This window comes from Phocoena phocoena, chromosome 15 (genome assembly GCF_963924675.1).
Source record: "Phocoena phocoena chromosome 15, mPhoPho1.1, whole genome shotgun sequence".
Taxonomy (NCBI): Eukaryota; Metazoa; Chordata; class Mammalia; order Artiodactyla; family Phocoenidae; genus Phocoena; species Phocoena phocoena.
This window is the reverse complement of record NC_089233.1, coordinates 20,716,363-20,860,541: the sequence shown is the minus strand read 5'-3', so window position 1 is coordinate 20,860,541 and position 144,179 is coordinate 20,716,363. Positions and strand designations below refer to the sequence as shown.

At 42.8% G+C, this 144,179-nt stretch overlaps 1 protein-coding gene, 1 non-coding gene and 1 pseudogene across 3 annotated transcripts; 2 read left to right on the top strand and 1 right to left on the bottom strand.

Annotated features, from left to right (window-relative positions):
* Positions 1-67,588: 67,588 nt before the first annotated feature.
* Positions 67,589-136,714, bottom strand: USP31 (ubiquitin specific peptidase 31). 2 transcript variants are annotated; one of them, XM_065891922.1, is made up of 16 exons: positions 136,094-136,714; positions 102,723-102,857; positions 100,718-100,806; positions 100,535-100,627; positions 99,784-99,919; positions 97,350-97,494; positions 92,874-93,054; positions 89,556-89,667; positions 88,860-88,954; positions 87,370-87,447; positions 86,646-86,775; positions 80,698-80,817; positions 78,213-78,438; positions 72,772-72,930; positions 71,062-71,214; positions 67,589-69,150 (listed from the first exon to the last, which is right to left on the bottom strand). In XM_065891922.1, the coding sequence occupies exons 1-16, from the start codon at positions 136,712-136,714 to the stop codon at positions 67,589-67,591; spliced, it is 4,035 nt and encodes a 1,344-aa protein (XP_065747994.1). The 2 variants fall into 2 exon arrangements, with proteins under 2 accessions (XP_065747994.1, XP_065747996.1); XM_065891924.1 differs by lacking the exon at positions 80,698-80,817.
* On the top strand, positions 84,189-84,317 carry LOC136135759 (small nucleolar RNA SNORA22). Its single transcript, XR_010656604.1, has one exon. It is a non-coding gene; the product is annotated as a small nucleolar RNA SNORA22 (small nucleolar RNA).
* On the top strand, positions 84,435-85,693 carry LOC136134572 (T-complex protein 1 subunit zeta pseudogene; annotated as a pseudogene).
* Positions 136,715-144,179: the final 7,465 nt, after the last annotated feature.

Below are 144,179 nucleotides of genomic sequence, written 5' to 3'. Positions count from 1 at the left end.
GCCAGGCTTCTTCACTTAGTTACCTTGTTTATTTTCCCTTGTCCACACTCTGTTCTTGGGAAGCATGTCATTAAGTCCAGCCTATGCTCAAGAGAGGAGGTAATTAAGCTCCAAATCCTGACTCGTTTTGAGCCCCTGGATCCACCTATACCTGAAGCCAAACACCCCCAGCCTTTTCGGTTTACATGAGTCAATACATTCTTTTATTGCTGGAACCAATTTGAGTTGAATTTCTATCACTTGCAAATGAAAGACTACTAACAGATGCTCCATACTCCTTTTTGCCTCATTCCAATCCATCCTCCACACAGAAGCCAGCATGATTTGTGAATATATGATAAGTTCTCAGAACTAGCACTAGGTCATAGCCTATTTGTACAGCTTGCGTGATGAACATCCCTTGAGTTCTCGAAGTGATGTAGCCCTGAGGCTTCAACCCCACCTTCCCCTCTGGGATAATATATTCTGTTGACCCAGCACTACCAGGAAAGCAGTCTATTTAGATTTGCTGTTTTACCACACTTAAAGAGCTTAAACACCCAGCAGTATTTATAGACATGCTCTCTATCAAAGTGGGGGGAAGGGTACTTTGTCAATCTCAGTGACCCAGATCGGACGTTAATGATCTTGCTGGGGCTGTTAAGTTCAATCTTGTGATTCTGTGCATTTCACAGTAATGAGAGGAGCCCTGATATGCTGGAACATCCAGTTCCTTGACTGTTCGTTCATTTATTCAATGAATATTTACTGAGTTTGTTATATGTTGGGTACTGTGCCAGGCTCAGGGTACACAGTGCTGAACAAGACAACATCCTTACCATCATGGTGCTTATCTCTAGTAGGTAAACAGATGATAAAGAAGTAAACGAGGAGATAAACCAGGTGATTTCAGACAATAAGTGCCATGAGGGAAATAACGGGAGACCTGACAAGAGAATAACTGACGGGTGAGAGGAGAGGAGGGCTTTACATGGGGGTCTTTGGGAAGATGTCTCTAAAAATCAAAGGGAGAAAAGGAACCAATCATGAGAAACACGAATGAAGATATTTCTAGGCAGAGGGAATAGCAGTGCCAAAGCCAGAAGGCAAGAAAGAGCTTGGTGTGTTCCAGAGACAAGAGAGAAGCCAGTATGAGTATAAAGTGGGGAGTAGGGAGAAAAGCAATTAAACATTTCATTGAAGAAGTGAGCATGGGCCATCGTGTAGGACCTTTGTAGTCATGGAAACAAGGAGTTGTGAGAAAGACAGCAATACTCTCCAGTTTGTGTTCTTAAAGACTGAGTAGAAAAGGGATTGCAAGGTGGCAGAGTAGAAAGAAGGAAGCCGGTTAGCTGTCACTGAAGTCCAGGCAAGAGGTAATGCTGACTAGATCCGAGGTGGTGGCTATAAACTCAAGGACAAAGGGAAAGATTTGAGATACCTTTTGGACAACAGGACATGCTGGTGACTTAGAAGTGAGGAAAGCAAACTGATTCCTAGGTTCGGGGCTTGAGGACGGCACCATCACCTGAACTGCAGTGTGGGGTTCCACTTTGGACATATTTCCTTTGTGATGCCTGTTAGTGGATAATGAACTTGGGCATCTGCTGAGAGGGAGATGTGGGGGGGAGGGGGGGCGTTAAGAAGAGATGAAAACATTTGAGATAGTAGTCTCAGAGAGCGATTCAACAAATGCCATGAACATGTGATCAGGTTTCTGTGGAGGGTTATGTGCCCATTTGAAATCTGTGGTCCTAAAGCTAACACGAAGCAAGGCAGCCCAGATGTGATTTTCTCCTGTATTTAACTGCATGAGTGCAAACTGATTGTTTGGTCCAACCAATAATGAGTTTTTTCTAGATGACTAGATAAAGGGACAGTGGAGGATGTTTGAAATAGTGTGATGATAGTACTGGGAAATGGAATCTGCTTTGGATAAGAAATAATGGGAGGACATTCAAGAGATGGGATGAAAACTTAATTAGGTCAATGGACCAGAGCTGCTCTGTCCAATATGATAGTCACACGTGGCTATCGAGCCCTTGAAATGCGTCTGGTCGAAATTGAGATGTACAGTAAGTGTAATGTACACATATTTCAGAGTATGAAAAATAGAATGTAAACTATCTCATTAATAATGTTTATGTTGGTTACAATGATAACATGATAATATTTTGGATCCACTGGGTTAAACAAAAATATTATTTAAATTTAACTGTTTATATTTCTTTAATGCGGCTACTAGAAAATTTTAAGCGACACACATAGCTTGCATTATTTTTCTGTTGGATGGGACTGAACTAAAGGTCTCACCGAGTCAGGAAATTGTCTGGAGTGGAGGTATTAGAGTATGAGAGGAAATATTGGTCAAAAAGGGGGAGACCTGAAATTCAGATTTAAGAGGTTGTACAGTTACCATCAACGGCAAGGCCATGGGAAAGGCTGAGAAGTGATGGGAAAGAGACATGGATGTGTGGGAAGGCCAAGGAATGGAGACATCAAAGGGCTGGATGAGTTATCTGTGTAAATGTTGAAATCACTGAGAATGACGAAAACAGGGTGGGAATAAAGATAGTGGCTCGTTAAGCATGAGCGTCTCTAATGATTGAGAGAAGAGCTGGTGACCATTTTGACCATAGCTGGCACTATAATCTGAGGGCTTCGCTTGAAAGATTCTGGGACTTTTTGGAAAGGGAAAATGTTTTGGAAGTGGCAAAGGGGAACCTTGGGGTACATGAGTTGAGAGAGAAAAGCAACTTACACTTGGGAAGGCTGGCCAGGAGGCGGCGGGGGTGGTGGTGGGGGGAGCTCTGGCTTAAACCAAGTCAAGAAATGAAAGAAAACGTTTGGAGGAGAAATTGAAAATATAAGGATGGGGCTCTCCTGGTGGTGCAGTGGTTGAGAGTCCGCCTGCCGATGCAGGGGGCACGGGTTCGTGCCCCGGTCCGGGAAGATCCCACATGCCGCGGAGCAGCTGGGCCCGTGAGCCATGGCTGCTGAGCCTGCGCGTCCGGAGCCTGTGCTCCGCAACGGGAGAGACCACAACAGTGAGAGGCCCGCGTACCGCAAAAAAAAAAAGAAAGAAAGAAAGAAAGAAAAAAATATAGGAATGTCTCCTGGTTACAAACTGGGAATTCCAAAGGGCTCAGAGGAAATGTTTGGAGAGGGGAGGTAAGCTGGTCCAATCAGTATGTAGAAAGCAGTGTGGATCTAAGATTCTGGGTGATGACAGATGCCCTAGAAGACTTGGACTTCCGGGGGTGAGTGACGCGATCATGCATGTGTTGCGTGAGGGCTGTGGTCCTGATAGTCTCTCAGAAACAAATGGATGATCAGCTGAAGCCATGTCCTGAACACTTAGCTTGATGATTTAGAAGCAAAGTGAGTCTGCAGGCATCTGACATCCTCATTGGTTCTGAGAGATGTTTTAAAGTAACAGTAATTAGCAATGACAAAAAAGAATCATTAAAATGAGAGGTACCAGGAATAATTAGAACTTGCAATGATGCGGCTATTGTGAAGACGAGTTAGAAAGGGCTTCTGATCAAACTAGATCAATGAGGAAAGATATTGGAAACAATGAGTGAGAATGTCTGCAAATGTGCCAGTGGAGACATGGGTGAAAAATGCTGCTGATGGAGAATTTAAAAATGCTTACCCAGGGAAATGTGCTCACAGAGAGATTTATGTCTTTTTAAGTATTATTTTAATGATATATGTGAATTAGTTTATGCACTGAAAGGAATCAGGAGGAATCTACACTGACTAGTTAACTGAGGCTTACCAGTAGGAATTGAGCTTAAAAAGGGATGGTTACTATCATCATTACGTATTTCTGTGATGTTAACATTTTTATAATTAGCACGTACTACTTTTGTAAACAGAATATATATACATGTATAAATTTTGAAACTACATTTGGGAACAGAAAGGGTAATATATATGTAAAATTTGAAATTCTATATAAATCCTTTCAAAAGGATTTGTGGTTTGTGACATAATGCAGGGGTTGACAGACTATAGAGAGCAAATATCTTAGGTTTTGTGGGCCACACAGTGTCCGTTGCAACTACTCAACTCTGCCCTCGTAACATGAAAACAGCCATGGACAATACATAAGTTCATAAGTATGACTGTTATTCCAGTAAAAATTTATTTACGGAAAGAGGCAGTGGTCCCAGATTTGGCCCACAGGCCATAGTCTGCCAACCCCTAAAGTAATACACACATAGAATGAAGTAACAACCAATTGAAGAGAAGCAAAAAGGCAAAAGACATAGGCTTTCCCTCATGTGTGCTTGGCATAAATTATTTAATGTAATTCTGGGTGCAATTTACACCATGTTACCACTTTTAAAGAGAAAAAAGATTTAAGAAAAACAAGGCAGAGTCAATGAAACAATTATCTCAGACAACATAGACTGACAGATGCTGCTGACATGATCCAGAGAATTTACCTTGGAGTTTCTTAGAGGTCAAGGTAAAGAGGGGACATGAGATTTTCAAACCTCCCATCAGCAGATAAAAGGAACCATCCCTGTTTAGCAGGAGAAATGGTCTTTTTCCATTTTTTGAGCTTCAAGAGAAGCTTGTTTTCCTTTGAGTTTTTATTTAAGGGAGGGTGACCAACTGAGTTTTCCCGGGACTTTCCCAGTTTTAGCACTGAAAGTTTTGTGTCTTGGGAAACTCTTTCATCTCGGTTTTAAAACTGAAAGTCCTGCATCTCAAGAACCCCTTCATTCTTGGGCACGTGAGGACTGTTGGTCACTCTAATTCATTATTCATTAAGGGACCTTAAGGGTTGAGTTTTCAATAATAGTGTCTACAAAAGTGTTCTTTTCACACATGTCTATTTCTTGTATCAACCAAAAATAATGGGCAACTCATCATTTGCCCAACACTCAAATATTTATTGAGTGCCTCCCATGTATTAGACACTGTAGATACTAAGGTAAATAAAAGAGTTAGCTTCCCAGCCCAGAGTCAGATAGTACGTACTAGGAAATGGAACAGAAGCTTGGACCGCTGCCTCAGTTGATGAGACCGTGAGGAGGAAAAGGTAGACACTGGATACCAAAGGAGCAAAAATTTGAATTGAACTGTGAGCGTCTAACATGCATGGCAGAGAAGGCAATGCGATTGTTCCCATGGTCACAATGGAAGGGGAGAAATAGAAATCTCAAGGAGACACGAGGTTTCCTCCATTGAAAGTGTGCAAAGGCATTTGTGATGCATAACTTTGGGCCGGGAACCCTGGGATACAGAGGCCACCTGCACTTCTCAGTTAAAGCTGATGATGGGGGAACTTCTCTGGTGGTCCAGTGGGTGAGACTGTACACTCCCAATGCAGGGGGCCCAGGTTCAATCCCTGGTCAGAGAACTAGATCCTGCATGCATGCCGCAACTGAGAAGACGGAATGCCGCAGCTAAGAGGTCCGCGTGCCGCAACGAAGATCCCACGTGCCGTAACAAAGACTTGGTGCAACAAAATAAATAAATAAATATTTTAAAAAAAGAAAAAAAGCTGATGATGTGACACCCAAACACAACTCAGTGCGGGCAGCTCTACTGAAGTTCACAAATAGATGTCTGCAGGCTGGCCCTGTGTCACAGACACCTGCACCTATGTCACCTCTCTGAAGATCTTTACATTTAAAACAATTACTTAAATTTTTAAAATCGGGGATTTTCCACAAAATCATCTGAATTTTGTCAAAAGTCAGAAGACCTGATGATTTGTTCCTGATGGTACAAACAGCTGGAGTAGGTACTGGCAACCCCTGTAGACAGGTGTCCATGCTCCAGTGTGCGCAGACCCCAGCACTCCCTGTTACCCTCCTGACACCAAAGCCGCAGGCCAGTCACCATTTGCCATCACACTTGCCCTATTCTTTTGTTCACACTCAGATGCGCCATTTATTTATGTCAAGTTCCTGCCCTTGTAGGCATTTCTATATTCAAGTTAGTGACTGCCAGGCTAAGCTAATAGGCTGAGACAGAGTTTCCTGGTGATCCCTGGGGCATGAGGGGAGCTCAGGATCCTTAGAGGACTCAGTGCTCTTTAGATCAGCCTATAATTGTTTGAGCTCTACCTCACCTAGGAGATGGTGTCCTTCCCATTCCTCACATAAGCTGTAAAAATTTACCTGAACCCCTGCCCTCTTTGCCCTCAGATGACAGGCTAGCCTTCGTTTCCTTCCCCCCACTGAACCCCATACTTCTCTTTGGGGAGCCCTCATCACCCACCAGACCATCAGCTCCATGAGGGCATGGACTGTGTCTATTCTGCCCACTGCTAGATCCTGGGCACCTAGAGATTCTCAATAAACATGGCTGGATAAGCAAATAAAATGTCTGTCCTTATCCAAGATTAATCATCCTTCGACTCTTAATCCCACTCCCTTCAAGCATCCTTGGATGCTTTGCCCTAGTGAGGGTCTCCCCCAAATCCAGCATCAAGCGATCACCTTTCCTGTGCCCCAAGGAAAGGTGAAGTTTGAACATTCTAAAATTCAAGGCAGTGTAGATGAGGTCGGCAGAATTCTGAGACGACACCACGATTTCCTGCTCGAATCCCCAGGACTGTGAATATGATGTAAAAACATGCCTGTGATCACATTACCTTACGTAGCAAAAGGCATTTTGCAGATGTAATTAAGGTTACTAATTTGTTGCCTTCGAGTTCATCAAAAGGGAGATCATCCAGTGAGCTTAATATAATCATGTGAGCTTTGGGCTTCCCTGGTGGCGCAGTGGTTAAGAATCCGCCTGCCAATGCAGGGGACATGGGTTCGAGCCTCAGTCCAGGAAGATCCCACATGCCACAGAGCAACTAAGCCTGTGAGCCACGACTACTGAAGCCCGCGTGCCTAGAGCCCGTACTCCGCAACAAAAGAAGCCACTGCAGTGAGAAGCCTGCGCACCTCAACAAAGACCCAACACAGCCAAAAATAAATAAATTATATATATATATATAAAATCATGTGAGTTTTAAAAGCTGAGACTTTTCTCAAGCTGACAGCAGAGTAAGTCAGAGAGGTTCGAAGGATGAAAAAGGTTCAGTGTGCTATTGCTGGTTTTGTATATAAAGGGGAGACCACATTAAAGACTAGAGAGTGGCCAACATCCAGCAAGAAAACTGGGACCTCAGTCCTACAACCACAGGAACAGAATTCTGCCAACATTCTGAATGACCCTGGAAGAAGTTTCTTCCCCAGGGCCTCCAGATGAGAGCCTAGCCCAGCCAACACCTTGATTTCAGCCTTGGGAGAACTGAAACAGAGAATCCAGCTAAACTCTCCTTGACCCCTGATCCACAGAACTGTGAGATAATAAGCAGATACTGTTTTAAGCCACCAAGTTTGTGGTGATCAGTTACACGGCAATAGAAAACTAATACCGTGAAAAGATGCACCCCAATGTTCACTGCAGCAGTATTCACAATAGCCAAGACATTCAAGGAACCTAAATGTCCATCAGCAAGTGAATAGATAAAGAAGATGTGGTACATATATACAATGGAATACTACTCAGCCATAAAAAAGAACAAAATAATGCCATTTGCAGCAACATGGATGGAACTGGAGATGATCATACTAAGTGAAGTAAGCCACATGGAGAAAGACAAATATCATGATATCTGACAAGAGCCATGAGATACGGTATGGGCTGACCTGGGCTGGAGACATGCCATCCTGTCTACTCTGAGCCTAGAAATGAACCCTTAAAAGGTCCTCATCACAGTTTCCTTGCCCTCAGGCAAGCCACCCATGCAATTAATAACTCAGGAACCTAGGCTTCTGGGTCCAGTCCTGGCTGAGGCACAGCCCTGACCACCGTGAAAGCTGTCCATTAACATGACTGTCTTCTGGAGATAAAGTGGACTCATCGAAGGATTCCTGGCTCTCAATAAATATTAGGTATTGTTATTATTATTATTATATTGGGGGTTTATGAACAATGCCTGGCTCCCACGAGGCAGGCTGTATGTAATACATAAGATAACATTATTTTGGGCCAAGATCATACAGTTATTAAATGGAGGCAGGATTCAATCCAGGCAACCTGATTCCCAATCTATGCTCTAGGCCACTATGGCCTGCCACATCTCCAGGATAATCACCAGCAGCTTTATCATATCATAATATAATTGTGACGCTAATGCATGGCGCTTCCTCAGGAAGCCCCCAGGAAGAGTGCTCAGGCATGAGAAGGGACACTGCAGGAATTCACAAGAAGCAAGCCTCCAGGACAGCTGTGCTCCCAGCCCCAAGCAGAAGAGATCATCTCGGCAGTTATCATCACTGAATCCCTCAACTGCTCCCAACAGATGGAAAGGATTAGGAGGCAGGGACAAGGTTGGGGCCTTGGAGAACACTAAATACTGGTGCAGGACTTTTAGAGCCTTGGTATCAGTGATTTCAGCTTGGTTAGCTTTTTAGGACACTGCAAACAAATTGGATGTGGAGGGGCAGGTGCAGGGAGCAGCCTCTGGTCCTGGAAGGCTGCCACGCCACCTGCAATGGGAGAGAGCAGAGGAGGAAGCTCATTAAGCGTCCCGGATCATTAACTCTTGCTCCCCAGCGGCACAGTCACTGCGTTTGGACTTGCCCTTTTTCTTGGTCTCTCTGCAGGAGTCCCTGGGGGCTCCAGCCTGGGCCAGGGCGCTCATCTCAGGAAGAAAGTGGTACAAACCTCCCCTCTGGACAGAGGAGTTAGTAACCATTGTTATTTGGGCAGAATAACAAAGACTACTGTTTATTGAAAGCAGCTCTGCTCAGGTGGGGAAACTGAGGTTCAGAGATGTTAATTAACTTGCCCAGGGCACACAGTTTGAAAGTGGTGGAGTCAGAGGCCAAAGCAAACCCATCTGATGTCCGATCCATATTCTTAATCATCACCTTGCCCTCCTTTTTGTAGGATGGATAACAACAGTTCTCCATGGTCAGCGAGAGTATCCGAGAATGTACTTCAGGGGCCTCAGGAGCAGGCAGGGGGTGTGCAGGCAGGAGGAGAGCTGGACAGACGGCATGGGTTATTCAGGTAAAGCATTGATGGTCCCTTGCTCAGTAAATAACTTTGTTGGCTGACATTTATTGAGCACCTCCTATTTTTGAGGCCCTGGGGACGGAGGAGGTAAATGGGAGAAACTGGGTCCCAGCTCCCGCGGGGAGGGTAGGGGAGAGGGGACCGCGACACCAGTCATCTCAGTTGGTGGTGGGGACAATGATAGGAAGGGAAAAAAGGACGAGGCACATAGTAACAGCGACACAGACTGCAGGGCCATCTCGGAGACGCTCCCGGGGAGGTGACACTTGGCTGAAGCTGGAACAGTGAGAACTGACCCCTGGGGAAGTCTGGGGAGAGAGAATCCAAGGGAAAGAAACAGCAAAAGCCCTGACACGAAGAATGAATCTGAGAGCAGCAGCGTGTCTGGGGAGCAGGAATGATGGGGGTGGGATGAGAGCAAACCAAACAACTGCTGTCCCCAGGCTGACTCCACGCCTCTTCTCTGACCCTCACACTTGGATCCTACTTTTCTGTGTCAGGTTTGCAGGCCAGGCTCTGACGGGTCCTGGCACAGGTCTGGGCACAGGGTCGGTGCTTAATTGGTCTTCACTGAACAGATCTGACCCGAACCCACAGGGAGAAGGTGGTACCTGTCAGCAGGGTTTGGGTGACAGCCCCTAAGGCCTCCGGGCAGTGAGGTCAGGCTTTGCTGCTGTAATGAGATGGGAGTGACCGCCCAGCTTGGCTTCCCTCGGAATTGGGGACTGTTTAGGTCTTTTTGTGCGGGGTCAGTGGTCTGTGTCTTGGCTGCTACAGGATTAGGCAAAGCTCTGCCCTCTCTGCCTGCACCCTCTTCCTGTGGGACCACGTGGCTCCCTCACCTCTTTTAGGACTTTCTTTAAACCTCACTTTGGGAGAAGACTTCCCTGATAACCCCTCCTCCAAGCTCCAGAACTTTTCTCCCCTTTCTCCATCTTATTTTTCTCCGGAGGACCTATAACTCTTAACATGCCATAGATTTTACATATTGACTTTGTTTCTCGCCTGTCTCCCCAGCACTAGAATGCAAGCTCTGTGGAAGCAAAGATACTTGCTTTTTGGTTAATTGCTGTGCCAAGCTCAATAAATATTTGTTGCATGAATGAGTGAAAGAACAAATGAATGAATGTTACCAGAGCCAGATGACTTGAGGCAGAAGCAGCATCTGTAGGACACCAACTAAGCAGGGGCAGCCCCCAAATAAGACAGTTTGCATTTCAATAAACGTACTCAACACTTGCCAATTAGCACATCTAGGAGGAAGCTCTTTCAACATGTACACTTTGTGTTTTATGCTTCAGTATTATTTTTATTTTGAAGTAACAGTGGTGATCTGGGGAATGAGATCTTTTCAATGCTTAAAGTCTTCAGATCCAGCCTTAAACACTGCAGCTCTCCATCCTGCCAAAACTTATCTATCAAACAGAGCCCCCTAGTGAAAAACTCAACTCCCATTGCCTGCGTATTTTTTTAACTTTCCTCTAAAATTCAGAGCCTTTCTCAGTTCAATCCCAATCTTTGAGTAAGTTTTACCTAGCTTGGGTATGGTTTAGTAAAATGCAGATTTCTGGGCCCGGTGGGTCTGGGGTGGAGCCTGGCCGCAGACTTTGCTGTGAGAAACACTGCTGTCACTGCCGTGAAGGATGGATTTAATGTCGGTGTCCACCGGGACGTGGGGTCAAAGGAGGGGGACTCAAGCATTACACTGGTTAGTAAAAAGCGCATATCCTCCAAATATCCCAAGTAGGCATTAAAAAATCCTCAAGTGATGAAGAGTTCAGGAAGAGAAGATGGGGATCTGCCCAAGACAGAGCAGCAAGTGAATTTCTCCCTTGTCTCCCGACAGCATTCCATCCCCGACCTTGCATCCCACCTGCTTACACAACGTGGCTACTTCTAACGCTGCATGGGAGAGACTAAACTTTGGGAAAGACTGTTTATTATTGCCCTGGGAGAAGGTGTTTCCTACGGCCTATAAGTCTTAGGCAAAATCATCCCCTTGGAGATAAGCTTGGAGGAAGTAACTAGATACCTGAAAATGTTTAAACATCACAAATATCTAGTCAAGGTAGGAAATCAGAACAGCCCTTGGCTACCTTCTCATATAAACATCCACCACTGCTCCTGAGTGTGGATGAAAGCATGGACACCAGGGTCAAGTTCTGGCTCTTCCACTCAGTGGCTGTTTGCCCTTGGGAGCTAATTAGCATTGCATGCCTCAGTTTACTCATCCGAAGAATGGAGATAATGCTTGTATCTACCTCATTAAGCTGTTTAAGAAAGTTCTTAGAACAGTGCCAGCCAGAATAACAGCTGTTCTCTTCATTTGAGATTCTGGAATCATTCTTCTTAGGTCATTCTGTCGTGCCATGTTTTGGAGGGAGTCACATGCAACTCTCTGAGTTTCCTCATCTGCCAAAAGGAGAGGAGAACAGCTGCCTTTGTTGCCTGGGATTTGACCCAGGCATTGCTGAGTAGGCTGGATTCTAGATTCAACATTGAATGGGATGAAATGCAGGTAAGTAGAATGCAGCGAAGGGGAGGGTGTGGCTGGAATGAAACAGGAAATATGGCATAAATTAAAGAGAAATGAGTGGAGCAGGCAGGAAGCAGAGGAGGAGTGTGGTTGAAGTGGGACGGGGTGTGGTGAATGGGGGAGAGAGGAGGGAGGGGTAGTGTGAGGCAGAATGGAGGGAGGAAGGAAGAACTGGTGAAGTGGGGTAACATGAGATGGGACCTGCCTCCTGACCAACACAGGGTGCCCCAGCATAGCTGTTATCTGACAGGGCATCAGGGATGGTGTGGGGAGGGGGACCTCAAGGCTGCCTTCCTTGGTAAGACCAACAAGAGGGAAGGGTAGAGAGGCCATGATGCACGTGCAAGAATGGATCCCCCTAAATGCTTGAACTTCCTGACACTCACCCACTTCAAAGCTCACCAGGACGTGTGCTTCCCTCTCCCTCAACCTGTAGAGCAAGCTCCCAGAACCTGGCTATGACCTCAAACATTCTTTGATGACCTCAGTGAGGTGCTATGACCTTTATGCTATGATTTCACCCATGGTTCTGGGCTAGTAACTAGCACCAGAGGCCTCCAGGCTTCCAAAATTAGCCTTCATTTGTGCGGACAAATCCCAGCCAATGAGGGCAGCTATTCTCATCTCCCTTGAAACTGGCGGTGGCGCCCCATGTCCCCAGCTAGTGTCAGAGCCTTGGTGAGAATCTGCATTCCCAGAGTCCCACTGTAAGTCATTTTGGAGATGAGCTGACAAAATGAAGTGGGAAACAGACTCTAAGGCATAGCCTCCAAGGAAAACCCGTTGTAGATTGGAGCTTGCTACACCTCACCTCAGAGGCACTGATCCCATCTCAGGACACAGCCTCCCTTCTCCCCCTCCTCAGACAGAGCTCAGAACACCCTGCAGAGGGAAGCTCAGATTAGAATCTTCAAATATCTGGGAGCTGGCCAGCTCTCGGCACATACAGGGTTGTGAGTTTACTAATGCGTTCCGAGGTTGAGTAGGGCTTGGGCTGGTGGGCGAAGTGCTAGGAGGCATATAGCAGGTGGGAGGTTATATGCTGGGACTCTTTGGTTGCAAAGAATAGAAATGATACTCAAACATAACTTAAGCACCCAAAAAGTAAACATACTGCTTCACATCCCAAAGAAGTCCATGAGTTTTAATGCTTCAGATATGAATACAGGGAGATGACATAGATATAGATATACATATAGACATAGATGATATAGATATAAATATAAAGGTATTTATACATATTCATATAGATATATAGACACAGATGCTCAATTTTTATCATCAGCTTTTTCCTCCCTTCCTCTGTCCCTCACCTCTGATCTTACTTTATTTTTAGGTATACTAGTTCTACATGGTAGGAAAATGGCACTCAGAAATTTCTGTTTCAATGGTGCTTTTAGAACTAAAGAGTCTCTCCTTCTCAGTGTCCATGTTGATCCCTCTAACCCAACATGGCTTAGAATAAGCTGCAGAGTCAAAGAGCCCTCCTGCACCCCTCCGCTCTGCTGTGGGAGTGGTGGACACAGAACTCACGTGCCCAGCCTTGAACGTGAGTAAAAGCCTGGGCCTTGCAACTGAGGGTTCAAGACCTCTTGATTGATCACATCGCTAGGCTTAGATGGAGAGAGTAAGGGGAAGGTCCCAGAAGTAGAGGACATAACAGTCTTTTATCAGATGGGGAGGTGGCACAGAGCAGAGGATATGAGCCCAAGGCTCTGATGAGCACAAGTAGTTTGATTGCCCAATGTGTGGATTTAGACAAGTGCCTTTGTTTCTTCCCTCTGTCCTCTCTCCATCCATTTCTCTCATTGACATAAAAAAAAAACCTTTTTATTTTAAGAAATTGTAGATTTACGTGCAGTTTTAAGAACAAAATAGAAAAAGGTCATAGAGAGGAGCTTCAAGATGGCGGAAGAGTAAGACGCAGAGATCACCTTCCTCCCCACAAATGCATCAGAAATACACCTACGTGTGGAACAACTCCTACAGAACACCTACTGAACGCTGGCAGAGACCTCAGACCTCCCAAAAGGCAAGAAAGTCCCCACGTACCTGGGTAGGGCAAAAGAAAAAGGAATAAACAGAGACAAAGAATAGGGACGGGACCTGCACCTCTGGGAAGGAGCTGTGAAGGAGGAAAGGTTCCCACACACTAGGAAGCCCCTTCGCGGGCGGAGACTGTGGGTGGCGGAGGGGGGAGCTTCGGGGCCGCGGAGGAGAGCACAGCAACAGGGGTGCGGAGGGAAAAGAGGAGAGATTCCCGCGCAGAGGATCAGGGCCGACCGGCACTCACCAGTCCGAGAGGCTTGTCTGCTGCCCCGCCGGGGCGGGCGGGGCTGGGAGCTGAGGCTCGGGCTTCGGTCAGAGCGCCGGAAGAGGACTGGCGGCGTGAACACAGCCTGAAGGGGCTAGTGCGCCACGGCTACCCGGGAGTCCGGGGAAAAGTCTGGAGCTGCCGAAGAGAGACTTTTTCTTGCCTCCTTTGTTTCCTGGTGCGCGAGGAGAGGGATTAAGAGCGCCACTTAAAGGAGCTCCAGAGAAGGGCGCGAGCCGCGGCTAAAAGCGCGGACCCCAGAGACAGGCATGAGACGCTAAGGCCGCTGCTGCCACCACCAAGAAGCCTGTGTGCGAACACAGGTCACTCTCCACACCCCCCTTCCGGGGAGCCTGCGCAGCCCACCATTGCCAGGGTCCCGTGATCCAGGGACAACTCCCCCGGGAGAACGCACGGCGCGCCTCAGGCTGCTGCAACGTCATGGTGGCCTCTGCCGCCGCAGGCTCCGCCCCGCCCTCCGTGCCCCTCCCTCCGCCTGGCCTGAGTGAGCCAGAGCCCCCGAATCAGCGGCTCCTTTAACCCCGTCCTGTCGGGGCAGGGAACAGACACCCTCAGGAAACCTACATGCAGAGGCGGGGCCAAATCCAAAGCTGAACCCCAGGAGCTGTTCGAACAAAAAAGAGTAAGGGAAGTCTCTCCATGCACCCTCAGGAGCCGCGGATTATATCTCCACAATCAACCTGATGTACCCTGCATCTGTGGAAGACCTGAAGAGACAACGAATCATCCCAAAAAGAGGAGGTGAACTTTGGGAGCAAAGATATATATTTTTTTCCCCCTTTTCCTCTTTTTGTGACTGTGTATGTGTATGTTTCCATGTGTGATTTTGTCTGTATAGCTTTGTTTTTATCATTTGTCCTAGAGTTCTGTCAGTCTGGTTTTTTTTGTTTGTTTGTTTTTTTATTATTTAAAAAATTTATTTTTCTTAATAATTATTTTAATAACTTTATTTTATTTTACTTTATTTAATCTTCGTCTTTCTTTCTTTCTTTCTTTTCTCCCTTTTATTCTGAGCTGTGTGGATGACAGGCTCTTGGTGCTCCAGCCAGGCATCAGGGCTGTGCCTCTGAGGTGGGAGAGCTGAATTCAGGACACTGGTCCACAAGAGACCTCCCAGCTCCACGTAATATCAAATGGCAAAAATCTCCCAGAGATCTCCATCTCAACGCCAAGACCCAGCTCCACTCAACGACCAGCAAGCTACACTGCTGGACACCCTATGCCAAACAACTAGCAAGATGAGAACACAACACAACCCATTAGCACAGAGGCTGCCTAAAATCATAATAAAGTCACAGACACCCCAAAACACACCACCAGACGTGGAACTGCCCAACAGAAAGACAAGATCCAGCCTCATCCACCAGAACACAGGCACTAGTCCCCTACACCAAGAAGCCTACACAACCCACTGAACCAACTTTAGCCACTGGGGACAGACACCAAAAACAACAGGAACTACGAAGATGCAGCATGTGAAAAAGAGACCCCAAACACAGAAGGTTAAGCAAAATGAGAAGACAGAGACACACACAGCAGATGAAGGAGCAAGATAAAAACCCACCAGACCTAACAAATGAAGAGGAAATAGGCAGTCTACCTGAAGAAGAATTCAGAATAATGATAGTAAAGATGATCCAAAATCTTGGAAACAGAATGGAGAAAATACAAGAAACGTTTAACAAGGACCTGTAAGAACTAAAGAGCAAACAAACAATGATGAACAACACAATAAATGAAATTAAAAATTCTCTAGAAGGGAACAATAGCAGAATAACTGAGGCAGAAGAACGGGTAAGTGACCTGGAAGACAAAATAGTGGAAAAAACTACTGCAGAGCAGAATAAAGAAAAAAGAATTGAGGACAGTCTCAGAGACCTCTGGGACAACATTAAATGCACCAACATTCGAATTATAGGGGTCCCAGAAGAAGAAGAGAAAAAGAAAGGGACTGAGAAAATATTTGAAGAGATTATAGTTGAAAACTTCCCTAATATGGGAAAGGAAATAGTTAATCAAGTCCAGGAAGCACGGAGAGTCCAATACAGGATAAATCCAAGGAGAAACACGCCAAGACACATAATAATCAAACTATCAAAAATTCAATACAAAGAAAAAATATTAAAAGCAGCAAGGGAAAAACAACAAGTAACACATAAGGGGATCCCCATAAGGTTAACAGCTGATCTTTCAACAGAAACTCTGCAAGCCAGAAGGGAGTAGCAGGACATATTTAAAGTGATGAAAGAGAAAAACCTACAAGCAAGATTACTCTACCCAGCAAGGATCTCATTCAGATTTGACAGAGAAATTAAAAGCTTCACAGACAAGCAAAAGTTAAGAGAATTCAGCACCACCAAACCAGCTTTACAACAAATGCTAAAGGAACTTCTCTAGGCAGGAAACACAAGAGAAGGAAATGGCCTACAAGAATAAACCCAAAACAATTAAGAAAATGGTAATAGGAACGTACATATCGATAATTACCTTAAATGTAAATGGATTAAATGCTCCAACCAGAAGACATAGACTGGCTGAATGGATACAAAAACAAGACCTGTATATATGCTGTCTACAAGAGACCCACTTCAGACCTAGAGACTGAAAGTGAGGGGATGGAAAAAGATATTCCATGCAAATGGAAACCAAAAGAAAGCTGGAGTAGCAATTCTCATATCAGAAAAAATAGATTTTAAATCAAAGACTATTACAAGAGACAAAGAAGGACACTACATAATGATCAAGGGATCAATCCAAGAAGAAGATATAACAATTGTAAATATTTATGCACTCAACATAGGAGCACCTCAATACATAAGGCAAATACTAACAGCCATAAAAGGGGAAATCGACAATAATACAATCATAGCGGGGGATTTTTAACACCCCACTTTCACCAATGGACAGATCATCCAAAATGAAAATAAATAAGGAAACACAAGCTTTAAATGATACATTAGACAAGATGGACTTAACTGATATTTATAGGACATTCCATCCAAAAACAACAGAATACACATTCTTCTCAAGTGCTCATGGAACGTTATCCAGGATAGATCATATCTTGGGTCACAAATCAAGCCTTTGTAAATTTAAGAAAATTGAAATCATATCAAGTATCTTTTCCGACCACAATGCTATGAAACTAGTTATCAATTACAGTAAAAAATCTGTAAGAAATACAAACACATGGAGGCTAAACAACACACTACTTAATAACCAAGAGATCACTGAAGAAATCAAAGAGGAAATCAAAAAATACCTAGAAACAAATGACAACGAAAACACAACGACACAAAACCTATGGGATGCAGTAAAAGCAGTTCTAAGAGGGAAGTTTATAGCTATACAAGCCTACCTTCAGAAACAAGAAACATCTCAAATAAAAAACCTAACCTTACACCTAAAGCAATTAGAGAAAGGAGAACAAAAAAACCCCAAAATTAGCAGAAGGAAAGATATCATAAAGATCAGAAACAAATGAAAAAGAAATGAAGGAAATAATAGCAAAGATCAATAAAACTAAAAGCTGGTTCTTTGAGAAGACAAACAAAATTGACAAACCATTAGCCATACTTATCAAGAAAAAAGAGGAGAAGACTCAAATCAATAGAATTAGAAATGAAAAAGGAGAAGTAACAACTGACACTGCAGAAATACAAAGGATCATGAGAGATTACTACAAGCAACTCTATGCCGATAAAATGGACAACCTGGAAGAAATGGACAAATTCTTAGAAATGCACAACCTTCCAAGACTGAACGAGGAAGATATAGAAAATACGAACAGACCAATCACAAGCACTGAAATTGAGACTGTGATTAAAAATCTTACAACAAACAAAAGCCCAGGACCAGATGGCTTCACAGGCAAATTCTATCAAACATTTAGAGAAGAGCTAACACCTATCCTTCTCGAACTCTTCCAAAATACAGCAGAGGGAGGAACACTCCCAAACTCATTCTATGAGGCCACCATCACCCTGATACCAAAACCAGACAAAGAGGTCACAAAGAAAGAAAACAATAGGCCAATATCACCGATGAACATAGATGCAAAAATCCTCAACAAAATACTAGTAAACAGAATCCAACAGCACATTGAAAGAATCATACATTGTGACAAGTGGGTTTTTTCCCAGGAATGCAAGGATTCTTCAATATACACAAATCAATCAATGTGATATACCATATTAGCAAATTGAAGGAGAAAAACCATATGATCATCTCAATAGATGCAGAGAAAGCTTTCGACAAAATTCAACACCAATTTATGATAGAAACCCATAGAGGGAACTTTCGTCAACATAATAAAGGCCATATATGACAAACCCACAGCCAACATCGTCCTCAATGGTGAAAAACTGAAACCATTTCCACTAAGATCAAGAACAAGACAAGGTTGCCCATTCTCACCACTATTATTCAACATACTTTTGGAAGTTTTAGCCACCACCATCAGAGAAGAAAAAGAAATAAAAGGAATCCAAATCGGAGAAGAAGTAAAGCTGTCACTGTTTGCAGATGACATGATACTATACATAGAGAATCCTAAAGATGCTACCAGAAAACTACTAGAGCTAATCAATGAATTTGGTAAAGTAGCAGGATACAAAAGTAATGCACAGAAATCTCTTGCATTCCTGTACACTAATGATGAAAATTCTAAAAGTGAAATTAAGAAAACACTCCCATTTACCATTGCAACAAAAAGAATAAAATATCTAGGAACAAACCTACCTAAGGAGACAAAACACCTGTATGCAGAAAACTATAAGACACTGATGAAAGAAATTAAAGATGATACAAACAGATGGAGAGATATACCATGTTCTTGGATTGGAAGAATCAACATTGTGGAAATGACTCTACTACCCAAAGCAATCTACAGATTCAATGAAATCCCTATCAAACTACCACTGGCATTTTTCACAGAACTAGAACAAAAAATTTCACAATTTGTATGGAAACACAAAAGACCCCGAATAGCCAAAACAATATTGAGAAAGAAAAACAGAGCTGGAGGAATCAGGCTCCCTGACTTCAGACTATACTACAGAGCTACAGTAATCAAGACAGTATGGTACTGGCACAAAAACAGAAATATAGATCACTGGAACAGGATAGAAAGCCCAGAGATAAACCCACGCACATATGGTCACCTTATCTTTGATAAAGGCAAGAATATACAGTGGAGAAAAGACAGCCTCTCCAATAAGTGGTGTTGGGAAAATTGGACAGCTACATGTAAAAGAATGAAATTAGAACACTCCCTAACACCATACACAAATATAAACTCAAAATGGATTAAAGACCTAAATGTAAGGCCAGACACCATCAAACTGTTAGAGGAAAACATAGGCAGAACACTCTATGACAGAAATCACAGCAAGATCCTTTTTGACCTACCTCCTAGAGGAATGGAAATAAAAACAAAAATAAACAAATGGCACCTAATGAAACTTAAAAGCTTTTGCACAGCAAAGGAAATCATAAACAAGACAAAGAGACAACCCTCAGAATGGGAGAAAATATTTGCAAATGAAGCAACTTACAAAGGATTAATCTCCAAAACATACAAGCAGCTCATGCAGCTCAATAACAAAAAACAAACAACCCAATCCAAAAATGGGCAGAAGACCTAAATAGACATTTCTCCAAAGAAGATATACAGATTGCCAACAAACACATGAAAGAATGCTCAACATCATTAATCATTAGAGAAATGCAAATCAAAACTACAATGAGATATCATCTCACACCTGTCAGAATGGCCATCATCAAAAAATCTACAAACAATAAATGCTGGAGAGGGTGTGGAGAACAGGGAACCCTCTTGCACTGTTGGTGGGAATGTAAATTGATACAGCCACTATGGAGAACAGTATGGAGGTTCCTTAGAAAACTAAAATTAGAACTACCATACGACCTAGCAATCCCACTACTGGGCATATACCCTGAGAAAACCATAATTCAAAGAGTCATGTACCAAAATGTTCATTGCAGCTCTATTTACAATAGCCAGGACATGGAAGCAACCTAAGTGTCCATCAACAGATGAATGGATAAAGAAGATGTGGCACGTATATACAATGGAATATTACTCAGCCATAAAAAGGAACGAAACTGAGTTATTTATAGTGAGGTGGATGGACCTAGAGACTGTCATACAGAGTGAAGTAAGTCAGGAAGAGAAAAACAACTACCGTATGCTAACACATATATATGGAATCTAAAAAAAAAAAAGAAAGAAAATAGTCAGAAGAATCTAGGGGCAAGATGGGAATAAAGATACAGACCTACTAGAGAATGGACTTGAGGATATGGGGAGCGGGAAGGGTAAGCTGGGACGAAGTGAGAGAGTGGCATGGACATATATACACTACCAAACGTAAAATAGATCACTAGTGGGAAGCAGCCGCATAGCACAGGGAGATCAGCTCGGTCCTTTGTGATCACCTAGAGGGATGGGGTAGGAAGGGTGGGAGGGAGAGAGATGCAAGAGGGAAGAGATATGGGGACATATGTATATGTATAACTGATTCACTTTGTTATAAAGCAGAAACTGACACACTATCATAAAGCAATTATACTCTAATAAAGATGTTTTAAGAAAAAGAAGAAAAAGATCATAGATCTTTTTCCCCAGTTTTTCCCCAGTGGTAACATCTTGCATAAGTAGAATATAATATCAAAGCCAGGAAACTGACACTGATACAATCCAGCAACCTAATTTAGATTTCACTCATTTTACATGCAGTCGTGTGTGTGTTTAGCTCTAAGCAAGTTTATCATGTGTGTAGATCTGTGCGACCACCACCACAGTCAAGATCCATTACCGCAAGAATTTCTTGTGCTGTTCTTTCATAGCCAGAGCCACCGGCCTCTCTCCCCTATTCTCTAATCCATTGCAACCTGGATTCTCCATTTCTATAATTTTGTCCTTTCAAAAATGTTATTTAAATGGAATTTTACAGTTTGTAAACTGTGGGGACTGGCTTTTTTTCCCACTCAGCCTAATTCCCTTGAGATCCATCCAAGTTGTTACATGTATCAATAGCTTGTTCCTTTTTATTACTGACCAGTAATTCATAGTATGGGTGTTCCACAGTTTGTTTAACCAGTCACCCATTGAAGGACATTTGGATTACTTCCAATTATTGGTTATTATGAATAAAGCTGCTATGAACATTCATGTACAGGCTTCTGTGGGAATGTTAAGTCTTCATTTCTCTGGGACAAATGCCCAAGAGTGCAATTGCTGGATTGTATGCTAAGCACATGTTTAATGTCATAAGAAAGTGCCATATTCTTTTTCGAGAGAGACTGTATCATTTTACATCCCCACCAGCAATGAATGAGTGATCCAGGTCCTCTACATTCTCACCAGCCTTTGGTGTTATCGCTATTTAAAAAGAAAAAAAATTTAACCATCCTGATAGATACATAGTGGTATCTTGTTGTGGTGTTAAATTACATTTCACTAACAGCTAATGATGTGAACGTGTTTTCACATGACCCTCACTGACTTTTCCAGGATCGATCTTCCGAAAGTTTTCTCACTTGGTAAATGAAGATAATAATGACCATAGCACTTATCACACAGAGATGCTGTGAAAGTTCTCATGAAGCACCTGAAGAGTGATTGGCACGTAAATATTCGAGAAATGTCAGCTGTTATTTTCCTGTAAGAGAGGGGTTAATAGTACAAGCTGCAGAGTCAAACAGAACCTTACTTTACTGTAGCTGAGAATCCTCTCCCTAAGTCTTACTTTATTGCTCTATAAAATGGGAAGAATAACGTTACTTACCTTATAGCGTTGCTGTGAAACTCAGATAAGACATGTAAGGCACTTACTACACTGCCTGACAAGTACTTAACTCTGCTTTTCCCTCAAGTATTCAGTTTATCAGAGGCCCCTATTAAGCCTTGTCTCCTTAACTGACTCTTCATGCCTCTCCCTTCATTGCTTTCCAGTCTACCAGGGTCACTCTGCTGGGGCTGGGGTGGGGGAATACTGGATACAGACTCTCTCTCTGAGGATTATTATTCCACTGGGGCCCTCCACTGCTCCTGAAGAAACAACAGATTTGGCTGGGGAGCTGGGTGAGATCACATTTATCTAAGAAGCTTCCAAATGAAAACTAGCATTTGTACTTATTGCATTGCACCTCCAAATTTGATTACATTTCTCTTCTGCTGTAAATCTGCCTTCCCCTCTGCCAACTTATTATTAAAGCCAGGATGGAATTGGTGGAGCGATACGCAAAATTTCCATCTTGGCTTTGACATTCCAGGAAGTTACAAACCAATTACAGCTGCTGAGCCTCAGGCCCTGATGAATCACAGAGCACAGCAAGGGATGGAAGGGGCCAGGATGGGGACGTTGGGGAGGCAGTGAGCTGGGAATCAAAGGTCAATTAAAATAAAATGGTCAATTTTAATTTGAATGTCTTGCTTATATTTACATCGTTTTCCCATAAATGAGAAAGTAAATGAAGCATTTTCATTTGTGTGGGTGTAGTGTGTATTTTTTGAGGGCAATAACGGGTTTTGAAATGGTTTCAGGGTCTCAAAGACTTGAAATTTTAAATGTCCCAGGAAGAAAAAAATCTGGTGACCTGCCCAAATGTCAGCAGCTGCCTAACAAAGAGCCATCAGCCCAAGCCTTAGGGGTGTGTGGGTCTAATGTCATCAGTTCCAGCTTTGGGAATAAGCACCTCTGTGTTTGGGGCCTGGCTCCACCACTTAATAGCTGTAGGAGCTTAGCCAAAGCATGAGTGCCCCTACTTCCTCATCAGTAAAATGAAGATAACAGTGCCTACCCCTGCTGGTTATTTTAAATATTAAGATAAATAATGTACCCAAAGTGTCAAGCACATTGCCTGTCCAGGTGTTCAACGTTATTTCCTTTCTCCTTGATCGGTGGACCTGAAGCCAAACCAGATGACCTCAGACAACAACAGTTTAACTAGATCTTAATTTAGTGGTATTCGCCTTCCTGATGGGGACCTAGGTTTCAGGTCAGTTTTAATTTCCTTCACGTGGGCTTCTTGAACCTATTCCTGTCCCAGAGGCAAATGGTGGGTGGGGTTCAGCACCGTGGACAGCGGAGGTGCTGCTTGCTAGATTCTCACGGAGTTCGTTCACTGGCTGGCACTTTGGCTCAGGGTTCGAAGACTTGCTGTGAGCTGTACAGCTGACTCGGTGTTAGGCTGAAGTCTTGTGGCTTTGGCTGTCAGGAGTGGGGAACATTTGCTTCCAAGTTCGTATTTCTCTTCTCCGGTTCAGGTGAGGGATTCCTCCAGCAGGAATTCCCAGTCTTTTCTTTGGGGGCTGCTCTGTCTGCAGGCGTGGGTTGCTGGTAAGGGAAGGGTGAGACAAAGGTTACTAGGGAGGACTAGGAATGGGAACTACCCCTGATAACCCGGGACAGTGTAGCTCGGGTGGAGAACTAAGAATTTTTTGAGAAGAGCCAAATTCATATGAATCTGAAGGATGAGGAAGAGAGACAAATGGGAGAATGCCTAGCAAATTCAATAGCCGGAAGAGTCAAGTCCACAATAAAGCAAGGAGCAATGCATGGATCAAAGTGGTTCAAGAATAAGACCATGAAGAGCTAGTGGGCGCCAGAATGCCCTTACGAAGTGATGCATAGGATATGTGAAGAAGGTATTCGTTTTCAAGGAGCTAGGTCAGCCTGTTGAAAACAAAAGATAGAGCACCCACCAGGGAAACAGAGACCAGAAATGGAGCCAAGTCCAGATCGGTGGATGAGGGGCAATGCAGTAGCAGTGATTTATTGTCTTTTTCCATCCCTCCATTGACCTTTCCCAGGACGCTGAGAAAAATTCTAGCAAATGTGGTGGTGATGGGAATTGCGGGGCGTTTCCAAGAGGGAGGCAAGAAGCGTTTTTTTCCCCACTCCTTTCTCATATTCCTCATCAGGCCACAAACCATTGCCTTGGATGAAGAAGACAGAGCAAAAATGTGTACTTAGGGGAAAGTCCCAAATTAAGTCACAGTATGTACATGGGGAGGGTTCAACAGCAGCTCTAGCTGAGGAGGATGAGGTCATGGTGTTAGCCTGAGACTGAAGGAAGAAGGTAGAAAACGATATCCACACATAACACACCTCTGCATGGCAGCAATCAACACCTGTTAATTCATTTGCAAGGTTTGGTTCCTGAAAACACCTGCCCTTCTATTCCCCAAGCATCTGATGTTGTCCTTGAAACCAGAATGCCATGTTCCCAGGGAGGAGCAGAGACACCAACAAACACAGCTGTCAGGAGTCACCCAGCTGACCCTCACTCCTCCTTTCAGCCCTGTACCATTTTTTTTTTTTTTTTTTTTTTTGCGGTACGCGGGCCCCCCACTGTTGTGGCTTCTCCCGTTGTGGAGCCCAGGCTCTGGACACGCAGGCTCAGCGTCCATGGCTCACGGGCCCAGCCGCTCCCCGGCATGTGGGATCCTCCAAGACCGGGGCACGAACCCGTGTCCCCTGCATCGGCAGGCGGACTGTCAACCACAGCACCACCAGGGAAGCCCTCAGCCCTGTACCTTTGCTGGTGAGGCCAACCCACAAGCTTCTCCCTCCCTCTGCCCACAGCTAAGACCCACTCTGCAGGAACCCCTGGCATTCATGTTTGCCAAGGAATCCAGCCACGTTTTACCTGACCCATGCTCTGAGGGATCAGGTGAGGGCTCCAGGCCAACAGAAGGGAAATCAGAGGGGATCCCTCAACCCTCTCCTGGACCCCTGCCTCTCTGTCTTTGACTGTGCTGCTCCCAGATCTGGTTTAGGTCATACTTGAAGAAGGTTTTCTCATTTCTCTCCGTATCCGTGGTTCTCAATGTGTGACCACACTTTGGGACCGGCAAACATCACCTGGGAGCTTATATGAAATGCAAATTCTGCAGCTCCACCCCAGACCACAAAAACAAAAACTCTGGGAATGTGGTCCAGCAATCTGCTTGAGCAAGCCCTCCAGAGGATTCTGACACACACTGACATTTGAGAACCCTTGTCTACAGGAGTTACGAGAAGAAGATGCCTCAAATTCCATGATGTGCAATTGTTCCACTGTTCACCCCAGTTGGTGAACTCCTGGATTAATTCCAATTTTTTCTTACAACAACAAAAAGGCTCTATCGGACATTCTCTCATATACATCTTCATGGACCCATGCAGGTATTTCTGTAGGGCACATTCTTAAAATGGATTTACTAGGACAAAGGATGTACACACACTCAAACACTGATAGATATGCCATTTTAGCATAGTTCTTTTTTGGTTATCTCTATTTTCAGCAATCAACATGCATGACTTATATAATAAAAAAAAAGAAAGAAAGAAAGAAAAAAATGCTGGCCCCCTCTTTTCTGCAAAGTGCTTTACAGTCCATGAAGGAGCCAGAGGGAAGTTTTATGGCTGAGTGTAGGGTGACCAACTGTGCAACGGTTCGCAGGGGTGAGAATGGGGGGTTCCTGGGATACAGGACCCTTAGTGCTAAAACTGGGAAAGTTCCAAGCAAACCGGAGCGAGCTGGTCACCTAGTTGGGTGATTTGCTCAGGGCATCGCACAGCAAATCAGCGGCCAGCCTTACGGGAGGCTCCCAGACCCCTGATCCCCAGTCTAGGGCTCCTCCTTCACCCCAGGCACCTCTCGTGGAGAAACAGAAATAGACATGGGTGTGCTGGGTGACAGGACTTGTCAATCTCACGCAACTAGACAGGAGACCCCTTTTGCTCATTTACTTCTTAAGCCCAGTGTGTATCACAGAGCCTGACAAAGAGCTGGTACCTAGAGTTAGACTAAAGTCATCATCACAGGGTTGAGGAGGGAGAGACCCGACACCGCAGGACAGTCCCACCCTAGAATTTCGATCGCAGTTGTTTTGGGGTTTGAAAGGCCTATTGTCTTCATTGCACTATACCGTTTTATATGAGGGACTTGAGTGTCTGCAGATCTCGTTATCCGTGGGGGCCCCTGGAACAAATCTCCCATGGATACCGAAGGATGAATGTGTCCTGATCACAGAAAATTCGAATCCATCCAATGACTTTATAAGGAAATGTAGTTGAAAGACCATGGGTGTCAGACAGATTTGAGTTCTAATCAGCCAAGTCCAATCACTTACAAGCTACACAGCCTTGGAAAACTGCTCTGATCCTCAGTTTTCTCATCTCTAAAATGGAACACATGATACCTACATCACAGCAGAATGGTTAAGACATGAAGAGGACATGAGGAAGAAAAGGCAAAGAGGGTAGATTATTCTTTCTCTCAAGGTGGGAAGAACCAGCACTGGGGGAGGCTGGCCCAGTTGCCACAAGAGAAGGAGTGGCATCTGCTTCAGGTCTAGGACTGAAATACAGTCCATACTCTCCTCACTACTACACACTCACTGGCACAGAGCTAAGTGTGCCTGGAGAAAGTCACGTTTCTTCCTAGAAGGAGCCCTCCCCTTCTAACTGTGTGGCCGTGGGGCTGTGTCTACCCAGAGGAGACATATTTTGCAATTTCACACAAAGGCACTCTATAGGCTGGCAGCAGCCCTGGTCTGCAGCACCTCTGCTCTTCGTGTCTCTCCATTTCTCCGACCCAGAACATGGAGAATAGTTTCCTCTCCTATGGACCCCAGTGCTGGGTCAGGCTAACCCTGACAGGTCATCTGAGGAGCAGTCTTTTGCTCATTATGAATCATAAATCATTTGCAAAAGAGGACGCTGCCTAAACACTGGCATGAGGTCTCTGTGAACTGCTATGTAGGCAGATGGCTGCCAATTAAGGAGGGACTGGCCATCATAAATTAAGTAGGGCCTCAAATGGGGCTTTGTTCAGCGAGATTCCGGCTCTAAACCCTGACACACCTTTATCCCAGCCTGGCCTCATGTATTTACAGACCCGACAGGAACCCAGCTATGGATGCTGGGGGATGTCTTTGGGCAGAATACCAATCTTCCCGGCAGCCAGCCCCTGTTCAATTAAGAGAAGAAGAAAAGATGACTGCTAAGTGTTCAGTTTACTTCATTCCCTACAAAGATCCAACCCAAGGGAGAGGGTAATCTAATATATTCTGAGTGATTTAAACTCATTTAAATAAAACAAAGAATTCTGCAGCAATGAGCTGCAGAGAAAACGGGGGTTTGATGACTCCACAGAACAAGCCAGAAATGTGGCTCAGAAAAGAGAGGAGACCCACAGAGGTGGTCTAAAGTATGACTGCTCAACCAGCTAACCAGCTAAATGGACAGGCCAACCAGGACCAGGAGATGAGCCTGCAACACCTTGAGAAACCAGGATGGATGGGCCTTAGTTCTGCTTTCAATGATAAACCCGAATGAATTATCCTGGAGGAGGGAGCGTCGCTATCAATTAAACTGAAATTATATGCTGATAAAAGAGCTGTGTGATAATAAAAATTAAGCACATTCATTCGGATGCTACACACACGTCTCACACCCTCCGTTCAAGGCACAGGCTCCGCATCCGTCACATCCGCGTAGACACGGCACCTGCACTCCCTCTGATGCCATCAGGTGCAAAACCCCTCTCCCTCAGCCTGCAACACCACTCACCCGGAGACCACCCAGAGACAGTGACTCCACACATAGATACCCCCCACCCCAATATTCATGCCCCACCCACCCCAGAGCCTCACACGTACCAGTGGCCAACTATCCATGCCTAACAAGATGACGGAGATTCTGCAGCTCTAGTGGTATCACTCCACTCCGCAGGGAGGTGCCGCCCCGCCGTGGCTTTGTGCGGTCCCTAGCTCAGGTCATAGTGCTGCAAGCACAGCTCTGCCCTCCCGAAGGGGATAAGGACACTGTCAACCAGGGGCTCCACGTAGGGAGTCGGGGAAATGTAGTCTCTGGCTGGGAGCCTTCAGACTCACTGCAGGGGGGTTTGAAATCTTGCGGTTGTCAGCCTCCCATGTCACCCGCGTGGTATTACAGACATTTGTGAATGATGAGTCCTTCCACATCTTGCAAGTTTGGTGGTTGTCATCCACCCAAATGACCTTCTCAAATATTTGCAATGTAGACAATCCAAAGAAGAGCCGGACGAGGCAGGGGAGTGTCTAGGGAGGGCAGCCTCCCTGAGCTCCAAAAAGCCTTACAGGGAGGCACTGGCTTTGGTGCATTTCAAAGGTTCACAGTCCAGTTCTCAGTGTCTTAGGCTGAGTCCAGACTCTGACAGTGAGCCCCTTTCTCTGAGGTTGACTCACCTGAAATTGAGGCTGGAACATGAGCTATAATTCCGAAGTATTCACTTACAATGAGAGATACAATCGTTCACTCAAGCCTAGTGGCCTGTGCATTCTCTGCTATAGAGAAGGCTGCATGGGAAGCCAAATTATACTCAAAAGTTTGCCAATTAAAAATAAAGCTGAACAAGGACTTCCCTGGTGGCGCAGTGGTTAAGAATACGCCTTCCAGGGCTTCCCTGGTGGTGCAGTGGTTGAGAGTCCGTCTGCCGATGCAGGGGACACAGGTTCGTGACCCAGTCCGGGAAGATCCCACATGCCGTGGAGCAGCTAGGCCCGTGAGCCATGGCCACTGAGCCTGCGCGTCCGGAGCCTGTGCTCCGCAACTGGAGAGGCCACAACAGTGAGAGGCCCGCGTACCGGCAAAAAAAAAGAATATGCCTTCCAACGCAGGGGATGCGGGTTCGATCCCTGGTCGGGGAACTAAGATTCCCACATGTTGCAGGGGCAACTAAGCCCACGCACTCTGGAGCCCACGTGCTGCAACTACTGAGCTCGCACGCTCTGGAGCCCGCAAGCTACCACTAGAGAAAAGCCTGCGCAAAGCAACTAGAGAGCCCCCGCGCTCTGGAGCCTGTGCGCCACAACTAAAGAAGCCCGTGCGCCACAACGAAAGATCCACATGCCGCAACTAAGACCCGACGCAGCCAAATAATGATAAAATTAAATTAAAAATAATTAAAGCTGAACAAAATCAGTTCGGTCACCTCGCATGTGATGGCCACGATGAGTTCGGCCAGGACCCGGGGCCTCTGACTTCTCATTCAGCTGCTGGATGCCACCACAGGCTCTCAAGAGAAGGTATGCTCCAGGCAAAAGCACACTTTGCAGAAAGGGTTTTGTCCCAAATCTAAAACTTTTGGCCCATTCCAGAGGCAGGCCAAAGTCCTCCTCCAATGCAAGCCAGTCTTCCTCCCGGGCCGTCCCCCTGTGTTACTGCTTGATCTTGGGTCTTGCGGAAGATCCAGAGATGAGCCACTCAAGTCCCCCTTCAAGAGATGCACGCTGCCCAGCGGCAAGGAGTGTGACTGACTGACAGCCTCCATCAGGCGGCTCCTTCAGGGGCCTCAGGTCACGTTCCTCTTGGGCTGGCCCCTGGCCAGTGACTGAGTAAGGCAGTGGTACCATGGCCTGGCCATTTCTTTTCAATTCAGGGCCCCTCTAATGGGCAACCTGTGCCCCAGAGCACTCCCTGGGCTGGCAGAGACCTTTAAATGTCTGCAGGGTAGTCTCACGGCTCCTCTGGCCCATCCTGCCTTCTCCCGTTTTCTTTACACACATGTTACTCCTGACAAAAGGTTTTGCTTCTAAGTCCACTGCAGCGTCTTAAGGAGCCCAGCCTACAGCCATGCTCTAGCTCAGAAGTCAGCAAATTGTGGCCCGGGGCCCCGTCCTGGCCTGTGGCCTGTTTTGTAAATAAAGTTTCATTGGCACACAGCCAAACTTGTTTGTTTACTTGTTGTCTGTGGCTGCTTTTGCATGGCAATGGCCAGGTTAAGCAGTGACAGCAGAGACCTACAAAGCCTAAAATATTTCATATCTGGTCCAGAAAAATTTTTGCCAAACTCTGCTCTAGATATTAGAGTTCTGAGGGCAACCAAAGACTAATGCAATGAAAAATTATGGTCTCTTCCCATGAGCCTGAGACACCCACTCTGTGCCTCATTTTATGTGTGGTTCTCCCTGACTCACAACTGGTCTCAAACAAGACCCTGAAGTAGTTAAGGAGCCACAAGTCCAGAGTTCAGACCCTGAAAGATATTGGAAGGTCAAGGGTAGGATCTGTGTCATCTCACCACGTTCAGACTGGCTTCTCCTACTGGCCACTACCTTCCTGACAAAGCTACAAAGCCATCCTGCCATGCCCTGTGTGTGTCTGGCCTTGAAGGGACCTACAAGCTTTTACCCATGACTATGAAATTCAGGAGGCGAGGATGTGGGGTAATCTGTTATTGTTACCCAGCAAACCTCCACACTTTGGGGAACTGTACTCTGATTTTCCTGGGGGGAACCACCCCTCTCCCACCCATAACCATGTGCTTTCTGTAGAGGCTAATCTCACCTCTGAATCCAAGGATGAACATGTGACCTTAACCTGGCCAATCCGAATGTTCCACTCCTCTGGGCACCGTAACCAGATTAGGGATGGGCACATAGGCCAAGCTGGTCTTTGACTAGAGCTATTAGGAGAAGCGGTTTCTCTATTACCATTGCTGAAAGGCTGATGCATAAGCCTGGCACTTCCGGGAGTCATCCTGCCACCACTCAGGGAGAGCTTGTCTGAGAGTGATGCCAACACCTTAGGGGGGCAGAGTCAAGGGTGAGGGGGACGGATTCCTATGGGTGTCATTTTAGCACCTGGATTTAGCCATGCCTGAAGCTAGATCCAGCCTTGGAGTTCTCAGTTACATAAGCCAACAGGCTCTGCATTTTGCTTAAATCAATTTGAGTGGGATTTTCTGTCACTTGCAACCCCAAAGACCTAACTTGTACTAGGACTACCTCCAGATCGTATCCTCATGACACACTGGGTATTCCAGAAAGAAGACTGGAACTTCTAGAGAGAAGGAGGGAGATGTTGAAAGGATACAAGGAAGAGGTGACCTGGGCTTGCACCTCTACATCCCCAGAAGCCTGGGCAGGAGTCCTGGCTGCAGAGACTCAAATCTCAGCAATGGATGGTATCTTTATCTCAAAGCCCTCCGTGGTGATGGTGGTGCCCTTTGCAGGCATTTTTCCAGTTGTTGTGAAGAAATTCCTTCATGAAACACTCTGAAGTTATTTCCAAATCCTCAAAGCTGGGTAAGCAGGGGGATTTTATTAGACGTATTTATTCTATGACCCAGCTTCTCACAAGACATCCAGGAGTTTATTTTTAAGCTGTCTCTCCTCCCTCCCAGACAGAATTCTCATGTTGCTTCTCAGACATTAAAAATAAGATGAAAAAGCCCCTGTCGCTCAGGTCCAAACCAGCTTATCTGAAAGGCTCCTGCCCCCACCCAGCCAGCTGGTGGACATGCCCACCTTCCACAACCTTCCTGTCTGTGCTGAATCCCTTTGTGGCTGACAGCCTTCATCCACCATGGTCAAACAGACTTTCAGATCCACAAGCCTGAGGAAACAGCTGAAATGAAACACAAAACTACGCTATTTGTATTTTCATTTCTATTAGACCTTTATAATGATTTCTTATTGAACTGAAGCTTAAATGGCTCAAGACTGATCGTAATAGAACATTTAATTGTTTGCTTGTCTAACTCTCTCAGCCCTAATTAAATATTGTTTTTCATTGAGCAGCTTACACAGTGATTTTTTTTCCTGTCAATGAATAGAACACGGGGACCGAGGCAGAATTCAGATGAGCCCAGGCTCACTCCGTGCTCTCATCCTATTCATTTTTCGTCCAACAATGGGAAGCAGAGCCCTCTGGAGGGAGAATCGCAGAGCTCTCAAGAATAGCTTTTGGGGATGATCTCATGCTGGTCCTCAGAAATGACCAGGGTGGTTAAAAGATGAGTTATAAGAACTCACGTTTTCCTTGTAGCGTTTCCTGTAGAAGATACGGGGTCTTGGCATTAAAATCTGGTGATGGAGCCATTGCTGGCACCTTTCTTTCTCTAAAACCCCCTTCTCAGCAGCACTATCTTTAGGGTCACCAAACTCCAGCCACGTCTCATCACCTCCATGCCATCATCCGGGTCCAAGCCACCTTCACCTCTCACCCAGATTATTGTAGAAGCCCCTTAACTGTCCTCCTACATTTATCTCAGCCTCGCTACCGTCTGTTCCCACCACAGCATCTGGAGGCCTTCCACGGCCCCCTCCCCACCTCAGGACCCTCCAAAGGCTCCCAGCTCACGCAGAAGAAAGCCCAGGTTCTGACAATGGCCTCCAACCTGCTGTTCCTGTTGACCTTCTCTCCTAATTCTCTCCCCTTTGCTCATTCAGCTCCAGCCCCCCTGACCTCCTTGCCATCTCCTTGAATGCTCTTCACGTGCTTCCTCCTTAGGAGGACAAGGATTTTTCTCTGTTGGTTTCATTGCTGAATCCCCAGTGACTAGAAAAATGCCCAGCACTAAGTAGGTGTGCAAATATTTTTTGAGTGAATGGAGTAAATGAATAAATGTAAACATATATAAATGGATGAATAGTCTGTCACTTGTCTCTGGCCACGAATTCCAATGGCCAGAGTCTACTCTAGGCCAGGAGCCTGGATGCATTTGCACTTTGCATCGTGGATGCTGGGCATTAAAGAAATCTTCCCATGGGAGATGGAGATGCTAAGGGCATCATCCAGTGAGCATCTACAGAGCGAGGTCCAGAGCTCAGAATGAGCCTTAACATTCCAGCCATAAGTGTTTATTTAATCCTGAGGTAAAATGGTGAAAGAGGAGGGAGCTTGAACCTGAGTTCAAAAAGGGCCCTGGTTCATAGCATGAGAAGGGACAAGTTGACTCAAGGAGCTTCCCTGGAGGCATCAGAGGTGAGGATAGCTCAGAGAATATGTAAGGCATTGCTGTGAATACCCACAGAGTTTGTGGGTGCTCTGGGAGCCTGGGGAATGATTTTGTCTGTTAGAGCACCAGGAGAATCCAGGAAAATTTTCTGAAAGGGGATGAGGGAAGGGAGGTGATATAGCCAGGACCATCCCCTTTGTACAGGATTCATAGGATCATGGGGTCATTCTCCAGGTGGCCCATCTCTAGGACCAAAATGATTGAGACACATCCTTCTCCAAAGGCTGATGTAGAGGGCATTCCACTTTATCCCCTATTCACCAGGCCCAGGGTCACAAACTTCTTATAAAAGAGTATTTTTTCACGAGACTTCACATTTGAGAAGCTCATTCAGTTCAATCTAACATTTATTTATTCATCAAATGTTCAAGGTATGAACATTTTACATTTTGACAGTTGTGTCAAACCTCTCACCAGAAATGTTGTACCAATTTATACTGTCTTTTTCTCATATCTCACACTGAGTATCTATCATGTTTTCACCTGCTTTGAGGGGAGTCAAACTTCCCACAGGCTTGTCTATTTGATTTATCTTTTCAAAATTCTGGTTGTTGATTTGATTAATCAATTCCCTGACTTTTTGCTTTGTGATTAATGTAGGCTCTTATCTTTATTAATTTCTTCCTCTCACTATTTTGCTATTTGTTTTCCAGCTTCTTATTTTGAATTCTTAATCCAATTATTCTCAATTTTTCAACACTTAAGCATATTTATTTTAGTAATAACAGGTTTAGATTATGGATTTTACTAAGAATAACTTTTGTCATATTCACATATGTACTTTTATACAGTGGTCTCATCATCTTAAATGTCTAAATAGTCTGTCTTTTCAGTATTGATTTCCACTTTGACAGAAAAGCTATTTTTTATTTTGCTTAATTTCCAAATGGCTATCATTTATCTTAATCTAGGCATACTCTTGTTATTCATGTGACCAGGAAATATAGTTTGCAAAATTTTAATTTGGAGATTTGTTGTGGATTTCTTACCTGATACATACATCACATCAGCCAGGATAAATTAGGTTAAGCTGCAGTAACGAACAACTCCCGAGAAACATCAGTGGTTTAAATAATATGGGTAAGCTCAGAGTTCTCATCGCAGTCACTCAGGGACCCAAGCTCCATCTGGACACATGCTTCCATGATCACAGAGACAGAGAAAAGAGCCTGGCTCTTGAAGCCACTTCTGTGCCCATTTCATTGGCCAAAGAAAATTCAGATTCCTGAGTTCAACAGAGCATGGATGTCTTATCCTCTAAAGGGAGGAGCACTGAGTGTTCGTGAATAAACATTTTACCATATGCATTCAACAGATACTTATAAAGGACTATGGGGATACCTCCTACTATACACCAAAGATTGTTATAGACACTGAGATCCTGACAGGTAATTTTTAGTTGGTACCCTGCCTCCTTTCCTCATCCACTCTCCAGCCAGAGGTGACCATGTGACCCAGATATAAATGGAAGTTGGTGAGGTTCCTGGAAAAGATTTTGCTTTTCTGGTATTGGTGCTGCCCTGTCTTCTTCCTCCTTCCCTCTGTCTTGATGGCTAATGTGAGAAAGGCCAAGAGAATCCCAGAAATGTTTGCCTTGACACCGTTGAACATCTGAACCAATACCAGCAGCAGCAGCCTACCTTCAGATTTCTCATATGAAGAAAAAAATAGACTCATGTTTGTACAAGCCACTGTGGTTGCGTTTCTTGTTACCTGCATCTGAAAGAATTCAGCATATAAACAAGATAGACAATTTCCATCTTAAATGAATGATGATCCTTTGGAAGTATTCTGTTGTAAGATAATAGATATATATATATATATATATATTTGTCTCTGACCCCTGGTTCCTGCACAGAGCTCCTAAAACCCCTGTAATTTTCTAAGTTATAAGAACACTAGGAGCATCTTTTGTCCTAATATTTGGTATTTGACCACAGTTCCTGACACAGGGCTCCTAAATCCCTTGGAATTTCCTAGATGACAGCAGTGTCTTTTGTTCTAATGAGGGGACTCTTGGTGGACTCATGGATGGAAGCTGGTCACTAGAAAGACCAAGACATAGTTAGAAGCTTGGAATTTTCAGCCCTACCCCACCCCCCATTCTCCAGAGGGGAGAGGGGCTGAAAATGAAATTAATAATTGATCATGCCTACGTGAGAAAGCCTCCATTAAAAAAATCTAATAGTATAGGGTTTGGAGAACATCCAGGTTGGTGAACACCTCCACGTACTAGGCGTGTGATGCACCCCAACTCCACAGGGACAGAAGCTTCTGTGTGGGAAGTGTTGCAAGTGTGGTAGTGGTAGTAGAGTGAAAGTTAAGGGCAAAAGACACAAGAGTGATGAGTTTTTCCAATTCATCTGTAGACATCTGAAAACAATGCTAAATACACTTTCTAAATGCAAAAAAGGGACTTCCATGGTGGTGCAGTGGTTAAGAACGTGCCTGCCAATTCAGGAGACATGGGTTCGATCCCTGGTCCAGGAAGATCCCACATGCAGCAGAGCAACTACTGAGCCCACACACCCTCAACTACTGAAGCCCACACACCTAGAGCTCTGCAACAAGAGAAGCCAGAAGCCACCACAATGAGAAGCCTGTGCACCACAACGAAGAGTAGCCTCCGCTCGCCGCAACTAGAGAAAGCCCACGCGCAGCAATGAAGACCAAATGTAGCCAAAAAACATAAAAAAATAAATAATAAAAAAAATTTTAATTAAAAAATAAAATAAATGCAAAAATGTTTATATGGTTCCAAATGTCACAAAATTTTTATCCTTAAAAATATGCTGTGAGGGCTTCCCTGGTGGCGCAGTGGTTGAGGGTCCGCCTGCCAATGCAGGGGACACGGGTTCGAGCCCTGGTCCCGGAGGATCCCACATGCCGCGGAGCAACTGGGCCCGTGGGCCACGGCTACTGAGCCTGCGCGTCTGGAGCCTGTGCTCCGCAACGAGAGGCCGCGACAGTGAGAGGCCCGCGCACCGCGATGAAGAGTGGCCGCTGCTCGCCGCAACTGGAGAAAGCCCTCGCACAGAGACGAGGACCGAACACGGACAAAAATTTAAAAATTAAAAAAAAAATTAAAAAAAAAAAAAGCTGTGATTTTACCATTTATCTTGGGGGTTTGTCTGTTTGTTTGTTGTTTTGAGGGGGTTGGGGGTTTTGTTTTATTTTTTTCTTCTTCCTTTTCTTCGGTTCTGTGTGGCTTGCAGGGTATTGTTGCTCTGGCCCGGACTTGGGCCTGAGCCTCTGAGGTGGGAGAGCCAAGTCCAGGACAATGCACCACCAGAGAACTCCCAGCCCCATGGAATATTAATCAATGAGAGCTCTCCCAGAGGTCTCCATCTCAACACTAACACCCAGCTGCATCCAATGGCCAGCAAGCTCCAGTGCCGGATGCCTCACTCCAAACAAATAGCAAGATAGGAACACAATCCACCCACTAGCAGACAGGCTGCCTAAAGTCATACTAAGCTCACAGACGCCCCAAAACACACCACCATATGCAGCCTTGCCCATCAGAGGGACAAGATCCAGCTCCACCCTCCAGATCACAGGCACCAGTCCCCTCCACCAGGAAGCCTACACAAGCCACTGTACCAACCTCACTCACTGGGGACAGACAACAGAAGTAAGAGGAACTATGACCCTGCAGCCTGCAGAAAGGAGACCCCAAACACAGTAAGTTAAACAAAATAAGAAGATAGAGAAATATGCAGCAGATGAAGGAGCAAGGTAAAAACCAAAGACCAGACAAATGAAGAGGAGATGGGCAGTCTACCTGAAAAAGAATTCAGAGTAATGATAGTAACAGTGATCCAAAATCTTGGAAATAGAATGGAAAAAATACAAGAAACATTTAACAAGAACCTAGAAGAACTAAAGAACAAACAAACAGAGACGAACAACATAATAACTGAAATTAAAAATACTCTAGAAGGAATCAATAGCAGAATAACTGAGGCAGAAGAAGGAATAAGTGAGCTGGAAGGTAGAATGGTGGAAATAACTGCCACAGAGCAGAATAAAGAAAAAAGAATGAAAAGAATTCAGGACAGTCTCAGGGACCTCTGGGACAACATTAAACACACCAACGTTCGAATTATAGGGGTCCCAGAAAAAAAAGAGAAAAAGAAAGGGACTGAGAAAATATTTGAAGAGATTATAGTTGAAAACTTCCCAAGCATGGGAAAGGAAACAGTCAATCAAGTCCAGGAAGCACAGAGTACAATACAGGATAAACCCAAGAAGAAACACAATGAGACACATATTAATCAAACAATCAAAAATTAAATATGAAGAAAAATATTAAAAGCAGCAAGGGAAAACAACAAATAATATACAAGGGAATCCCCATAAGGTTATCAGATGATTTTTCAGTAGAAACTCTGCAGGCCAGAAGGGAGTGGCATGATATATTTAACGTGATGAAAGGGAAGAACCTACAACTAAGATTACTCTACCCAGCAAGGATCTCATTCAGATTTGATGGAGAATTCAAAAGCTTTACAGACAAGCAAAACCTAAGAGAATTCAGCACCACAAAACCAGCTCTACAACAAATGCTAAAGGAACTTCTCTAAGTGGGCAACACAAGAGAAGAAAATGGCCTACAAAAGCAAACCAAAGGACTTCCCTGGTGGCACAGTGGTTAAAAATCCATCTGCCAATGCAGGGGACAGGGGTTCGAGCCCTGGTTCAGGAAGATCCCACATGCCTCAGAGCAACTAAGCCCGTGTGCCACAACCACTGAGCCTGTGCTCTAGAGCCTGCAAGCCACAACTACTGAGCTTGCGTGCCACAACTACTGAAGCCTGCATGCCCAGAGCTGGTGCTCCACAACAAGAGAAGCCACCATAATGAGAAGCCCATGCACCGCAATGAAGAGTAGCCCCCACTCATCACAACTAGAGAAAGCCCGCGAGCAGCAACGAAGACCCAATATAGCCATAAATAAATCAATCAATCAATCAAAAGAAAGCTGGAGTAGCAATACTGATATCAGACAAAATAGACTTTAAAATAAAGACTATTACAGGAGACAAGGAAGGACACTACATGATGATCAAAGGATCAATCCTAGAAGGTATAACAATTGTAAATATTTATGCACCCAACAGAGGAGCACAACAATACATAAGGCAAATGCTAACAGTCATAAAAGAGGAAATTGACAGTAACACAATAATAGTAGGGGACTTTAACACCCCACCTTCACCAATGGACAGATAATCCAAACAGAAAATAAATAAGAAACACAAGTTTTAAATGACATATTAGACCTGATGGACTTAATTGATATTTATAAGATATTCCATCCAAAAACAGCAGAATACACTTTCTTCTCAAGTGCACATGGAACATTCTCCATGATAGATCACATCTTGGGTCACAGATTAAGCCTAGGTAAATTTAAGAAAGCTGAAATCATATCAAGAATCTTTTCCAACCACAACACTATGAGACTAGATATCAATTACAGGGGAAAAAAACTGTAAAAAATACAAACACACTACTAAATAACCAAGAGATCACTGAAGAAATCAAAGAGGAAATCAAAAAATACCTAGAAACAAATGACAACAAAAACATAACAACCCAAAACCTATAGGATGCAGTAAAAGCAGTTCTAAGAGGGAAGTTTATAGCAATACAATCCTACCTCAAGAAACAAGAAACATCTCAAATAAACAACCTAACCTTACACCTAAAGCAATTAGAGAAAGAAGAACAAAAACCTGCAAAGTTAGCAGTAGGAAATAAATCATAAAGATCAGATCAGAAATAAATGAAAAAGAAATGAAGGAAACAATAACAAAGATCAATAAAACTAAAATCTGGTTCTTCAAGAAGATAAATAAAATTGATAAGCCATTAGCCAGACTCATCAGGAAAAAAAGGGAGAAGACTCAAATCAACAGAACTAGAAACAAAAAAGGAGAAGTAACAACTGACACTGCACAAATACAAAGGATCATGAGAGACTACTACAAACAACAATATGCCAACAAAATGGACAACCTGGAAGAACGGGACAAATTCTTAGAAAAGTACAACCTTCCAAGACTGAACCAGGAAGAAACAGAAAATATGAACAGACAAATCACAAGAACTGAAACTGTGATTAAAAATCTTCCAGCAGGCGTGGGAAAGGGAGGGTGGGAGGGAGATGCAAGAGGGAGGTGGGGATATGTGTATAGGTATAGCTGATTCACTTTGTTATAAAGCAGAAACTAACACACAATTGTAAAGCAATTATACTCCAATAAAGATGTTAAAAAAAAAATCTTCCAACAAACAAAAGCCCAAGGCCAGTTGGCTTCCCAGGTAAATTCTACCAAACATTTAGAGAAGAGCTAACACCTATCCTTCTCAAACTCTTTCAAAATATAACAGAGGGAAGAACACTCCCAAACTCATTCTATGAGGCCACCATCACCCTGATACCAAAACCAGATAAAGATGTCACAAAGAAAGAAAATTACAGGCCAATATCACTGATGAACACAGAGGCAAAAATCCTCAACAAAATACTAGCAAACAGAATCCAACAGCACATTAAAAGGATCATACACCATGATCAAGTTGGCTTTATCCCAGGAATGCAAGGATTCTTCAATATATGCTAATCAATCAATGTGACACACCATATTAACAAACTGAAAGATAAAAACCATATGGTAATCTCAATAGATACAGCAAAAACTTTCAACCAAATTCAACACCCATTTATGATAAAAGCTCTCCAGACAGTGGGTATACAGGGAACCTACCTCAACATAATTAAGGCCATATATGGCACCCACAGCCAACATCATTCTCAATGGTGAAAAACTGAAAGCATTTCCTCTAAGATCAGGAACAAGACAAGGTTGCCCACTCTCACCACTATTATTCAACATAGTTTTGGAAGTTTTAGCCATGGCAATCAGAGAAGAAAAAGAAATAAAAGGAATACAAATTGGAAAAGAAGAAGTAAAACTGTTGCTGTTTGCAAATGACATGATGCTATACATAGGGAATCCTAAAGATGCCACCAGAAAACTACTAGAACTAATCAATGAATTTGGTAAAGTAGCAGGATACAAAATTAATGCACAGATATCTCTTGCATTCCCATATACTAACAACGAAAAATCAGAATGATAAATTAAGGAAACACTCCCATTTACCATTGCAACAAAAAGAATAAAATACCTGGGAATAAACCTACCTAAGGAGGCCAAAGACCTGTATGCAGAAAACTATAAGACACTGATGAAGGAAATCGAAGATGACACAAACAAATTAGAGATATACCATGTTCTTGGATTGGAAGAATCAACATTGTGAAAATGACTCTACTACCCAAAGCAATCTACAGATTCAATGCAATCCCTATCAAATTACCAATGGCATTATTCACAGAATTAGAACAAAAACATTTTATAATTTGTATGGAAACACAAAAGACCCCGAATAGCCAAAGCAATCTTGAGGAAGAAAAATGGAGTTGGGGGAACCAGGCTCCCTGACTTTAGACTATATTACAAAGCTACAGTAATCAAGGCCATATGGTACTGACACAAAAACAGAAACATAGATTAATGCAACAGGATAGAAAGCTCAGAAATAAACCCATGCGCATATGGTCACCTTATCTTTGATAAAGGAAGCAAGGATATACAGTGGAGAAAAGACAGCCTCTTCAATAAGTGGTGCTGGGAAAACTGGACAGCTACTTGTAAAAGAATGAAATTAGAACACTCCCTAACACCATACACAAAAATAAACTCAAAATGGATTAAAGACCTAAATGTAAGGCCAGACACTATAAAACTCTTAGAGGAAAACAGAGGCAGAACAGTCTATGACATAAATCACAGCAAGATCCTTTTTGACCCACATCCTAGAGGAATGGAAATAAAATAAAAAATAAACAAATGGGACCTAATGAAACTTAAAAGCCTTTGCACAGCAAAGGAAACCATAAACAAGATGAAAAGACAACCCTCAGAATGGGAGAAAATATTTGCAAACATAGCAACTGACAAAGGATTAATCTCCAAAATATACAAGCAGCTCATGCAGCTCAATCTCACAAAAACAAACAACCCAATACAAAAATGGGTGGAAGACCGAAACAGACATTTCTCCAAAGAAGACATACAGATGGCCAAGAGGCACATGAAAAGATGCTCAACGTCATTAATCATTAAAGAAATGCAAATCAAAACCACAATGAGGTATCACCTCACACCAGTCAGAACGGCCATCATCAAAAAATCTAAAAACAATAAATGCTGGAGAAGGTGTGGAGAAAAGGGAAGCCTCCTGCACTGTTGGTGGGAATGTAAATTGATACAGCTACTGTGGAGAACAGTATGGAGGTTCCTTAAAAAACGAAAAATAGAACTACCATACGACTCAGCAATCCCACTACTGGGCATATACTCTGAGAAAACCATAATTCAAAAAGATACATGTACCACAGTGTTTGTTGCAGCACTATTTATAATAGCCAGGACATAGAAACAACATAAATGTCCATTGACAGATGAATGGATAAAGAAAATGTGGCACATATATACAATGGAATAATACTCAGCCATAAAAAGGAATGAAATTGAGTTATTTGTAGTGAGGAGGATGGACTTAGAGTCTGTCATACAGAGTGAAGTAAGTCAGAAAGAGAAAAACAAAGCATACCGTATGCTAATGCATATATATAGAATCTAGAAAAATGGTACTGATGAACCTAGTGGTAGGGTAGGAATAAAGATGCAGACGTTGAGAATAGACTTGAGGACACATGGGATGAAGGGGAGGCTGGGATATAGTAAGAGAGTAGCACTGACATGTATACACTACCAAATGTAAAATAGTTAGCAGGAAGCTGCTGTATGGCACAGGGAGATCAGCTTGGTGCTTTGTGACCACCTAGAGGGGTGGGATAGGGAGGGTGGAAGGGAGGTTCAAGAGGGAGGGGATATGGGGATATATGTATGCATATAGCTGATTCATTTTGTTGAACAGCAGAAACTAACACAACAGTGTAAAGTAATTATACTCCAATAAAGACGTACGAAAAAAAAAAGGAGAACCGAAAAAAAAATACCAAAAAGCCGTGAAATAAGATTTGCAAAACGTTGATAGTTGTTGTACAAAGAAACTATTTTTTCACAATAAAACATTTTTTAATCATTTATAATAGGCTTAACAACCATACTAACAATTACTTACACAACTTCAGCTTTCACTGTTCTTTTTTTATTTTTATTTTATTATTTATTTATTTATATTTGGCTGCGTTGGGTCTTCGTTGCTGTGCACAGGCTTTCTCTAGATGCGGTGAGAGGGGGCTACTCTTCGTTGCAGTGTGTGGGCTTCTCATTGCGGTGGCTTCTCTTGTTGTGGAGCACAGGCTCTAGGCACCCGGGCTTCAGTAGTTGTGGCATGTGGTCTCAGTAGTTGTGGCTTGCAGGCTCAATTGTTGTGGCACACAGGCTTAGTTGCTCCACGGCATGTGGGATCTTCCCAGACCAGGGATCGAACCTGTTTCCCATACATTGGCAGGCAGATTCTCAACCACTATGCCACCAGAGAAGTCCCAGATTTCACTGTTCTTATTTGCAATAACAGCTTTATTGAGATATAATTTACATATCATATAATTCACCTATTTAAAGTGTACAATTCAATAGATTTTGTCAATAGTATGTTCACAGAATTGGCAACCATCACCACAGTCTATTTTAGAATATTTTCAGCACCCTAACAAGAAACACTGTACCCATTGGAAGTGCTCCCTATTTCACCCCAACATGCCCCACTCCTCTCACCCCTCCTTCACTCCACTCTCATCCCCAGCCCTAGGCAATTACTAATCTATTTTCTGTCTCTATGGATTTGATTGTTCTGGACATTTCATATAAATGGAATGATACATTATGTGGTCTTTTATGACTAGCTTCTTCCACTTACCATGTTTTCACAGTTCATTCATATTGTAGCATGTATCCTGAATCTTATTTCATTGTATGAATATACCATGTTTTTATTCATTCATTGGTAGATGGACATTTGAATTGTTTCCTTTATTCTTGCTATTATGAATAATGTTGTGATGAATATTCCTATACAAGTTTTTGTTTGAAGACCTGTTTTGGATTATTCTGGATGTATACCTGGGAGTGGAATTGCCGAGTTGTACGTTCATTCAATGTTTAACTTTCTGAGAAACTTCCAAGCTGTTCCCCAAAGTGGCTGCACTGTTTTGCATTCCTACCAACAGTGTATGAGGGTTCCAATTTCTCCACATTCTCTCCAACCCTGTTATTACCTGTCTTTTTTATTTTAGCCCTTGTAGGGAGTATAAAGTAAAATCTCGTTGAGGGCTTGATTTGTATTTCTTTGGCAGCTAATGATATTGACTTCTTTTCATATATTTATTGGTCACATGTGTATCTTCTTTGGGGAACTATTTCAATTCTTTGCCCAGGACTTCCCTGGTGGTCCAGTAGTTAAGACTCCGTGCTTCCACTGCAGGGGGCATGGGTTCGATCCCTGGTCGGGGAACTAAGATCCCACATGCCACGTTGTGTGGTCAATAAATAAATAAATAAATAAATAAATTATCTGCCCACTTTTAAATTGGGTTGTCCTTGTATTGTTGAGTTTTAAGAGTTCTTTATATATATTAGTACAAATTTCTTATCAGAAATATGATTTGCAAAAATTATCTCCCATTCTATAGGCTGTCTTTTCATTTTTTGATAGTGTCCTTCAAAGCACAAAAGTTCTTAATTCTGGTGATGTCAATTATCTATATTTTTCCCTTCTGTTTGTGCTTTTGGTGTCAAGGTCACAAAGATTCACATCAACATTTTCTTCAAGAATTTAATAGTTTTATCATTTAATTTTAGTCTTTGATCCATTTTGAATCAATTTTTATATATGGTGTGAGATAGAAGTTCAACTTCATTTTTTTTCATGTAATATCCAGCTGTCCCATCACTATTTGTTGAGAAGACTATTCTTTCTCTCATTGGGTTATCTTGACACAGTTGTTAAAAATCAATTGACTGTAAATATGAGGGTCTATTTCTGGATTTTCAGTCCTATTCTGTTGACCTATATGTCTATCCTTATTGCAGTACCACACTCTCTTGACTACTACATCTTTCTAATAGTAAGTTTTGAAATCAGGAAGTAAGAATCTTCCAACTTTTTCTTTTTCAAGATTTATTTTTGGCTATTCCGGGTCCCTTAAATTTCCATATGAATTTTAGCATCAGCTTGTCAATTTCTTCAACAAAGCCAGCTGTGGTTTTGATAGGGATTTCATTGAATCTGTAGGTCAATTTGGGAAGTATTGCCATCTTGACAATATTGTCTTCCAATCCATGAGTATGGGATGTCTTTCTATTTATTTAAATCTTCTTTAATTTCTTTCAATAATGTTTTGTAGTTTTAGTGTACAAGCCTTGCATCTCCTTTGTTAAGTTTATTCCTGAGTATTTTATTTTTTGATGCTATTGTAAATGCAATTGTTTTCTTAAGTTCACTTCCAGATTGCTCATTACTAGTGTATAGAACAAGAATTAATTTCTGTGGATTGCTCTCGCATCCTGCACACTTACTCAACTTATTAGTTCTAATTGTTTTTTAGTGGATTCCTTTAGAATCTTCTACATACAAGACCGTGTCATCTGCAAATAGAGATAACCTGAGTTCTTCCTTTCCAATCTGGATGCCTTTATCGCATTTTCTAGCCTAATTGCCCTGACTAGAACCTCCAGTATGATGTTGAATAGGAGTGATGAGAACAGACATCCTCCTAGTTCCTGACCTTAGGGAGAAATACTCAGTATTTTACCACGAAGTATGATGTTAGCTGTGGGTTTTTCATAGATGCTCTTTATCAGGTTGAGGAAGTTTGCTTCCATTCCTAGGTTGTTGAGTATTTTTTTATAATGAAGGGGTGTTGAATAGTGTCAAATTCCTTTCTTCAGCTACTGAGATGATCGTGTGGCTTTTGTCCTTTATTCTATTCATATTGTGTATTAAATTAACTGACTTTGGGATGTTAAACCAACCTTGCATTGCTGGGGTAAATCCCATTTGGTCATTGTGTGTAATCCTTTTTATATATTGCTAGACTTGGCCTAGTTTTTGTTGAGGATTTTTGCATTCATATTCATGAGATATTGGTCTGTACTTTCCTTTTCTTGTGAAGTCCTTTTCTTGTTTGGGTATCAGGGTAATACTAGTCTCATAGAATGAGTTGAAAAGTGTTCCCTTTTCTTCAGTTTTTTGGAAGAGTTTAGTATCAATTTTCTTTAACTATTTGGTAGAATTCACCAATGAAAATTTCTGGGCCTAGGCTTTTCTTGGTGGGTAATTTTGTTTCGTTTTACTAACTCAATCTCTTTACTTGTTAAAAGTCTATTCAGATGTTCTAGTACTTCCTGAGTCCGTTTAGGTAGTTTACATCTTCCTAAGAATTTGTCCATTTTGTCTAAGTCATCTAATTTGTTGGCTACAGTGTTCATAGTATTCTCTTATAATCCTTTTTATTTCTGTAAGGTCAATAGTTATGTTGTAAGGAGAGAAAAAAACCTGCTTCTTCTCTCAGATCTCTACTACTATTCTCAGTATTTCATGGCTGACACCCAAATGTGAGAGGGTTTTCTCCATACCAAGCAATTCTCCAATTTTCTGCAGACACCAACTAGATGTCCCACAGTTCAATAGATCTGACACTGTCTACTGGGGTTAGCACAGACCCCACAGGCAAAGAACTCAGTCCAACAAGATTGCACACACACCCCCACTTCAGACACCAACTGCGAGTCCTGGTTGTTACTTGTGCTTCTGGCCGACTGGCTATAAATCATAGGTTCCCATGACCTCCTCTTCTGGTCTGATAATTTGCTAGAATGACTCACAGAACTCAGGAAACAGTTTATTTACTAAATTACCAGTTTATTATTAAAGGATACAACTCAGGACAGCCATATGGAAGAGATGCATAGGGCAAGCTATGTGGGAATGGGCAAGGAGGTACCATGTCCTCTCCAAGCAAGCCAACCTCCCAGAACCTCTGTGTTCACCAACTGGAAAGCTCTCCAAACTCTGTACTTTAAGGATTTTTATGCAGGCATGATTGATTAACTCATTGGCCATTGGCGATTAACTCAACCTCCAGCCTGTCCCCCCTCCTCCCTGGAAGTTGGGGGTGGGACTGAAAGTTTCAACCCTCTAATCAGTTGGTTGGTTCCCCTGGCAACCAATTCCCCCCTCCCCCAACCCTTAAGAGCTTTCCTAAAGTCACCTCATCAACATAAACTCAGGTGTGATTGAAAGGGGAATGTTAGGACTAAGAAGGGACACTGCTTTCATCTTTATCACTTAGGAAATTCCAGAGGTTGTAGGAACTCTGCCAGGAACCTGATGATGACCAAATACATATTTCTTATTATAAATCACAAATGTCCTCTTTTTCATTCTTGATTTTAGTAATTTGAGTCTCCTTTTTTCTTGATCTTTTCTTAACTAAAGATTTGCCAATTTTATTGACCTATTCAAAGCACCAACTTTTTGTTTTGTTGATTTTCCCCTATTTTTCTATGCTCTATTTTATTAATTTCTACTCTAAACTTTATTGTTTCCTTCTGCTTGCTTTGGGTTTAGTTTGTTCTTTTTCCCATTTCGTTTTTTGTTGCTGTTGTTTTTTGGCTGCGCAGCATGTGGGATTTTAGCTCCCTGACCAGGGATCAAACTCACGCCCCCTCCATTGGAAGGGCGAAGCCTTAACCACAGGACCGCCAGGGAAGTTCCGTCTTTTTCCCATTTCTTAGCGTGCAAGGGCATGTTATTGATTTGGGATATTTCTCTCTCTCTTTTTTTTTAATGTATGTGTTTACAGCTATATATTTTTCACTGTTTTAGCTGCTTCCCATAAGTTTTGGTATGTTGTATCTCCCTTTTAATTCATTTCAAAGTATTTTCTAACTCCCTGTGATTTTTTCTTTTACCCATTGGCTGTTTAGGAGTGTGTTGTTTAATTTCCACAGATTTGTGAATTCTCCAAATTTCTTTCTGTTGTTTTTACTCCATTGTAGTCAGAGAACATTCTTTGTATGATTTCAATACTATTAAATTTATTGTGGCTTGTTCTGTGGCATATCATAAGACCTATCTTGGAGAATGTCCCATGTGTGAACTTGAGAAGAATGAGTATTCTGCTGGGTGCTGGGTAGAGTGTTCTATAGGTGTTTGTTAAGTCTGATTCATTTATAGTGTTGAAGTCTCCTTGTTGATCTTCTGCTTAGTTCTACTATCCATCATTGAAAATGGGCTATTAAAGTCTCCAACTATTACTGTTGAATTATCTATTTTTCCCTCAATTTTATCCATTTCTCTTTTATGTATTTGGGGGCACTGTTGTTAGGTGAATATATATAATTGTCATCTCTTTTTTTTTTTTTTTTTTTTTTTTTTGCAGTATGTGGGCCTCTCACTGTTGTGGCCTCTCCCGTTGCGGAGCACAGGCTCCAGACGCGCAGGCTCAGCGGCCATGGCTCATGGGCCCAGCCACTCCGCGGCACGTGGGATCTTCCCAGACCGGGGCACGAACCCGTGTCCCCTGCATCGGCAGGCGGACTCTCAACCACTGCGCCACCAGGGAAGCCCCCTGTCATATCTTCTTGATGTATCAATCCTTTTATCATTATAAAATGCCCCTCTCTTATCTGTTTTTTGTTTGAAAGTCTATTTTGTCTAGTATTAGTATAACCATTCAGCTTTCTTATGGTTGTTAGTTGCATGCTATTTCTTTTACATCTTTTTACTTCCAAACTACTTCTATCTTTGAGTCTAAAGGGTATCTTCTGTAAATAGCAAATAGTTAGATCTTATTTTTAAATCCAGTCTGACAATCTTTGCCTTTTGATTAGATTGTTTAATTCATTCACATTTAATGTTATTATGTATATAGTTGGAACCACTGTTTTTTGAATACCAAGTCTTCCTTTTGTTCAGTTCCTTATTTTGAATTTTTCCATTTTGCTGGAGAGCTGCTTCCAGTAAATTTCTTATGGCTATATGTGGATGGTATCTTTTCTGAGTTTTTGAACAGCTAAAAATATTTGTCTTTTATTCTTATGCAAAAACAATAGTTTGAAAAGGTATAGAATTATGGGGTCACAAGCACTTTTTCTCAGAACTCTGTAAATTTTGCCATTGCCTTCTAATACTCACTGTTGCAGGGGAACAATCTGATGCATCTTTTTTTTTTCCTGTCCTTTTAAAAAATTTATTGTATTTTGGGCTGTGTTAGGTCCTCATTGCTGTGTGCGGGCTTTCTTTTTTAGTTGCAGTGAGCAGAGGCCACTCCTCTCTGTGGCGTGCAGGCCCCTCACTGCAGTGGCTTCTCTTTGTTGTGGAGCATGGGCTCTAGAGTGCAGGTTTCAGCAGTTGTGGCCCATGGGCTTAGTTGCTCTGCAGCATGTGGGATCCTCCCAGACCAGGGCTCTATCCCGTGTCCCCTGCACTGGCAGGTGGATTCTTAACCACTGTGCCACCAGGGAAGCCCTCCTGTCCTTTTTAATCCACATTTTAACCTACCTAACTGACCTTAATATTTTTTTATACCTAGAATTTATAAAAATCCACAAAATATATCCATGTGCAGGCTCTTTTTTCCAGTTAATCCTGAGGATAAATCAGGAAACCCTTTTGACATAAAGATTTAAATATTCAGGTCAAGTAAATTTTCTTCTTCTCTTCAATTATTTCTTCTCTTCCATCTACTTCACTTTGTATTTCTGGAATTTCTTTTACATAAATATCGAATCATTTGATCTAGTTTGACATTGTATTTTGTCGTTCAGGATTTTTGTTTCTTTGTCTTTTTTAACCAAGTTCTAGAGGAGTTTCTTAATAAAGCCTTTTAATTAATTGATTTGATTGTGCTATTCCATTTTTTTGATCATGCTTTGTAGCTCCAAAAATTCCTTTTGCTTCTCTAATACCTTTTCATAGTATCCTGCTTTTACTTGTATCATTGCCATATCCTCCCAAGTCTCACTGCAGTAATATGGCTTCGCAACATGTCACTTGTTTTGAGTCCTCAGAGACTCACTCTGATGAATTTCTTCATGTGTTTAGAGAGTTTTCTTGGAAATGAGGTGAAGATAGTTCAATGTCAGTAGCTGAGGGAGCTTCATTAATAATTCCTCACGTTGATGAATTGTGAGACCAAAGGAGAAGGAAATTCTACATTAGAATGTCTGTTTATCTAATTGACCTCATTTGCAGAAAGTTGAGATAAACATAACCCTCTGTTTATGGCATATGACCATTTTCAGGCTGTGAAAATCCTTCTTCCCTTATTTTATTTATGCATTTATATAGTTATTCCCCTCATCCTAGAATTCTGAGTGTGCCAAAGTTAGTGCCAAAGGAAGCATATATTAGTTAGGGTACAGGCTACGCTGTTGAAACAGAGACCTAACAATGCGAAACCGTAAATAAAATAATAGGCTTTTATTTTCTCTCACACAATAGTCCAGAGCTGCCGGATTGCACTGCCCTCCTGACACGTGGCTTCCATTTCTGCCCCAGGTGTTATCATTTTCGGCCAGAAAGAAGGGGGAAAGACAGGAAGTGGAGGGAAACCTGCTTCCTTTTAAAAGATGTGATCTGGACATTGTACATACCACTTCCTCTTACCCTCTCCCAGCCAGAAGTTAGTCACATGGCCATACCTACCCTTAGGAGGCTGGGAAATGCAGCCTCTGGCAGCATAGAGAAGACGGGATAATGCAGGACAGTTATCAGTGTCTACTGAAGAGAACAAGACCATCAAAGCAGAGAAGTAAATTCACTTCTCAACGCCTCTTAGCACTTGCTTAAGTGTCAACAGAAGTTCATGGGCCAGAGCAGGAAACCGGATGGCCTCTCCAGCCCCAAACCATAGTGAATGATCTACCCCAGAGTATTTCTGAACGCTAGCCATTTTAGAGCCAACTTCACAATTTTTGCCATATTTATCATCTGTGTCCCGTGCAAAATCATGTCGTAGCCTTTATACCCGAGGTGCACGCAGCTTCCCGATCTGTCATCATCACTCCTGCAGATGCTCCAAGCTCCTTCATCATGTCCTCCCCTGGTTAACAAGGAATGTACTGCATCTCGGAACCACAAAAATACCCTGTCATGCAGGCTTCACCTTAGACCCATCAGATCAGAATCTTAGGTGAGGGTTCTAGACTTCAGACAAATTTTAAAACTCCCCGGGGGATTCTTATGTGCAACGAGGGAAGAGATCCACTGCCTTAACATTTAGGAATAATCCTAAATTTTCACAAAGAGCAGGAAAGCTTTCTTCCTTTTTATTTCTTAAGAAGAGAGAGCCTTCATATATACAATGGAGTATTACTCAGCCATAAAAAGAAATGAAATTGAGTTATTTGTAGTGAGGTGGATGGACCTAGAGTCTGTCATAGAGAGTGAAGTCAGAAAGAGAAAAACAAATACCATATGCTAACACATATATATGGAATCTAAAAAAAGAAATTGTTTTTAAAGGTTCTGATGAACCTAGGGGCAGGACAGGAATAAAGACGCAGACATAGAGAATGGACTTGAGGGCACGGGGAGGGGGAAGGGTAAGCTGGGACAAAGAGAGTGGCATGGACATATATACACTACCAAATGTAAAATAGCTAGTGGGAAGCAGCCGCATAGCACAGGGAGATCAGCTCAGTGCTTTGTGACCACCTAGAGAGGTGGGATAGGGAGGGTGGAAGGGAGACACAAGAGGGAGGGGATATGGGGATATATGTATACATATAGCTGATTCATTTTGTTATAGAGTAGAAACTAACACAACATTGTAAAGCAATTATACTCCAACAAAGATGTTTTAAAAAAAAAATTATGGTATACCCTCCCCACCACCAAAAAAAGAGAGTGCCTTGCTCAGCCCTGGCTTGGATGAGGGTAATTCATCTTATAAACCTACCATCACATTTAGGTTCATCCTAGGGGGATAAGGGAGGCAAGGGGGATTTTTTTTTTTCAGTGGCTCAGGCAGACAGAAGAGGATGTATATTTTCCCACGGCCATTCAGCAGGTCAACAAGCTCCTAATTCCTTCCCCAAAGCTCCAGCCACGCGACCTTTCAACATGGCCTAAGCCTAGGTCACTGAGCTCTAGGGCCTTTCCTCATCCACCCCCCTGGATGAAGATCAGCGAAACTACCGGATCGTTAACCTAATTAACACCAAGCACCAGACATTTTTCTAAGTACTTTACATATGTGACATTGAGGCATAAAAACGTTAAACAATTTGCCTAAGGCCAGAAAGTTAGGAAGTCAAAAGCTGAGATGTGAACCCAGGTGGTCTGGCTCCAGAATCCATGATATTAAACTGCTACATTAGACCAACCCTGCTGCAGGAAGGAGGTGGCTACTCCCACCCCTATGACCACGGGTCAGAAAGAAGCCAACTTGAGATTCAGAGTGAACAAACCTTTGCTGAGTATTTAAATGTGAGGGGAAACTTCCACTCCACCGCTTGTGGAGTTTCTGCAGCAACAGAACCTTAAGCCTTCTCCTCTTCCTCTCCTTGCCCCCTCGCCCGCCTGTTCCCCAGGTTCTCCCACACTAGAGCATCTCTGGAGCGTCTCTGCCCCAGCCTGCTCTCTGATGACCCTCTGGGGGGTGCCTTCCTCCTCATTCTCTAAGCCCAGGATGGTTCAGCCAAGGCTGGTCAACTGGTCACCCAGCTCTGACCACAGCCCCTTCTGCTGCTCCCACTGGGGTGGGGAGGAGGGTCAGCACACTCCAGACACACGGTGTGAGCTACTGCACAGAGGCAGGCTCTGTGCCCTCAACCTGAAGGGAGGAGGGTCTGGCTGCTGAAGCCCCATTAGCCCAGACACGCAGGCTTGGGAGACGGCAGTCAGGGAACACAAGAGTGGTTGTTAAGTAGAAAGCACCACGCGTGTCGCCCCTGTTATTCCCTTTCTGCACTGTCACTCTGACAAGCTCTGACACAGGGGCATTAATTTTTCATGCCACCCTGCTGCAGACACACAGATTTGTTTGGAGCAACGACATACGAAATCCAAATGTGGCTGGAAGCCCAGGGCTCAGATGCTGAGACCACGGGTCACACATCCTGCTCCCGCCTCATCCACCTGTCCTGCGACACCTGCAGCCGCCGCTTTACATCTGCCACATCCCGTGGCGCCGAGGAACCAAAGGTGACTGGCGAGGAGAGGGAATACAATATTCTCAGTGGGTAGCAGGAAAGTTGATTAAGAAACATTCACTCCCTCGATGCGATTTCTGATCTCATGTTTATCTTCATTTGAACCATCCTGGGTAGATGCGTTTTAATTGCAAGCCACTTCCATTCTTTTTCCAGAAGCAGGCAGGGCATAAACTATAAAATAAATAAATGATTAAGGAACATCTAATTATTGTTATTAGTTTCTTACTTGAAGGTACTTCTAAGCTGCTTCTTATTAAAGTCATTCATCAAGGAGCCACTGTGCCCTTTCTGGAGGCGCTGCTCCCAGGACTGACACGAGGCTCGCCGTCTCACAAAACCCGCGCTGCTTAATAAACAAGAGAATATTGATGGCTGTGAATTCTTCCCTCAGCCTAAACTCCAGCTTGATGGATTGATGCTTCCTAAACATGGAGAATATTTCTCCGGCCATTCATCAGCCCCACCACAAATACAGGTGTCAGCACGAACAGACGTCAGCCTCTAACTGTCTCCCGCAGAGCAGACGTGGAGAAAAAGCCTGCATTCCCACAAAGGGATCTCATCAATTTTTCATGTGCTGCAGTCCCTTGACTTATTAAATATTTATAACAATGTCACTATTTACCAAACAAGCTACCAGGCTGTGTCCGAGGCCCCCAGAGCCAGACTCCTTTGTGTACAGAGCAGGGACCACCCTCTGGCTCCCTTCTTCCTTTGGAGAACCTTCGTAGTAGAGGCCGTTGGGTTTGGCAGACAGATTTCTCTGCCTTCCTGCACAAACGCCTCTGTAGGTTCTCCCTAGGCTTTGGTAGAGGGAACTGTGGGGCCGAAGGAGCATCACCCTGCTGGAGACCAAAGCATGAAGCAGCTAAGGTGTCGTGAGTGGGGACTCCCACAGGGGGCTCCCTTGCCATTTCGCCATTCTTGCCACGCTGACCTCACCTTTCCCCTGATCTGCTCCCCATGTCACTCTCTCTATCTGAGGCCACAGTCCAGAGCTCTAATGCTTCCAGGTAATAATGGCAGATTATGTCTCCAGGCAAGAGACAAAGAATTCATTGGCTCCACAGAGATCAACTGAGCACCTGCAGGTGTAGGGCGCTGCCTTGGGTGCTGGGGATGATGCAATGCGGCAGACATGGGGCTATCTCCCCAGTACTCATCCCCCACAAGTTTCTTCTCTGCCAGAGCCCATCCTTCCAACCCCCAACACTGGCTGGAAATGCCAGTTACTCACTTCCTTTGCTTTCCTTGCAACTTGGTCACAGGCAGGTAACCAAGATCCTGGTCGATGGGATCCGAGGGGAGGTTTTCAGAGAGCAGGGGGTCGATCTGAGAAACATTCCCCACCTGGGCAGAGAAAGGCCCTGTCTTTTTCAACTGGATGTCGTCACTGAAGGCCAAATCCGAGGACACAGGCTAACCTGCTGAGAACGGCAGAGGGAAGAGCCTTGGTCCTGGCTGACTTGGTTGAGGCACTGAAAACCCTGCACCTGCCCTGTTTCTGGACTTCCTGTTAAGTGAGGTTTTTAAGATGTCTTTCTTTCACCACTAGAATATCCCAGTAATAAAAAAATCCACTACTGGATGCTAAAATTAGTTGGCCAAAGGAGGAGAGACAGTATTTGCATGATCTAACATTACCTCCCCAAGACATTTATGAAGTTCATAGGGAAAAATAGTAACTTTACAGTGGAGAAACCCAGAAGACACCACCTTAACCAAATGGCCAAGGTTTTAACATCACCAGTAATAAGACATATCAATGTCACATTCTCCCTCTGATGCACTGCTTTTGGGATATTCTCGCCAAAAAATGCAAAACCTCAATCTAACCATGACAAAGCATGAACTAAATCCAAACTGAGACACGTTCTACATAATAACTGGTTCATACTCTTCAAAACTGTCAAGTTCACAAAAGAGTGAGGGGCTGTCAATTTGGAGGACCTAAGGAGACATGTCACTTAAATGTAACGTGGGATCTGGGGTTGGTTTCTGGAACAGAAAAAAAGACATTAGTGGACAAACTGGTAAAATCCAGATAAACTCTGTAGTTTAGTTAATAGCATTATACCACTGTTGAGTTTTAATCAGTATTATGGCCCTGCAGTGTGCTGACATTAGGGGCAGCTGAGCAGAGTACGTGGTAATCCTCTGGACTGGTTTTGCGACTTTTCTATAAGTATAAAATTATTTTTTTAAGTTTCAAAAAATTAAGCCAAGGACACTCTCCTAAATTCTGTTTCCAAAAAGTAGCAATTTCCTTAATTCCTGAATTTGCTGTAGTAAAAAATTACTCAGAGATTACACACAAAACAGGACTTTATACAGTGTCGAAGGATTCCCCTTCTAGGAACTGCATTACTAAATGCCGTTGAATATGTTAATTATTAAATTCCCTTATTTAATATAGTGTAGGGTATTGGAGCAATAATGTAAAAACACACAAGTTTTGAAGTAGCAGGCCTAGGTTCATATCCAAGATGTACCACTAATGACTGGTGTGATTTTTAGGTAAGTTATTTTCTCTCTCTGCACCTCAGTATACATATGTATAACACTGAAATAGTGGAGCCTACTTTGTTTGGACATTTTGTTCCTTAGAGCTGAGAACACCCAAAATGACTTAAGTAACAGAGCAAAGACAGACAAAGACTCTGATCTCATGGTAACTATGTTTTGATGGGGCAGACTCATGATAAACTAGTGCTAGTGAATAGTTTCATAGGTTTGTTTTATATATCTGTGACTATTTCTGTTTTGTGAATAAGTTCATTTGTACCATTTTTTTAGATTCCACATATAAGCAATATCCTATGATATTTATCTTTCTCTGACTTACTTCACTCAGTATGACAATATCTGGGTGCATCCCTGTTGCTGCAAGTGACATTATTTCATTCTTTTTAGGGGGTAAGGAGGGGGAGGGATAAATTGGGAGATGGGGATTGACACATAGACACTACTATATATAAAATAGATAACTAATAAGGACCTACTGTATAGCACAGGGAATTCCACTCGACACTCTGTAATGGCCTATATGGGAAAAGAATCTAAAAAAGAGTGGATATATGTACATGTATAACTGAATCACTTTGCTGTACACCTGAGACTAACACAACATTGTAAGTCAACTATACTCCAATAAAAATTAAAAAAAAAAAAAGAATTTCAGAGACTGAGGAGTGTTATGAAAATACAACAGGGAAATGAAATAAAGAATGACTGCAGAACTCTATTTATAATAGCCAGGACATGGAAGCAACCTAAGTGTCCATCAACAGATGAACAGATAAAGAAGATGTGGCACATATATACAATGGAATATTACTCAGCCATAAAAAGAAATGAAATTGAGTTATTTGTAGTGAGGTGGATGGACCTAAAGACTGTCATACAGAATGAAGTAAGTCAGAAAGAGAAAAACAAATACCATGTGTTAACACATATATATGGAATCTAAAAAAAAATGGTTCTGAAGAAACTAGGGGCAGGACAGGAATAAAGATGCAGACATAGAGGGCTTCCCTGGTGGCACAGTGGTTTAAGAGTCCGCCTGCCAGTGCAGGGGACACGGGTTCGAGCCCGGGTCCAGGAAGATCCCACATGTCGCAGAGCAACTAAGCCCATGTGCCACAACTACTGGGCCTGTGCTCTACAGCCCGCGAGCCACAACTACTGAGGCCTGCGTGCCACAACTACGGAAGCCCGCGTGCCTAGAGCCCGTGCTCTGCAACGGGGGAGGCCACTGCAATGAGAAGCCCACGCACCGCAACAAGGAGTAGCCCCCAATCACTGCAACTGGAGAAAGCCCACCCACAGCAACGAGGACCCAACACAGCCAAAAAAAAATCTTTGAAAAAGAAAAAGATGCAGACGTAGAGAATGGACTTGAGGACACGGGGAGGGGGAAGGGTAAGCCGGGACAAAGTGAGAGAGTGGCATGGACATATATACATTACCAAATGTAAAATAGCTAGCTAGTGGGAAGCAGCCGCATAGCACAGGGAGATCAGCTCAGTGCTTTGTGACCACCTAGAGGGGTGGGATAGGGAGGGTGGGAGGATGATGCAAGAGGGAGGGGATATGGGGATATATGTATACATATAGCTGATTCACTTGGTTATACAGCAGAAACTAACACAACATGGTAAAGCAATTATACTCCAATAAAGATGTTAAACAACAACAACAAAAAGAGTGACTGCAGAGCCGGGCAACGACTCTGGATATGGGGGTCCAGAGAGGATGTCCTGGGGTTCCATTTGAGATGAGAAAGGACCTGCCACATGAACATGCAGGGGAAGAGCATTCCGGGCAGAAGAAACAGCAAGTGCAAGGCCCTGTGGTCAAGACACTCAGGTGGCTTCTGTGCCTGCAGTGAAGGAGAGCGACATAAGATGGGGTTGGAGAAGGGGGCAGATTTATTTAAGAGGCTGAGGCAGAAGCCCAGTCAAGATACTACAGAGCCTTGGACTCGACTTGGGTGTCATCAGTGGAAAGAAAGAAAAGTGGGGAGGACATAATTGTGGAAGTAGGCTTGGACAGGGCTTGCAAATGGATCAGATGTAAGGATGGGGGCTGAGAGGAAAAGCAGAGTCAAGGATGGATCCCTGGCTTCTGGACTGAGCGACTAGAGTGGATGGTGATGCCACTTACTGAGCCCTAGAAGGGGATGGAAAAATGGATCAGAAGCAATACTTAAAGAGTTAATGGCTGAAAACTTTCCCAAGACTGATTCATGAAGTGCAGGATAGAAACAAACAAAACAATAACCCCACACTAGGCCCATCATAATGAAACTGATGGAAAACAAAGAGAGGCATCTTCAAAGCATTTAGAAAAATAAAATAAAACACCTTCAAAGGAACTGACTTATCAACAGAAATAATAAAAAGCAAAAGACCATGGAATGAAAATGAAAGAAAATAATTTGCAACCTAGAATTCTATTCCCAGTGAAAATACCCTTCAAAGGCAAAATAAAGACATTTCCAGTCACCTAAAAACTAAGAGAATGCATCATTAGCACGGGCTTGAAAAAGAAACACTAAAGGGAATTCTTCAGGAAGAAGGAAAATGATCACAGAGGAAATACTGAAATGCAGGAAGGAATGCAGAGCAATGGAAAGTAAATATCTTGTAAAAAAGTAAAAAAAATCTTGTAAAAAATATCTTATAAAAAAGTAAAAAAATCCATATGAATATTGACTTCTAACATTAATAATAATAATTTAGTTATGACATCTAACATTAATAATAATAATGTTAGTTACATGAGTTATATATACAGTCATCCCTCAGTATCATGGGAGATTGGTTCCAGGACCCCCCGCACCCCGTGAAGACCAAAATCCAAGGATGCTCGAGTCCAAGGATGGCGTAGTACAGTTGGCCCATATCCATGGGTTCTGCATACGTGGATTCAACCACCTGTGATACGGAACCTGCAGATAGGGAGGGCCGACTGTATATGTATGTTAAATACACATAGAATTCGAATACACGACAAACAGCAAATGGCAGAAAGGGTATAATGGAATTAAAGTGTTCTAAGACTCTGAAGGGGTAAAAAATTACTAGTTTTTCTTAGACTCCTATAAATCAAGAATGCATGTTGAAATCACAAGGATAACCATTGAAAGAAGAGGAAAAGAATGAATAACAAACAGAGGCGAAAAACTGGAATTTAAAAAAATGACTGATCTAAAAGAAAGAAGAGAAAAAGAAATATAAAACAGGTGGGATAAATATTAAAGAAACAGTGAGATAGTATTATAGATGAAACTAAATACATTAGTGATTATATAAAATGTAAATAAACCAAGCACCCCAATTAAGCCTCCCAACGATCATATAGATACAATTAGACACACGGAACAGGTGAAGAATTTGAGGCACAGAGAAGTTAAGTAACCTGTCCAAGGTTGCCCAGCTAGGAAGTCATGGTACCAGGATTCGAACCTAGCAACCTGCCCTCAGGGCCTCTGTCCACCTAACACTGCTTTAGGTCAGCCCTTCCACCGGGCTCTACCCAGATTCCTGCAACAAGTTCCTAACCAGGGCTCGCTGGTGCCACATCGTTGCCATGGTGACCATGCTACGTCACAAACTGGATCTCATCTCTCTCCCAAATTAAAATCTCTTCCTGGAGTCTCATTTACCTCAGGACAAATGTGTAAGGTCAAAAAGGGTCCTTCCAGATGAAGCCTCTGCCAACCTCCCTCTCCCTTCATCCACTACGCCCTGCCTTCCTGCCCTACGTTCCAGGAAGATTGGACTCCTGGGGTTTCCAGAAAGTACAAGCAGTTTCCCCAGCCTGGAATGTATGAGTCATGCTCCAATGCCCCCTCCTCTGTAGAGCTCCCAGGAAGGTCAGGGTCAGCCCCACCTCCCCATCCCCGAAGCCCTTTCTCTGTGCCACACACTGTGCTGAATGCTTTACAGGAATCATTCCCATTTAACCCTCACAGCTCCATGATGCAAGTACCATCATTCTTTATCTTCTAGATAGGAAGGCAGAAAGGCTAAGTGGATTACCCAAGCAAATCCATTAATCCAGGTAGTAAATATTTACTTAGTAACTATCGTGGGCCTGGCACTCTCCTAGGTGGTGGGAAGAGAGCAGCAAGCTGAACAAACAGCCCTGTCCTCCTGTGAGCATATATACCATAGGTGTGTAGTATACACTGCATATATATTGTATAGATACTGTGGTTGTTGGTACTAAGTGATATGAAGAAAATGAAGTAGGGAGGAGGGAGAGAATGTGAAGCTGGCTGCAGTGTTTTTTTAAAAGGTGGCCAGGGGAGGCCTGAGACGCTGACATCTGAGCAAAGACACAGGAGAGATAAGGGAATGAGCCATGTGGCATCTCAGAGACAAGGTTTCTGAGCAGAACAGCTGGAAGTGGCTGCCGGTGGGGTGGGAGATGCCTCAAGGGAGGAGCAGTGAGTGAAAGGCATGGGCAGCACACACTGAAATCCTCGTTATCTACCAACCAACCCGGCCCCTGACTAGACAGCGAGCCCCGCGGAGCATGGTCCTATCTCCAGACAGGAGGCATTGCTAAACGAAGAAACTTGGACTTTAATTCTGAATAAGACAGTTAAAGGGGCACCTTCCCCAACACAACCTTCTATGGATTTGGAACCCTGAGGCCGGCGCTGACCATCCTTGGGCCACACTGCGCCGTTCTCCACACTGCGCCGTTCTCCACCCTACGCCTTCCCTCCCCCACTCTCCGAAGGAATCCGACGCTGCGTCCCTATGTCTTGGGTACAGGATCTGTACACTGTGGGCCTCCATGAAATCTTTCTAAACAAAGGAAAGGTACAGAAGGAGAGCCTGCCAGCGTCAGGGAGGCCTGATTCTAACGCTGGTTTCGCTCACATTGTCTTCCCACTTTCTTGAAGAAAAACGGAGTTGTTATAAATCCAAAGAGCAAATCAAATTAATGTCACACCCCTGCACGCTCTAAGAAACAGGGTGCAAGGCTGATGGGTTTTGCGGCATTGTGCAAAAACCTATCCCTCTGGGAGAGGACAGCCCTGGTCCTCTGTGTGGCAAATGTTGGCAGGGGGTGAGAAACATGGCTAAGGCCAGGCCAAGTCAAGACTGAATTCCAGAGGGTTCTACAAGAGGAAGAGAGAGGGGACCTCTACCGGATGACCCCTGTGGAGACGCCTGAGACACAGAACAGAGCCACAAAATGAAACACCACAACATCCACCTGGGAGAGTCCAGGAGCCACCTGGGAAAGACAGAGAGGATCCTGGGGGCTGGGGGGCAAAGGGACGGCAGCAGGCTTCAAGGCACACCCTGTGGAGTGACAGTGGCCTGGAATCACTCGCAGGACCCACGGCAAGGGGCTTTATCAGGCCTTTGCTTCTTCCAGGAAGACCGACAGAGGGAAACGTGTGCAGGGAGATACTGCTCGTTCAAATATTTGAAAGTCATCTTCCGAACTCTAAGGAGACAGGGTGATCCTTCAATACCTGCCTAAAAATTAAATCTACGTATTTTATGGCACGTGAACACTTTCAGACATAAATGACGCCTCCCGAATGATCAGTGTACTACATGGTGACATTCTTTAATACAATCTGAAGCACAGTTTTACTACTTAAAACGAGAGAGGTTTATAGTGCTGTACCTCGGGTTTTATGCCATATGGTTCACACTCATCCTGGGTTCAGAACAGCCTCCCTGCCCCAACCCTGAACCGTAACACTGTGCTGTAGGAAAATAAGATCTGTCCTGTGATCTGTATTCAATTTTTAGGAAAAATGATGGCTGGTGGTACTTATCAAAACTGAAACCCATGCTCACTTTTAATGCTCCTCAACTCGTATTTAATAAGCACTTCCACAGAGGCTAAGAACTTGGAGGCTGGACTTCTAAAATACCTCTGATAATGGTGGTCTCTAGTGCCCCCAAGTGGTCATAAGTGATGTGACATCCTCAATAGGGATTCCCGTCCTGAGAGGCGGTAAATTTTTGCCACCTGGAAATTTTTATCAGAACAGGATGGTTGAAAACGAAGATATCAGGGGCAACAGAGGGCCCAGAAAAGAATGGTTCCTTTTATACTATTTCCTCCCATCATAAAAATTTGGTAGAAGAGGGAAATAATACAAAGCCCATTGGAATTGAGTTAGAATGTGAGTTCTTGTCCAGTTCCATGGCCCAGGACAAATAGCATCTTGGAGAAAATGGCTATATTAATCCTTGGTTGTGAAAATTAAATAAGCACGGATGTGATTTTTTTGCTTTAAAATTTTACTTACAGAGTATCTGTATGTATCCTTCTGTAACTTGTTTTCACTTTACAAGTATCTGCTTAATTTCCAAGGTTAATTAACACCAAGAATATAGAGGTTGGCAAGGGGGAGAAAGAGGAATATGGCTTGAAGAGGGCATCATGTAATAAATTTATTATATTTTGTTACATTTTCCACTTTTCTCTTAATTCCAACTGTATACTATATAATCAACTGCTGTTCCAGAAATAAAACGTTTTAAACATAAAAATATAAATTCTGCTTCTTAAAAGTGCATACACTTTGAATAATAAAACATACAAATAAATAACAGAAGTCAGTGACACATCTCATGCACTTGTTCTAAAATAATTTAAAATGTATGATACACTTTGTTTCCAGCCTCAAGGAAAGACATCTTGCCTTCCATATTACTGTACAACTAAAGAAAATTATACACAAATCACTATGAATGGTGCATGAACACCACCAAAGCATTTTGTATACAGTGATATGACATGCAGCTTTTAAGACAACTATAGAAATTCCAGTGTAAAAACTTAAGAGTTCAATCAAGAAACTATTTTTGTAATGGGGCTTGAATTCAATTTTAACCAGTGGTGAGAGGCACAGTTGGTGAGCAAAACTATAGGGAACATAAATGCATATTTAAAAAGCCTACAAAGGGAACTTCAGCTTCAGAAACACTGCCTTCCCCATTTGGTATAATGACACCTCACCGTTTAGAATAGCACCTAGGAAATTTCATATTGCGTTTTCACCATTACAACAGGTATCACTGCTCCAGGCGGCCCTTCTAAAGGAGCATTTCCAACTTGGATTTTTATTTATATATTATTCCTTGAAATGTTGAAAACACCAGGTAAATTCTTTTTTTTGTAGGCAGCAACATGCTCAACAGGAAGAAACCACCTGAGAAGCATAGCAGCTTATTTTGAAGATGTTGTAGTGCATTCAGCTCACCACAGATTAAAATTAAATTTCATTTGCCTCCACAGGTAACATGTACTGCCAAATTTTTGGATGAGTATTATTTGATTTTTTAATTACATGAAAAAATACCGAGGGTTACCTGAAAAAAGACCCCAAATAAAATGCTTCACATTCATTTTTAAACTAAAAAAAAAAAAAATTCCTGAAACTACATTCTGGATAGTAGAGAGTGAGCTAAAGAGGAAATTGGGCAGCAGCCTAGGGTTTGCTACTATAATTACTACAAGGTGACAATCGGTCTATCAAAATCAGGGACAGGTTTTTCAAAGCCACTGAAGGCTTTACTTCAGCATTTTCTAACTCAGAGTGACCGCCCTGCTCCCCCAAGGGTCTGGCCCTGCTGCGGCATCCAGGGGGAAGGGCTCTGGGAAGGAGGCAAACCCATGGGGCACTCTGCCTGCTTCAGCAAACTAAGGACCACCGGTTCCCACCAGACGGCCAGTGCTGAGGCACACACAAAGCTCCAAGCTCCTCACATCAGAAAGGCCCCCCTGATTTCAAACAGGAGGTTGATCAGTAGCTCTCAATCTCTTTTTTTTTCTTTTCTCTCCAAAGCAACAGAGAAGTCTGAGTCACTCCTGAGTACTTCATACGGCAGTGATTCTCGCCATAGTTCTCAGCAAAGGAAGGGTGTATCACAGTGGTTCTCAATTCTGACTGCAAATTAGAAGTATCTCGGAGCTTTCAATATAAATATGGTAATTCCTGGGACCCGCCCCTACACTAAGTATATCAAAAGCTTGGGAGTGGGACCCAGGCATTTTTAAAAGTTCCCTAGAAGAGTCTAGTGAACACTGGCTATCAGAATCTCAGACGAGTCATTCAGAAGAGGCTTGACAGAATCCTGGGGAGAGTACGCGTGGGAGATTTGAAAAAGCCTCCCCAGTCTGCTATGGATCTCCCTTCTCCCCCAGATTGGGACACACGGGTCTCAGACGAATGTGAGATGGCTCTAGAACCTACCCCACTGTCAATGCTACTGTAAACGCCACAGCTTAGTCTCATTGTGACCAGCAACTGGGAAGCTCCAAAGCTTTCCAGAACAGCTCAGGTCTCCACAAAAGTGTTTTAAAATTGTTAGCAGTTTTAGAAGCCACATTCTTCCCTTGTGACCACAATGGAACCCTAGAAGATATAAAAAATTATAGAAAATGGCAGGTTATTTTTAGAACAAAATACTTTAGGAAAGTCTTCAGGCTAAATACAGTATATAAACCAGTGAGTGTTCAACATACCCATTTCCACTCCTGCTGGCACCATACTTATTTTACATATAATTTTGCCAATGATCAAAAAAAAAGAAAAAGAAAAATCAGCAAAGAGAAACACGTGCAAAGCAAGAAATCACATTCATGTTCTTTGATACTGATTAAGCCACATTTTAAAAATTACAAATTCAAAAACAGAGCTCCATAATCTAAGAATTGTGTTGTGTGGGTTTTTTTTTTTTAAACTTACGTTGAGTGTTAAATAGTCTGTATTTTTTATTAGTTGCTTGCATAGGCAGGAAGAGCATGCTTTCTGGGTTAGGTGGAGGCCATGCAAAATTATTTTCATTATCTGGGGGAAAAATGTTTGGTCGTGCTTAAAATGCAGCTGCAAAAACACTTTGGGAGTTGATCAAAAGGCAGTATGAGACGGAGTGTTCATTTAAATAAAAGCATGGGGTTCCCCCCCAAAATATGTGGTCAGGTTTAGCAACAACATACCCTTCGTGAAATTGCAGACAGACAGCCTGTACAGTAACAGCTATTTTTTGTGTTTACGTTCATGTTTATGATATAGGCACTGGTTTGTCAGCAAGTTTTGCTCTTCTCAATTCCAAATAATACAAAGTTCAACACACCTCACAGAATACGTTTTATTGAAACTGTGCTTATGGTTTGCATACTATCTCAAAAATCCAACCCGGAAACACTAATTATCTTTGCATCCAATAATTATGATAACCTACACAGGAAACAGTACCTTCAGCTGTTCAGTAATTTGTCAGAATGAAATTTAACGTCGGATGTCAATCTACTTTTTAAAGCATGTTTATTTGAAAAAAGTGAGCTTTGTTCACAGCTCTTCTCTGTTCCTTTTTTCCTAAAGGCTGCCACCTGTTTCCTTCACGTTCTGCTCCTGTTTTTTCATGACAGGTACTTTAGAGGGATGACAATTTCTCTCCCCACCCACCCTCCAAAATCCCCACATCCATCTCATACCAATGCGGATGACCGAATTCTAATGAAAAGTGACTCTGTAATGGATTTCCATATCCCTAAGTAGTAGAGACAGCACAGTCTGAAAAAGAGGATGTGACAATAAAATGTCTCCAAAGATGAAGAAGGCCACTTTTGGTTTCCAGAACAGAACAGACTTGTTCACGAGGCCCACAGGCTCAGCTGATCACCAGGATCCACTTGATCTTTCTGCTCGGGAGGACTGTCGCTCCATCTAGGACATCACTGGCATCCCCTGGTTCATCAGCTGTGCTCCCAGGGCTCCTCAGCTACAGCAAACTCTCGAAGCTCTCAGCTTGCCTTTACAAGCAAAGCAGGCCCTCAACGAATGTTTGCAGAATGAATAAATGAATGAATGAATGACGAAAGAATGATTACAGAAGAGGTCAGAGAAGCCTCACAGACATTAACAATATTTTACCATGTCACAAATACTCCCACATTTCTATTGGTCCAGAGGAGCATTACTTACTTTCAGTTAGGCTGCTTTTAGGATAAGAAAATACAAAGAAGGTGGGAGACGGTCTTGAGATGATATGAGCTTAACAGTTTCTTTGTGCTTCCACATTATATAAGGGATTACAAAGGCAAGGTGTAGGGCTGTCCTACGGAATGATACAGACTCAGTGCACTCGATGTTTATAGAAAAAGAAATCAAGAATAAAGTTTTTTAAAAGCAAACAAACATTACAGATGCAACGCTACTGTTGGTGATTATTTTGTGCCTACCAGGAAATGACTACTCTAATCAGGCCCACCTGGTTGTCAACCAGGAACCCAGGTCTACCATCCTCAGCTGGTGATTTTTAACCCCAAAACACATACAAGCTCATTGTACCAAACATCACTGGGAAAAGAAAAAACAAAACACCAAGTCACTAACTCTACCAAAGAACTGAACTGAACCAAGTAATAATTTTCCCATAGGGTACTTCACACCACAAAGAGCACCTCCAAACTTTGGGGCAAAATATCCTTTTCCGTGGCTTAAAGGTTGTAACCTAATAATTAAGAATGAAGTTTTCATTGTTTACCAAGCACAGAAATATAATAGCCTAAAGATGCCTAAACAGTGCCATAATACTTCCTGATTTTTTTTCCATTTAAATCTGAAACAAGAACTAAACTCCACAGACATAAGTTTATAGATACGGAAAATTTATTTCTAGATCCCATGGAAATTTAATGGAGTTCGTAGAGTTGTTGTGTTTTTTCTCTTAAAGACACTAGACATAACAGAAAATCCATTCCTGGAGGACTCAAAGAGTAAAAATACTTACCACCGTGAAAATTAAACTAGATTCTAATTAATGCTTAACTGTTTACAGCCCCCAAAAAAGTGTTATTAAAACACTCTGTGTAGTCAAACTATGATTCTAAGACTGTTTCAGAGCTTCAGATAGGAGAATTCAAACGAGATTTACCTATTAAAGAAAGATGAGAGTCAGACAAACACTCAATTCCGGATATTGACAACCCCACATTTGGTGCATCTTTTTAGGAAATAAAAGTGATACAGGAAAACTCGAAGTGGCTATACACGGATCAGGCTGTCAATGTGCCGTTGGACGCAACAGCAAGATCGAAGGCAGTCACAGCCCAGCAGGGGAGAGTAAGGCTGCTTTGGGAAACCAGACGTCTGTACGGTGAAACGAGGACACCAAGCAAAGTGGTGAGTCAGGATCGAGTGCAATGGGCGACAGGCTCACAGTAAGTGAATTTCACGGAGCACGAGTGTAACTCTCGCAAGGTTGAACGTGTAGGTCTTAAACACTGCAAGGGTCTGAAATTCCAGCGACCCTCAACATAAATGGCCTCCAGACCTGCAAGTTACCTGCTAATGCTCAAATTAGCAGCAAAATAAAGTTAAGTAACTTACTGGAAACATTTCCCAAGAGGTATTCACAGAAACGAAAGAAAAAAAAAAAAAACAGGGCAGTGCAGAATTCATAGCTATGCATGTAATATGTGTTATAGTCACTTCACACAGAGCAATACTGAAAAGGGAGATCATAAATGGATCTGTGCACAGGGTTCAGGAAGAACCTGAAGAGTCCATGACTTAAAAAAAAAGTTAATATGTAAAAGCATATAAACTTAGCATGCTATATTTCATGGCAAAGTGACAAATGCTATTCAAAGAGAATTGGAACTATGACTCTCTTGACATTTAAAAGAAGTGAAAAAGAAAAAAAAAGCACAAAATTCCAGAATACCTCCTAAAAGCCTGAAATTATATATATATATATATATATATATATATATATATATATAATTTTGCTTATCTTTGGATTTCTGTGAGGTTCCCTTTTTTTTCTAAACAAGAAATGCAACTTGCACTGACAATGCCAGATGGAACATGCTCCATCCTGCTTGTGAGTTTCTGGGTAAGAGATTAAATCTTCAGCACAAAGAAGAAATAAATGAGTTCCTGAAAAACAGTCACAACTAAGACTGACAGGCAGGACCAGAAGTGTGCATATAACACTTTGTCACACATCGTTCTAACATACCGTCACTAACTGCTGGCATTAGGCAACTTCTTTCCTCTCCAAATTACAAGATGAGGAAACAAAGGCATGCACACATGGTGCAGCATGGAGCTTTCAACTTCTAACGTGGAAAAAAGCAACAACAGAGAAGGAAAATGGCAGATTTATGCATCCAGTTTAGAATCCATTTTTTTTCTCCAGGACTCTTTCAAAGGTATTAACTGCTCTACTACACTTCAAAATCCCAATGACCTTAGCTCGCAAATTGACAAGGAAAAAAAAAATTTAGCTACTAGCGACTGGCTCTCCAGCTATCCAGTTTGCCACCTCTTAGGACATATCCCAAGGGTCAAGACAGCTTATGGTACAGACATCTTTGCAGATACGAAGGTGGTGAAGGACTTCATTTCTACCTCTAAAAACTTCTATCTGTGGCAGTAGGAGAAATGACAGCCACCCACAGGCCACCTTCTTCTTCGATCCTTTCACTGATGTGCGCACCCATCCTAGACTAGCTGAGTATATACCTGAGAAACATTAGTGTTAAAATATTGCCCTTTACAAAGACTGGTAGATGGGGCCAAAGTGCAGAAAGCAACAGTCTTCCCTCGGTTTGTTTCACTGTTAGTGTCACAGTTTTTAGAGCTTCTGGTGCCACACGCCAATCCGCACGCAGTGAGGACAAACTCCGCTCAGATGAAACCCCAGTCAAATAATTCATCCTTCTACAGAGCACACTAATGACAGCTTAACTGGTTCACAGGTTTCAAATCCCTAGTGTCCAACGAAAGTCATTAGAGTTCTCTAGAAAGAAATATGTACAATTGCTAAAGGGACCGTCCAGGGTATTGTCTGCAATTATTCCAGTTAACTTGGTATCAATGCTTTGCCTATGGCTGTTATTTGGTTCAATGGCAGAATAAGGCGATGCTTTTAACAATTTGCAATTGAATTCTACACACACACACACACACACACACACACACACACACACACACACACACGTACGTCAGGCACGTGACCCAAAAAATACAAAACAAAAGCATAGAGGGCTTTGGTGGGAGGGAAGGGGTTCTAAATAAATTAACATCTTTACAGATAAAACACTTGGATTGCAGAAATATCACTGAGGTTTTTGAGAAGGCCGTGCATTGGTTTGCATGCTAGAAGGTAACTTTTTTGAGGATTTCTCAGCAGACTGCCTGCAACCAGGAGACGAGGGCACTCCAGAATCTAGCTGGGAAGACTTGGATTTGCGAGCGGACAGCAGGGAATGTTTAGCAGAAGCAGGGTCCTTGGAGGCAAGCTGCTCTTTTCCAACTGCATTCACATTTGGCTGCTGGGAGCCTAGCGCCTGGGAGCCTTTCTCTGCCTTGTCATCCACTGCACTCTTAGAGACGGACTTGACTGAGCTCCCGCCCACCTTCTTGGACAACAAGGTTGTCTTGCCAAGATCCGTCGACCGCCGGGTTTCCTTCTGTCTCAAGGCTGACTTGAAGAAGGACAGCCCCTTGTCCTCCGACTTGCTGTCCCTCTTCAGACCGGCCTTCATGTTCATGCTGGGGGAGCGCAGGCTGGCCATGGAGGAGCTGCGGACGTGCTTTCCGTCCCCCCTGCCGTCCCCGGCTCTGGCCTGGCTCACGCGAGGAGAACTGGGTTTGGGGCTGGAGGTGACGCTGGCTCTGTCGGAAACCAGGCTTTGTCTGGAGCCCTCTCTGCTTAAGCTCCTGTCTGAAGTCCTGCTCTTCCCAGGAGGGAAGGGGCCCCTCGGGGCAGGGCCTGAGGCTTTTTTGGCGGATGAGGAGGAAGCACTGTCAGTGAGGGAAGAAGCTGACTTCTGCTTCTGGAGCGAAGGAGATGACACGGAGTCCTGGGATTTGGGGGAGGACTCCTTTGGGCGGGCAGGGGAGGAATGCCGTCCACTGGCCCTGGAAGAAGAATCGGCTTTGCTTCGGGAGCGGGAGGGCTTTACAGAAACTTTTACAGGAACAGGAGAAGAAGGGGATGTACTGGAAAGAGATGATTCCTGGCTGGCCAAGACTGGTCTCCCCTTCCGCAAGCTTCTGTTTGGCTCAGGAGCGCCTCTGGAGCCGGGGGATCTCCTGGCTGTGCTCTCCGATTTCTTTGCGAGGGAGTCTGGGTGGCTTGGAGGTTTCATCTCTTTGACTGGAGAGCTGTCTACAGAATCGCTCTGATCCACATAAGCAATCTGGTTATTGTTATCAAATGGACCTGATATGGGGGGCAATGGATCCCCTTGTACTGAGCTTTTGCTCTGTGTGTCTACAACACTGGAGTTCAACTTGCGGGTGTCTGACTCGTCTTTGAACACACCTTCCATGACAGCCAGAGGGGCCCGACCCACAGCCTTGTGCTCCCGTCGACTGTGACTATCGCTTGAGTCCTGATAACTGCTGGACAGGTTCCTCAAGCTACCAAAGCAAGAGATGGAAACCTTGTCGTCCACTGCTTCCCCGATCTTCTCCAAGGTGGAGGCGGAGGTGTGAATCGGAGAGTCCCCTGAGAAGCGGGAAGGGGAACTGGAACGCATCTGCAGCTTAGCAGACAGGGACCAGGAAGGTCTGATGCAATTTTCATTGACCGCCAAGGGGCTGGTGACAGAAGATCTGGATGACAAGCTCTGGCGCTGGACGCTTCTCACGAACGGTCGAGTTGAGAAACCTCCTGAATGCAGCAAAGAGAGTGGCGTTAAGCTAAACCTACCAAATGTCCTTACTAGGACATCCAGCTAAGACGGTAGGAAATCAGGGGGTCTGGGGTCAAGGAGTAGTCATGTGATTTTAACTCTTCGGAGCCCAGATCCTTTCCCTATGAAATATGGGCATTCTAACTTGAGGATCAGCAAACCACCTTCTTGCTCGACATCAGAGGTCAGCAGACTTTTCCTCTAAAGGCCCAGACAGGAAATATTTTAGGCTTTGTGGGCCAGCTGCTCAACTCTGCCACCCTAGTGCGAAAGCAGCCACAGGCAACAAACAAATGGGCGTGGCTGTGTTCCAATAAAACTTTTTTTTTTTACACAAATAAAGGCAGGGGCCATATTTGGCCTGTGGGCTATACTCTGCTGACCCTTGCTGTAACTCACAGAGCTACTATGAGAATTAAATAAAATCTTAAAAGTCCTGTGCCCAGCAAGGCACCTGGCACTGCACAGCTGCTCAATAAATGTGAGCTACTTCATTTACAGCTTCTTCACCCTATTAAGAACACTGGGGCCCACAGCAGTGCAGTCCTTGCCCAAGATCACACAGACAGAGGCAGAGCTAACACCAGAACCGCAACTCCTTCCCCCCAACTCAATGCCACAGGTAGGCGGGCCTGTAATCGTTGACTATGAAAGCAATCAGTGGAAAGCCTCCAAGGAAAATATTCATAATTAGAGCACTATACTCCTATTTTAAGTGACTTAAAACTTCCACAGAAAATATTCTAAATTAAATTCTCCACACACTTGATGCTGTAGCTGTGGTATTAATAAAACTCTGTCTGGATGAGATCCTAAGAGATAGGCCCTGTTCTGTGGGCACCACCCAGCACCACTGCATGGTGATGGTGCTGATATCGATTTCGCCAACTACACCGTTTAAAAACAGACTGGGGCCAAAGCATATCTAGGCTTACCGTTAAAACAACAGTGAATTCTAGGTTTAAAGGCTGTGCTGAAAATAACCTCTAAATAATAAACAAGCCAAGGTTCACTGGTCAGTTTTTCATAAAATGTCAGGAGCTACAGACAGGAGCTTCACAGTTACAGCCCAAGACTCTTTTTCTACAAAAAAAGAAGCAACAGCCAGAAGCAGGGGTAGAGCTGGAGCTGCGACAGAGCTCTCGTCTGCCCTTCCTCTTCCAGCCTCCTGAGCGCCACGAGGAGCGGCTACTGGACGTGATGGAACTGCTGACCACAGAATGAGGCCTGCTGGGGGATGAGTCACTGTCCTCGTTATAGAAGCTGAGCTCACTCTCCCCTGCTCCTCCCAGCTCTCAGGGCTCCGGCTGCCCGGCCCTCCCCACACCACCTGGGGTCCCCGTGAGAACCGAGGGCTGTTCCGCCACTACTCAAGCGGCAGCTGAAGGCAAAACACTGGAGCTCAATTTTTATCAGATTTTCAAAGCTTTTATACTGTGACTATCTTCAAAATTCCTAAAAACTACCTTTATGCAAAGGCAAGAGCTTTTGTTCTAGATGCTCTGCACCCACAAGGGCACACCACAGATCCCTCCAGGGGAGAGAGCGCAGTGGGAAGGCGAGAAGCTGAGCGAGTCAGGAGCCTCCACGCCAGGCCCCACACACCAGGCGGCCCTCGGCAAACCACAACCTCGCTGAGTCCCCTCACAGCTGCTCTGAAGATTTCAAACAGCGCTTTGAAAAAAAACATACATTACTGTACAGAGTTAAAGCCCCAGCCTCCACATTAGACCTTAAAAGTGGAAAACAACAGAGTGGAAGGAAAAAGTGCTAGGTCACAGAGGAAGAGCAAATGACCCTGTTATATAAAATGCTCCTCGACATGAGGGAGCCCGTGCTGTGTCCGTGAGTTGCCATTTTGGAAATCTGTCAGCGAAACCCAGACCCACCATCATCTTCACTCCTTTCCCCAGTCATCTCCACAGACTCAGACAGCGAGGCTAGGGAGGTGCGTCTGGAGGAAGCTGCAGAGGTCACGCTGGCCTGCTTGCTCCCCGGGAGACGGCTCACCCAGTGTTCACACAAGGAGGAACTTGTGGAGCCTGCAGGAAAGGAAGTGGGCGCCGAGGTCAGGCCAGAATCCTGCCTGTGCCACACACGCCCTCACCAAGGGCTGCTGCCCGGGCGGCGGGGGACCTCACCGCCAGGTCAGCACTAACTCCCAGGCCCACGCTGTGCCCGCTCGAACGTCGCCTGTTGGGATGAAAAGGACAGACGCTCACACAATGTTTGCAGTAATAAAATCCAAGTACAGGGATGGCTACTTCAGAACGCAAAGTCCGAGTCTTAGTGCTGGCAACAGAATGGAACAGATACAATCGTGCATATATTCATCTATTCTACAAACATTCATTAAGCACTACAGCCCAGGCACTGCTCTAAGCACCTGCAGGAACACTTCTGACAGAGAAGAAAGCAAGCGGCAGTGCGCTGTTATCTTCCTGGCCTGGGCGGTGGGGCCTTTAAATCATTTTCACAGTATTCATATGTAAACACACACACACATGCACACACAAGGCCACGTGCCACTGTGTCCTGTCTGTTCCAGGGAGGCCCTTAAATATATATTGGAGCAACAGAAACTGCTCTTGAAATGGAGAACATGAAGACACATGACTATCTAGAGTAGATCTCAAGAGGGTGTCATTTCTGAGCCTATCTCAGACTCTGGAAAGCACTGAGGGACGGCACTAGAGCCCTGGAGTTCCCGCTTTCTGGGAACTAAGAGCAGCTACGGACAGACGGCTGTACTGGGTGGGGTTTGACTCCAGCAGGGCTCACTCTGCTTCAGTGATGCTTCCTTTTAGCGGCTACCAACTTACCCCTCGCACGCTTCAAGGGGAGCAGGGATTAATAACTGATCACACACTGCCATGTCCCAATCCTCTGTCCTATTCTCTAAACTCCAACTCTGCATTAGGAAGCATTCGTCCCCCTGTTCGGACTGTGTGTGGCTGCATCAACGTCACGCGTGGTTACTGGTTCCAAGCACAACAAGCTAGATCCCATCAAACTAAATCCAAGCCATCTAATATTTTTATAGCCTCCCCTAACAGAATAGGCCAATCTTAGTGGAAAAAAGAACAATTTCTAATGGTGCTTTACCCTTTACAAAAGGCTTTAATGCACATTTACCTAATCTGTTTCACACAACGACCCCACGAGGCAGGTAGGATCAGTACACCCATATTACAGATGACACATATGTGGCTCGGGTGGGACATGCTCGAAGATAACCCGACCAAAATGTGGCAAGGCCAAGTCTCAGCTCTATTTCCAGTCCCTCGACTCTGAGAGCACTGGGCTGCGCTGCTTCTTAGCTCCCTCACTCGTTTATTTACTCCGTAAGGAAACACCACGAGCGCGCTTTGAGCCAGGCTCCACTCCACCTCCATGGGAACTCCTGGTTCACAGCTGCTGGCACATTCCACCCCCATTTCCTTTAACTGCAACCATTCTGGTTTCCAGATTAAATGCAAACCTGAGAATTAATCTGATCCAACCAACAGAATCACGAGACCTCCTGGAGAAGTTCTCTGGACCATCAACTACAACCTTCTGCTCTCAAGACAAACCACCCAAGAGTAGAGTGGCCTTACCTGCCACCGAGCTGTTGGCCGACCATGACGGTATAGCTGTCCGCCTCTGGTAGAAGAGGATGTACGCCGTCTGCGTGCAGACCTCGTCTTCCGACAGCTGCTGCACGTCACTGTCGTCGAAGCAGTACCAGAGGCCGTCCACGGAGTTCTTGCAGTATGCTGCCAAAAAGAGCCCACCAGCGATCAGCACCAGGGCGGCCGCAATGGCCACTCCACTTGACCCACAGACACCATGTCTCTGGCTCATATAATTAATTCAAGAACTTTTTAAGGCTGCAGATAGTAATACAGAAAGAGGTAAGAAATCCACATTCTAAATCACACTCAGGCAAAATGCTTCAAGAAATTCCAAACTATTCCAAATGGATGAAATTCTATTTAATTTTAGAAAACACAATCTACTTCTTTAAACCAGTGGATTTCAACCAGAGATGATTTTGCCCCAGGGGACACATTTTTGACTGTCACAACTGGGGGTGGGGGCGTGGGGAGGGTAGGGTGCTAGTGCAATCTAGTGGGTAGAGACCAGGGGCGCCACTACACATCCCACCATGCGCGGGACAGTCCCCACAATACAGAATTACCCAGCAAAAATGTTACTGTACCAGTATGGAGAAACCCTGTTTCAAGCATGTTGTAACAGTTTAGTGCTTCTTAGAGTCAGAAAACAACAGAACTAGAAATGATGATATTAATGAGAGCAGTAGCTAACATTTGTTTAGCACTTATTATGTGCATCTCATTTGATCCTATGAAATTTGTTCTATTATCATTGCCATTTTACAGAGGCTCAAAAAGATTAACCAGCTTGCCCAAGGTCATGCAGCTGGTGAAGGGCAGGGGCCAGCTCATTACAGGATTATCTAGTCCCTGAGCTTAAAGCTTTACCCCACCCTGCCTCCCTCAGAGGCAGCACAAACGATGCCTGATGGAAGGCCCCTGGCAAACTGAGAACACTGGAGCTCATGAATGCATGCGGCCTTCCCTCCAGTCCAAACTCTAAGCTGAGATAAAAATAAAGAGCACTCAAGTACCAGCAAGGACATGGCTTAGTGTTCATGGAGCCACATCAGCCTGTTAATCGATCAAGGAGTGTGATACGCTTGATCCAGAAAGGTACACTCTTACAATTCTTTCTAAAAAGACCCATTTATTGGGGTGAAAATAAACGAGTGCTAGAATATTTAGCTGAACGCTGGAACAGGCTCAGTAGGGCCCCGGGGGCAGGACATGTAAGGTCCCGAGTGGCACCAGGAGTGACTCCCTCGATAGGCCACAACCACTTTGCTAAGTATGGACTCCTAGGAGACGAAAGGGACCCGGAAGAGGAAGGGCTATACTTCTGCTCTTCTTTTTCCCGAAAAAGAAGAGCAGAGGAAGAACCTATGACTGTAGGGAGGAAAGTCACCTGCAGCTGTGGACTCACTGGAACCAGACGGCAGAGAAAGGGAGACACAAGCAGCAAATGGAGCTGGTAAAACAGCAACTGCTTGGTCAGTGGTGTCATCAGGCTTGCTGGATGAACGACCCAGCTGGTGAGGGGCTGCTATTCGCGAGTGGGAGTGGGAGGTCTGTAAGGGGGAACACGCCCGAGAGGAGGTGACAGAGCAGCCTGTACCAGCTTCAGTACGTTTCTCCTCAGGATGGTCTGTCCTCCGTCACAGTGTGGAAACTAAGGCAGCACAGGGACTCATGAATGGGTCAATGACGTATTTATAAAATAGTTCTATGTGCTTTTCTTCCCAGCGCTATTTTCTGAAGTATTTCCTAGACCAGTGCCACTCAAATTGTGGCTCACAGACTGGTGCCAGTCCATGAGATAAGCACCACAACGAGGTAAGCATTTAAAAACATTCATAGCAATCTGATAATGTGTGATACTTTTATTGTGTTTTTGCAAAAGTACTGGTTCATGAAGGATTGGACATTTTAAAAAAAGGTTTAAGAAATGTTTTAAAAGGTTCCTCAACACAGATGGTTTGAGAAGCACTGTTCTAGACTCCTTACGCAAGTCAGCCACACATGTACCATGTAATTATAGTTAGAACCAGAGCAAAATAAAAGAACACATTAAAATAAACACTCCAAATGAAAGCTTAAAAACAAGATATCTTTAACTCAACAATGCTGAGGTACTTAAAATGTTCTCATCAGAAAAGCAGCCGTATGGCCTAAGCACGGGAAAGGGATAACAACGCAGAAGATATCCGAGCCCCTCGTCGGTAACAGGCCCCAGGAGGCAGGCACGAGCACTTCTGCCTCCCTCACATTGTCGCCAGGTTTGAATAAGGTTACCCACCTAAGGTCACAGAGCTAGGAATACGTGTCTAGCTTCTAACCCATACTCCTCTCACTAATTTGTACTGCCTCCAAGGCAGTTATGGGTTTCCGGGCACTTTCCAGAGTCTATGCTATACAAAGAGCAACATAACAGGCGAAAATCTGGCACTGTCCGATTTTCCTCAACAATTTCTTGCTAGAAACCACACAACGTGCTCACCCATATTTTCCTGAGAAACACTGTTATACACAGGAGATTCTTTACCAAAGCTGAAGCTACATGAACACCAACCAGTGATGCTGGCAAAGGCATTACTTCACCAGCTAATTAGTGAAATTAAATTCCCTCTAAGTCCCTTTCAATTCTCAGAGTCCCTGAGTATATAACTCTGTGACTCAGTATCGAAGAATGCAGATATGACCAGGAATGCCACAAAAGCAAAAATCCAACTAGACACATAACACTTATTATACAAGTGGCCCCCCAAAATATAAATATAACATATGTAAGACACAAAATACAGTATTAAAATTTGGCTTAAACCAAAACACGAGGTAAAACATACTTAAGCATTTCATTAATATTAACTTTGTCTTCTACGGACTTTTCAATAGATCCTCTGTCCCCTTTTTCTCCTTCAAGTACTTCTGAGGGCAAGTAGAGGCCATCCAAACGGCTCCACTACGAGATACACTCCAGGTCGGGATCATTCCTCTCACAAGTGACTGCTGCCGGCAGCGTACTGAAAGAACTAGAACTAAATGGGTTTCGAGAACAAAAGATTGTTGTGTCCAGTCACACTCCACGTCCCCTGTCTCCTAAGGAAGAGCAGGTTGAGAGAGTAACTGTGCTGGGCCAAGGAGGGGGGGTCTGGGGCCCGAGAGGCTCCTTCACCGTGTTGCAGGGGTCTCAGGGTTAACTGCCGGGGAACAGTCTGAGAGAGACTGAAACACCAACTGGCAGAGCCTACCCCCCTCTACCTCCCCCTACCTTTATGAATCACTAGCACCCTGGGGTCTTGCTGCAGAAACCACTGAACTGCAGAAACAAAAAGTCCCAGAGAAGTGTTCATGCCAAATAGGCTGAGTGAGAAGGACGCAGAAATCCGAGTCCTGGCCACCTATACAGTAGGAGGACCCTCACATCAAGTCCCCCGACATACAGATGTCCAGGCAAGAAGCCCCCAAATCTACCTGCCTCCCCAGCATGCATGAATGCCCTTAACCCAATAATTCCATTTCTGAGACTCAATCTCAAGGAAATACAGAATTAAAGTACAGAAAAGGTGACTACACACAAATATGTCCATCAGTTATCTTCAAAGTTAAAAACCAGAAACAATGTATGTGTTCAACAATGGGGAATGGTTATATCACATTAGAGTTCCATCAACTGAATATTCTTTGGTCATTAAAAATAATATTTATAAAAATTAAGCATCTGTTGGGACTTCCCTGGTGGCACAGTGGTTAAGAATCCACCTGCCAATACAGGGGACACAGATTCAAGCCCTGGTCCGGGAAGATCCCACATACCGTGGAGCAGCTAGGCCCGTTCGCCACAACTACTAAGCCTGCGCGCTAAAGCCCATGAGCCACAACTACTGAGCCCACATGCCACACTACTGAAGCCCGTGCGCCTAGAGCCCGTGCTCCGCAACAAGACAAGCCACCACAATAGAAGCTCGTGCACTGCAATGAAGAGTAACCCCTGCTCGCCACAACTAGAGAAAGCCCGCGCAGCAACGAAGACCCAATGCAGCCAAAAATAAAATAAAAATGAAAACAAATAAATTTATTTAAAAAGAAAATTAAGCATCTGCCCCATTAGCCCATAAGGGCCTCATGTGTAGGCAGCAGGTTACTAATCCCAATAGCTTCTCCTGACCCTCCAGAAGGAGGCTGCTCTGACCACTCTCTCTTCCAGCCCCTGCTCTGTTCACACTTCAACCACAGAACCTAATACACATCCTGCTCTTTCATTTGAAGTGTACCTACACCGCCTCAACCACTTGATTACACTCTTGGAAGACAGAGGTCGAGATCTTTTCATTTCCAGTGTGTCTCTGATGTGACACAGATCAGTGCAAGCAAGACGTAGAGGAGGTGTTCCATAAAGGTTCACCTGAACAGAGCATTGGACATTTAAAAAAAAGGCCAATCAGGCCGATCACAACAGTATAAAATAATGGCCAGAACGTACAGAAAAACACTGGAAGGAAACACCACATATCAAAATGTCACCTACATACAATGGGATATTATCAGCCTTAAAAAGAGGAAATTCTGACAGACGATGCAAAGTGGGTGAATCTTGACTGCATTATGCTAAGTGAAATAAGCCAGACACAAAAGGACAAATACTGTATGATTCCACTTACACGTGGTACCTAGAGCAGTCAGATTCATAGAAAGAATGGGGGCTGCCAGGGGATGGGCGAGGAGTAAACAGGAAGTTACTGTTTAAAGGATGCAGAGTTTCAATTTGGGAAGATGAAAGAAACTCTGGAGATGGACAGTGGTGATGGTTGCACAAAGATACGAATGTACTTAATGACACTGAACCATATGGTTAAAAATGGTTAAAACGGTAAATTCTGTTGTGTATATTTTACCACAGTTTCTAAAAATGTTACCATTTTTTGAGCACTAATCTCATGGGTTATTTCTGAGTGATAATCTCGTGGGCTGATGGCACTGTTCCGTCTGTCTCTCTCTAGTCTCTAAATTTCATATGATGAGCACTATTGCTTTGACAAATGAGAAAGTAAATTTAACCATACAGCAAAAAGAAAACCCCTTCCAAGTCATTCTAAAGACACTATAAAAGTGGTTCACAACCGCTCCAAATAAAAGAGATGTTAGGTCCTCAAGGAAGCAGAGCAAAACTTTAAACGGGGCATGCAGGTAAGGTCAAGAAAGCAAGTCCAGGGTGAGCCAGACGATGTCACCCATCTGCACACACCATTCCCTGCTTGGGTCAGAGCCCGACCAGACGATCTAACTCAGGGCAGAGAACCAAAGGATGAAAACTGCCCTCATGGTTGGCACACTGCCTGCTGGAAGAGAAAGCGAGGTTCTAAAGCAAAGCAACCCTGTCACAAGCAAAACATGTCGGGAGGAATCGTCAGCACAGGCGCCCGGCCTCTCGCGCTGCAGACCTGTGTAGTGCCCCCCTTGCATGGTGCCGTGATGATTGCACACAGCATACAGGTCATAGATGTAGTCCTCAGGGTCCCGCCCGAGTCCGTAGGGCCGTCTCCATGGAGACCAATGGGATGGCAAACTCCAGCTGCTCTGGCTTCTCTTAACCACGTGAGGTGTCATGTCCAGGCCAGTCAGAGGGAACTTCACCATGTTCTGAAGTTTCATACGCTTGTCTCCTTCCTGTGACAAGAAGAAAAACAAGTTCTGATGATATTTTCGTGCAAGCAGATGGTAGATCAGTTTAGCGTGAAAGGCAGACCCTATCGACTGAAGTAGGGTTGAGTTACCTATCTGATGTCTCCAAAGACACATACAACACAGGGAAACAGATTAACAGTTTTATCTAACTGGAGGAACAGGTTTTAATACCACCAAAAATGGAACCAGCAATGATCTATATATAAGGGATAATGAGCCTTCATTGCCTTACCTGCTAAAGGGCTCATCCTGAAACCTCTGTCACGAAAGAGGCATGAAAAGTAATGGAATAACAACATATGTGAAGGGAAAGCACAGTGCTGGCACAGAACAGCCATTCACAGAACAGGGCCTCTTTCCTTCCCAACTCCTCTGACAAATTAACAGTTAACAGTGACTTAACTTAATATAGTCATTTAGTTGACAATCTTGGGCGATCTGTATTTCCCATTAAGCCCACTGGGAAATCCATCAGTTGAGTAGATATTTACCAAATGTTTCCTGTGTCTATGGGAGCTTTAAAAAATTAATCGGGCACAGATAATTCCCATCCCAAGGAACTATGGACCTACTAAGGGAAGAAAAATGTTCCTAAGAGAAAGGCAGGATGGATCTTGCATGGTCAGGAAGGTCAGGCTAAAGAACCTGGACCTTGTTCTGCAGTCAAGGGAGAAGCACTGAGGCTCTGAGGGAGGAGGTGATGCCATCAGAGCTGCCATTAAGTAGTGCCCAAAACATGGCAGAAAGGGAAGAGCAGTGTAGGTTACGAAACCAATGAAAAGACACTGCAACTGCAACCAGCTCGGAAGTATCAGAAGTTGGAACTGGCAGGATGACAGCAAGAATGGGGAGAAGGGGACACGTACAGGAGGCAGTGGAGAGGCACAACCAGGCCGAAGAGGTGACTGCCTAGGTGACAGGGAAAGAAGAGTCAAAGATGACACTGCAGTTTTGAGTTGGGGCGCTGGAAGGGTGATGATGTCTTCCAAAGAAACAGAAAGCAAAGGAAGCCAGTTTGTGTGTATGGAAGGAGACAGAGAAGCTGGGTTCAAACCCTCAACTGGCCGTCCCCCTGAAAGATCCCAATGGAAGCGTACAGCTGGGACACTCAGGGCAAGTGCCCACTCCTCACTACTACAGGAGCTGGACCCCAAACCTGTGTGTGAAAGGCCACCCTGGGGACCATGTGCGTGCCCCCGACACATTCACTTCATCAGCCAGCCCTAGACATCTCTCAAGTCTATCCAGGTCTCTCCATCTCCACTGCCGCAACTCCACTGCGAGCCATCGGCCGGCCCCCGCCCCCACAGTGACTGCAAAGGCCTCCTTCAGGTCTCCCTGTCTTCATCCTCGTAGCCTCTAATTCTCCACACAGCAGCCTGAATGGTCTCTTCCAAGCACAAATTTGGTCATGTTGCTTCTCTGCTTCAGAATCCCACTCTGCCTACAAGGACTGCTTGGACGACCAGCCCCTGCCTGCTCTTCTACCTCAACGCACTTTCTCCCCCCGACCCCCCAGAGCTGCAGCCACACTGGCCTCAGCTTTCAGCCTCCTGCACGTGCTCTGTACCTGCTGCTCCCTCAGCCGCTGTACATGTGCAGCCCCGCTCCCAGCTCACCCGGTACAGGCCTCCTCCTAATCTTTCAGATGCAAACTTTCTTACGCCAGGCTCAGACTCCTCCAGCGTTTACCCCTCATTTACCTCTCTTACAAGGGGGCTGCCCAGGACAACTCTAACCTTAAGAATAGAGAGCCTCTGTGGGGAAACTGACTCACAAAGCAACACAGCTCAAAGCAGATTTTCTTTGTATGTATTTACGACTCATCTCCACAACTGTACCACTGCTCCTTGGAAGCAGGACAACACCCGTTATTACTTTAGGCAGAAACAGAATTCTACCCACCCCCAAGAAAGGCGCTCAACTTTTTTTTTTTAATCCCAAAGTGCACTTACTTGAGCACAACATTTACAAATCTAAAGCAAATCCTCAGGAACAGAGTAAAATACCTGCAGTATGAACTACAATGGTGAGGATTTAAAGGGCCACAGGACGCGCAAACTGCCCTGGGAAAGAGCAAAACACATGGCTCCAAACGCAGGGGCAGATGTGTGTCCGTAACAACACAGGGTCACAGGATCAAACAGGGATACCAAAGAACTCCCCACCCAACAGCCCACCAGTAAGGGGTGTAAGAAACTTGGTCACAGCTTTCTTCCCTTTGACAGAGGGTTTCCTTACCTGTCGAAATCTCTTCAGATGTATAATGAGCACGTCCGGCAGAGTCCAGAGGCTTAAGGTGATGCTCCCCTGCTGCAGCTGCTTGCAGTGCGGGCAACGCCAGGCGTCATCTGGGGCAAGCTGAAAACAAGGAGCACGACTTCTGTTAAGAGCCGCTTAAGGCAAGACTTTGCTACAGGAGACGGCCAGACACTTCCCGGCCAGGGCGCGGCACAATGCTGGATCTCCCCAAACTATGTCCGATGGGGGCCGACAGAAAAACACAATTAAGAGTGGCGCCTGGCTAGAGCTGGCACCCGAACATTTGCTGAACAGACTACCTCTCAAAAAGGAATGACCAGCTAGGTAAATACTGCACAGAGATGTCAGATGCCACAGAAGCACCTCATGCTCAGCATACTCCCAAGCTCAACTCGTCGCCTTTCTATCAATACAGCTCCCTTTTCTCCTCCTCCTGTATGTCCTACCCCAGCAAATACCACAACCACCCGTCAAGAGCAGAACACGGGGGGTTAACCCAAAGCCTCAAACCCTCCCCTCTTCCTCTGCTCCACATCCATCCGACGTAACACTCTCTGCCATTCCTCACACCGCCTCCTCCTCTCCACCCACCGCAATTCAAAGTCCTCACTCACTCTTACCTGGACTTCCTCAAGTCTCTTAACTGTCCTCTCTCCCCCAGGCATCAAACTGCTCCCAACAATCCTCCCATCCTGCCACCAGCAAGATCTTTCTCAACATCAATCTGAGACCTCGAATCCACGTATGTCACCTCTGCAGGCAAGGGTTTCAGGATGACAACACAAAGGTACTAACAGAGCATGTCTGGTAAGAGAGATTTTTAAAATCTCCCTGGATTTCAGAAGAGGCAACAGATCTGGGCCCATCAACACAATGAGGTAAGGGAAGCCACGGGAACAGATGGCAATGCCCACTCAGATGGAAGAGAAAGAAGCCAAGGACAGAATCTTGCAGAAGGCCGACTTTTAAGGGAAACACAAAGGTCGAGAAACCACCAGAACCTGAGGCTGCACAGTCAGAAAAATAGGCAAATCAGAAGCATTCCTTTTATGCACACCAAGAAAAGAGAGTGGCAAGAACAGGGTGGTTATCAGTACAATATTCCACGGAGAGGTCAAATGCAGACTGAGCAGAGGCCACCGAACTGAGCAAACTATGGGCCCCGAGAACTTCGGAGAGCAATGTCAGAAACGCAGGTCAGACAGATGACAAGAGGTTTGGAAGGGAGGAAAGGGAAAGACCTGAAATCACTAAATGGTAAAGTTACACAGAAAAGAAGAGAAAGAGCAGCACAGTAGTCTGAAAGGGAAGCAGAAGTGAGGGAGTTATTTTTCCTGAGAGGGAGATCCTGTCATGTGTGTAGGAAAGATGGGGGGAGACAGAAGTCTGGGTGGATAGCAGTGAATCAGAAACTTAGGCAGGCATAGCACAGGGAGATCAGCTCGGTGCTTTGTGACCACCTAGAGAGGTGGGGAGGGAGACGCAAGAGGGAAGAGATATGGGGATATATGTATATGCATAGCTGATTCACTTTGTTATAAAGCAGAAACTAACACACCATTGTAAAGCAATTATACTCCAATAAAGATGTTAAAAAAAAAAAAGAAAGTTAGGCAGGAGGAACCTAACTGTCATCTGGCACGTCCACATCTGTGCTAACAAGCTAACTGTCTGCGGACGTGGCCATCAGCCCAGTGCTCGCGGTAAAGGAACAGGTTGTTGTTTATTTGTTTTTTAATTTCCAATACATCATAAACAGATACTCTTTGATAAGATACAGTAAGAATGTCAAGACAATGTCTGGCAGCTTTGACAGTTTCTACAATACTGCTCGACTTCTGTACTTATCTCGTTGTAAACTGCCACAAAGAGCAGCTAGGCCTGCAGAGCACCCTTGGAGCGTGGCCAGCCTCGCTAACTGCCCAGCAAGGAAGGTGACTAGCCCCAGAGGCAGCTGTTCCACTTTCAGGCAGTCTGTTACAAAGTTCTTCCTCTTATTAAGACAAAATCACTCTCCCTGTAATTTCCAATCTCTAATTCTGCTTTTTAGATAAAATTAAGTCCAACCCCTTATCCACAGGCCCTCGAAGTATGTGAAAATAACTATCAGATCCTCACTTAAGGTCTCCTTTGTCAAGATATACTCAGCCGCGCCATCCCCTATCCACACTCTCTGCTTGTGCCCCGGGATGTCAGTCTCTTAACAGTGAACATTTAAGGTAATGAGAAGAGCAGTGCTATCACCATCTGAGTTCTGGACACTGTTTCTAAAGCATCCTTAGGTAGCCAACAGCGGCTGACACCCACATGACACTGCTGATCATACTGAGCTTGAAGACAACGCGACCCCAAAGTTATCGTCACACAGCCCACTGCTAACTCTGACCTCCTCCTCTTCCATATCTGGACTGTTATTTTTGGACCCAGTGACTGAGCTCCCCAAGGAACACTCACTCATTTGTTCACTGCGGCACAGATTTGCTGAATGCCTTCCATGGGCCGGACACTGCTAGACATGCTGGGGTTATTTTACGACCAGGATTGATTCTCTCACCTGCTGTGCCCCAGCCACAGTGGCCTCATTTCTTTTCTCAACCTTCCTCTGTCCCCAAGACCTTTGCTTCCTTTACTTATCTGTTTATCCCCACTACACTGTAAACAAGCTGAGGGCAAAACTGTTGTCTGTCTTGGTCCCTGCTATATTCCCAGTTCCTAGCACAGAACCTGGCACATAGTATGTACTCAACAGACATGTATTGAATGAACAAAGCCCTATTAAAATGTATCTGGCTAGCTTGAAAGATCAGCGAGATGTTCTGTAGAATACCAATGTTATCATCTAGTAGATCTGCTCACCTTTAAGCTTTGTGACATTCTCAGGCATCTCCCAAATCAATTAAAAAAAAAAAAAAAAGCTAAATAGGATAAGGTGCTACATACAGCATGTGATCAACCAGTTTCAAAGCCAATTATTTATATAAGCCCAAGATTGGAAAAATACGTCTAATGAAAAACTATTAAAGGAATTAGCTGTTAACTGCTTGGGGGAGAAAAGACTTAGAAGATTAAAACTATTTTCAAATATTTGAAGGACAAACAAGTAGAAGAAAATGAAGACCAGTCCTCTGTTCTTGACGACCTGAGAGTTCACCTGCTGGCTGTAGCAACCAGGGACATATTTCAGGTTAAGGTCAGTCACCATCAGAGATACCCTAAGAGAAAATGGTGTCTCTGAAAAACAGCGGCTGGATAATCACCTATTTGAAATTAGGTAGAACTCAACCATTAGAAAAAAGAAATTTTAAAGCCCCCTCTGACCCTGAAATTGCATGATTCCCTATATGCAAGGGTGAGCAGTAAGAATCAGTAGCCAGAATTATGATCCTCAAAATCAGATGAACTCCAAGAGCTCTCGTCAAGGTTTCTCAAGGCGCCTGAACCTGGAGAGGTTTAAAAACCACAAAGGCCTGTTGCACAGTGAACACCAAGAGTGCCTTAGTTCCTTGGTTTCAACTCTGTGCTAGAGCAATGTCTGTTCTTTTCCTCTACACTGAAAGCTTATTTATCCTTTGTAAAGTATTCAGAAAGTTAGCACATCATATTAGTTGTATTAAAGGGTATGAATGATCCAGAATATCCTTCCATAAATCTGCTTTATCACGAACTATAGTTGCATCTAACTGAAGATCTCTAGTGTTAGTGGTGGTTTTGTAACCATGTGCTTGTTACAGGATCTTCATCTCAAAATAATAACAGAAGGATTTGAAGCTGCAAAGAAAAAGGCACTTCAGTTTTGGCAACTAGTCAAAATATGCAAAGAGATGAACAGTGAAACACTTACAGACATGGCCAGAACATCTCTACATACTAAAATTCATGCTAAACTTGCTGACGTTTTAACAGACGCTGCAGTGGACTCCATTTTGGCCATTAAAAAGCAAGATGAACGTAGTGACCCCTTCATGGTTGAGATCACAGGGATGAAACATAAATCTGAAGCCTATACAAGCTTAATCAGAGGTCTTGTTTTGGATCATGGGACATGGCATCCCGATATGAAAAAAAAGTAGAAGATGCATACATCTTCATACGAAATGTGCCATTTAGAATATGAAAAAACAGAAGTGAATTCTGGCTTTTTTTTAATAAGCGTGCAGAAGAGAGAAATTAGTAAAGACTGAAAGAAAATTCGCTGAAGATGGAGTTAAAAAAATAATAGAACTTTGAAAGAAAGCGTGGTGGTGATTCAGATAAAGGATTTGTTGTTATTAATCAAAAGGGAATTGACCCCTTCGCCTTAGATGCTCTTGCAAAAGAAGGCATAGTAGTTCTGCACAGACCTAAGAGAAATGTGGAAAGGCTGATGCTTGCTCGTGGTGGGGTAGCTCTAAATTCTATTGATGACCTAAATCCTGATTGTTTGGGAAATGCAGGACTTGTCTATGACTACACACTGGGAGAAGAGAAGTTTGACTTTATTGAGAAACGTAACGTCCGTCACACTACTGGTCAAAGGACCAAATAAGTACACACTCATGCAAATCAAAGATGCAATCAAAGGTGGCTTGACAGCTGTTAAAAATGTTATTGATGATGGCTGTGTCATTCCAGGTACTGGTGCAGTGCAAGTGGCAATGGCAGAAGCCCTGATTAAATAAAAGCCCAGTCAGTGTAAAGGGCAGGGCCCAACTTGGGAGTCCAAGTATTTGCTAATGCAGTGCTCATTATTCACAAGGCTCTTGCTCAGAACTCTGGTTTGGACCTTCAGGAAACACTAGTTTGAGTCCAAGCAGAACATTCAGGTCAGCTTGTGGGTGTGGACCTGAACCCAGGTAAGCCAATGGGAGGCATATGGGAACACTACTATGTAAAGAAACAGCTTCTTCACTCCTGCACTGTGATTGCCACCAATATCCTCCTGGCTGATGAGCTCATGAAAGCTGGAATGTCTTCTCCGAAAGGGAGGCTGAACTGAAGCTTCCCTTGTATCACCTGAATCATGAAGACTCTCCAGAGTGATACTAAGAATATAGCTATAGAATTTTGCTCCAAGCTTCAAATGATTTTCAAAGGAATTTCCTTTTCCCATATGAAAAAAGGACAGAATACTGGCACCTATTCAAATTCTGAAGTTCTGAAATTATATTTACAGTATTTTTTTAATTGCACTGCAGTGTACACACATACAGCAGGCCGTATTTATCCAGTAACAGGATGTTTTGCTTTCGCTTCAGTTATATAAAAATATATGTTAGATAAACATGTTATCTACCTTGTTATTAAATATTCCTGTTGAAAAAAAAAAAAAACACATAGGCAAGGGTCCTATCCACTATTTGTCCATCCATTCATTCATGTATTTACTGAGTACCTACGATCTGCAAACACTATGCTAAGTGGTCTAAAGCATTGTCCAACAGAACTTTATGTCTCTATCCACATTGTCCAATACGAGTCACTAGCCACATGTGTCTCCTGAGCCCTTGAAATGTGGCTAATGCAACTAAGGAACTGAATTTTTAATTTTAATTAATTTTAATTAAAATGGCACCTATGCTCTTAGTTCCAAAAAGTTGAGAACCACTGATCTAGTTACTAAGGAAAATAATTTAAAATCTCTAAATTGAAACAAAAATATAACTTTATCATTAACCATTAAAAAGTAAAAAAAAAAAAAAAAAAGAGGAACTATACAAAGGTTCATGTCTAGAGCATTTCATTTAATCAAGGTTTTCCAGAAATGTAAACTACTTTTTGTTAAAATCCTAAGAGGAATAACACTAAGATGCACATCACATGTGCAGAACCTACGTAAATGCAAAAATCCTTGGGGAGTTTTCTGGTGCATAATTTGTTTCTCCACTGTCTTCTTGCCCTGGGCCCTCCCTACTACCCTCACCACCCAACAAATGCTGCCCAACCCGTACCCGCTCCTCTTTGGTGTAGAGTTGGAAACACTGGGATAAAGTGCAAGTTTGAGGCTGATGGTGACGCTCCCTTTGCAGCCGGACACTTTCTGCATCAGGGATATACTCATCTTCGGTATTTACAAACAAGCTGCGATCAGGGGAGAAAGAGCATGTATTAGAGAATGTCTTGGAAAACTGATACAAAATACAATTAACAGCTTCACAACGTGGCTGTAAATTCATAACCAAAAAGGTCAATATATAAGAAAGTAAAAGTGGCAATCCAACTTTTCTATGTTCCAAAATGTCGTGAGACGTTCTCTATCTATAATGTTATTTTCAAGAAATAACTTGGAATTGTTTTTTCTGGGATTGGGCACAAACTGTACTGATTAATCATCTATTCTTGTCCTCTGTAACAAAGGGCATGCATTTGGCATAACTTGCTAGAGTTAATGGGTCTGTAATAAAAAAAGTAATTTGACCTACGCAGCAGTTAATGAATATATAGCTTCGGTCTCATTAGCAGCAAACAAATGTTCTAAGGTTTTGGGATCCAGACGACAGAATGTGTAGGAGAGAAATAATAAATTACTTAAATAAAGGATCAGCAACACACTTGGATACTTAGCTAAAGAAAACAGAGGTTTGTGTTTCAGCTAATTTGAAAGATCAAAGGTATGCTATTATAGTGATAATTAAGACAATGACTCTACAAACACTAAGTAAAAAAAATACTTACAAATCTTTTGTCTCCTTGTCCCATTCTACCACTAATTTCACATGAGCAGTGCCACCTGGTCCACAAGATTTTAGTGCCCTATAGGATGGGGAAGGAAGTCACGTATTACTTTCTAAATAAATGATTTTAATTAAATATACATCCGATCTGAAATCTGAAATCATAGTGTGATTGCTGAAAATCTTCATCATCGTTCCCCATCAGAAAAGGTTTCTGACCATTATAAACTCTTAATAACTTGATTACAACTGGACTGAAAAATCCTTAAATTAAAATATTCAATATGGAAATAAAGACATTGGAATAAATTTAGTACCACACTATAAGGTTATCCACAATAACTCTTAGATGTTATGATCTTTCCAATTTTCGTCCAATATCTCACCAAATCAATAGAGACTGGACAGGACGATAGTCTCTCTGGGAACAAACTCTGCTCCTGCACCTCTCCACCTGCCCCCATAGGCCACGCTTGGTCCCTGGACCATGCCCACACCAACGTAAACTGTGCCTTCCTACAAGGCACCCCTCAAGTTTCACCTCACTTATTTCCCCTGAGCTCCTTGGCTCCTTCGCCATCTCCCGAGATACTCAGCATTAACAGTCAGTATTACCCATCAAATAGTTTTTAAGTTTTGCAATGTTTTGGATCATTATCTATTAACTCTAATCTCTAAAACCAAACAGTGAGTTGCTTTCAAACAGAACCATGTTGTATACTTTTTTGGAATCCTGAAATGCAGGGCACTACGATATTTGTTGAAAAAGTCATTATAATAAAAACAATAATGTGTTTTTATATGTATCCATATATGTATCGTGTGTCTATATACACATATCTTTATTACTTTATTAATAACAGAAGTATGTAAAAGCACAGAGATAGCAGAGGGGAGAAGATAATTCTAAGGGGGAGAGGAGGGACACTGTGAAGAGAGGCCCAAAAGGAATGAATTATCAACAGAGGAAACTACACGTGCAAAGGCACACGTAAAACCATATTGTGCGTTCAAACAACCCTCAGTACTTTGATGCTGCTGAATGTTTAATACAGTGGGGAGAAGAAAGAGGCCTGACAGAAGGGAAGCAGTCAGGGTTCAAACTGTGGAGAACTTCACATACTGTGGAAACTGGGCTTTATCTTTGAGGCCACGGGTTACCATTTAAGGATTCCAAGGAGGAAAGTGTTATGATTAGAATTCTACTTTGGACAACTTTTATCTTGGTGAATATGAAAGTGCAATTCATCTGCGGTCCTGAGACCAATCAATTTACTTTCCTAAGATCAGTACTCTAGGCTTTCCCGATTCCAAAAAAGATCATAAAACATATCCTACTCAAATATGAATCAAAAGTAAAGTAAGTGTTTACTTTCTAAGTGAGCCTGGAGGACCCACCACACTTATGTGGAAATTACATCAGACATCACTAGAAATTACACACAAACATATATGAAAGTCTAGAAGGTGATTTTTTTTTTTTTTTTTTACCTTTCTACTGTTGGGTGGCACAGGGGCTGCTCCTCCTGGGGCAGCAAGTATGTTATTCCCACAACACTGACCACTCGCAAACTGAATGGACACACCTGCAACAAATGGCAAAGGCGAGTCAGGCTGAGTTTCTCTTCGAGGGCATGTGGTTCACTGGGGCATTTCCAAAACAGATTAGAGGGAGAGCAAACTGTTTTGCAAAATGCTTCTCTACAACATTCTGTGAGGCTGTTGAGCCACTCTAATACACTTTAAATATGATTGCCCCAAATGCAACTTACATACCAAATATGTTATGCAAGACAAGTAATATGTTACTTTAGCTGAACATTAATATAAGTTTTCCATGGATACCTTAACAAAGAAATCATAATTTTGAAAATATATAGTCTACAAAATCTCTCCAAGCCGATCATGTGCTAAACTTTATTAGACAAACATTATAAAGGAACACCTGGCAGTGCATGGAAAACCGTGCGGTGGTCAACTCCCTTCATAAAATGAGGAACAGTCCTCATTCTGGAAAACCTGAACACAGCAGATTTTACTACGCAGCTTTTCTCCAGGGCTCCCCAGCATTCCAGCTCAGTGTCTGGTCTTCCCTAAGGGCAAAGGTCTGAACTTCCAATCTCACCGTAATGACTTTCTTCACTGGGTACACACATGCTATGCTGGAGTACCAAAAGGCTTACACACCTGAATGCCAACTGTGGGCCTCAAGAAGTACTTCATCTTCTCCAAGATTTCCCTCTGCAGAAGGTCCCATGCTATTGCCTTCTCTAAGTGCAGCACAAAAGGCAGTCCAAATCTAGCACACAAAAACATTATAATCACCTTAAAAAGTATGAGGATTCCTTTAATACTGTAACTCCTTATTCATGATCTTTTTAAATGGAACCACAATACAATTAGTTTTAGGACAGTTCTCAGAATAAAACAAACAGGAAATTTAATACTCTCATAAGTGGATGAAACAGTCAGAAGGGAAACTGAGATTTCTAAATGAAATTTAACAACTCATACACCAAAATGGCTTCTAATAGAGTATGGTGCCTGGTAATAAGATGACAGGATTAGTGGAGATGGGGAGGAAAGCAGGTGGGAGTCGACACGAGTCTAGCAAGCAGCATGGGTCAAACGTATAAGGGGTTAGGTGCCGGAGGAAAAGACAGGGCTGGAAGGTCTAGCAGCGAGGCAGCCACATCCAGGTGGCCTGACAACAAGGAAGGCACTGGCAAGCAAGTGACACTAAAAGTCAGCTCCTAGCCTAGGGCAGAAGTCACATGGCCCCTGCCAGGTTTCCTATCCAGTGCTGAGCTCACAGGTGTTAGGGAATCAGAGGCAGAACCATGGTTCTCAGCAGTGGCTGCAGGCTGAAATCAGCGAGGGAACTTTAAAGCACAATGATTCCCCTGAGATTCTGCTGCAATCCCTCTGGTCTGCGGCTGGAGCACTAAGGCTGTTTGAGGAGCTCCCCAGGTGATTCTAATATGCAGCCAACGTGGAGGAGCACTGGCCTAGTCTTAACTCTCACCCAAGCCCCGGCCATTCAGACCTGCATGCTGTGCTCTGAACACGTCCGACTCACACCGCCAACGTACAGCCAATTCCCTCAGTCTGGACTACCCTTCTCACTCTTCTTTTAAGCTATTTCCTACTCATCCGCAGAAGAAGCCACTGGCGCCCTGTTGATCTGTTCCCTGAGCTCTCCTGCACTACAAATACTGCCTGCTTATTGTGCTGCCTCCACCAACAGAACGTGTTACCTGACAGCAGGAACTGTGACCGACTTATCTTCCTAGCCCAAACAGCCATACCTAGAGAACAGTAGATGCTGAATGAATGAATGAACAAGTGAATAAACAAACAGATAAACCCTAACTCAGGCCAAAGCAGGGGTGCTAAGGTCACCAAGAAACCCGCTCCTAACAGGTACCAGTTTACTCACAGTAGTACTCAAGAGTGAGCCTACCTTCCTAAAGACAACTGTGACGCGAAATAAGTTACAAGCACGATGTGGAAATCAGTAGCCATATTTTTCACATGACAATGCCCTCACTTTTAAGAGACTAGCATCATGAAAGGGATTTCATAATTTCTTTGTTTTATATAAATACGATGAGCTGCCTTTTCTTCTGTCCCTTAAACATGCCAAGCTCCTTCTAATCTCAGCAACTTTTTTTCTTTTTAATTTTCATTGGAGTATAGTTGATTTACAATGTTGTGTTAGTTTCAGGTGTACAGCAAAGTGAATCAGTTATACATATACATATATCCACTCTTTTTTAGATTCTTTTCCCACATAGGGGATTACAGAGTACTGAGTAGAATTCCCTGTGCTATACAAGTAGGTCCTCATTAGTTATCTATTTTATATATAGTAGTATGTATATGTCAATCCCAATCTCCCAATTTATCCCTTGCCCCCTTTCCCCCGGTAATATCCAGAGAAAACCATAATCCGAAAAGATACCTGCACCCCAATGTTCACAGCAGCACTATTTACAGGAATCAAGACGTGGAAGCACCCTAAACGTCCATCAGCAGAGGACTGGATAAAGATGTGGTACATATATACAACAGAATATTACTCAGCCATAATCTCAGCATCTTTGTACTCGATGTCCCCTCTTCACGGGATCCCTTCCCAAGAGGCTCACACAGTTCGCACCTTCCCACTCGGCTCAGCCCAGCTGCTACGTCCTCAGGGAGGCCCCCCTCGCCTCCCTCTCTAATACAGTTTTGCTAGAGACCCCACCAGCACGTTCTATCACACCTGCATGTTTTAACATCTTCAAAGTGACAACGACTGTCTGAAGTTAAATGTGTTTACTTGTCTTTAGTGGCTCTGTCCTAACTAGGATGCAAGCTCCATGAGAACACACAGATCCTGCTGTATCCCTAGTGTTCAGAATAGTGGCCAACACACTGTAAACACTAAAGTAGCTGCTAATGAACATCTTAAATATACAAATCAACACATTTTGCTTTTACATTATTTACCATTCTTAAATAAGAAACTTATTTCAAAGCAACATTTTAAAAAGTTAATATAAATGCTACTCTGACAAATATTAGAAACACAGTATCCTTCCTCCCTGAGACACATCCATATCTCGTTATTACTCAAGTTACATTACTATTGTGATAAAGTTACTTTAAAAGTAACTCCCATACAGAAACTAACATAACATTGTAAAGCAAGTATACTCCAATAAAGATGTTTAGAAAAAAAAAAAAGAAAAGTAACTCCCATAAATTCTTACAGAAGGAAACAGATTTGAGAGAGATTTCGAACTCCCAAATGTCTGACTACATGCAGCTGAATGAATACTGGTGCCATTTGCCAAGCCAGGAAATACTGGAGGGTCAGGTTTATAGGGAAACACAATGAGTTCAGTTTGGAACACAAGACTGAGGTGCACGTGCCATCCAAGTAGATTTGTTAAGAATTAATAGAAGAAAAAATGCTATAAAGAACGTAGCTGGATATAGGTCTATAGGTCTAGATACCCAGGAGGATCTTGAGCTGAAAATATACAAGAGAAATGTGCCTTTAAAAACTACATGAGGGCTTCCCTGGTGGCGCAGTGGTTGAGAGTCCGCCTGCCGATGCAGGGGACACGGGTTCGTGCCCCAGTCTGGAAAGATCCCACGTGCCGCGGAGCGGCTGGGCCCGTGAGCCGTGGCCACTGAGCCTGCGAGTCCGGAGCCTGTGCTCCGCAACGGGAGAGGCCACAACAGTGAGAGGCCCGCGTACCGCAAAAAAAAAACAAACAAAAAAAACTACATGAGCTTGGGAGCCATTCTAACTCAGATCTTATCATCCTAATTTTATCTTCTCCCCCTCCCAACCCCTCAAATCAGGTCAATTTACACACATGCTCTTTCTAAATATCAGAATCAACAATTAACTACTAAAAGTAAGGATTTTTTATCCCTACTTTTAAAAACATTTGAAAATATTAGACTTTTAAAGTCTCAACATTTATTGGAAAATAAGTTGGTCTTCACCTTTTCCCTTGCTGCCCAGTGCAGGCTCGGTTACACACTAACAGAACAATCTTGTCGCTTCCTGCTGTCGTGGGGGTTAAGTCCGCTCTCCCCTGCTTTGCTGCTGCTTGTGTAGAAGAAGACAGTCTATAATGATCCAAGCCAAATTTCAAGTGGTTTAGGTTGTTGTTTAAGTGGATTCCTAAAACAAAATGAAAACTTACTTTATGTCTTCAAAATATTTTATTCTTTCATTACAAAAAACTTACCCATTAGAGAAATTAAGAAGTTGTCATTATGTTATTTAAGCTGCAATTGAAAAAAGGAACAAATGACGTAGTTTGAGATTACTCATCTAGTCATAAGAAAATATTTTGCATCCATCATTTCATTTAAACTCGCCTTACCTACCACCTACTACCTTAAAAACTGAAAATTAAAACTCTTCACTTCAATGAATATTAGTTTTAGAATGGCAAGTTTGCAGAGATGACCCACCGAGACAAACTTAAAGTGAGACCATACAAGCAGCAAGCAAATAAAAAAATTTTAATAAAAAATAAAGACTAGTACATGTAGAATGATCTTCAATATTCCAACAGCAGCTTCTTTTCCCCACTTTAGACCCAGACTTATAAGAAACTCACAGCCATTACAGAACTTTAATACAATCAACTAGCCTGGATTGACCTACAATAAAGTGAACAAAAATATATGTTTGACAGGCACAGTGCTGGTTGCTAAAAACCAGGTCTTCAGACATGCTCCAAAGCAGAGCTATCTGTCAATCAGAGATACTTAGCATTAGCAATTCAGCACCTAGCACAAGGTCCCGCACTTAGTAGGAACTCAATAAATGCTTGACTAAATAATTGCTCATTTCTTTAATCCTTTGTAAGTATAGCCTAAGGAAATGATACCCCAAACTGGAGAACAGAAGAAGCCCTCCACCACTACCACACCAAAGAAATAATAACAATATCACCAAAAGGAGAATAAAATAAAAGGTGGTTTACACAAAAGTATCCATAGCAAAACTCCAGCAATAACCTAAATATCCAGCAAGAGATTTGTTGAACCTATTAACATACAGAGTTAATACTCAAATAAATTCCAGATTAATTAGAGTTTAGAAACGAGAACACAGAAACTAGAAATAAGGAAGAACTGAATCTTCACCAAGCTATTAGAGGGAAGAAAACTTTTTAAGCTTAAATACCATAGAGAAATCACAAAAGAGCAGCAGATTTCACTTCACAACCACCTTAAACTTTGGTATGAGAAAAATAAATAGAAGTCTGAATCTGAGACAATTAACAGGCTCATTTCCCAGGTTCTTGGCAGAAGTAAGGCTGGGAAGACCAGTTCTGCTAAAAGTGATCAGGATTGCCAATGAGATGAGAGGATACCACTCAACTGCTCAGAAATCAAGCTCCGCATTCATAGTCCAGGCCCATCACTACCAACTGTGTGACCTGGGCCCGTGACCTAACCTCTCTAAGTCTCAGCTCCCTCACCGGTGAACTGGGGAAGACAGTAGCCTCATATGCACCAACAAAATATTGATGAGGCCTTTGTAAAGAACAGAGGCTTATGCATATTCACTAGCGGTATATTCTTCCAACAAAGGCGCTCTCTGGCTAGACTATATAAGCTTGGACCTCACCAAATTCATTTATAAATAGAAACTTAGTGTTAACCGTAAGCAGTTGGGGTATGAAGGGGGATTGGGGGAAATTTTCAGTTAAACAAACGTTAACTGGGCTCTTGCTGTGTATTACGAAGTACACTAAACTGCTAGGTACAGAAAGATAAAGTAAAGTGTAGTCCCAACTGCAGAGAATTTCACAGTTTGGTAGGAAGGATAGAGAACAGAGCATTTCCATACAACGTGCTAGTGTCAGAGATTAGCAGAAGCTACACTGGAACACAGGAGAGCAGAAATCAGTCAGCCAGTCTGGGGTGGGGGAAGTGAGGAAAGGTTTTCTGGACAAGGTGATGATTGGCTATTTTTTTACTATAATGCAACTAAAATTAGAAAACAATTTAAACAAACAAAAGCACATGCCTGAAAACACAACAACTAGAAAATAAACAAAAAAGCTCCCAAGTCAAAGAATGACAACTGAAATAAGACAAAAAAATAATAATGTAAATATGAGTAGACCAGAGAAAACTGAATCCTAAGCTGGCAGTGCAGAAAGCCGACCAACCCAAAATACAGAATTACCAAAGGTTCAGAGACTAGAGGCACCAGAGACCTCTAGAAGTAGAGGTGAAGGAAAAGAGGAACTAAAATAAGAACTTTCAACAGGGGTGCCAAGGCCATTCAATGAGGAAAGAATAATCTCTTCAACAATGGCGCTGGGACTACTGGATATTCACATGCAAAAGAATGGAGCTGAACTCCTACTTCACACCACACACTAAGATTAACTCAAAATGAATCAAAGACCCAAACGTGAGAGCTAAAACTATAAAACTCTTAGAAGAAAACACAGGTAAACCTCATGGCCTTGGATTGGTGGTGGATTCTTGGATATGAATTCATAAAATTAAGAACTTCTGTGCATCAAAAAACACTACCAAGGAAGTAAAAAGATAGCCCACAGAATGAGAGAAAATATTTGCAAGTCATATATCTGATACAGGTCTAGTATCCAGCAGATATAAAGAACTCTTACAACTCAAAAACAGAAAGACAAGCAACACAATTTTGAAGTAGGTAAAGGACTTGTATAGACATTTCTCTAAAGAAGATACACAAATGGCCAAAAACCACATGAAAAGATGATCAACATGATCTGTCATTAGGAAAATGCAAATAAAAATCACAATGACATACCACTTCGCACCCACTAGGATGGCTATAATCAAAAAGACAGAAAATAACAAACATTGGCAAGAATGTGGAGAAATTATAACCCTCATATATTGTTGGCGGGAATGAAAAATGATGCAGTTGCTATGGAAAACAGTCTGGCAACTCCTCAGAAAGTTAAACATAGAATTACCATACGACCCAGCACTTCCACTCCTAGGTACATACCTACAAAGGAACTGAAAATAGGTATTCAAACAAATACTTGTACGTGAATGGTCATAGCAGCAGTATTTCATAATAGCCAAAAGGTGGAAACAACTCAAATGTCCATCAACAGATGAATGGATAAACAAAATGTGGTATATACATATAATGGAATAATACTCAGCCATAAAAAGGAATGAAGGACTGATATATGCTACAATGTGGATGAACCTTGAGACACTATGCTAAGTCAAAGAAACAAGTCACAAAAGGCCACTTATACGATTCCATTCATATCGAAGTCTAGACTAGGGAAATCTATAGAGGCAGAAAGTAGAATAACGACTGCTTAGAACTGGGTGGGATGGGGAGATTGGGAGGTGTCCTTAGGGGAGACAAAGTAGGAGCTAATGAGACGGGAGCTGGAGAAATGAATTTTTAGCAAAGCGAACAGTAGGGAAAGTATAAAAGCATGTGGCATGTTCCAGAAATAAAGAGTAACTTGGATAGGGTATATGGGAAAGAAAATGGAATATAGTAGAGGCTGGAAAAAAGGCAAGGACCAAATCATGAGGGGCCATGCATTCTTCCCAGGTATTCAGATTTAATCGCAGACAAAAGGGAAGCACTGGTAAATCAATAAGCACGTAACGTGGTCAGAACTGTACGTCAGAATAAGTCTGGTGGCGCTGTGAAGAAATAACTGAACGGGAGAAAGCCAGGGGTAAAGAAGTTACTAGAAAAGCCCAGTTGAGACTGGTCTGCACTGTGTCAGTCGCAGTAGAATACAGAGGAAAACTTCAGTTGTGAATTTAAGTCAAAATCTGAGGGAGAAGTGTTTGGGTCCAGCTTGGGTGAAGAGAAGGATGGTGGTGCCGCATTTCACAGAAGAAACGCAAGAGGAGCTAAGAAAGAAATGCTCAGTGTAAGATACCTGTAGGACTACAAATAGAGTTTCCAGTGGACAGCTGGAAGTCAGGGAATGGAACCAGAAGAAAAGTGGGGGCTAGTGGAGAGTTTCGCTCTAAAAATCACCAGTAGAAAATACTGGCAAGACTGGGTAGAGCAGCGGTTCTCAAACTTTCACGTGCATCAGAATCACCTGTTAAAAACAGATTGCTGGTCTCTGCCCCCAGCGTTTCTGTTCAGCAGGTCTCGAGTGGCACCTAAGAATTTGCATTTCTAATCGGTTCCCAGGAGACACTGATGTTTTGACAAGCACTGGAGTACAGCAAACAGAATAGAAGCCCTAGGATCTTGAAGAACACTAAGGCCAAGAACAAAGTTTTTCCCAAGAATTGCCTTCTGCCAGGGAAATATGTTACCTAAAATTTATACCATCATAAAAAGATGTGTTATGTGTATTCTACCACAATTTAAAAAAATTATACCATCATATAATCTAAGAGGGTAGACATTTGTTAGACCTGCAAACCCAGGTGGTATTATGGAAACAGATACTCATTTACCTCTTTGACTGAGAATTCCTTCAGGCCTAAATATTTCTGGAGTCTCAAAGGCAAAAATGCAGTCGCTTTCATGGACTGTTTCCAGGTCGTCTGTGTCACAAAAGGAACGATGGAACCCATCATAGTACATTTCTGTTAACACAATCTAAAAATGGGAAAAATGTAAATAGTTGGATAACTGGAAAGTCAATATGAATTGATCTCCCAATCCAGCTGTGAACGTCTCCAGACCAGCAGGACTGCAGTGATCTGAGGGCTTGGAAACACCTCATCAAGCCGATGTGATTTGCCTTTAATAAGAGAGTCTTGGAAGCACAGTATCTTCTATGACTGTATAACAACATACTCTGATTTCAGAGTGCTGTGGCACTAAATCCAGAGTTTCCTCTAAGTTTTGGTGAAGAGACTCAGCAGATACAAAGTCTAAGGCCCTTCTTTCACAGGGGGAAGAAACTAAAGAGAGATGGAGTGACTTGCCTAAGGTTATACAACTACTCAGCCTCGTAGCGAGGATAGAGTCCACATCTGACTCCGAGACTTTCTCCTACCATTAAATTTTCTTCTTTTCAGATTAAAAAATGTCAAATAATCATGGACATTTGTGTTGGAAAAAAAATGAAATCAATTCAAATGTCCAACAAAAGGAACTAGTTAACTATACTATAGTTCTACTGGAATTATAAAGCGCTTCCAAAGAATGAGCTGCATATATCTGCACTAACGTGGAAAGATCTCCTAAGTAAATATTAAAAGTAGGGAAAGAAAAGTGTGACTACACAGTTCCATTTTCATAAAATATTAATATAGTACATGCACAGGAAAAAATATGAATGAATATACAACACAGTATTAAAGTTAGTAACCCTTAGTTCTTAAGATACTTAGTACAAGATACTTTCACTTCTAAGTTAAGTTTCTGAAATGGTTAAGTATTTTGTAATGAAAGAAAAACAAAAGATGGGGAAAAAGACAATGGAGACATTTAGAGACCTCATTACGTGCTCAGCAGCACCCTCTAGTGAAAAAGCACTGGACTGAGCTTGAAGAAGTTCCAATTCTGGCCTGCCACCGCCAACCAGCCCTGTGATCTTGAACAAGTCACATGGTTTCTCTGGGCCTCCTTCAAATGAGAGGGTTGGACTGGACCCCTAAGGTCCCCTCTACTATCACAAACATACTATGAGTTGATGAGGTGAAAGGAGCTTGGTGGCATATTCCACAAACAGTCCAAGAAAAATATTTCTGGCCCTTTTTTCTTCTAATGATTTTAATGACCGTATTGTTTTCCCGAAGGTGAACATGCAAGTATAATTCACTTTCTCCAGCAAGCTGAGGTCAAAAACAAACTTGTAATTACATCACTCATTTAAACAATGCAAAAAGAGCCAGACAGCACTGGAAGATTTAAAGATACAGACAGATCTGCCTCGGACACACACCTAAGCCTCCCTCTTTCTGTCTTTTCCCTCACCTTGAATTTAAAATAAATAAATAAGCAAATAAATCAATGAGCACCTCAAAGTAAGGAAAAATGTGAACATTTTATCAATCTGCCAGTACTTGGCCTATGAAAATATGAGATATTTGCTATATCAGGGCAACACTGTTGGTTGTTTTTGTTTTACTGTGGTAACTTCTCAAATGAGGTCACAGGAGGCCAAAGTACAAAACACCTTTATTTGTCACATGATTACACAGCAGCTTCCAGAAGTTATCTAGGGAAAGCTATTCAGCCACTGGATCATCTTTCCTTGGTAAATTTTAAATAGGGAATTTTTTTCCAAATAAAACCCCAACAGTGAATTGAGTAAAAGAGTATGCAAAAGTATGTCAAGTCACAAACAGGCCAAAATTATTTTCGGTCAATATAACTACTTATCAAAAATTTACCCAAAAAAGAAAGGGAGGAGATACAACTTTCCTTTCTCTTCTCTAAACAAGGTAAGAGACTCTAGCCTAGCTTTAATCAGAAAATAAACCAAACTGAGCACCTGTATGTACTGTACTAGAAATAGGCCCATTCTTATCACCATAATGGGAAGGGATTTTCAAGAGCCACTGGTTGAGTTTTCTAAGCCTCTCTGACCTTCAAATACCACAGGATGCTCTTCCTATTGCCCACATGAGCACCCACAGAATGATTTAAGAGGGGTTAACTAATTATACTTTATAAACGAAGCTGAAAGAAGGTCTTGGTGTAAAGTCATAGCTTTTCCTTTTAAATATATATATACAATTAAATGAAGCATGAGAAGTTTTTGTGTATATTTTTCTCCTTTGGATCCTGATTTTTTATTTTTCCCTCAACACTAGAAACAACTGGTTTTAAATTTCTCTCCAACCATGTTTGGCTGAGAACTGTTAAAAAATTCCAGAAGAAAAGAAAGCAACACTTTTGTGGCTCGTGTGTAATCGGTCTTAGCAAGCTTATTACCTGATCAGTGGGGATCTTTGTTTCCATAGACACTGCTTCCCGAAGTCTGGCGACAGTCCCAGACAGAGGCACGGCCACACCAATCCGCATGCAGTGAGAACATTTCCCTTGATACACTACAGTGACATACAGAGGCCTGTACAGATCAAAGTCAGATATTCTTATTAGTCACTTACTTCAACTAAAATATAGAAGCAGGACAACCCTGATCTGGAATCAACAAAACTAAAGCTAACCCACACCTTTAATTGGACCTAAGTAGAACTATCAAACAACAATCAAGAACTCTTTGGAAAAGACAATACAGCATAATAATAAAGGCAACACAACAAAAATACAGCATATCAATACTTGGTTCTGTGCTTTGTATTTTCTTTATAACAGCGTAACTCCTAGAAATTTCAAGGAACAGTTCAAATAAAGCAGCTAATTAAAAGTGGCACGTAAGGTCTCTAGAGGCTCTAGAAGGCATTCAACAACCTTCTCCGGCCCCAATACTATAGGTGGATGACCTATAGGCGGAACAGACTACAACCAGACCAACCAAAAAGACTCGCTTGCCCCATGCACCTGCTCACCCTGCAAACTCAGACAGGCATTTATAAATTTCTATAAGGCCTTAACAATGCCTGTATTCAATTTATCACTGAGCCTATTACTTGTTTAAATATGCAAGAAGCCCCAACAGGAACCTACAGAGGAAAAGGAACATATAGGAATATAGTCTTAATTTTATTAACTCTGTTCTTACCTTGTGTGGGGTAGTGGAATTGGCAAAGAAATGCAGAGGAAAGGATCAAAAGTGTTGCTCTGCTTCTGGCAATGAGGACATGTCAAAGAAGATCTGCAAAAATAAAAATGTAAGACACTCACATTAAGATCACCTAGAACTACATAAGCACACAACATAAGGGAAATTTTAATTTGCTCGTACCTGTACTGGGCTTGAAAAAGTTCTTGTACGAAAGTGCTACAGACAGGAAAAGATGGTCCCTCGGGCATCATATCAGTCTCTGATGGTGGCTAAAAAAAGTAAAGTACAATTTCACAGACTAAAAGTGCCAGCTCTTGATTAAAGATGAGCCTAAAAATGTCACAGATGTCCTTGACCTCCTTTACAAGATCTGCATCAGATCCAGATGTTTCAGGGAAAGACATCTGCTAAAGGGACCAGAACACAGATGCCAGGGTGTGGGTCACATGGACTCATCGCCTCACAGGCTCTCCCAGACACAGTGCTTATCCGTCTCTCCACCCCATCCAGGCAGTCGGGCAGTCCTTCCCCAGAGCGCTCCAATCCCCCTCCAACCCTCAAAGGGCCCCCTCCAACCTCTTCCAGGAAATAACCCCAACTATTCAGAAGTACCAATTCCTCCCCTGCCTAAAGCGAAATTTTTTGTCTGGCACCTATTACCTCTGCTGCTTATTTGGGCCTAATCATTCTACTTCACATTTTACTTAACCTTTTCATGTCCCTCCCCCTTACAGTTACTGAGCATCAGCTACCACGTGCAGAGAGCAATGCAAAGGGCATTAAGATACAAAGATAATTAGACACAGTGCCTGACCTTGAGTACGTCTCAATCTGGTGGGAAAGTCAGCCGCAAGCATGTAGTCATATGAGAGTACAGAATGTTCAGGCACAAAGGACCTTGAATCAGAATACTTCAACAACTTACCAAAACTAGAAATTTAAAACTTGAGGTATATACAATGTTCATTGCAGCACTATTTACAATCGCCAGGACATGGAAGCAACCTAAATGTCCATCGACAGATGAATGGATACAGAAGATGTGGCACATATACACAATGGAATATTACTCAGCCATAAAAAGGAACAAGACTGAGTTATTTGTAGTGAGGTGGATGGACCTAGAGTCTGTCTTACAGAGTGAAGTAAGTCAGAAAGAGAAAAACAAATACCGTATGCTAACGCATATATATGGAATCTAAAAAAGTGGTACTGATGAACCTAGTGGCAGGGCAGGAATAAAGATGCAGACATAGAGAACGGATTTGAGGACACGGGGGGGAAGGGGAAGCTGGGACGAAGTGAGAGAGTAGCACTGACATATATACACTACCAAATGTAAAATAGATAGCTAGTGGGAAGCTGCTGCATAGCACAGGGAGATCAGCTCAGTGCTTTGTGATGACCTAGAGAGGTGGGATGGGGAGGGTGGGAGGGAGGCTCAAGAAGGAGGGGAGATGGGGATATGTGTATACGTATGGCTGATTCACTTTGTTGTACAGCAGAAACTAACACAACACCGTAAAGCAATTATACTCCAATAAAGATATAAAAAAATAATAAAATAAAATAAAATTTGAGGTACAGAAAAGAATTATCAAAAATTTTTAAAGCTGTGAGAGAACATTTTATTTGCATTATATAAATCATTTTACCCATCATACTAAGATTACATAAATAAAAATTGAGAATGAATCACTGTTTCTCAGGAAGTATATTCTAAGGGTTCAGTTCCTACACTCAAATCGAATCCTAACAGCAGAGACATCAATACATTTCCTTTTTGATTGTGTATTCACATTCCAATGATCTACAGACTATGTCTCATTGGAATAGAAAGCAAATTTCTGCTTTAAAAACAGTTTAGCGAGATGGAACCCCTTAATGTCAGTCTAAAGGTAGTCATACATGCAAATGTGTCCCCTCTCATGAGAGTGTAAGCTCCTATCCGACACTGCCAGCACAGTGGTAAACGGAGGAAACAGTCTCTAAGTATCCATGAATTTTATACTCACCCAGAGCTTAGTCAATTTGACTATATTAACTAACTGCAAACTGCAACAACTCCTCAGAGGAGGTTTGGAAGAAGAATCTATGCTCACTCCTCACTAGGTTCACCGGTTCACCGGTGGCCTGTGCTGCAGCCACTCACTGCTCCCTGACTGCCCTGAGGGCGCGCCCTTACCTTCAGAGGAGCCTGGCCACTCTGCTTCACATGATTGAGGTCTTCATGAACTCGGTCCAAAAGCCACAGCAGAAACTCCTGGGCGTCATGCTGGGAATTTCCCCGATATTGCAGTGCATTCTTTGACACAATACTCTACACAGGTAAATAAATCAGCATGAATAGTTGTGAGTTCCTGGCTTTAAACATAAACTATTCATAATCCCAAAGAGGAACGCAAGATCTCAAGGGTGTTAGAGAGTACTTCCTGGAAAGACAGCAAATATGAAAACAGATGCTCAATGTAAAAACCTCACCCATGTACCAAAAACTTTTAAATGCACCTACCCAACAATCCTACTTTTAGGAATATATGTAAAGGAAACCATCAACACAGCATGCCAAGACTTCTAAGATATTCATTCACTAATAGCAAAAAACTGGTAATAACTTGAACATCTTAAAAATGAGAATTGTTATAAATATCAAATCATTATGTTGTTAACCTGAAACTAATGTTATATGTCAATTATACCTCAATTTTTTAAAAAGTAAAAGAAAAAAATGAGAATTGGTTAAATAAGTATCACAGTATTCGATTATAAACCAAAGTATAAAATAACCAAGTCTACGTAAGGTAAATGACGGAGTGAATAAATAAGTGGGAAGAGATAAATCTTCCTTAAAGAAGAATTCTGAATAATTTATGCCAATAATCCCCCCTCCAGGAGTTGGATCTTTACCCCCCAACCCCGCCCCACAACCTTGAATATAGACTGTGACAGTGACTTGCTTCCAAACTACAGTATGCAAAGAGGGGTGGCCATGAATGGCTGTAGGTGAACTGGTTAATTAAAATTAAGATTATGGGCTCTGGAGCATATAGCCTGAATTCAAATCTCTCTGTCCTACCACCATTTGTGAGGCCTGGCCTACTCTGCTCCAAAGTAAAAAGGATAATAATGGTTTAGTGTGATGGTCAAGTGAGAATGCATATAAAACATTTCACATGTAAATGATATATAATAAGCACTCAAATTTTAGCTATGAATATTGGATTTGGAAGTAGGGAGAAAGGAGGGGAGACAACTGCACAAAGAGAGAGCAGTTAGACAAATGAAACAATCAGGCAAGAAACAATAAGGGTCTAAACTAAGTCCGTGAGGGCAAATTTGAGAGAGATTTCAAAACTGGGGCAGTAGAATCAATAGGATTTGTGACCTAATGAATGTGGAAAGTGAGGATGGAGGCATTAATGTCATTCAGGTGTCTTATCTGGATGATGGGCCACTGGTGGTTCCCTTCATCAAGACAAAATAAAAAAGGAAGAAGTCTGGAAAAGAGGATGATGAGCTCCCATCAGAATCCACTATATCTGAAGTTCTGTGGAACCTCCAAACGGAAGTACCTGGCAAACAACTAAAAAAAAAACAGATCTGGCACTCAGTAGAAGAGTCTGTGCTCAGGACAAAGGTCTGGGGGTCAACAGATGGGTGGCACTTGAAATCACGAGTATGGCTAAGACTGCCCAGACAAGATCATGAGGGATCAAGCCAGAGGACAGAATCCAGAGGACTTCTATACTTAGGGGGCCCTAAAAGAAGACTAAGAACAGGCCGTCAGAGATGTGGCAAGAAAATCAAGAGAATGGAGTCCCAAGAGTCAAGAGAAGAGAGATACGAAGGAGAGAGTGATCAATTGTATCAAAGTTGAAGAATGACAAAGTAAGCCAAAGAACTAATAACTGTCCATTGTATTTTCCAATGAATGATAACAGAGATGAAAAGAAGGGGTACATTTTTAATGAGGAAGAAGAACCATCACAACATGATGATCAACCAGATGCGAGTAACAAAGAGATGGTCTACGGAATTCGAAGTTAAGGAGGAAAAAATCAAAGCGACACAAATGAGATATACGAGTGTCACTGGCAAAACTCACTAACTGAACGAAGTGAACAAGGGAGAGAAAGGACCCTGGTAACAAACAAGATTTCAAGTGACCTGAAGGATACCACTTGGGTGCCACCTCAGAAACAGGTACACAAAAGGCGGAGTGAGTGTGGGGAAAAGTCTTCACTACACTACAAAACTTACCCCAGAGGTCAGACGCCACCCACATCACCAAATCTAATTTCTTCTTTCTCAGTCTTCACCTTTTTCATTCTCCCTGTAGCATTTTATATACTTGACATCTTACTCCATCTTGAAAAGGTTTGGCTTGTGCCATGATTATGTTCTCATTTAGGAAAACCAAAACTAAAGCCACTGGCATGAAGAGCAGAAGAGAGTGAGCTACAGAAGACAGAGACCTCCTAGCAAAGAAAAATGAATCAGTAAAAAAAAACATCATCAGCACTAGCAGGTAAACTTGTGGCTGATTCAGGATGGAAGAGAAAGAGATGACTGATGACACTATATTGAGTGATATAAAGAAGAAATCGGGGATGACACCAAGGTTTTTAGTTTCGGACTTCGGTGCATAACGATATCGGGAATTGAGGAAGAGACTGGGGACTGCAGAGCTTTGAACATGTTGAGTTTGAGGTACCTACAGGATCTCAAGTGAGGTTAGGTCTGGTGCTCAGGAAAGAGATCTGAGCTGGAAAGTTAAATCAGAGCACATACACCTATCACATGAGCATAGAGGAAATAGGGAACATTTAATGAGAAAAGGAGGCAGCTGGGGCAGAATCTTACAGAAGGGACAAGTCACAGAAAAGAAGCCCAAGAAGAAGATAAGAGGTAGCAGCCAGAAGAGAGTGGCATCACACAAGCTGACGGAGAAGAAACCTCCAAGGAGATGGAAACGACGTAAACCACCACAGAAAAGTCAAGTAAGACAAGCACAGAGATGGGTCCTTTGGAATTGCAAATTAAGAGATTGATTGCCTGTGCAATTTCAGTGACACTGATCAGAGAGGCTAAAGGAGAAGAAAAGGTACTGACACTGAATGGTTACAAGAAGATCACTCTTCATATACAAGAAGCTTGGTTATAAAAGGCAGGAAGAAAGATGCCGTAACCCTCTGGAGGGGGCACCTACAGGACAGAGGGACTTAGTGCTGAGGGAAGAAGCTAACAGAAAGGAGATACTCGAAGAAAGAGGATTCTTCAGTAAGGGGAGAAGGAAGGATTCAGAAAAGAGGTAGAGGAACTATCTTAAACAGGAGGTAAGAGAGAAGAGAAGGAGGTAAGGATAGTTAGGGATTCAGAGAAGTTATACCCAGGAAGGCAGGGAACCTTTGTTTGTTTTGTGGAAGAAGCAGAGGCCAATTGCCAAGAGGAAGTTTTAGGTACAGCAAGGGCAAAGACAAATCTCATGGCATATAGTTGGGGCGCACAAAATGCTAGAAGCATAACAAGCTTCTGTTCAGGACCCTCTCCCTTATTTACTCCCAACAGGGAGGGAGAGGCAGTTCTCAGTATATGTATCCTAAGAAACAAATTAGCTGAAATCAAATGCTTCTTTTTGTGTCAAAGCAGATATTTTATGCACGGTGGCCACCAAATTCAGGGTGGAGACAACATTCAGTTCTTTATCAGGATTGCATTAAATCTGATTCATGCTTCCTGCCACTATCACTTCAACTCATCCAGCATTTATCCTCCAGTCACTCTGTAAAAGGTGCTGTGCTGAAGCTGCTCAACAAGATTTTTGTTGGGCACGACTAAACAAGCAACAGGACTTCCACAATCCTCTGTAACTACGGCCAAAACTGCTCTGGGTCAACCCCGCCCTAAATCACTATATCTCAAACTAAATGAAATTTTAAAGGAAACCTCACTGAACATACACAACACAAAGGTTCCTTTTTCCCTTCACAATGGTGACTTCTTCCCACTGCAGAGACCCAAGGGACTATTTATTTTACTTCTTCCTCAGAGAAACCATAACACAGAATAACCTAGTAACCATCCTTTAGCGTGTGTTACAGAAGGAAGAAACATAGTAGGAGTCAAGAAACCTGGCCTCGGTCTTCCCTGGTGGCGCAGTGGTTGGGAGTCTGCCTGCCGATGCAGGGGACGCAGGTTCGTGCCCCGGTCCGGGAAGATCCCACATGCCGCGGAGCGGCTGGGCCCGTGAGCCATGGCCGCTGGGCCTGCGCGTCCGGAGACTGTGCTCCACAACGGGAGAGGCCACAACAGTGAGAGGCCCGCGTAACGAAGAAAAAAAAGAAACCTGGGCTCAAGCATGGCTCTGCCACACACGGATGGTTATCTTAGGTAACTCACCAAACCTGATTCCTGGTCATACAATGAAGCAGTTGAGCTGGACCACCACAGAGACCCTGGCATCCCATATCTTCACCCAAGCTCTGCCCCTGGAGTCCCAGCAAGTGATTTGGTTTTTCTTTTGGGCCACATCTGACACTGCTTTGGTTTGTCTTTTATGACTTTTTCTTCCTAATAAATCTTGGTTTATTTAATGTCCTAAAATTAATACTTCCGTATTTTTGCAGTTTTTTTAAAAGTTGATTATCACCAGAATATGTCATCTGTAAATATAAGCACTGCTACAATCTGAGAAACCATTTAAAATTAAATTTGACACTTCTATGAAAAATAGAGAAGAACCTTCTTAAAATTAACCTTACACATCTGTGTCTATTTTATAGAATTTGGGTATGATTCTGGTTTGTAAAAACATTCAACTGAATCTGTTGCTTTAAATTCTTTACATCCTATTACAAATAAATGTAACCGTCATTCTAATTTTCCATTCAGGATGATCCCTAACATCTAGTTACTAAAAAGTAAAAGTCAAACACATTTGTAGGGCCTTCAAGCCTCATAAAATTTCTTTTTACCCTTCAAATAAAACCTTAAGGACTAGAACTACAGAGAACTTTTTTTTTCCCTTAAAGGGGAAAAAAAATGAGTTGGAAGCATGGTCCAGAAAAGGAAAAGAATGAAGTCTATCCAACTGGAGCTATAAAACTAGACATGAGGTTCGTTCTTTCCACAGAGCCCTAGTACAGAAGCAGCAGAATCCTGGGCTCCAGCAAAAAGACAGTAATTGGTTCAAGACATCCTTTACCTGACTCCAAGAAGATGACAAAGTAATGGCTATTGGTGATTGCCTCCCATGGGGAATGGACATGGCAGTATCGGTCGGACATGACTGATCAGGAGTTGGCTTACTCTTTTGGGGAAAAGGTGGCTTGCCAAAACTCATCAAACCAAATCATCACTCACTTTCCTTGATTCTATGCCAGAAGGAACGTAGAATTTATTTTCAGTGATTCTGGGAAAGAACAGAAGAACTTGGGAGGACAATGTATTTACATCTTAAGAGAAAGATGAAGTGTAAAAAAAAAAAAAAAACAGCTGGGTTCATAGATGGTATCTAAAAGTGAAACTTGGTTTCTGGACTGTGCTGGAAAGAACAGAATGATAAGCACTTGTCTTGAGAAAAGCTTCATCTCTTGTATTTGACTTTCTGGACACCTAAGCTGATGAAGAATAATTAACTAAAAACATCGTGGATAAAATTGGTACAAATGGATGAACACTGTAAAACCAGATATGACCCATAAAACACAGTGATAAAGTGTCCATACAACAGAATTCCATGCCAGGGTACAGAACACAGCCACACTCAACGGGGCTCTCTGTGACCTTCATTCAGCCTTTCCTCCTTTTATTGTCACCTCTGGTGGGGAGGTCTGTTCACATAATAGTACATATGAGGCAGAGACGCCCTCAGTACTAGCCAGCTGTGGCAACTATGGGCCCTTGAAAGAGACCGTAAGGCTTCCAGACTTTCACACACTTTCCCTATGCCTGGAATGCCCTCCACTCCCATCTCCCAAATGCACTGCCCCCTCCTCCTTCCTCAGCAAGATGGAGCTGGGACCCTGGTGGGAGAGGAGAAAGAAAAGGAAGGAAGCAATGGGAAAGGAGTTTCCTTCCAGGATGGAAAGACAACTCGGGAAAAATAGTAGAGAACACCACACACAACCTGTTCATGTGTTCATGTCTGGCCACAGGGAAAAGTAAGTTATTCTGATACAGAGCTCCTTGATCCTTCCAGACAGAGAACTGAACAAAGGTTACCTCAAGTACAGGTGTCCCTTATATCCAAGTTCTCAAGATCCAAACTCGGGAACTAAAACAGATTTGGACAACAACGGATATTTGCAGTTATAAGATTAGTTTTCAGTATTAAACAAACTCATATATACCACAAAGACTTGGTGGCAGGGACTCACCACTGAAATAAAATATAGGAAAGGGTATATTCTTTTATAAAAGAAAAAACTGTAAAAAAAAAAAAAGGATTGAAAAATGGCTACTGCATTTCAAGAAATTATAGCTGAGGGTGGAAGTATGGTCAAGATCATTAGAGCCAGAATAAAAGGAAGAAATATAAAAAGAAATATACAAGTGGTTCAGCCAGATGAACAATGAGCAAAGATTTCTCAACAGATCATAAAGCTGTATCGGCAGAAAATATAGCAGCAAGAGAAGACCTTTAAGTATTTAAACAGTGGTTGGAAGTTTCTGCTAGAAATGCAACCGAAACAGAAAGACTGGATTCTGAATACCTTGGTTTAAGTCTACCCTTTACTTAAGGTGTAGTCTTTCTGAGCTTCTGCTATCTTTTCTGCAAAATGGGATTGATAATACTTCTCTAAATTTATCAGTGAGGCTTTAAAGAGATCATAAAAGCATTTTAAACTCTAAACACCTGCCATGATGTAAGTTTCAAAAGTCAAGTAAAAAGCAAGGAATTACCCTATTGTATAGTATAATCCTGGAAAACACCAAAGAAAAAGAGCAGAAAGTATCCAAAGCATTGGCTCTTGACCCTTGGCTGTACATCAGAATCACCTGGGGAAAAAAAATTTTTTTTTTTAAATAAAAACCATGCAGGGCAGCAGCCCAGAGATGCTGATTTAATTAGGTCTATGGTGGGACCTGATCATCACTAGTTTTTTGTCAAATGTGATTTTCTTTTTTCACAATTCTATTTCTAATGTGAAGCTGCGACTGAGAAAGGGCATGCTACACCGGAAAAACTCTGAAGTTTCAGCTCCAAAAGCATTAAAACTTATGGGAGCTTCTTTTGTCGTAACTGTATTATATCAGTTATTACAGTTCATTCAAATCACCAGAATATATAATCTCATATCTGTCTCCACCACTAGACAGTGATCAGGAATGTCTTACTCCATATCATTTCTCCCAAGCTTAGTGAATAAAATACTTGACACAAAGGATAACAATAAGTTAATATTTGAGTGCCTGTAATGTATCAGGCTTTATACTAATTGTTTATAGGTGTTATTTCCTATAAAATGAATCCCCAGAAATTCCCTAGGCTGTTAAGTATTAACATCACTATTTACAGATAAAAAACCTTGGGCTCAGTAAAGTGAAGTAACTTGTCCATAGTTACCTCTATTCTTCAACCTCACCTGATTAAAACGGCCTTAAAATATTTTTGCCCATAATCATTTTGTTCAATAAATGACTTTTCCCTTCGAGAACTCAGGATCATGTAGGGCTTGAGGTTCTTCATTCTGAACGCCATTCTCAATGCAGACACAAAACGTGTTGGAGACTGAACTACAGCTGCACCAAGCCTGAGGCTTCTGGGAGTTTATTTGCTTTTAAATAAATTCTTGTTAATCAGTTTTGTTATAATTTGCATTTTTTCCTATGACTGAAACATGGCCCAGAAAGAAAAATGCAGTTTATCTAATTGAAATGTTATTATTCGAGAAATAAGGAGGAATTCAGACTATGTCAGAAAATCAAGGTGCAGCATGTGAAGAACTATAACCTGCCTGAGTGTCCCAGGATGCTAGAGAAAGGAAACCAGAGAGTCGACCACCCTCCCTCGGAGAGCTGCATCTGTCTCTCACCAACAAATGTAAAGGGGAGTATTCACCTTACAATGGTCAAGCTGTCCTGCTGGTGGAGATGATTCTGATGCCGTCTGTCCCTCCCAGAGCACTCTAACAGGCCAAGCTCCAAAGTCAGCTTGGGTCACCAAAATGTGTTTATGTATACAATCAAGTAACTCAAGAGTGTCTTCTTTTTAGTCTCCTTGACATTTTCCTACACAATCTAAGATTCTTCCCAACTATAGTAAAATAATGCTTTTTAAAAGCTTTATTTTAAAAAAAACGGGGAATTTTGGCTAACTACCAACACAATCAAAAAAGCAAACACCCAGCCCTGATGTGACTAAAAGGTCATCATACAGGAAGCGTAATAACCTTCAGCAGTTAAAACTCAAAACAGAAAGACTGGAGAAGCCACATCTAAATAGCTCAGAAATTACTATATGTTCCTACCATGGGACATTACAAACGTTTGAGAGTTTTAGAAAATTCAAAGAAATAAATACGTAATAAAATTAAGTGGAAAGAAGATAACAAAACTACATATGAACTTGATTTCAAACTTTTAAAAAACATTTTAAAAGACCTTTTTGTTTTTTATCCTTGTAAATATACACCAAAATATTAACAGTCATTATCTTTAAGTGGCATATTTTGGGTGAGTTTTCTTTTCCTTCTTTACACATTTCAGTATTTTCCACATTTTCTAAAATGAATTTGTTGATAATGATAACCAAGTGGTACGTAAGGGCGATCTTATGATAGCATACCCTAGTATTTCTGACCAAGGAACCCAAATCTTATGCAAAGAAAACAGGGCTGACAAAAAAAACAAATAAAAACAGACCTTATTTCTAGCTGAAGTTTTGGCCCCAAATCCCTGAGAGTCAGGATGCACTATGCTAAGAATTTTTTTCTCTGCTAGACAGACGTAGGGAGCCTTAAATCAAAGTTTTCTGCCTATATTAATCCTAAACCCAAAGCCCAAATCAATCTTTGGATCTTACCAACTGGGGGAAAAAGCAGCCAGCGTCAAAGAAAAATTAGGGAAAGAGAAAGAAAAGAAGAATTTATGCCTATAGCCACCCATTAGGGGCCTTTTTAAAAGGCCTCCTTGGCTTGCCGGGTGGGAGGTGAAAGCTTAACCCTAGTAAGAGAAAAAAAGAATAGCAGCATCAGCTTCTTGATCAAGTGGAGGGAAGAGGGGGAACGTGGGCTTGGCTTATGCACTCAGCACATGGCTCTGCTCACCAGCACAGGGGCCAATGATGTTCTTGGCTGAGTGTCTCTCCTCTTTGGGGTGGAAGTAAAGGGACCTACACGTCATCAGAGGTGAAATAGGGTGGGAAAGACAAGGAGTGGGGTAGGCATGAAGCCTTGAACTACTCCAAGGCCAAACGTGCATTTACTTCTTCCATAATCAGTGTGTTTACGTTCACTGGCAAAGTATACATCCTCTTGATTTTGAATATATTGGAATTTGATGATAAACAGATCTAAAATGTTTTTGACCAAATAGACAATTTTATAAAGGGATTCAAAGTATTCTGGAAATAATCTTGCTTTGAATCAATATTCTGTTATTGCATTTTGATAACTAAAGCATCAATTAGTAGTAATCAAGAGATGTTATTCATAAGCAGATAGAGATACAGCAAGTTTCTCTATAAATTATGCATTCATATTGCCATAAACCCAGAGCACTCCAAATAAATTTTAACTGTTTAAAGAAGCATTCAAGTCATGGGCCTGCTCATGGGCCTCACTCTTCTCCATACCCAGCACTGTGCATGTCCGATAGTTAAGCCAAGCGGACTAGTAAACTGAACACAGGTGTAGTCTCCAGACCGGTCCTGGCCTCCACCAGTTCTTTCAACCCTCACCACAAGAATCAGGTAGCAGGGACTTCCCCAGTGTCACAGTGGTTAGGAATCCGCCTATCAACACAGGGGACATGGGTTTGAGTCCTGGCCTAAGAAAATCCCACATGCCACAGAGCAACTAAGCCCATGTGCCACAACTACTGAGCCTGCACTCTAGAGCCTGCAAGCCACAACTACTGAGCCCGCGTGCCACAACTACTGAAGCCTGCGCGCCTAGAGCCTGTGCTCCACAAGAGAAGCCACCACTATGAGAAGCCTGCAAACCACAACAAAGAGAGTAGCCCCCATTCATCGCAACTAGAGAAAGCCCATGCCCAGCAACGAAGACCCAATGCAGCCCAAAAAAATTAATTTTTTTTAATTGAAAAAAAAAAGAATCAGGTAGCAGACAACTAGCAAGCCTCCAGCTTATCCTGGGCTCCAGGCTTTTCCTAGCAAAGTGCAACTTAGAACCTTCCCAGTCTAGACCTGGTCTCACTGCCCCAAACTCGGCCAATGTTAGTTGGTACAGGTCTTGTTCATCTGCCTGTAGAATGTGAAACCTAACTGGAAGGGTGTGTGTGAAAACACAGAGAGCAAACAAGAGAAATCTGTGAAATCAAAACAGAGTAATTCCCTAAATTATCGAAATGTTACTCTCATATAGATATCCTCCCACTTTAAAGAACAGATGAAGCTGTCCTACATCACTATCAACAAAAAAATGCAAATAAAACAATAAAATGCTCTTTTCCATTTATCAACTTAAGGGTTTCTTTTTTGCAACAGTGGGGTATGACAGACATTCTTACACTGCTAATGGCACAACCCTTCTGTAAAATAAACTAACAATATGATTTAAGAACCTTCAAAATAGATAAACAATGACCAAGGAATTTCACTTCTAAATATCCAAAAGATATAGTCAAAATGAAAGATTTATGTAAAAAATATGTTCACTGCAACCAGAAACCATCCAAAAAAAGATTTACAGTACCTTCATACAGTGATCTAAAGAGTTTTTGTGAAAAAAAATGACTAATACAATATGGAAAGACAATCACATAATGCAAAACTGTATACACAGTTTGATCCCAATTATGTTAAAGCATACACAAAAAGGAAAAAATACATTTTCAATTTTCCTCATTCAACTTTTACATATTTTCCAAGTTTTCTACAATATTTTAGATATTACTCTTATCCAAATAGATGTTACTCATAATGAATTTTGACAAAAGAAACCAGACACAAAAGATTCCTTACTGCAAATAAAAACCACAATGAGATACCACTCCACACCCACTAAGATGGCTATAACAGAAGACAGACAATAACAACTGCTGACAAGGATGTAGAGAAACTGGAACCCTCACACGCAGCTGGTGTAAAAGGAAAACGGTGCAGCCGCTGTGGAAAACTGTTGGACAGTTGCTCAAAAAGTCAAACATGGAGTCACCATATGACCCTGCAATTTTACTCCTAGGTATACACCCAAGAGAAATAAAAACATATTCCCACACAAAAATGTGTAGATGAATGTTTACAGCAGCATTACTCATAACAGCCAAAAAGCAGACAATCCAAATGCCAATCAACAAATGAATGGATAAACAAAATATGGTATATTCATAAAATGGAATATTTTTCAGCCATAAAGGGGAATGATACATGGTATGACATGATGAACCTTGAAAAACATCATGCTAAGTGAAAGAAGCCAAATGCAAAAGGCCATGTGTTGTATGATTCCATTTATATGAAACGTTCAGAATAGGAAAACCTACAGAAACAGGAAGTAAATTAATGGACGTCTGGCACTGGGAGGTTGGGGGCAATGAACAATGACTGCTAATGGATACGGGGCTTCTTGGGGGATAATAAAAATGTCTAAAGTTGTGATGATGGAGGCACAACTCTGTGAATATACTAAAAGCCACTGAATTACACACTTTAAATGTGTGAAGTATATGGTATGTAAATTGTATCCCAATAAAGCTCTCTTTAAAAAGAACATATACTTTTACTTCATTCATAATAAAACTCAAAACCAAGCAAAACGAATCAATGGTGTTAGAAGCCAGGCAAGTGGTTACCTTCAGGTAGAAGGGAGAGGGTAGGGTTTGGGAGGGGGCAAAAGAGGAAGCTTCTGAAGTGCTAATGACACCCCATTTCTTGATCTGGGTGATATTATATCACATTAGGATTTAGTATTCATTGAGCTGTACACTAATGATGTTATGCATTTTTCTGTATGTAGGCCATACTTTATTTTGAAGCTCTTAAAAATTGACCTCAAAAAGGAAAACCCTAAAGTTTCTTAATTTAGCCAGACTCTCAGGCCCTAACTCAGCATATTTAGTCTTATTTGAGCCAATTCTATTTATCTGGTTATTTAACTAGAAGCAGATTAGAAACTGCAAAATGCAGGAATGAGGAGGTAGGAGGTACAGGCTCCCAGGATAAAGTAAAACAGGATAAAGCAAGAGAAAACGAAGGAAGGACCTTGAGGGACGATTGTAGGGAGCAAGAAGGAGTATTACAAAAAGTAGAAATAAGAATTCAAACAATACAGCAAGCCAGGACCCTTCATTAAGTCCTACATAGTCCCACTAGCCCCAAAGAAACCTCCATAGTACAGAAGAAGAGTGCAATAGATCATGCTCGTAATAAAGACTCTAAATCACCAAAGAGCATAAAGTATGCCCAGGATTCCCTCCCTGAGAAAGCGAGTGTGTAAAATATGCTATATCAAGCCATCTATCAAAAAAAAAAAAAGTTAAACTTTTAAAGACTTGATATTTAAATAAATAATTATCTAGGAAATAACTTATATGAAAGACTTACTCCCTCGAAAAGCCAGATGAATGGGTTATTACTGTGTTACTCAAGAAAGATCATACAGGGGCTTCCAAAAGCAGCCATAAATAAATAAATAAACAAATAAATATTAACAAAAAAAAAGAAAGATCATACAATGACAACAAAATGGCACAGAATATATCATAGTGAGAGATACCCTCCTGGGGGACAGATGCCTCAGTGAGTCCTCTAGCACTGTTACACTGGAGATTTAAATACCACCCTTTCAAAACCAGTCTACAACTCAAGAGGTCAGCACACATGCATGAAAGGTGAGCTCAAAACAATTACAGTCACAAGGCCATACCCAGAGAAAGTTTGGGGTGGAACACATTTATCTCTCTTCAGCACTTAGCTGTGGTGTAGGATCCTCCACATCTTCTTCCTACCAGGGTCCCTTTCCTATGTTCTAGGCTTACTTTCACAGGCTGGGTTGGTGGGTTTTTCCCGCTAAAGTGTTTCCACCACTTAGGTGTAAAGGAACCAGTGGTTATTCAACACCACAGTCTGTGAGGCTGACATTACCACATGGCAATGAAAAGGAAAATAAGGAAACTGAGGCTCAGTGACCACCCCAAGATCTCAGCCATACCAGGATTCTAACTAAATTGAAAATTCATGGGTTCACAGCTTTTCAAAAGGAAAGGAGCAGACCTGCACCCTGGCTGCCCTCATCCTCCTCCCAGCACTATCCTCTGATGCTGACAACCTGAAGTCTGAGAGAGAATTGGGTATCACCAGAAAGTGGGTGGGGCAGTTACTACAGCCTAACCAGCTGCCTGATGTCACAACAGAGCCTCAACGGGTAACGACCAACAGGCCTCCAACCTAGCTAACCCTTCCTCCTGCTGGATATAAGATAAAAAGCTGCCAATGCTCCTCTTTCTCTCCTGCCTGCAGGGAAATGAGGCTACCCTCCTTCCTTCCTGTCACTATTAAAATCCTGAAATCATTAACTAGTAGCTATTTCCCATGAGCTATTGCTTTTAAAGGAATTTGTCTTTTCTTTAGCTATCCTACTTTATCATAACTTCAGTGGAATAAAGACTCTAAAATGAGGGAGATTTACCAAGCTGTCACTGCACTGTCAAAAAGGGACTCTTATTTTAGGGTAACATTAAAGAATATTCCAAGTTAATGTATCTTTGTAATTGCTGGGACCACCCCTGCTCAGGAAAAAGGTTCTTTCTACTATGCGTTCTTCTCCAGCTATAGAGAGCTATGGACCTCAAAGAAAAGGTTGAATCTCCTTTCCTACAGTTTAAAAACAGCCTTTCTCTGCTCCCATCGTTGCTCAAAGTAAAGCAGTTACAAAAGTGAGGTCCTGCTCATTCATTCACTCATGAACAAGCACACAAAGGACACGACCAGATACTATGGGGAATAATGGGAATCAGAGAATTAAACGTCTGTAGAAATGCCTCTGCTTCTTCATCTGTAAAACAGAAATAATAATATGTATATCTACCTTACAATGTTATAAGGAATACATAAAATAATCCACTGTGCAGGGCATATGGTAAGCACTCACATATTATCTATAGGAAAAAAGCAAGACGAAGAAAATCATGTACGTATGGTGTGCTACTATTTATCTGAATAAGAGGAAGATTATGAATACATGTATTTGCTTATATTAAAACAATGAAAGAATAAATCATAAAATTTAACGAGAAAGGGAATAGCACGTAGGAATCAGAGACAGAAACTAGACTTCTTTGAACAGATCTTGTTATGTAGATTTGACTTCAGGCAAATGAATTTTATTTTTTACATAATTGTGCAACAAAGCTAAATTTTAAAAAACGACTCTTCAAAACCAAAAGCAAAAAGAAACAAATCAATTTAACTGTATTCCACATTGGTGACAAAGCCACACTGCGAACTATTCCAAGTGACTTTAAAACATAATAATATGACTAAACAGTCCTAGTAGGACATATCCTATGGACAAAAATAAATAAATGAATAAATAAACCTTAAACCTTTTTCAAATACTCATCCTGTTGGTGGTAGTACTGGATTATTCTGAGACTTATGAATGCACTGTGAGATAATGTAAATGAGAATTTACACTAGTGTTAAGAACAGGATTTTCAGCATGGAAGAAAGGAAAAACAGATGTAAGATCAATGAGGTTAAATAAAAACCCTGAAATCCTGAATGAAACTATCAATATGAATTATTGATTTATTACACCTTTAAAACAAATCACACATTTCCTAGCTCTGCCTACTTAGACACAGAGAAACCAAGTACACCCCTAATGCCCAGACTGTGGTGTCTTAGTACCATCTGCCACCAAAAGGAACTAGGGCTCCTTGAAGAAATGACTGATTCCAGATCTGGAGCAGGAAACATAAGATGAGCCTTGAAAATCTTAACTTCCTGCATTTTGGTTTGACATCACAGACTACTAGTATTGTGTCAAAAGGACTTGGTAGCCGACTTGTCCCAATGGCCAAAAAAGGGACAAGTTGGGCAAAATAAGGTTAATAACTGTAATTGACTGAAACACATCAAATATGCATTTAAATCCATTAATTCATACAGTTACAACAAAAAAAACTCACTAACTACATTTGGAAATCAAGTAATTATTTTGAAATCCAGAAAAATCAAGGGAAAAAAATACCACGTATTTATTTTGCCTTTCTTCTCCAAATTTACTTTGGGATAACCAAACAACCGACAAGGGCGAGAGTCTCTATAGAAGTTCTCCAGCTAATAAGTGAAAAGGAATGTTAAAATTAAAACACCATTTTTCAACCCTTATTGAACTAATGGATCAAGGACTAACCATTGACGGCTACTAACACTGCAAGAGACACGACCAGACAAGACAGGCTTCCTGATGGAAGTTTATAACACCTCCCACAAACTAGTTTTACTGGAAAAAAAAAAAGAAGAGGGCTTAAAAAAAACCTTCGAACCTGAATCTCATTAAGCCTCTAGATCTAACTACCATTTTACAAGAAAAGCAAAGACAGAAAAACATTTTCATTGAAAACTATGGGAATAAACAGACAAAATCAGACCATGGGAAGCTGCACAGCAGTGCTCTTCAAAGTATGATCCACAGATAGGTGCCTGTCTGTGAACTTTTTTCACCAGTCCATGATGAGATAAGTACAGAAATCAAAGTAAGCATCAGTAACATTTAGAGCAAATTAACAGTAATTGTGTGTCTATTGAATCTAACCATTATTTTTAATGGGGCTGGTTTTATGCATGCCTTTTTAATTTTATTTTTCCGGAAAAGTTTAAATGCCAAGCTAAGAAATTTATACCACATTTTGTATATAAAAGAAAAAGTAAAGGCAATTTTTGAGAAGAGAAATAATGTAGTTACAGATAAGCTGTAAGATTACTCTGGCAGCAAGAAAAACTGCCAATAGGACAGAGTTTAGAAATGAGGAAGGGTACTCAGGTGGCCACAGACTTGGAATGAGCACCTTCCTCATCACCACCTTCCATTTCTGGAATACTTACCATGTGCAAGTTTCTGTACTAAACCCTTAATTATATCTTCTCCTTTAACCTCATAAAAACCATGCAAGGTTGGAGTTCTGGCTCTGCTACTTATCAAGTACTAGCACTGAAGCCCTATATCCTAATCGTTTAAATGGAATAGCAATGCTTCTTTCACGGGCTGTTGTGAAGATTAAATGAAAAAGTTGTATATGAATGTACAGTGTAAATGATCTGGCTCCAGGGACTTCCCTGGTGGTCCAATGGTTAAGAATCCACCTTTCAATGCAGGGGACGCAGTCTCAATCCCTGGTTAGTTCCCACATGCCACAGGGCAACTAAGCCTGCACACTCTAGAGCCCGCATGCCACAACTAGAGAGAATCCCGCTCACCACAACGAAAGATCCCACATGTCACAACTAAGACCCGACGCAGCCAAATAAATAAATTTTTTAAAAAGAAGGTTAAAAATAAATAAATGGGGCTTCCCTGGTAGCGCAGTGGCCCCAGTCCGGGAGGATCCCACATGCCGTGGAGCGGCTGGGCCCGTGAGCCATGGCTGCTGGGCCTGTGCTCCGCACGAGAGAGGCCACAATAGTGAGAGGCCCGCGTACCGCAATCAATCAATAATCTGGCTCCACACAAATAAATGGTATTTTCATTATGATTATTATTATTTCTTAAATCTCCTGAGAATCAGACAGCTCTGCCTTGCTCTTAAAGATGAGAAGACCAAGAGTTAAAGTCAAAGAATTTTAAAAAAAAAAGAAAAAGAATTTACTAAGCTGGTGATGAGCTTACAAAGGTTCCTGACAGTAGAAGCAACAAAGGCATTTCCTGACCAGTCCTATGCAATCTTCTAATGCGTGAACTGTTTGTTTGTGGACACACTGTTTGCTACCATCCAAGCTCAACAACTGGAGGGAAGAAGCAACAGATGTTGCGTGACTGGCCAATTCCTCTAGGAACTGCCACAGTCCGTGGCAGAAAACAATGATTTCTAAATAGAGAAAGATCACAATCAAATGAAAGACAAGATATCCCGATGTGCTCCACTGCAAAAATGTTGTTTGTTAAACATAAAAGGTCATTTGAGGAACAGCCAATTAACAGAGCAAACAAGAATATTTTTGAAGGAAAAAGCTGCAGAGGACAGAATTTTAAATTACTCAGTTTTCAATGATTTCTTTTCCATGACTATATATAAAAGGCTTTTTTTGTGGAAACCATGAGGTCATTGTTTTCCTGAGTCTTCACTATAGGAAACAGCTGTGGGGAACTACACAAACAGAGAACACTGCCCTATTTAGCAGCCCCTCATTGTGGCAAGTGTATAGATGGGGACAGGAAAAATGCACCAAACCACACACTAACAACAAAACAAAAGTGGCAGAGTCAAACTAAAAAGTTCAAGCCACACAAAGGAAGATGTAAAACACCTAACTCAGGATAAGCATCTGTAACTCGGCACAAGCATCTTTATTACTACATCTGTATCAGTTTAAGAGAGATTTCCACATTTTGACCAGATCGGCACATTTCTACATGGCTCACCAAAAACTTAAAACGATTCACTTTACACAGTGCCTGCCTGACATATGAGAGACATTCAACAAATATAATAACAACAACAAACAAGTTTTCCTAGGGCTCTTATGTTCAAATACTATGTGACCTCTCTAAAACTGAACTTATCCACTCACCTCCAGAATCGTTTTCCATTCTGTGCTTCCAGGCGTGAAGAACACCATCCCAAGACACCCTGTTTCAAAACCTCGAAGTTATTTTCACCTCCTCATCTTATCCACCCTTCACGTAAAGCTGCCAAACACTGCCAACTCTGCTTCAAATATACATTTTTTATATGTTCAAAAGTCAGAGGAAAGGAGCAGGAGACAAGGAAAGGGAAAGAAATAAACTGAATCCAGTCCAATCTATTATGGGGTGTGTAACTCTCCTTTACAATACTACCCAGGGCTCTGCTTCAACTTGTCCAATGATAAAAATACTCAGGTGAGGCATCTCATTCCATTTTCAGACAGCATGCTCAAAAAATTCTGTTACTGAGGCATCCCACCCATCTCCAGTTTCCGTCCTCCTCTTGCAAGGCTTAAAGCCTAAGCGTGATCACAGTCCTCAAGTGAGGTCTGACCCATGTGTACAAGAGAAGTGGCCCATCATCAGCACATCTACATTTACAACTGAGGCTGGTCTGCAAGCTGTCCTTCCTTGCTTGTGGCATCTTCAGTTCAGATGGACCAATACATTGTGCACCTCCAACAAGACAATGCTGAACAAGACAGACTCACTGCCCTCGAGGGCCTCGCAGTGGAGTGGAGGAGACAGACATGAACAGGTTTAGGAAACAGAATCCTTTTGCCTCGGAGAGGAAATTTTTCTACACTTTTGACCGTCATACAACGTGGGGATTATCTGATCCTTGGAAAAATGTACGAATAAATCCATCCAATTCTGTAATCTTTTGGGGGAACAGGCAGTTCTTTTAATAACTCTTGCAATTTCTTCCTCAGTTATCAGTCAACCAGGTTTTCTTACTGTAACATTATTATTAGTTTATGGTTTGTTTAAAGTTATGAATTTTATCAGTGACAGGCAGACATTCAGCAAAGATGGTTATCTGTCCCAAACTAATGTAGACATTTAACACTAAAATTCACATAGGATTGGTTTTTGAAACCTGACAAAATGACTCTAAAATTTGTCTGGAGAACTTTAAAAGAACAGCAAGATAGCTCATCTCTTACCCAAGGTACTGAGTACTTTTCTGCACTGGTTTTAATCATGCCTAATATTGCAGAAGAAAAATAAATGTTTCACAGTGGGGGGGAAAAAAGAATAGCATGAAAAGAACAGGCAACAACAATGCCATGTGGTACCAATAAAAGTACTGATGAAACAGAACACAAAATTCAGAAATAGACCATAAAATTCTAAATATGGAGAAGACTTTTACAAATAAGCAGTGTGATAACAAGGCTGGGGTAACAATACCAGTTAACACTCACTTAGCACTGGTATTGGGTAACAATACCAGTTAACACTCACTTAGCATAATGGTATGCCAGTCCCTTAGCCAAGTTTTTCTCTTCTTTTTAAAACAACCAAATGAGGTAGCTATAGTCTTATCCCCATTTTACAAATGAGGAAACTAAGCCCAGAGAATTAAGTGCCCAAGGACCCGTAGCTAATAAGTGCTGCAGCTAGGATTGGAACACAGGCTGTCTGGCTCCCCAGTCCAGGTTCTCAACCACTCAGTGTACTATACAAGATGGGAAATCTCAAACCTTAAAATAAATCCCCACTTTACACTTGCACTATACTAAACCAAACTCCAAACTATTGGAAAGGGAAATACTTTAGAACATAAAAGAAAAAACTGACAAAAAATAAAAGAGAAAAATTATCCTATATGAAAGCCTAACTTTTCAGCTATACATAACAAAAAAATAAGGCAAAGGTACAGGTTCAAAAACATTAAAACCTTCTGTAATACATAAAAGTGAACAAAACTAAAAGAGCAAGAGACTGAGAGAATTATCTATATCAAATGTATCAAGGCTTAATGAAGGTGTTACCTTACATCTACACTCTATAAAGAGCTATTATAAAGTTTTTTAAAAAAGAAAAGAACCTTCAAAATCCCAAGAGACACCATGACCAAGCAGGATTTATTTCTGGGATGAAAAGGGGTTCAACATATGAAAATAAATCAATGTAATATGCTACATTAATAGAATGAAAGAAAACTACCACACGATCATCTCAATTAATTCAGAAAAAGCACTTGACAAAATTCATCATTCTTTCATGATAAAGACACCCAACAAAGTAGGAAAAGAAGAAAACTTCCTCAACATGATAAAGGCCATATCTGAAAAGCTCACAGCTAACATCATACTCAATGGTGAAACACTGAAAGCTTTTCCCCTAAGATGAAGAAACAAGACAAGGATGCCCATTTTCACCACTCTATTCAACAGAGTATTGGAATTTCTAGCCAGAACTAGGCGAGAAAGCAGAAGGGTGGGAGAATAAATTAAGAGTTTGGGATTAGCAAATACAAACTACTATATATAAAATAGATAAACAGCAAGGTCCTTCTGTATAGCACAGAGAATTATATTCAATATCTTTTAATAAACTATAATGGAAAAGAATATATATATATGAATATATATAACTGAATCACTTTGCTATACACCAGAAACTAACATTGTATACCGACTATGCTTTATCTAAAAAAAAAAAAAAAAAAGGTATCCTAACTGGAAAGGAAGATTAAAATTATCTCTGTTTGCAGATAATATGATCTTATATGTAGAAAACTCTGAGGACTCCACACACACACACAAAAAAAAAACTGTTAGAGCTAATAGATGAATTCAGCAAAGTGCAGGATACAATATCAACACACAAAAACCAGTTCCATTTCTATACACTAGCAATGAACAATCCAAAAAGGAAATTAAGAAAACAATTCCATGTATAACATCAAAAAGAATAAAATACTTAGGAATAATCATTTAACAAAGGAGGTGAAAAACCTGTACATTGAAAACTACAAAATGTAAGTGAAGGAAATTAAAGACAACATAAATATTAAGAAAGACATTCCATGTTCATGGATTGGAAGACAATATTGTTACAATGACAATTCTACCCAAAACAATCTACAGATTTCAGTGCAATCCCTATAAAAATCCCATTTTCTGCAGAAAGAAAAGCCTATTCTGAAATTCACATAGAATCTCCAGGAACTCCAAAGACAAAACCATCTTGAAAAAGAAGAACAAATTTGAAGGACTCAAACTTCTGATTTCAAAACTTACTACACAGCTACAGTAATCAAAACAGTGTGGTGCTGAAACAAAGACAGGCATATAGATCAATGGAATAGAATAAAGAGCCCAGAAATAAACCTTCACATATACAGTCAATTGATTTTTGACAGGGGCACCAAAACCATTCAACAAAGAAAGAACAGTAGTCTTTTCAACAACAGTGCTGAGAAAACTAAATATCCACAGGCAAAAGAATGAAGCTGTAACCTTACCTTACACCACATATCAATACAAGAGTTAACTCAAAATGGATGAAAGACCTATATATGAGCTAAAACTATAAAATTTTTAGTAAAAAACAAAGACGGAAAACTTCATGACATTAAATTTGGCAATGATTTCTTGGATATGATACCAAAAGCACAGACAACAGAAGAAGAAAAATAGACAAATTAGACTTCATCACAGTTATCAAGAGAGTGAAACAACAACCCACGGAATGAGAGAAAATACTTGCTAATCATATATCTGATAAAGGATTAATATCCAGAATATATAAAGAACTCCTACAACTCAGCATCAACAACAACAAAAAAATCCAATTCAAAAATGAGGAAAGTATTTGGATAGACATTTCTCCAAAGAAGATATACAAATAGGCAATAAGCCTATTGCTTGAAAAGATAGTCCAAGTCATCAGTTAAGTTATTAATGACTAATGATCATTAGTCATTAGAGAAATGCAAATCAACACCACAATAACACTTCACACACGCTAGGATGGCTATTATTTGAAAACAAAAATGGAAAATAACAAGTGCTGGCAAGGATGTGGAGAAATTGGAACCCTCATGCATTGCTCGTGGGAATGTACAATGGTGCAGCCACTGTGGAAAAGTTTGACAGTTTCTCAAAAAGTTAAACACAGAATTACTACATGACCCAAAAGAATTAAAAACAGGGACACACATAGATACTTGAATGCCTATGTTCATAGCATCATTATTCACAATAGCCAAAAAGCAGAAACAACGCAGTTGTCCATCAACAGATGAATGGATAAATAAAATGTAGTACATACGTATAAAGGAATATTATTCCGCCATAAAAAGAAATGAAATTCTGCAACATACTACAACACAGATGAATACTGAAAACATTATTCTAAATGACATAAACCAGACACAAAAGGATTCTGTGTACTGTACTACGTGTAATTCTACTTATATGGGATACCTAGAATTGGCAAATTCATAGAGACAGAAAGTAGAACACAGGTTACCAGGGACTAGACGGGAGTGATTGCTTAATGCATACAGAATTCCTGTTTGGGACGATGAAAAAGTTCTGGAAATGGACAGTGGTTGATGGTTGCACAACAGTGAATGTACTTAATGCCACTGAGCTGTACTTAAAAGCAACTAAAAGGGTAAATTTTATGTTATGTGTATTTTACCACAACAAAAAAATTGGAAAAAATGACAATAGACAAATGAGCAAAGAATGAATATAAACTGACAATGACAAATTTAAATTATAAAGTCCAACTCATTCCAGAAATGGCTTGTGAGCATCCAACATGCACCATTCACTGGGCTGGGTGAGGTTTATGATCAAACTAGCAGCACTGTAATTTCTGTAATAAGAAGTCAAAAGATGTCCATAAGCTTCTAACGCTCTGAGAACATGTTTGGAAACTTATCCTAAATAAATAACGTGACAAAACAAAAAGCTATACACATGATTCATGTTCATTATAATAAAAAAGAGTATGGGGGAAATTGCCCAATGAAAGAGGACTGGAGGGCTTTCCTGGTGGCGCAGTAGTTGAGAGTCCGCCTGCCGATGCAGCGGACACGGGTTCGTGCCCTGGTCCGGGAAGATCCCACATGCCCCGGAGCGGCTGGGCCCATGAGCCATGGCCACTGGGCCTGTGCGTCCGGAGCCTGTGCTCCACAACAGGAGAGGCCACAACAGTGAGAGGCCCGCGTACCGCAAAAAAAAAAAGAGGACTGGATGATTAAACTATCACTTAGCAATATGATACCATATGTATCATTAAACATTAAACAGTATTATGAGTACTATTTAGAAACATGGAAAAATGTTTTATAAGTTGCATGAGAAAAAATTATAATACAAAATGGCCTGGCCAGGATAATAGCAACTACGTAAAATATATATGTATGTGGACAAGTACAAAAATGTAAACTGACGGCACTTCAAGGCAATGTGTTCAGTACAGTGAGAGCATAAATGTTATCATCACACTGCCCTGAGTTCAAGTTGAAGCTCTGCCCCTGCAAATGTGTAAAGAACCAAACTAGATCAAATCAAAATAACAGATTTAGTGCTAGTTTATGTTGCTGGTTTGAAAGATATTTTTAACAACTCAGAAGGGGAGTTTAATAACAAATAAAAATCTCTAGCCGAAACTCTAGCCTACACTACTGAATATTTTCCTCCATGAGTTATCATGGGACCTCAAATACAACATGCCTAAAGTGGAATTTAGCACCTCTGAGAAGTTTTATGCTGCCTCAGTTTCCCAAATGTAACCAGGCTCAAAGAGGCTAAGATATATTCTGCTCTCCCTGAACCCCCCAGTTCTGCCCCTGCCCTCTCTCATCATCACCTCCCCATCCTCAATGTCCCTGGCCTCTGAGTGATCATTCTTTGAAAAATAATAAAAGAAAAAGACAATGATACCACAAGCCTGTCTGAAATTCCTTGGTGCTGCCCTCACAAGATGCTATTCTCTGACACGGCACCCAAAGAACAAAGCCAGAGATCTAACCTTGCCCAAAGCATCACTCAGTGACCTCCTCCCCAACCCATCCACCACCCTACCCTTCTGCTCCAACCACACTAGACCTTGAAATTTCCTGAATAAGCCAAGTTGTTTGAGGTTCTAAGCCTTTGTACTTGATGGGTTTTCTGCCCTGGAAAGGCCTTTCCCACCTCTCCCCTTATCCACCTAGAGGATTCTGACCAAATCCTTCCAGCCATCAAGTATCATCTCTTGATACTTGCCAAGGTATCATCTCTCCAGTCCCCTCCAACCCTCCCTTCCCTCCCTGGGGTCTACACAGCACTTCTATACATACCTCTATCGCAGCACTCATCCTACCCTTCTGCAATCGTTTCTTAACCCCTCCCTTCCCTTCTAGACCCTGCATTCCTTAAGGGCATGGACCATCTCACTCATCCTGGCACAGCTCAGTGCCTCCCAACACAGGACCAGCACAAAAATGTGCTCGATAAATCTGTAGACTTAACAAATCATGACTACAATATATCAACCTGAATTTGATTCTTAATGGGTATATAGCATTTTTTAAATTTATTTATTTATTTTATTTTATTTTTGGCTGCATAGGGTCTTCGTTGCTGTGAGCGGGCCTTCTCTAGTCGCAGCGAGCGGGGGCTACTCTTCGTTGCGGTGCGCGGGCTTCTCATTGCAGTGGTTTCTCTTGTTGCGGAGCACGGGATCTAGGCACGCGGGCTTCAGTAGTTGTGGCTCGCGGGCTCTAGAGCGCAGGCTCAGTAGTTGTGGCGCACGGGCTTAGTTGCTCCACAGCATGTGGGATCTTCCCGGACCAGGGCTCGAACCCGTGTCCCCTGCACTGGCAGGCAGATTCTTAACCACTGCACCACCAGGGAAGCCCCTCTTACTGGGTATAAACTGACATTTCTGCAGCTCTACACTGTACTCAGGGCTAAGAGCAGCAAGTCAACCTAAATAAGCCAGGTTTCCTGACTCTGCTTTCCTGGTTTTCCGCCTATCTCTCTGCCCCTTTAACAAGTCCAAGAAGTCCCTCCCTCCTCCTATCCTCTTATTTTTAGTTTCCCCCAAGGGCTTGGCCTTGGGCTTCTGACTACACACTCAATGCTCCTGGATTCAATTATCACCTCTATGCAGCTGAATCCGAGTCTACACAGCTAGTTCTAAATCGTACCATATTTCCAACTATTAAGACTCTCCTTAGATGTCCTATGACTCCCAACCCCACATGTTCAAATTATATTCTTGATCTTCTCTGCCCTTAGTGCCCTTTTTGGACTGCTCCACCTCTGTCAGATATCCCCTTATTTTCTCCATCACCCAGGTCTGAAACCTCGGTGTTTCCTTTACCTCTCCATCTCTTGGAGCCTCTTTAATGATGTCACGATGTCCTCCAAAATGTCTCTTGGATTCACCCTTTCCTCCTCCTTTTCCTCGTGTCACACCTGTGATTGCCCTTTCCACGCACTTACTTTCTCCTCCATCTGATTCGTTTTTGCTCACCATCAGAACCATTTTTCTAAAACATCTTTTTTCATCAAATCAGAGTCTGCACAGCTCAAGAAGCCTCAATCGAATCACTACTGATTGCAGCCTCAAGGCTAAATTGTTGTGACAGACTTTCAAGGGCACCTATAATCTGTCCCCCCTCATCTCCTCAGCCATCTACATTTATTTGCCCTTCTCTCCAAATCAGTGGTTCTCAACCAGGGGCAATTTTGCCCCCCAGGGGACATGTGGCAATGTCTGGAGACAGTTTTGATTATCATGACTGGGGTGGGTGCAGGGGAGTACTACCAGCACCTAGTGGGTAGAGGACAGGGACACTGCTCAATATCCTAATACACCAGGACAGCCCCCACAGCAAAGACTCATCTAGCCAATAATGCCGGGTATGTCAACAGTGCTAAGGCTGAAAAACACTTCTGCCAATCAACTGCACACAGCAGACAGCCCAGTGGCCTCCCTGACCCTAGACAACGTGCCATGGCTGTGCCTTTGCTCAGAGTATTTCCCCAACAATATGGAATGGCATCTCTCTTTCCCTTAACTATCCAAGCCTTATTTACCTTCAAATCCCATTCCAAGCAATATGCCACAGTTTTAAATACCACCTCTAGACCAAAGAGTCCCATATCTTTATCTCTAGTCAGTCCCAATCTTCTGAACTCCAGACTTCCTTATCCAGCTGCCAACCAGATATCTCATGAGTGTCCTATTTAATACATCTGAAACTGAACTCCCGACCCCCCCCAGAACTGCTGCTCCTCAAGTAAGTGCACAGCACCAGTAATCACTCTCTTGCTCAAAACAAACACCAGGGCGCTATTCTGGCTGCTCCCCTCTGCCTCAGTGCCTTCCCCAGAATCAATCCTTTAGCAAGTCCCGTCGAGTCTACCTCCAGATATATATCAAATCTATCCGCTTCTCCATCCCATCCACCACCTTCGCAAAACCTCTGAACTGGCCTCCCTGCTTCCAGTCTATATCCATTATTCAGACTCAGAATGAACACTTCACATTTCAAGGAAATCATGCCAGAACTCTGCTTAAAACCTGCAACAGCTCCCCACTGCTCTTAGAATCAAATCTAAACCCCTAACCTGGGTCTACAAGGGGGTCCTACAGGACCCGCCTCTGTCTACCTGACCTCCTTTTCCAGCCTCATCTATCCCACACCCCTCCTAGCTCTCTAAGCCATGAAAAAGGCCTGTCAGACTTTCAAATGGACCCCAGCCCTGTCCCCTGCAGAGCCTTTTGAATACATTTTATCACTCCTACCTGGCCACACCCATCATTCTCTCTCATACACCTTATCTTTTCCTTCTTAGCTCTAATAATTTTAAATTTCACATTTATCAGTGTGTGTTTAACATCTGCCTCCCCTGTAACAACAGAAGTTCCAAGAAGGAATGGATCACAGGACCTGGCACCATTTTTTTACATTACCATACCATTTGGTTTACCCCATATACCCAAGGACTAGCACAGCACGTGGCACAGAGTTAGGAGCTCCATAAATTCATAAATTTGTAGAAGCTTAACTGCCAACAATGAATGAATGAATCTTCTACTTGCACTTCAGCTCACAACGATTTCACCCTTCTCTGAACTCCCACTGAACTTTCCCAGTCAATACAATTTTTTAAAAATTTCCCTATAAAACTGGTAAGTTCTCTGAGGGCAAGAACTTTGTCCTATAATCGTCATACTTAATCCTCTATTCCCACCCTCTCCCCTAAACTAGTCCCTTTATACACAATAATTGCTCAGTAAATGTGGTTTAAATCAGCAAACATGAGAGTCCATAATTGTCCTGTGTATTTTTATTCCCCAACTAGTCCTCTTCAATGCGTTTCTTGCACTTTCTCATGAGTCCCCTTTACCACCTGATAAGAAGCTGCACACATCAGGCGGACATGTCTGGAAAGAGAGACATACACGTTTAAGAAGAGTGGAGAACAGGCATACCTAGAGGAACAAAACTGACCTACGTGAAAGAAAATAAGTTTGAAAACTGAAGAATAGGGCAGTCACTTGAAAGAGGAAGCACGTGTCAGCAGCGAGGCCCTAGCATGCAGCATGGATGGGTCAGAGTCTTGTCCTACACAGGCTTTTGCTGGGCAGTCTGGTGAGGTGCATCAACAGGGTAAATGCCCGTTCCCTCTGACTCAGCAACGTCACAGCTAAGACCCACTCCCTAGAAAAGGAGACTTGATATACGTTGAAGGATTGGCTATAATGGTTAAAAATTTTATACAACCAAAACACCCATCCGTGGGCTTCTATACAACCATTAAAAAGAATGAGGTGGACTTGGATGTATTAACAAAAAAACAATGAAAGCTATGGCTACCCGTGATATATTTTCAAGTCCAGTATAGGGGCATAAGGGAAAGCAAGTTACAGAACTCTATGGAGAGTATAAGCCCATCAATGTAAAAGATGTGTTTATATATGCATTTAAATGGTCTGAAAGGATAATTTTTTAAGGAAGTCTTCCAAAAGTACCTAAGTCTCAGGAGCAATAGCACATATATAAAGCTAGCTGCAGCTGACCTTATTTTCACTACGATTTAGCACCGCAAACTTAGAGGAAAAAAATGTTACATGTTTCAGCACGTCCACCCTCCCTGTTTATGTTCTATGTTGAGACCTGTCGCTTCAGTGGTTGTGCTAATAAGACGACCTCAGAACCAGGGCTCAGTGCACGCATCGGCATGCGGGGGGTGGTCAGAACTCTGGTTCTGCTCCCTCAGCCTCTAGCCAGGAGGTGAACCTTAGTTTCCGCATCCAGAAAGGCTGAGGACCACTCACATTTCACTCACATCTGCTTCCAAGTCTAAAATTTGATGATTCTCTCACCGCCCTTCTTCAAAGATGTGGAACTTCACTAAAACAGAACTGACAGCATTTGACAGACAAGAGAACAGACCAGGAGGAGACATACTTTCTATTTAATACCATCACAAATCTGAATGTGACCGACACTATTTCATTTTTTTTTCCTATTTTTCAAATTAATTTGAGGGACACCTTAAAATCAGATCACTTCTTGGGAACCACTGTGAAATGTCAACATACTAAACAGCTTCATACAAACGAGGAAAACTTTTATCACAGGTCTGCAGCATAAAATCAGAGCTCCCCAGCATGAATCCATGACAAAGTAAGGTGTGAAACTGAGCCAGCGGAAGCCCCTGGTTGCTAGCTTCTCTGCCACTACTCATTTACACACATATACTCCCTTTGTAACCCAAGAACTCTCACTAATAAATAAGCACCACCAGGCACCAAAGTTCAAGGAAAAACATGTGGGAGAGAAAATTTGATTCATCAATTACTTTTTGTTTTCCTGCAAATTTGAAAGGAGTCCCCACATTTCTTTTATCAGTAGATCACTCTGTTCTAGTTGTTCTTTGGAAGCACAGTTTGAAAACTGCTGCTGTAAAACCTATCTTTGTTACTTGAAAGATGACCTTCCATCTTTCACTTGCTGCGAAAGGGCACTGAGTACTAGAAATCAGAAAGCATCTGTACGAACCTGGAGCACCCAAGCTAGCATCCTGTTAAAGTTAGGACAATAGGCTTATTTCCTCTTACAACAGCACACTGAGCATTCGGGTTTCAAAATGATTTACTTACTGTCACAGTTTTACTAAGACAGTGATCCAAGGATCCTGCCAGTAAAGTCCAACCTTTACTCTAGTGCTGCAGCAAACACAGAGAAGAAAAAGTAACAAGATAACCATTAAAGGCTGGGAAAGTAAGGAAAACTTGCACTAAGGAAGTTCAAAACATTCCTCCAACAGTTTCTTAACCTCAGCACTACTGACATTTGGGGCTGGATTATCCTTTTTGAGGGATACTGTCTTGCATGTTGTATGACACTTAGCCCCAAACCTGGAGTCTCCCCACTAGTTGCCAGTAGCACCCCACCCCAGCTGTGACACCCAAGTATGTGTCTCCAGACATCACCAAATGTCCCCAGAAGTGAGGGGGTAGGGGAGGCAAAAGTGCCCTGGTTGACAACCGCTACTCTATCAGCAGGAGAAAAAGGACTGCACAAAAAAAGAAAAAGATATAAGTGGCAGCTAGAGAAGTTTCTTAAAGCTTACCAAGATTGGACCAGTCAACTTCTTTCATTCTGGAAAACGAAAATCCAACCATAACAACCATCTAGCTCATCCAAAACCAAAAATCCGTTTACCTGACAAGCTCCTAAAGCTGAAATCAATGTGGTTAGAATCCAAATTGAAAATTTTACAAACCAAATTGTTAGGAACTTAAAGAAGTTTTAGGACTATAAAAGTACAGGCAAAGACATACTAAGTGCTTTTCGAGACCTCAAGGCAAATTATCTCAACATGGCAAATTGGTTTTATCTCCTCTGCCAACTGGTAGTGGCTGTCTGGAGCCCAGAATTCAACAGGATTCTGAGGCTGAATGTGAGCTCAAGAAGAGGAGAGAAGAGTATCCGCCTCAAATATCAATATCACCAGCAGGTGAGGGGGGCGTGGTGACTGGTGAGCCCGCATCCTCTGGCTTGGTGCTTCAACCTCCTTTGTGCTTCACACGCAGGCGCAGTATCTTCCCCACGTGAGAGTGCCTGGCACGTGGTAGGCGAAGCACTTTGGTGGGCTGCCTACAGGGCAATCCCCTCCTTTACTCATCTCTTCTATTAAGGCAGGAAAACCCAAACACCACCTTCCTGCCTCCATGGCAGCCAGGGTGGTCAAGAGACATGATTATAGTTAATGAGATGTAAGTAGAAGCCTGTTTAGGGGGCTTCTGGAAGAACTTTTATTTCCCTAACGACTTCCTGGCTTGAAGGAAGCCAGGTAGAAAACCCTGAGGTGACAAACATTAAGGACAAAAGGCCCACTGATAGCTAAGGACAACAGAATGGAAACACAGAAATGGTCTGGGTCCTAGCTGGGCCCATAAAGCCACTGCACCACCTTAGAACCACCTACCTCCAGACTTCTTACAGGTGAGCTAATTCAACATCTTTATTGCTTAAGGCACTGTCATTAGGGCTTCTTCTTTCTGGTGCTGAACGCATTCCTAACTGACTGAATAAACCTTCAACAGAGGGAGGTGAATGAATGAATGCAAAGTGAAATCTACTAACGGTTCAGAAGATTACATTTTTTAAAAACAAGGCCTCAGGGTAGGGGTGGTGGTGTGATGAATTGGGAGATTGGGATTGACATATATACACTAATATGTATAAAATGGATAACTAATAAGAACCCTGCTGTATAAAAAAATAAATAAAATAAAATTCAGGGGAAAAAAGGCCTCTAAGAACCTGTTCAACTTTGCCAAAGCATGCTTTTCTAGAATTATTGACCCAATTCTGTTACAGTTTTTTAATTGATAAAAAAGTAAACACACTCTCTTAAAAAGCAATGGAAATGTTCACATACAAAAATGCTGTAGAAATTGATTTTCACATTTTGGAAAAGAATGGAAAACCAAACTTAAAACACTAGGCTGTGACCTTGAAAAGTCTGCAACTGCTGTGGCTACCTGCAAGCACGTATAGGCAAAAAGAAAAAGACCAATAGTACCTGGTTGGCTGCCATTCCCTCCTACTTTCTTATTTTGAGATCTCTGACATGAATCTCTTTTTTTCCAGTCCCTATCCCAGTCAAGTATTTCCATTCAAATTTCCAAGATCAAACAACCATTTTTTTCTTTTTGAGAAAAACAGGGTAGAACATAAATAAATATAAATAACATGTAAGTAAAATGTATTAAAAGGAGAGGAGTGGACCTTGGCAGTGTTGTTCCTCAGCAAGACAGTAGGTCCTCAACCAAGCTGATTCCCTTAGATAGCTGACCAATTTATATTTTAATCAAATCATTTACTCATACTTAAATAAGTGTATTTTAGAAAGAAACTTCATAGCACCAATGGAATGCCAGTACCATATGCCATAAATAGAAGACAGGGCTTCCCTGGTGGTGCAGTGGTTAAGAATCCGCCTGCCAATGCAAAGGGTTCGAGCCCTGGTCCAGGAAGATCCCACATGCTGCGGAGCAATTAAGCCCATGAGCCACAACTACTGAGCCTGTGCTCTAGAGTCCACGCCCGTGAGCCACAACTACTGAGCCTGCGTGCCACAACTACTGAAGCCTGTGCAACTAGAGCCTGTGCTCCACAACAAGAGAAGCCCGCGCACCGCAACAAAGAGTAGCCCCTGCTCGCTGCAACTAGAGAAAGCCCACACGCAGCAACGAAGACCCAACGCAGCCAAAAATAAATAAATAAATTTATTTTAAAAAAGACAAATGTAAGGAAAAATCCAATGAAGACATAACCTTATTAAATTCTAGCTACTGTTACCTATCCAGATCTCTAAACTTGAAGTTTATTCTCTATTTAAAAAAAAAAAAAACGGGGGGCTTCCCTGGTGGCGCAGTGGTTAAGAATCTGCCTGCCAATGCAAGGGACACGGGTTCGAGCCCTGGCCCGGGAAGATCCCACATGCCGTGGAGCAACTAAGCCCGTGCGCCACAACTACTGAGCCTGCGCTCAAGAGCCCGCGAGCCACAGCTACTGAGCCTGCGTGCCGCAACTACTGAAGCCTGTGCGCCTAGAGCCCATGCTCCACAACAAGAGAAGCCACTGCAATGGGAAGCCCGCGCACTGCAACAAAGAGTAGCCCCCGCTCGCCGCAACTAGAGAAAGCCCACGCACAGCAGGGGCAACCCAACACAGCCAAAAAATACATAAATAAAATAAATAAACAAATTAAAAAAAAAAAAGGTGGGGGAGTGAGCAAAAGGTGTTAAAGACAAGCTAACCACCAAGCTGAGACTTTCTCTTGGGCATGATCAGGACAGAAAGAGAACAGAAAAGGAATTAACTTTCTCATTGTGTGATTGCATTCTATTTATATCCATTTCCCACCTAAAAGTATCCCTTATACAATCCCAAATGATCTTCCCCTTTTGCTTAGAGTAAGAGCCCATTTCCTTAGTACTACAGCCTAAATTTATGATCCTACACCATCTGGCCTCAGCCCACCACTCACACTCCACTCTCAGCTCTCACGCACTCACAACAAGGACCCAAGGCCACATCTAGCCCACTGCCTGTTTGTGTACGGCCTGTGAGCTACGAATGATTTGGAGAGATGAATGCTTGTAATCAATTTGACAACAGGGAACATTAATTTTGAACTCCAATTAAGTTAAACGTTGTACTCTCCAAAAGAAGAGTCCCATGCTTCTCATTAGTAGACCTGTATTACAAAATATTGTACTCAATTATTATAACATTTTTATTTTAGGCAATAAAAAATGTGTAGAAATGTGTCTTTTCTTGTTATATATGTATCTACTTAATATCCTCGAGTTTGCATCTTGAACAGCAGAGCCTAAAACATTTGCTATGCAGCCCCTTACAGAAAGAGTTTGCCCATCCCGGAGCTACACTGCGGGTCAAGTACACCAGGCTCTTTCCTGTCTCAAGGTGTCCACACTTGCCTTACACCTGGGAACCGCTTTCCCCTGAGCTCCTCAAGGCTGGCCCTTCCTGTGGTTACTCAAGTCTCAGAACATCACCTCCTCCGAGAAGTCACCCTAACCCATGTAACGTACCCTACCAGCACATCAGTCACATCACCAGGTTTTACTTCCTTTAAACCACTGTCTGGTACCACCTCTTTAACTTGTTAAAGTTTTTAATACTAAAAATAATAATGGCAGCAAATACTCATAGCACTGCACACAATGGAAGCATTTTACATACCAGGTTGAACGCCATAAAAGTGCCAATCTGTAAATCAGAACGGTCAACAGTGGGTAACTTCATAGGGTTCAACCCAACATATCAACTTGTTAGCAGCTCACAACCACCTATGAGGTAGGTACCAGATGAGGAAATTGTGGCACAGAGAGATAGAGTAACCTGCCCGAGGTCACACCGCTAGTAAGTGGCAGAACAAGGATTTGAAGCCAAGCTCAACCCTCCCACCCCCAAGAATGTAAGTTCCAGGATGGCAGACAGTCTTGCCCATTGTCCCATCCCTCCCCTGTGCCCATCAAAGGGCCCGCCACGTAGCAAGCCCTTACAAATGCGCGACGCCTGAATGAGTGAATGACTGTCCCTCGCAATCAGCGCCATCTGCCCGGACTCGAGGCCCGCTCCTCTTTCCTTAGGCAACCAGAGCATCAGTCCTCCGGCCGCGACGGAAGCGGGGAAGGAAGCTCTGGGCAGGCGGGTGCCCCAGGGGCTCACCTTGAAGTCGCGGCTGTGCTGCGGGGTGTACTCCAGGGTCCAGAGGGCCCGCACCAGGTGCGCCAGCTGCTCGGTGACCTCACCCTGGCCCTGCGCGCCGCGCCCCGCGGGCTGCTCGGGGTCAGGCGAGGGCTCGGGCCGCCCCGCCCGATACTGGCCGAGCGCCAGGTACTCGGCGAAGAGCTCGGTGTTGCTGAGGCACTGAAGCGTGGCGTTCATGAAGCACGTGTTGCCGTGGTTCCGGAGCCCCGCCACCCCGGGCACCGGCTCCGCGGCGCAGGCGGGCGGCGCGGGCGAGGCGGGCGGCGGCGGGCACGGCGGCGGCGTGGGCGCGGCCGTGGGCCCGGGCGGGAAGCAGCTGCGGAGGCCGCCGCGGTCCGGGGCGGCGCCCTCGGAGCTAAGGTGCGAGAGCGTGGACAGCGTCTTGAGGACGCGGCTCATGAAGCTACCCACCGAGCGCGCCGATGAGGGCGAGGAGGGCGCGGCCGGCCCGGGGCCCCCAGCGCCGCCGCCGCCGCCCGCGCGGCCGCTCCGGAACAGCCGCTTGCTGAAGGAGCGCTTCTCCTTCCCGCCCGCTGCCGCCGCCGGCGGCCCGGGCCCGGGCGCCGTTACCTTGGACATGGCGGTGGCCGCTGAAGCTCATCACCGCGTCCGCCCGTCCGGCCCGCGTCCCCGCCACGGCCGCCGTCGCATCCCGCCGCGCCGCGACTCACCGGGACGGGGGGCTCGGTGCCCCACACACCTCAGAGCGCCGCGAAGCTAGCAAGCGAGCCGCGGCCGGCGGGGCGGGCGGGAGCGCGCGAGATCCGCCCAGCTGGGCCGCTCACGTGACCCGCCTCCCAGCTCCCCCGCCCCGCGCTGAAGCCGCCGAGGCCGCCATGTTGACTGCGGGAACGGAGCTGCCTCCCCAGCCAGACGCGATGACTGGCGGCTCCGGGCACGGTACTGCTCCGTGAAGCCCGAGGGAAGCCATGTCTAGTGTGGTCAAGGTCCAGGCGCCGCGGGGTATCGCTGGGCTAGCGCTGGGCTAGCGCTGGGTGATGGATGCCCCGGCGTGGGAGTCCGTCTTGACCTATCTGATGGTGGAGGCCTTGGGAAAGTGCAGGAATCAGGACGCCCCCTTACCATACTCTGGAAGAGGTGATAGACATGGCCCTGACCGATCCTGGGCAAGCCAGCCCCGCCAGGCTCCCGAGGGACCCCGACGGTCTGCTTGCCCACGCCATCGCAGAGCCTGGCACATTTCGGCCAGGTTTGTCTTCCAGGCGGCACTTTGGGGTCGCGGTGAAACTATATTATCAGAATACCTTCCTTTTCAGACCACCCTGAGCGCTACCATCATTCCTTCATTCATTCAACAGTTACTGTTAGTGCCAAGCACGGTCCTAGACGCTGGGAGTACGACGAAGTGTGACACTAACAGGGTTTCTGCGTGCTCTCGTTAGTGGATGCTGATAATAGCCGCCGTTACAAGCATTGCGCTAAGCATGCAATCTCTCCTTCAATCTTCCATTCAATTCCTTTGAGATTGGTAGACTCTTACCCATTTCAAACCCAAGTATGTTTCAAAGCCCCTAGACTTGCCTTCTAAACAAAAGGTCACAGACCCACAAATATCAGGTGGTCCTATCAGCGAATGAAGAATTCTGGTGTTTCAATCATACTATTATTACTTTAAGTGACTTGACTTAGTGTTGCGGAGAATATAAGGAATGGCAGGGACTCTGGCAAATTGCAAATCAACATCCTGCTAAAGGGGGTGGCTGCCACTCAGCTCCAGCCAATTGTTCCCATGCAGAAATGAGGGCTCAGATCATCTGATTCTTTAAGAGAAGGTGGAAATCCTATTTTTAAATGTTGGTTCAATTAAAAAAGAAGAAAATAGTGCAAAAAAGTACATCTTTGTGCTGCCAAATCCACTGGTTTATGACCTCCTCTCTGTAGATCTCCTCTTTGCTAACCCTTCGCCTGAGTCCTGGTTACTGCAGAACGGAGAAATCAGGGAAAGGAGAGCCTCTCCTCTTTTCAAAACATAAATCCCACCTTACACCGTATTTGAAAGTAAATGGCTTTTGCCTCTGACCTCCCACCCCGTAGTAAGCAGGACCCTTATGCTGACACCCAGTGGATTCTTTGCACTAGTCCCCAAATCACCTTGCAGACGTGTTTAAATTTTTTCAAATATGAAATTGTGGCGGGGGAAGGGACAAGAAAAGGAAGAGCTTTCGGTGAAATTTCAAACAGTTTGACAACATTTTATCACAATATTCAGCCATTATGCTGAAAGTTGGTTTGTTTTCTTGCTTGCTTGTTTCTAGTATATGGGAAGGGTCTTGGGGCTGTGGTCTCTCTGTAGATTTCAATCTGACTTGGGAGTTAGCCCCCAAGGTTTGCTTCCCGATGCTGCCTTTATTTATTTATTTATTTATTTATTATTTATTTTAGCACTTCTCCATTTTGGACTCATGTCCATAGCACCAGTCACACTTGCTCAAAATCCGCAAAAGACTGTCAGCTCTTAAGGCAGAGATTAGCTCTCTTTTGCTGACCATAGATGCCCAGCACTGACCATGGCTCTAATAAATGTTTGGTTGAATGAATAAACTGTCTTAGAAGGAAACGGAGCATAGCAACAGCTTTTCATCCCTCACGTCTTATGCCCTGAGCCTATCTACAATTTCAGCCTCAACTATAAACTGTGTAAGTCATTGCCGTGTGGCAGCCACCCGCCACACCCCCACACACCCCTGCCACTTCAAAAGCCTGCTGTTTCTTTGCTTTTCTCCTTGAGGATTCTCCCTAATGCCAGGGAACTCACTAGGTGGAGTGGAATTAATAAGCCCCCTCCCCTAAGCAGGGGCAACCTTCAACCAGTGGGAAGTATCAGCTGGTGGAAAAACATCCCAGCCTTCCATCCTTTGGATGGACAACTGTGGGGTGCATCCAACAGAGTTCTTCACAGAGTATCCAGCAAGATTGAGCCCCAGTTGCCCTCCATAGTAACCAGTTCAATAATGCACCCTTTTCTAGATGTCTTTACTTCCCTGTCTCAGTCTTCCTACTCCCTCAGTCCTGCTTCCAGGATCACCTCCCAAACAGACTATCTGCACCCAGGTCTTTGTCTCAGGCTCTGATCTAAGGGGAACCCAAACTGAGACATTGAGTCACTTTAATTAGAACTGGGGAATTCAAACCCAGGACAGATCTGGGATTGGTTGAGATGGGGTTTTCTTTTAGCTGCTGCAAACAATCCTTGGCCTTCTCCACCAATGCACCTTGTCCACGTGACTGTCCTGACAGCTGCTTTCCGGAACATCATTCCTTCCTTTACATGCATGCCTGGCAGACAGTGGGTATTAACAAGAGTTCTTTTTTTTTAATTTATAAAATGGAGAGTGGTCAAAGACCAGTGGAACTTTACCACCCTGCTCCTCTTCTTTATACTGGAGCCTTAGGCAAAATATGACCACATTGCCTGGGCTCTCCTTTCCATTTTCCTCGCTTGTCCGAGCCAGCTACTCAGGATCCCGTGGCTATCATGTGCTTTGAAGAAATTAGGGCACCTTAGCACCTCCTTAGCACCACCACACAGCAGGGGCAAGCTATGGTTCGCCACGCCCCTTTGAACATTGCCCCCTCCCCTAGCCCAGTACCACCTAGTAGTCACTCCCACCGTTTCCCACCAGCATGTAGCTGGAATCCAAAATGTAGTTGCTATAGTTCAGCAGTAATTGGAGGCTGGTTTCCTTGGTCACCAGAGTCCAATAAAATACGGTTCTCTCTGATGTTACTCACGTGGGAGTGTCCTCCAATCACTGCTTCTAGTCCAGCATTATGGAATGTCTTGTTCTTCCCCCACACCCTCAGGCAATTTGATCCAGACCCATGGGCCTTTGCTCAAGATATATTCTCTAGGCCAGACACCTTTCCCTGGGCACTCCCCATCCTTAGAGTCTTATCTTAAGTGTCACCTGCTCCAGGAGGTGTCCCTTCCGCAGGCTCTCTTGGCACCTCTCAGTCATGACACTAATTTTACCATATTGGAAGTCAGCTTACAATCTGTCACTTGCCCTAAGGTATAGACTTCAACCCAACAGACGCTCCTCTTACCCATTACTGGATAATTAGTAAGGTAACCATTGTATAGCATATTGATTATTTGGCAGCAGTATATCTAAACAACATCTGAACTCCTTAATAAGACATATGAACCCTCTTCCAAATCAGGCCCCTTTTACCATTCCACTCCAGGCTTATTGGTCCCCAAAGGGCTCCAAAGCCATCCTATCCCAGCTTGACCAGAACAGGCTTGGAAAAGAATTCCTAGTTGGAGCGCTCAGATGGTCATTCTTTAAGACCCACCCCAAACAACGTTCTATAGTAAATCTTCCACTCTCTATACCCACCCCTTACCCCCAAACTAGGGAAATGCAAATTAGAAACAACAGTGCAGTGAGTAGTGTCATGATCTAAATTTGGTCCATCCCTGCAGCTATCTCTTTAAGCTGATACCTTGGGCCAAAGGGTATGCAAATTTCATATTTTGACACCTATTATGTCAAGCTCACCTCCAGAAAGGTTTTATCCTGTCAACGATGAATGGGGTGTGCACATTACCCAGACCCTAGACAGCACTGAGTTTTTCAGTCTTTTTCACGTTGGCAAATACAATGGAAAAAAGATGGCGTATTAATGTACTTTTATCTGTAGGAGTGAAGTTGAACAACATGTTCTGGTCTTCTACCATCCAACATCTAAACAGACTTCCTTTCTGAAGAGGATACCAAATTAGGCAGGACAATTCAAACTCTATTATGAAAACTGAGCAGGGAATGGGGAGAAAGTATTTGCCTTCCCACCCCTGGAAGCTAGAGCCCAGGAAGATCACCTAAGAAAGACCAGTCAGATGCTCCCACCTGGACCTTGGCTCTGGGTGTATAGATACAAGCTTAGTTGGAGATAATTAGTGAATCTAGTGGCTCTATATTCAGCAGAAGGTCCAGTGGTGGCGGTGCCAGTGACGGTGGCAGTGAGTGTCCAGCTGGCTGCTCTAGTGGCAAGCTCTTACTGGTGTCTGCCTACCCGCGTTTCTGTCCAAGCCTGTTTCTCCAGCTCTGTTTATTCTGCAAGCTAACCTAATAGCCTTCCTATACATTTCTTTATTGCTGAAACTAACCAGTGTCAGTTTCTGTTGTTTGCAATCAAGAAAATGACTAGTAATGCCTTTTAGTTAGCAATTTGTATTTTTGCTGCTGTGATTTACCTGTACACATCATTTGCCTATTTTTTCTTTGGTGTGTTCCTTTTATAAATATTAATCAGTAAAAGTACTTTGTATATGAGTTATTCCTTGGTCTATGCAATTTCATTTGGTTATTTACCTTTCACCATTTTGCAGTATTTTTATATCAAATAGAGAATTTAAATTATTTTATATAATCAGATTGATCAATTTTTTCTATTAAGATTTCTTTCTTTTTTTATTTATTTATTTTTTTAACATGCTTAGGAACTCCAAGATCATAAGAATACTCATCTGGGCTTCCCTGGTGGCGCAGTGGTTAAGAATCTGCCTGCCAATTCAGGAGACACGGGTTCGAGCCCTGGTCCGGGAAGATCACACATACCGTGGAGCAACTAAGCCTGTGAGCCACAACTACAGAGCCTGTGCTCTAGAGCCCAGGAGCCACAACTACTGAGCCCACGTGCCACAACTACTGAAGCCTGTGCACCTAGAGCCTGTGCTCTGCAACAAGAGAAGCCACCACAATGAGAAGCCCGTGCACCGCAACGAAAAGTAGCCCCCTCTCGCCGCAACTAGAGAAAGCCCGGGTGCAGCAACAAAGACCCAACTCAGCCAAAAAATAAATAAATAAATTTATATATAAAAAAAAAAAGAATACTCATCTGTGTTTTCATTTAGTGCTGTTATGGTTTCTATTTTTTTCTTTTTCTTACTGTTAATGTTGGTTCCACCTGGAATTTATTTTTGTGAAGGAAATAAGGTAAGGATCTTGCCTTTTTCCCCACTCACATGGCTAGCTAATTGTCCCAGCACCTTTTTTTTTGTAATCTAACCTTTTCCCACTGCTTCAAAATACCACTTTTTATCACATATTAAACTCCACATATATTTAGGGTTTTTAAAAATTCTCTTCTCATTGATGTGTCTTTATATTCCATGATAATATATAGAATATATTGAAATGTTTGGTAGGGAAATACCTCCTAGTATTTTATTGGCTGTTCACTTATTCTCTCAGATGAATTTAATTATTGGGGGGATTATTTATATAGATTACTTTAAGGACAATTGACATAATCATAATATTTATCTTCTTACCTGAGAACAAAGTATATCTTTTAAAAATTAGAAAAGGTCTCTCCACGTCCCTCAGAGTACTACAGTTTCCTTCCATCAGTTTGTGTAACATTAATAAGTTTGTTCCTGTTTTTTGCTATTATGAATGGGATATTTTTGTGCCGTTATATTTTCTGTTGTTTATCTCTAGGACAAAATTATTTTTGTAACCAACCACCTTGATGTACTTTAGTTGTTTCTCATAATTTTCAGTTAATTCTCTTGTGTTTTTCAGGAATTAATATCAATGCATGAAATAGTAACCTGGCCTCTTCCTTTAAAATATTTGTACCTCATTTTTTCCTTTCTCTTGTCTAATTGCCCTTCTAGAACCCCGTTAAGTAATAGCAGTGAGAGTGGGAAAGCCTGCACTGTTCCTGACATTATGTTTCACCATTAAGCATGGTGCTTACTTTTGGTTTGAGATATATATTATTTATTGCATTAAAGTAGTATCCATTTATTTCTACTTCAGAAAGTGTTATTATCAGAAATGGATCTTGAATCTTATCAAATGCCTCTGGGCACCAACAGAAACGAGCATATGCTTTTATATCCTTTGACCTGTATACTCATCGCAAGTTCTTGGTAGCAAACAATATAAACTACATTCAGCTAACTTAAACAGAAAGGGAGTTTATTGGAAGGATGGATATCAAACAGCTCACAGAACTGTCAGAAGAGCTTCAAAACCAGACTTGGGAAACCAAGGAAGCCAGTACACAGTCAGCACCCTGCACCAGAAAATTCTGCCTTAAACATCGTACATGTCATTGTTGGCACCGCTGGTGAAGCTAGACACACACTGCTGCCACCAAAGCTGGCACCACCATTGAACAGTGGCAGCCATACTTCTGGACCCTTTGTTCTGCTATACCAGATGTTAATAATCTTGAATAATTTCTGGTTGCCTTGAACTTTTGCTATCATACCTTCAGAATTCTAAGCCCAAAGTGAAAGCATCCATTTGGTTGGGCTAAATCCTAGAGCTGATTACTAGCTGCTGGGAATTAGGAAGAGGACCACATAGTGGGAGAAAGAGCTGCCTCCCATTCATCTTGAGATTCCCTCCAAAAGGAAGACTACTCAAAGCTGGGCAGCCAAAAATGACAAATGTCCACTGCAACCTGCTCAGGTGACGTGTCTTGTTGATAGCGTTAAATGTATTGCTTTATCTACTTGCTACCATTTCACATAGAATTTTAAATCTATTTTCATAAGAAAGCCAGCTTGCAGTCTGTGTGTGTGTGCACGCTATCCTCGGCAGATTTCAGCTTTACCAGATTTTTAAAAGCAAGGGCCACCCCAGGAGACATAAGGGACATTATGTTTTTTAAAAACGTCCCTATTTTCCTCAGGCTCTGGAACAATTTAAATAATGTGTTTTCAAAGGTTGTAAGAATTCTCCCATTTACTGTCTGGATCTGGTAGGGCAGGGAGTTCTTTGAAATAGTTTGTAATTTCCATCCATTAATATTGGTCTGTCTAGATGAATGGATAAAGAAAATGTGGTACATATATATAGTGGGGTACTATTCAGCCATTAAAAAGAACGAAATAATGCCATTTGCAGCAACGTGGATACAACTAGAGATTATCATACTAAGTGAAGTAAGTCAGAAAGAGAAAGACAAGTACCATATGATATCACTTACATGTGGAATCTAAAATATGATACAAATGAACTTACCTATGAAACAGAAACAGAATCACGGACATAGAGAA

Coding starts and splice junctions, on each gene's coding strand:
- USP31 (XM_065891922.1), bottom strand. CDS start 136,714: ATGTCCAAGGTAACGGCGCCCGGGCCCGGGCCGCCGGCGGCGGCAGCG. Junction 86,776..87,369: donor GACAAGGAGACAAAAGATTT/GTAAGTATTTTT, acceptor CCCTGATCGCAG/CTTGTTTGTAAATACCGAAG. Junction 72,931..78,212: donor GCAAGGGGGGCACTACACAG/GTCTGCAGCGCG, acceptor TCTTTTTGGCAG/CATACTGCAAGAACTCCGTG.